Source organism: Nomascus leucogenys, chromosome 14 (assembly GCF_006542625.1).
Source record: "Nomascus leucogenys isolate Asia chromosome 14, Asia_NLE_v1, whole genome shotgun sequence".
Classification (NCBI taxonomy): domain Eukaryota; kingdom Metazoa; phylum Chordata; class Mammalia; order Primates; family Hylobatidae; genus Nomascus; species Nomascus leucogenys.
Window position 1 is genome coordinate 54,905,734 of NC_044394.1, and position 126,312 is coordinate 55,032,045.

Consider the following 126,312-nt stretch of genomic DNA (forward strand, 5'->3'; position numbering starts at 1 on the left):
TACTGGGAGAATAAATTCAGATTCTTCTCCTGTCTCTTGTACTTGATACATGCTCTACATACTTTGGGGTTTCATTTCCTATGGGCGATTATCTATCTATCTATCTATCTATCTATCTATCTATCTATCTATCTACCTACCTACCTACCTACCTACTATCTGTCTGTCTGTCTGTCTTCCAGAAATTGGGCAGAGAATACAGCTTTGCTCTTCCCTGAGGTTGTAGGTGAAATTTTCCTAGTCTGTTTTTAGCACTGGACAGTCCTATAAACCTTCTGGATTCCTGCAGGAATATGAACTCCAGCTTACCAACCTTTCAAGGACCAAGTTCAGGTCAGAGGGTCATTAAAACACCTGAGGCTTGGTTTTCAGTCCAATATATCCTTGAACTGCTGGAGTGTCTGAAATGCCACTCACAACTTAAGGGAAACTTTAAATTCTTTTTCAGTTTTAACACCTGGAAACATGTCTTTCTGTCTTTTTTTGTTTCTTCCATTGTTGTTTACATTCTTCATCTTCTTCCTTTTTTGAATTTGACTATATATTGGAAATTCAATTTGGGGATATATTTTACCCACCACTTCCATGCTCTTCTAGCTGGAGGCTGGGCACTTTATTATAATAGGTCACCATTTGTGGGTAAATTGTCACATTACATAAGGAAAACGGCCTCCCAAAATGAAAATAAATAAGAGGAAACAGGTCAAGAAAAAGGAAGAGAAAGCATACACAAGAAACAATGGTAAGAAATGAAACTAATAAATATATTTAAATAATTATCATTGATATTGTAGCTGTGAATTTTAATACAATTATAAGAATGGCAGAATGAAAATGATTCCTAAAATAAAGTATAAAGGGTCTAAAACAATGATAACAAAAAAATTCATAAAAGCCTTAACTGTATTCCAGGTGGTTTAAAAGTAATTTTGAGTTTTGTTATATTACTAACACAAAATGTTAAGAGTGTTTATGACCTCCCTTCCCACACCCCATGAGAACTTTAGAACATCTTTATTAACGGTGTTTGTGCCAATTTTCAATGTAAAAAAAAGTGGCATTTCACTGTTGACTACTTTTAAAAACAGAAGTAATTGCCAAGGAGAGAAATCATATATATATATATATATATATATATATATATATATACACACACCCATGCACACACATATACACATAATAGTATCATAGCTGTAGTTGTTGTTGTTGTTTAAATTATCTGCTTTGCTCCAGAAAGTTTCTCAGCTTTATGATTATTAACATCTGCGGATTTGGGAGCCATGTCAAATATTTGAGATTTCCCAATTCATGGACTTTGGTTTCCTGTTTTGCCATTCACTGTGGCAGGTCAAGAAAAGTTTGCAACTCTTTACACAGCAGAGAGAGACAGACTATGCTATATGAATTAAACACGTTTCAGTTTGTTCTAGTCTTCATGCACAAAAATTTATCTGAATCCTTTTATATGTTTTGTAGACCTTGGCAAACCACTGGCTTATTTTGTTCATATGTATTATGAAATCCTGCATCCACTATGAAGAGGGTAGGAGCAATAAATTTGTTAAAAATTCTTCATTTGTGTATCCTAGGAGTTTCTCCAAGGCATACTGTGGATTGCTTAGCTTTATTAGGAAAAAAATCAGCTCCAGAATATTCTGCTAACTTGGTCTGAATTAGTTAAATATACAAATAACTGGCAGTTGTGTTTATTCATCAGTAGTGAAAAGAAAATACAGATTTCTCGTACAAATTTAACTGCTTTGTTTGGTTAGTTATTGTTTTTACTCTTTCTTGTTCCTGCCTCCATCTTGGTCTCATCATTTCTGAAGAACTAGTTCCATTTTCCTTGTTTACCGTTCTCCCCCTTATCCCTGTAGTTGAAAGGCTAAGTGAACAAACACAGAGTTTGTTTTATTCCCAACCAACCACGGAACAGTCATTTCCTTGCAGAATAATTGGCTTAGGGAGAAAGAGACACAGAAAAGAAAACAAGTTCATCATGTACAGCTTGGTCTGGTTACACCCCTTTTCAGAAACCAGGCTGTGTAAGAGCTGCCGGAGTAGGCACCCATTTAAAGAAAAAATGAAGAAGCAGCAATAAAGAAGCTGTAATCGTTACCTAGACAAACAGAGAACTGGTTTTGACAGTGTTTCTAGAGTGCTTTTTATTATTTTCCTGACAGTAAGTAAAGCTCTATTTTGTTGTGCTGTGCCAAATATGTGGGTGGACACTGCTAAAATCAATCTATTTTTTCAGATATTTCCCAATTCTTATGTGTTTTATGTTAAAGACCTAAGACTAAATTTTTCTGCTTTTTCCCAACCACTTTTTATTGTGTAGATTGTAACAGTAAGACTTAGAAAAACAGAAAAAATTTGCTTCTGTGCTAGCTGGTGGAGAATTATCTGAATATTTTGATGTAAAAATATGAAAGAATTTCATTTTGAGGTTACAGAAACTAAAACAAATTGTGTTTCTTTATTTGCAAATCTTTGGGCAAAATTACTTTCCCGTGTGATTTCTTTTTGCTTCTCTTAAAACTAATTTTGTAGTTTCATGAGTTATTCAGGGACTTCTGAATTCAGAAAATTGAGAGAAATTTCTTTATTCTTCCTGTATCTCAGAATCGAGTTTCAAGTAGTTTGAGCCCGGATTATGATTTAAACCCTAACTCTTTCCATAAAAGTTGATTCAATCTGAAGGTAAAATTACAAGAAAACACTTTATTGAGGTTGTATCTGGTGAACGTAATTTATTATTCAGACAAACTTAAGTAATCAGACTTTTGATGTTAATTTGATTAGCTCTGAGATTTCTATTTAAATGTAAAGAACAAGAAATGGCTATTAGCAGGATGAAATTAATTTACTCTATTCATGTACTTAAAGTACTCTCATACAAGGCCAAAAATGTGAAATTATCTTACAGGTTCTGAACTTGAATTACAGCTTTTCCATTTCAGTACTCCAAGTTATTGCAAAACTGTGATAATAATCACTCTGCCTTCCCACCATCACCCACTCCCCTAAAAAGCTTAAGGTGAAATATTTGAGGTGAAATTTTACAGTCATAAATTATTGAAATAATATTTCAAACTCATGTTTACACTTTTTAAAGGTAGTAAATATTTTCCTCAACAGTATGATCAAGGTTTTTCTTATTACACTTCTTTTTTTCTAGGTTGTGTTCCACCATGATTACTTTCTCCTTCAGTGAATAGGCTAAATGAATATGAAACAAAAAAGTGGGTATCAGCAAACCAAAGCACTTCTGTGCAAGAATTTTCTTAAGAAATGGAGGATGAAAAGAGAGAGCTTATTGGTATGTTTAAAAACTTGTCTTTTTCCACAGTTAGCACTCTTACAGTGTTTCATTACCTATTGATTCTCTTATGTTCTCTTTTAATTAGCAGACGGGATTTATTGATTTTACAGTTCTCTCGTTATATTTGTTGAATTGAGAGACTCACAACAGTCTCTGAAGAATAACATAAAATTATTAAAGACTAAAAGAATTACTCATATAAAAAGAGATTAAGTGAACATTTAATTATATGGTAAATTACAGCAACTGCTAGAGCTACTACCAAATGTTATACACTTAGAGCCAAGAAGTACAAAAAAAATGTTGCCAGAAGAAAAGGAGACATTTTAATTTTGTGGATTTATTTTCAAGGACATGAATTATGGTGGCAAATAGCAATATTTTTGCCAGTTGTCATATCCTTGTATTGTAAACTAAAGAAAATGAAAAGGAACTGGCTGGTGGAGGCTACTACTATTGCTGTTCACCAGCGTCAATCATCATTACCTCTTTGGCACCATGCTAGACTGCATTCTCAGCCTACTGAAATTAAGTGGAACCAAATGATTTCCTGGCCCACAGGATATGGGCAGAAGTGATATGCACCACTTCCAGGCCTGGTTCGTGGACATATACAACTTTCTGTATTCTCACTGTCTTGGTCCCACTATTTCCTGATCTTCTGACTGAATGCAAAGGATCCTCTAGAGGTCTTCAAGGTCCAAGATGGTAGCAGAGCCCCTGGATGATCGTTTTTAAGATTTATGTTTTTAAGATTGTTTTTAAGAATTATGATCAACTAACACCACTGATAGTTTGCATCAAGCAGGTGGGCTAATCATAGATGACTAGCCCAAATCTCAGTGGCTTAACACAGCAAATTTTTATTTTTAACTCCTCATGGTCTAATCAAAGTTGAGAGTGGAAGTAAAGTAGGTTGGGTGGGTGAAGAAATCTTCTCCACACAGTCATTCAGGCACCTAGGCTTCATCCAGGGCCTCCGCTACCATCTTGGACCTTGAAGACCTCTAGAGGATCCTCTGCATTCAGTCAGAAGATCAGGAAATAGTGGGACCAAGACAGTGAGAATACAGAAAGTTGTATATGTCCACGAACCAGGCCTGGAAGTGGTGCATATCACTTCTGCCCATATCCTGTGGGCCAGGAAATCATTTGGTTCCACTTAATTTCAGTAGGCTGAGAATGCAGTCTAGCATGGTGCCAAAGAGGTAATGATGATTGACGCTGGTGAACAGCAATAGTAGTAGCCTCCACCAGCCAGTTCCTTTTCATTTTCTTTAGTTTACAATACAAGGATATGACAACTGGCAAAAATATTGCTATTTGCCACCATAAACTCTATCTAGGATACTCCATGTCTTATAAATTCTATAGTCAGCTGCCCGTGCATATAAAGATTGTCATCCTGTTATTCACTCCATTAGTTTCTATGAGGGCTTCTGCGGGAGTTCATGATTTAATGCAAAAGTTTTGTTCTAGTATTAGAGAATGATAAATTGTGGCTACTGTCTCAGTATTTATCTTTCATTTGATTCTCCATGCTCTGAGGCTTGGCGAGCAGAGAGAACATAACTGTATAGCATAACTGGAATTTGTTTTCAACAGTATTTTGTATTAACTGAGAGCTTTAAGTGAACGCAACCTTAATTCATTATTTTTCTTTTTTTATGCATTACAGGAATGGGGCCTCTCAATACTTCTAGGACTGTGTATTGCTCTGTTTTCCGGTTCCATGAGAAATGTCCAGTTTCCTGGAATGGCTCCTCAGAATCTGGGAAGGGTAGATAAATTTAATAGTTCTTCTTTAATGGTTGTGTATACACCAATATCTAATTTAACCCAGCAGATAATGAATAAAACAGCACTTGCTCTTCTTTTGAAAGGTAGGTGTACTTATGGCAAAAAAAGAATTACTGATAGACATTTATTTACTGTTGATAAGTTGTCTACACATTAATTTGAAGTTACAGTCATATATTATGCTAATAACTTAAGTACTAAAATAGCATACAAATCTGGTTAGATTATTGCTTTCTCTCACAACAACTAGCCTTTGAAATATTTTCAGCTTGATGGGAGTCCAGTTTAGGGAGGTCCGTATTTCTACTGGAATATAACTAAATCCAGATTTATACTTTTAGATTTGCAGGATAGTATGTAGAAGGAATATAGTCACTGAAAATTGTGTGTGTTTTTAACATGGCATACAACGACTAAGATTTCTATCTCAGGAAAAAACATCTAAATAAATAAAATAGGTCATGGTTATTGAACAATAATTTCATAACTTTGAAAAGTAGGAATGAATAATCTGATGATTATTCTGTTCTGAATATAGTACAATCAGTAAACATCTTTAAAAGTCTTTATTCTAAATGAGATCATTATGATGTAACTAAAATAAGCAAAATGCATATTTCATTCATGGGCAAATTGGGTGCAGTTTGGCTATTTACTCTTTAATCCTCCATTCCTGACAAGTGAAATTCCTGGCTACTGAAAATAGAGTCACTTTTTAAAAATCTTGTTTTCTGCAGAAGGCAAAGGTCCTGTAAATTGTCTTTGCTTCAGTAAATCTGAAATAAGGAATCCCTGACTGTATAGTAACTACAACAATTACTTCTGTTTTTGTACTCTGATTCTCTTATGCATACTTAATCTGGCACAATGTTTTGTTTATGTACCTAAAACTTGCCCTGATACTTGTCATTATGAAAATAAAACGTGTAATTCTTATGCATGTCTTCTGATTGTAGAATGTAAACCATTAAATTTCCCCCCCTTGCATTTGGGTTCAAGTTTGATTTAAATGGAAAATGATTTTAATTTAAGTCTAATGAAATTATATGGGGAAACAGTTGAATATCACATTATGTTGTGGCAAAACTCTGTTACAATTTTCTATGTCTATTTTTACCTTGTAATTCACAGGAACAAGTGTCATTGGGGCACAAAATAAAACACACATGGACGAAATACTTTTGGAAAATTTACCATATGCTGTGGGAATCATCTTTAATGAAACTTTCTCTTATAAGTTATTATTTTTCCAGGGATATGACATTCCATTTCAGAAAGAAGATTTCTCAGGTGACTTTCCATATCAAATATCATTATGGCATTTTTCTAAAGAACAGGGGAGGGTGGGCAACAGAGATGCTTTCAATGACACATGAGAAAATAGAGAAAGCCCATTTCATTGCTTAACTTATTTCAAGGTCAATCGTATGTTCCTACTACAAGATGACTCCAAAAATTGTAGAGTCATCCAACATATATGTGTTGAGTGCGCAGATGCATGTGTCAAAGGATGCATGAGTAACCAAGACTGACAAGCCCCAGCCTCAGGTGAGATTCCAGGTTAGCAGCAAAGACAGACATTGAACAATTAATGACAAGTACGAGAAAAAGTGTTTCATGGACACTTAGACCAGGGGTTCCTAATAGTGGGATTAGAGAAGTCCTACCTGGGGAAATGATGTTTAAAGGGAGACCAGAATGAATAGCTGGTGTGAGGTGCTAGAAGCATTGTATTTCAGATAGAAGAAAGGTAATTATGAAGGCCGTGAGGTGAGAAAGGACATCCGTTCCTAGATCTGGAAGAAGGGCAGTATAGCTGAACAAGGAACATGAAAAGGAATGTAATGGGAGAGTGAAGCTGAAGTCACTCAAGTGCTACCTCCTGTGGCATCTTGTAAACCTAGGCAAGGAATAGCCACCGAGTCACTTTAATCAGGGCAAAAATGTAATTTGATTTCCAAGATTAGGGGAACACTCCAGATATAGCCTGGAGAATAGATTGCCGAGAAACTATGGAGAATGTCAAGAAACAAGGAGTCCATTATGGCTGGAGCAGAGTATTTGCTTTCATCTCCTGTTTATTTTCTAAGACTTTCTAAGCATGCTGTGGTCTGCAAGAATAAAACTGCTTTATTAAAAACTTTCATTCATTTGCTTCCTTTTTCTATGTAGTTAAAAGTCTACTGGTAGGCCAGGCATGGTGGCTCACACCTGTAATCCCAGCACTTTGAGAGGCTGAGATGTGTGGATCACCTGAGGTCAGGAGTTCGAGACCAGCCTGGCCAACATGGTGAAACCCTGTCTCTACTAAAAATACAAAAATTAGCTTGACAACGTGGCCTGTGCCTATAATCCCAGCTTTGGGAGGCTGAGATAGGAGAATCACTTGAACCCAGGAGGTGGAGGTTGCAGTGAGCTGAGAGCTCACCACTGCACTCCAGCCTGGGCAACAGAGTGAGACTTCATCTCAAAAAAACAAAAAAACAAAAACACAACAAAAACAAAACAACACCACCAAAAAAGTTTACTGGTAGAGTCTCCTCTAGATTGTTTTCTTTTCAATACTTGTTTCATATTCTCCAACTGCCCTCATCCCATAATGTTGGCTGTGCTTTTCTTTGTGCTTACAGCTCATTGCTGGCATGGATATGATGAGTTTTCATGTACATTGACCGAATACTGGAATAGAGGATTTGTGGCTTTACAAACAGCTATTAATACTGCCATTATAGAAGTAAGTGCTTGATTGAAAAGTTCTACTAATTAATGTCAACTACTTCCAGAGACCTCAAGATTTTGATGAAAGATAATTGTCTTAGTCCGTTTGTACTGCTACAACAAAATACTTGAGATTGGGTAATTTGTAAAGGACAGAAATTTATTTCTGGATGCTGAGAAGTGCAAGATCAAGGTGTTGGCAGGCTCAAAGACTGGTAAAGGTCTATTCCTCATAGATAGCACTGTCTAAGTGTCCTCATGTGTTGGAGAAACGGAGAGCAAAAACTGCCTCGCTAGTTCCCTCTAGCCTTTTACAAGGCACTAATCCATTCATGAGGGCTCCACCCTCATGACCCAACCACTACCCCAAAGGCCCTCCCTCCTAATACCATCACAATGGGAATTAAGTTTCAACAAGAATTTAGGAGGGGCCACTTTCAAACCGTAGCAATGACATATAATCAGATTTTCCTGTGGTTATATAATGAAGCAGATATTCAGACCAAGGAACACATTGCATATCTATTTTAAAACTTTAAAGCCAGTTTTGAAGTGGTTGTAAAGTCACAGGAGGCTGCAAATATAATGTACAGGGAAGTCCATGTACCCTTCATCCAGTTGCCTTTACTGGGAACATCTTGCATAACTACAGTACAGTAAGAAAAATTGGAGAACCGACATTAGTAAAATACACAGAGCTTACTCATAGTTCACCAGTTTCTATCTTTTAAATAATAATTATGTTTGTTTAAACTCTACTTTAGATTACAACCAATCACCCTGTGATGGAGGAGTTGATGTCAGTTACTGCTATAACTATGAAGACATTACCTTTCATAACTAAAAATCTTCTTCACAATGAGATGTTTATTTTATTCTTCTTGCTTCATTTCTCCCCACTTGTATATTTTATATCGCTCAATGTAACAAAAGAGAGAAAACAGTCTAAGAATTTGATGAAAATGATGGGTCTCCAAGATTCAGCATTCTGGTGAGTGACTAATTCAAGTAGTGCAAATTAATAAACAGGAAAATTAAGAAGCAGTGAAAAAGTGTTATTGTTTCAGAGCATCATGGTTTAAACTTGATGCATTGGCTACTTTTTCTTTTGTTCTGAGTTTTTTACTTAGTCTGTTAAATTTTGCCATGCAAAATAGTGCTTATAATGTGCTGAGCACTTTTTCTGTGCCAAGAATGTCTTAAGCCAACCCTGACATAGAGGAACTGTCATTCATTTTATAAGCAAGGAAAATGAAGTTCAAAGAGAGTAAGAGAATTGCCCAATGTGAGATGGAGGGTGAGTGCCAGAGCTGAGACTCTAACCCAAGTGCCCTGACTGCAGCTTGTTTGCTCGCCTGGTCTCTTTACAGTTAACAGCTGATTTCTCCAGACTTTCTCATGTTGAAGAAAGTATAATCCTATAAAAGTTGACTTGTGTTCAGGGGTTTGGCCACAAGGCATAGATTTTTTGGAGCAAGTAAATACTATATGTTGGAATTAAATGAGAGAGCCCACATAATATACCTAGGACATACAACACAAAGGCTGGCATGTAAGAAGGCCTTAGTAAGGGCATTTTCTTTATATATTGATATTTATATCTTGCCCCCCACTCCACATATAATTTAAAATGATTTTGAATTAATGAGTGTGTGTACACATATATATGTGCTATATATACATATTTACATGTATTACATATGTATGTATATATGTATGTAGGTAGATATGTATTTGTATCATAATAAAGACAAATAATTAGGAGTAGAAATAAAGACCTAGCAAATAGGCCAGGCACACTGGCTCACACCTGTAATATTAGCACTTTGGGAGGCCCAGGCGGGCAGATCACCTGAGGTCAGGAGTTCGAGACCAGCATGACCAACATGGTGAAACCCCCATCTCTACTAAAAATACAAAAATTAGCCGGGCATGGTGGTGCGTGCCTGTAATCCCAGCTACCTGGGAGGCTGAGGCAGAAGAATTGCTGGAACCCGGGAGGCAGAGGCCGCAGTGAACTGAGATTGTGCCACTGCACTCCAGCCTGGGCGACAGTGAGACTCCATAAAAACAAACAAACAAAACAAACAAACAAAAATAAAAACAAAAAAACACCTAGCAAATAATCAGTAAGATTAGTAGATAGGAATGCAAATCATACAAGCTCCAAGCTTCCAAAAGGCTTTTGCAATACTATCAGTGACAAAATCCATGCTGTCTATCTAGAAAAAATAAAAAAGGAAAAATAATACCCCCAAAAGATATAACATTGGTTATATTAAATCCTGGGAGATGTTTTTCTATCTACGCCCCATATCAAGCCAATACTCTTTATGGTTTTGGAACTACCTGGAATGGATGAGAAATTATGTATTGAACAATTCCTTGTGAGCCACGTGTTACCTGAAATAAAACTATGGTCCAGTAAATTTTTAATTTTCTATAAAATATATTTTATTAATGGAGAGAATCTTAATTCTAATATATGTAAATTGTAAGATAGAAAAAGAGGAACCTGTGTCTTCAAATAAAAAAGAGAGAAGAAGTTTTTGCAGTGGAACTTTGGGAAATACAAAAGAATGAACTTAGAGCCTCCCATGGAGTCTGTTAGGAGGGAACTCCTGGCCGGGCGCGGTGGCTCACGCTTGTAATCCCAGCACTTTGGGAGGCCGAGGCGGGCGGATCAAGAGGTCAGGAGATCGAGACCACGGTGAAACCCCGTCTCTACTAAAACTACAAAAAAATTAGCCGGGCGTGTTGGCGGGCGCCTGTAGTCCCAGCTACTCGGAGAGGCTGAGGCAGGAGAAGGGCGTGAACCCGGGAGGCGGAGCTTGCAGTGAGCCGACATTGCGCCACTGCACTCCAGCCTGGGCGATAGCGAGACTCCGTCTCAAAAAAAAAAAAAAAAAAAAAAAAAAAAAAAGAGGAGGGAACCCCTGTAAAAGGGGCTTTCTTTCTGTCCAGGGCATGTCCTATAGGACAGTGTCCCTGCAGTCACCTGAGACCAGGGAGGCATGAGTCAACTCTATATTAAAGTCAGAAAGGTATGGGACATTTGGGTGTGAATTCATTCTCAGGATAAGTGATTCTTAGTATGTATGCGACCTAAAAACTTAGCGAAATAAATTCATATATACATCCTTAAAACTAAGAAGAAAAAAGATTCTGAAATGTTTCTACTAAGTGCAGGGTATCTAGTGGAAATAAACTTTATGACAATTTTTTTACTGATGTAATAAATGTGAAATGTAATCAGTATTCTTTAAGTATAGTGTCTGAATTGCTTTGTTTTTAGCAAGATAGTTTTTATACACTTATTAACATCTGACTTTCCACTCTACTCCTGCAAGTGGTTCCTTTTTCTAAGTAGTGGCAATTTCTAGGTAATTTCTTTCATTTGTAATTTTCATATCCTGTGTTTTTTCAATTCCTACCTAAAGTAGTTCCCTTCTGAATTCAGGAAGTGGGTTTTACAGAATGTGATATTTTTTTAAAAGTGCTGATGTTTCTAACACAGGCTTAATCATTGTAATGGCATGAAATTTAAAAAGAAGTCAAATAACCAGTAAATCTCGTGTGAACGTGTTCTACTGGGACATATTGATGCAAAGTCCTGGTTTTAATACTTGTGCTATATGCTTCAGCTATTGAATTCTCATTTAATTAGTCAACGTTAAGTAGACGAAAGATCTCTGGACAGAGATAAGGCCTGCAACTTCATGAACTTTGTTACCGATTTATTTTGTGACCGTGGATAAACCCCTTAACAAATAATAGGGATTGCGGTTTCCTTATTTGTAAAATGAGACACTTGGGCTAAAACACTCTATAGTCTTGTTAGATCTAAGATTGAATACTCTTTCTTAATAACCACTTCATAAAAATATCAACACTAGCACCTCTAAAGCAAAATCGTGCAAATATTTAAGGGTGCAGCATACTTTATACAAATTTAAGTGAAGAAATCATGAATAGGAATAGAGAGAATAGAATGGGCTTAGTAGAGTTGCAAAATTTCGATTTTCTACTACGAAAGAGGCTGGAGGTGCTGCCTGCTGAGATCCCCACGGATAGTCAAATTATCAACTGCCCCAGTGTTTATAGAGTTACTTGATTGATCAGAGGCTTTTAAGTTGCTTCCAATTCTACAGTTAGGACGGTATGGTAATATCTAACAAAGCTGAAGTTACAAAATGCTTAGAAACACTCTTGTACATTTTTCTCAAAAAAGACAAGTACGAGAATGTTCTTGGCATTGTAATAGAAAAAAATGGAAAACAACCTAAATTTCCATGGGCAGCAGAATTTTGGGTCATAGTCTCATAATGAAATATTATACAGCAGTGTATAATATTGTTGACTGATAAAGACAACTTGCAGAATAATACATACATATGATATTATTGATACTGTTTAATACAATAGTCATACTGTTTATACAATACATGCACACAGAGCTGTTGCCTAACACGTAGGTACCAACAAGGCACAATGGCCCAGCTGTGCTTACAGTCACTTAATTAATTTTGGCATCCTTTTAATTTTTTTGAGATGGAGTCTCACTCTGTCACTGAGACTGGAGTGCAGTGGCGTGATCACAGCTCACTGCAACCTCTGCCTCCTAGGTTCAAGCGATTCTCCTGCCTCAGCCTCCCAAGTAGCTGGGACTACAGGCATGCATCACCATGCTTGACTAATTTTTTTGCATTTTTTTTTTGAGACGGAGTCTCGCTCTGTCACCCAGGCTGGAGTGCAGTGGCGCAATCTCGGCTCACTGCAAGCTCCGCCTCCCGGGTTCACGCCATTCTCCTGCCTCAGCCTCTCCGAGTAGCTGGGACTACAGGCGCCTGCCACCACGCCCAGCTAATTTTTTGTATTTTTAGTAGAGACGGGGTTTCACCATGGTCTCGATCTCCTGACCTCGTGATCCGCCCGCCTCGGCCTCCCAAAGTGCTGTGATTACAAGTGTGAGCCACCGTGCCCAGCCTTGCATTTTTAGTAGAGACGGGTTTCACCATGTTGGTCGGGCTGGTCTGGAACTCTTGACCTCAAATGATCTGCCTGCCTTGGTCTCCCAAAGTGCTGTAATTACAGGCATGAGCCACCGCGCCTGGCCTTGGAATCCTTTTTATTGGTTGGTGCCTGTACCAGTGTTCAGTATCTATCATCTCTGTTGGCATACGTGGTAAAGGTAATGAAAATGAATGGCAATTATAAAGAAGGAGAATTGTGATTGAAAAAGGATATGCAATGAGCTTCTGCTGTAGGATTAACAGTATAGTTATTAATCTAGAAGGTACAAGGGTAGTCATTACATTGTTCTTTAGATGCTTTTGTATATATTAAATACTTTGTAAATAAGTTAACATAATTTATATAACTTTTTGTCTTTATTTAGGCTCTCCTGGGGTCTAATCTATGCTGGCTTCATCTTTATTATTTCCATATTCATTACAATTATCATAACATTCACCCAAATTATAGTCATGACTGGCTTCATGGTCATATTTATACTCTTTTTTTTATATGGCTTATCTTTGGTAAGTTCATACATTTATTACCACTTTCTCTGCTTTAGATCTTAGCTATATGTAGCTAATATTAATGCCCTAGTAGGTTACTGTAATCACTACTTTCATGTCCATTGTGTGTGTGTATGTGTGTGTCCTTGTGTGTACTTGAGATAGTTTCTGTAGAGTGAAAAAATTATGTAATCCAAATAAAATTTGACCTGCCTTTTGCATAAAGGACTGAACTAATGAAATGATGTATCAAAAAGAAAAAACAATGCTGACTCAAATATCAAAGGCTTTTCTGTATGATTATTGAGGTTATTTTTGAGGGGTGGACCCAATTTTTTTTCCCATAAGGGTGCCCATCACATAGTAGCTGATCCCAATATCTCTTCTCCCTCTAATATTCTGTCTCATACTCACTTCTCATTTCACTCTGCTCTCCCTTCTCTGAACAAGGGCCTCTAATTTCCACCCTCCAGGTTGTTTTCTGCAGAAAGTATGTAGATGCTCCTTCTTACATTAATTTAGCTTCATTACATTAATTTAGACCCAAGTCTGCATTTCTATCCTATCCTCAGCTCTTATTCCAGCTTTTCCCCCACCCTTTCCTCAGCAACAAAAGCCTGGCATTTGAATAGGATAAAAAGGATCCTCTTTCAAAAGAAGTTGAGGAAAGAACAGACTCATTATACCTTAATATTTTCACCACTTTCTCACTGATAAATATTTATGTTATGATATAAAAATCCTTATTTGATTGGGCTGCCAAAGATTCTCAGTGAGCTAAATATTTTTTATAACAGCTGAATGTCTTCTCTCTCTTGCAGGTAGCTTTGGTGTTCCTGATGAGTGTGTTGTTAAAAAAAGCTGTCCTCACCAATTTGATTGTGTTTCTCCTTACCCTCTTTTGGGGATGTCTGGGGTTCACTGTATTTTATGAACAAGTTCCTTCATCTCTGGAGTGGATTTTGAGTATTTGTAGCCCTTTTGCCTTTACTGCTGGAATGATTCAGGTAAGAGCCTAGTTAATTGGTTTATTACTGAAATTTCAAAAGAAGTAGATACTTCATACCCTGTAGGATCAGCACTACTCAAACTAAGAGCTTTTATTCTAAACAATTTTTCTAAAGTTAAACTTTAAAATGTTATTATTACATTGTAGAAAAAATGTCACTTCACAAAGAAACTTAAATTTAAAAAAAATCCTTCAGATTTCACTGCTCAGATATATTTTCATTTCGAAGTATTTTCTTCTAGGTTTTTTTCCCTATGTACAAATATTTACTTTTATTACTATTGATTTAACATAATGAAAATATCTGCTAGTTTATTAAAATTGTTATATATGAACCCACTTTTATTGTTTAAACTATGAATATGAAAAACTTTCCAAACACAAGTATAGTTTAACAGATAATTATAAAGTAAATCAAAGTATCCATGAACTAGATCAAGGAATAGAATGTCACCACCAGTCACAAACCCTTCAGAACACTCCTTCATAAAGGTAAAAATTTTATGATATTCACTTCTTTGCTTTTCATTACCACCTAAGTATGTGTTCCTAAATAAAATTTTTGGTTTTGCATGTTTTAAACTTCATAGGAGTGACGCTGCACAAAGTGTATTTTTGAAAATCTCTCTTTTTTCATTCAACATGACATTTTTAGATGGCAGCATAGTTTCTGTGTAGCTATAGTGTAGTGTTACATAGCATCCTATTGTGTTAATATACTATCAATTTTCTTATCAATAGATTATGATAATTTTTAGTTTTTGAGCCTTTTTAATAAAGCTGCTACAAATATTCTAGTACACATTTCCTACTGAATATGGACATTCCATTCTGTTCATTATGTTAGTATGACAAACAGAATAGTGGGGCTGAGAGTATACAAATATTAATCTTAGCTACCACCAAATATTTTTCCAAAGTGGTTGCATCAATTTAGTTTTACATCAACAGTGTTTCGGAATTCCAGTTTTTGTAACACTTGACCAGTATTGTCAATCTTTCAAATTTCAGTTATTCTGATGGCTATGCAATGATATATCATTGTAGTGTTAATTTGCATTTCCCCGATTATTGATGACGTTGAATGCCTTTGTATATGCTTAGTGGATTACGAATTTTCTTTTTTATTAATTACCTATCCAGTTCTTTGGCCCATTTTTCCTCTGAGTTTTCTGTCTTCTCCCGATTGCTTTATAAGAATTCCTTATACATGTCGAACATCCGACATTTTTCCGTTATTTGTTGCTAGCTTTTTTCCTCTCTTAATGGTACCTGTGATGAACAGAGATACATAATTTTGATAAGGTCCAATTTTTCAAGTTTCTCTTTTATGTAGAATGCTTTTTGTAAAAATCAATTTAAGGAATCATTGCCTACACCAAGTTTACAAAGATATTTTCTGGCTGTTTTTCTAGAATATTGACTGTTTCAGCTTTTACATTAAGATATAAAATCCATTTCAATATAACTTCTGTGCGTGTATAGGTAGAGGCAATATTAATTTTGCTACACAAATATCCAATTTCTCCAGCTCAATTTATCAACTAGACTATCCTTTCCTTGAATGAATTGCAATCTTTCTTTTATCATAACTCAACCAATCATGTGATGGCCAAAATGCCTATCCTTGCACTGTGGCCACATTGTCTTAATTGTTTTGCTTTATTATATGTCTTGATATCTGGCAGTAACCGCTTTACCTCTTTAATCTCTTTTTCAAGAGAGTCTTGTCTATTCTAATTTCTTTGCAATTATGTAAATTTTAGAATTAGCTTATCAAGTTACGTAATCACACATTTATATGCCTGTGCAAAACTGTTAAGAGTGTGATGCAGTTGAATTATTCGATCAGTCTGAAGAAAATTGTCATCTTTTTTTCAGCCATGAACATAATATATCTTTGCATTCATTTACGTGATCTTCAATTTTCTTTAATAATTATCTTATTTTTATTTTTATTTTATTCTGAGACAGGGTCTTGCCCTGTCACCAAGGCTGGAGTGTACAAACACAGCTCACTGCAGCCTCAACCTCCTGGGCTTAAGTGATCTTCCCGCCTCAACCTCACAAGTAACTGGGACTATAGGCATACACCACCACACCTGGCTAATTTTTAATTTTTGTAGAGAGTTAGTCTCACCGTGTCGCTCAGGCTAATCTCAACCTCCTGGGCTCAAAAAAGTGATCCTCCCAACTCAGCCTATCAAAGTGCTGGGATTACAGGTGTGATCCATGCACTTGGCCTGTTTTAGTTTTCACTGTAGAGGTCTTACACATTTTTATTTGATTTGATGCTTTTGATATTTTCCTTGCTATTATAAATAGCATCTATGTTTAAATTCTTATTTTTAAACATTTGTTGTTAATGTAGAGAGATGCAACTGATTTCTGTACACTGGCGTTCTATCCAGCATTCTTGCTATATTCTCTTATTAAACCCAATATTTTTCTGGGTTTTATACTGGAATTATATATAATCATGTTGTCTTCAAACAATGATGGCTTATATTTTTCCCATCGCAATCCTTACGCTTTTTGTTTCTTTTTCCTGCTTTCCTGCACAGGTCCGGACCTCTAGTACAATAATGAATGGAAATGCAGGCAAAATAAAAGCTTTCTATGTCGTGCCATTAAGTACGATGCTTATTGTTGGTCTCGGTGCATGTAATTCACCAGATTAAGGAAGATTCATCTTCTTAGTTTGTGAAGATATTTTCTTTACTATGAATAAATATTACATTTTACCAAATGTTTTTTCTGTGTCTATTATATTGATCACATTATTTTCCTATTTAATGTTTTATGTTGAATTACATTGATTGATTTTCAATTTTGGATTCCTAGAATAAATTCAACTTTATCATGAAAATGTTAACATTTTAACATAGACTGAGAAGCTGTAGAGTGTGCAGGGTAAGGAACTGGACTTAGGAGTAAGACTTTCTCTTCTAATTTCACTTTGCCACTTTTGGCTACTCAACTTCGCTGTGCCTTAGTTTTATCATATGTAAAATGCAGATTAAAATCTTATTATTTTTATAAGACTTATTGCTTATCTGATAGGGTTTTAAGGAAGATTAAATGATAATATACAAAACACTTAGGACAGTGCCTAGAACATAGTCGCTGTTATTATATGGCAAAATTCTAAATACAAATTTTATTTGAAATAATAACTAGAAAAGGAGGTAAGTTCTCTTTTTATCTAATTAGAGGCATCCAAGAATTTCTTATATTCTTTCCAAAATTTGTATTTCCTTTGTTGCCCAGAAGAGATATATATTGCAATGATTTTCTGAAAACAAACAAATGAATTATAAATTCTTATACTTAGAACATTGAATTTATTAAATAAATGTTTTTCTAATTATTTTTCATTGTAAAATAGAAATATTTTGACCAATACCTTTATTTACTTACTTATATATTTGACTAGTAACTACTAAGTGCCTCTTGAAAAGGCTAGTTAATAAATTAATACTTTTTGCTGCTATGCCAAGCTATTTATTTATTTTAAACATTTATTTTTATTTTTTGAATCTTAGATTATCAAACTGGATTATAACTTGAATGGTGTAATTTTTCCTGACCCTTCAGGAGACTCATATACAATGATAGCAACTTTTTCCATGTTGCTTTTGGATGGTCTCATCTACTTGCTATTGGCATTATACTTTGACAAAATTTTACCCTGTAAGTAATAGTAAGTTTTCTCTGACCTCTACAGTTATTAATTGCATTGAATATATTTTTTTAGATTATATAGACTTTTAAAATGAATATTAAATATTTCCCATTTCAAACTAATAAGTTCGTTTTTTCTACTTCATAGTTTTAATGGTCTAATGAAAGTTTTATGTAAAAACAATTCTTCTTATGACTTTACTATAACAATATATTATAATTATATGACAACAATAATTATAATATATCTTGTAATTATGTGGTAATTAAATAATGTTAGGTTTTTCTGGATCCCTGAAAGTGTTTTGAAAGGGTCATATTAGGATTTATGTCAGAATAAGATAAAATAAATTAGTTTTTATGGTGGTTTGGCTGGCGGGAGGCCATTATACTGTGGAAGTGCTTTCTCGTGAATATTTGTTCAGCATCATTCTCAAAATGTTTTATATATTGTTCATATTTACAGAAGTATATTGATTGCCCAGTTAGATTATCTTGCAAACAACCAAAAATTTCACGTAAGCCCAGAATTTTTTCACACATTCTAGAATCAGAAAGCTTTTTTTCTGGCACAATCTTCTTGTTTATCCTCTCATTTTATATGTTCCTTCCACTATTTAATGTTGTCTTATAGGTTTTCTATGTACTTGTACATATTCCTGTCTTTCTGTGACTTCTGGTTGATATGTGAAGGCCCTTAATAATAAATTCAACTTCATTTTTTAAACTGGAAAAATATATTTAAAGTATCACCATAAATTTATTCTAAACAAATATAGTTTCTCCATGTATTCATGCCTAAGAAGGAATATATAGATTTCAATATTATGTTCAATTATGTTGCTGTGGTCAAATTATTTAAGTTCACAAACATGTCTACAATTATTTTTATGCACTATATTAAGGCTTTGTGTTTTCCCAAATATTTGGTTTCATTCATTCTCCTAAATACCTTTAGATCACATTTAAAAAAATTTAATAAATATGTTTATTGGGTGATACAAATCTGTTTTTCATGAGCCTATTATCAAGGATAATGCAACCCATTGTTAAGACTGGAGAAAAAGGAGATATAATGGTTTCCTTGTTGGGTGTCCTTTTCTACAGATGTAGACAACAGAGGCTCTAAGATCTGTAGTAACGTCTTGACCAGGGAAAAGCTGGAGTCCAACTCAGCTGGTCATACACCTAATATTTCATTTGAACCTCACCTTCCTATTGACTTTCTTTTTTTTGATCACATTTTATTTATACTTTGTTGAAAGCTGTATTATATTGTTTAACTTTTGCAATATATTATTTCCTTTGAATTCTCATCGTTCACTTCATCATCAAGTTTTCTTCTTAATAATAAATAGGGTTTTAGAAGAAAAAATGTCTCTATGATGCTTAAAACTTCAAGGCATTCTGCATTGTTGTGAGCAAGGCTTCTTTGCGCATTGTTTTACCATTACTGATCATATTTTGTTGCCTCTTGGTTAATTAGATGGAGATGAGCGCCATTATTCTCCTTTATTTTTCTTGAATTCATCATCTTGTTTCCAACACCAAAGGACTAATACTAAGGTTATTGAGAAAGAAATCGATGCTGAGCATCCCTCTGATGATTATTTTGAACCAGTAGCTCCTGAATTCCAAGGAAAAGAAGCCATCAGGTAATCACACTTATAAGTAATACTAATACATGAGCACAAGGCTAAAGAATCATTAACCAAGAGCATCAGGGTGAGCTTGAGGCAAAATATTGAAGGAGAAGATATTTGTTTTTGTCAATGTCACTTTGAACTGCTCCATTTCCATCACCACCAATTTCTTCTGTTATTGAAAGGAAAATCCTGCTTGTTTATCAGCTCCATATCATATTATCCAGCCACACTTCATCTTGCCCCCCTTTCTGCCTCTTTCTCTTGTGCCCACCTCTCTTTTATACTTGATCCTTTCATTCTGTGAACCCCTCTCTCCATGGTTTCATTTGGCTTTATATGGTAAGTTGGAATAAGTAAGAAATCCTGAATCAGAAATTCTTAGATCCTAATACTCTCATCTCTCATTTGATGTGTAATCTTGGAAAAATGAGTAAATTTTATGAGTCTGTATGTCTTCTATGAAACAAGATTAATATTGACTTTGTAGGGTTGTTATGAGATTTGGTATATAACAGAATTGTATGAGGAGCAGTTAGAATATCTGTTTTTAGCCAGGGATTCTAACTCAGCAGTTTTGGGATTGAACCCAAGTATTGTGGATTTCAAAATAGCTTTGTAGATTTTTCTACAAAGTTTGGTACAAAGTTAATGAATCAGCGCTTTAAATAGCAATCGTTTATTTATTAACAGATGTTTACTTAGTGCTGACTATGTACCTGACTTGCACATAATTCGCACAAAAAATTTACGAGGTAGGTATCTTTATTTTCCCCATTTTGAGAATACAAAAAGTGAAATAATCAAAGCTGAAGCCTTTTACCCAATGTCACACAACTCGCAAGTGGGGAAATGGAATTATAATCCAGATAGTCTGGCTCTACAGTCTGCTCTTAACATACTATTGAGATGTCAGGAGGCAAAGGAAAATGAATAAATAGAGAACCATAGCTAGGAAGTAAAATATTTCCAAGACAGAGAGGCCTAACCCATATACCTAAGCTTCCTCCATCTAGTTCTTAACCAATTTACCGTTAAAGTTTTCTGAGAGGGGCAACAGTGCTTCCTCTGCTGTAGCTAGGAGTATACCAGCTCTATACAAAATATCTATCCAAACGAGAAAGGCCAAGTGAGGAATAATTCCATAAAACTCAGTTCCAATGTCATCAATCCTTCTTTACCAGTTGAGGGCACAAAATAATATTGTATTATATTATTATTCAAATTATAATAATTCTCAGATCCAACCTTCTAACAAAATCTTTAACTTACAAAGACCTCAAAATTTTCTTTGTTCTTCTACTGCTGCCTAGTGGCCTAGGAAAGAAAGCAAAATGTCCTCCACCCCCACCTTCCCCCGACTTCTCTCCTCTTCTCCCACACCCCCACTGTGCCTCCAAACCTAGCCAATGTATATACAATGTTGACTGGGCACACCTGTCACTTGGTCTGGATTCTTAGCTGAGGTGGAACCTGAGGCTACTGACAAACCAGGTAAAGAAAGTCATTTGATGCAAGGACTATTCACTAAAGCTTTTGGATCCATTGTGGGGCACCTCACCCCAGATCCACACCAAAGCAAGAAAGTAGGCTTAGGCGGTCAATGTTGTAGCTCTTTAATGACAAGGTGGTACATACTCACTGACTGTTAAAGCAGGTCTGGGGCTGCAAGGCAGTCTAAAACTGCCTTTCAACCATCCGACAGTATATGCAGTTTCCAATCCACAAGTTTTATCTCTTCTTTCTTCACAGTGATCATTTCTTAGTAGCATCATTACTCTTCCCCACCTGTAGACAATGTAAAATCTTTTTCAATCAATTCCAACGTGTGAATTCTATTTTGTATGAATATAAAAGGCACGAAGGCATTGATTTTTTTCTTCCTATGTGGTCTCTGCTTTATATAAAAATGGACTCTTCTCCTTTATATACAAATGCTTTATATACAAAGGAACTCTTCCCCTAAGATACATAGAGCTTACAGGATATGTAACCTTTAAGCTCTGTGTATCAGGGGTATGGATGAAAGCTTGTAGAATTCTAACCAGAATCATGATTCTGGATTTGTAAAAATATACATTTGTTATTCACAACTGGCTCTTCCTCATTCATAAACCCCAAGTCACATTTTCTCTGGGGGCAATTGTGTGCACATATGTGCATTCCTGTAACTATAGACCATTCAGGCAATATTCCCAGAACACAGGTAGGATGTCTGCCCCAAATATAAATGACTGATTTCATGTCTAAAATCCAGAAACACCAGCTCCTCCTAAATGGAATTTTCTTTATTAAAACAAGACATTAAAGGATCACTTCAACAGGGATTCCATTTTACAAAGAAATTCTGAAATAAAATACCTGGTGAAACTCATCACCTTTTAACTTTGCTTAATTAATTCATTCAACAAACATATTGTTGCTGGGTTCTTTACTAATCTTTAGGGCTGCAAAGATGAACAATAAACTGTCTTTCAAGGAGCACACAGCCTAGGGAAGAAGATAAATAGGTACATGAAATTCAACCTGATAAATGTAGGGATAGAGATATTAACTACTGTTATTTAGTCAATAGAAGTGTTAACTACCCTAGTTTAGGGAAATTGAAGAAGAGAACATCTATTTTTCTTTTAAAAAGTTAAAAATTACTGAAGAAATTTAGGCTTTTAAAGCTGACATATTCACCATCCAGGTTGAACAGATATAAACATTATTATAATATTTGCTTTGTATTTTTAATGGATATATAACATGTTTATTTAAAGTCCCTTTTGATCTCTTTAAAATATTTTCTCCCTCCTTCATTAGAATTGACCTTTATAATGGATTTGGTGTTATCACTTTCCATTCATATATTTACATATTGCACCATACACTTATAGCCCTAAACAATATGTGATATAGATATATGTGATATAGCTCATGTGTTTTTAATATAATCTATAAATGGTATCAGACTGTACTTAAGTTTCTACATATTGCTTCTACACTCAGCATTTTGCTTTGTGGGGTCAATTCATAGTGATAACTATGGGCTAATGCATTGATTTTAATTTTTATATAAGATTATTCTAAGATATGAATCTACCATTTTTATTTATCTTTTCTTACATTGAAGAATATTCTGGTTGTTTCTAATTTTTTGCTCTGACAAATGATGTTGCAATGAACATTCTTTTAAGAATAAGACATATAAAAAGGTGCATTTGTGCATATATACATATGTGTGTGTGAGTGCATGTGTATATGTATATGTGTATGACACACCCAGCAGAAAAGACAAAAAGCACTAAGCTTTGTGTAGGATATAAATGGTGGTTTGGTGATCCTGATACATAAAACCTGAGGCCGAGGATGCTGAAAGATGTCACTGGACAGACCATGAGTGGCTGCTTCATGTGGTACAAAGTAGCCTTGACTTCCCCTCCGAGGCTGATAAGGAACGTTGAGGAGTAAATAAAATGGATTTTAAAATAAATCGCCCTGTTTGCTGTGTGAAGCATGGATTCTAGGGGAATAAACTGAAAGTAGGGAAAATAACTAGAGGCAGTGAACAACAGAAGAATAGTTGAAGACTTTAAAGGGACCCAAGACTTGAACTATTTTAGAGTTAAATTTTACAAAAATGATACCAGGTTGGATGGGTGATGAATCTGAGTGAGAAACAAGAAGAGAGTAGTTGAATGTCTATGCTGCCAAGTAAGATACAGCATGATGGGGGAATGGGTTTAGGTGACAATGCAGTGAAGTCTGTTCTGGATATGCAGTTTTAGAGCAGTTAATTCTCAAACCTGGCTTCACATTAGACTCATTTGGAAGAACATTTAAATTATCCCAATCCTCAGCCTTCACTGCCAAGAAAAACTCATCACTCCAGATCAATTAATGTGAATCTTCTTTTTTCTGTGAACTCTGCAGAGAAGTAATTAATGTGAATATAATGTGAATCTCTGAGGATTGTTTGTAGGCATCAGTTCTCTATGGAATTCTAATGTGTATTCACAATTGATAACCACTGATTAAGAGTGGTGTGTGTGTGTGTGTGTGAGAGAGAGAGAGAGACAGAGACAGAGAAACTATCCAGCAAACCATTAGACGTGTAAGTCTAAAGATCAATGAAAATGGTGGGGTCAACATTAGGTTGATATTAAAACAAAAAATCCAATGAGAAAACTTCTGGAGAGAGTCCCGAATGAGAAGGTCCATCATATATATGGAGATGCATTGTTGTGAGCAAGGCTTCTGTGGATGTTCTGTGGAACATCAAGCTGATGTGTCTGATGAAGAAAGAGGAATTTATTAGGAAACAGAGAAGGAACATTTAGAAAAATAAGAAGCAAAGCAATTAAGTCACCACTAACAAAGAGAAAGTCATCAACAGTGACTCATAATCCAATACCTAAGAATGGAAAAGTATTTGTTGTATTTTATAATTGGGAGGTCACTAATGATTTCATTATGAAGTGATTCACTGGAGTGGTGAGTTCAGAAATCAGCGTGCAACTGAAGAGGAATTAAAGGTCAGGAAGTGAAAATGGCAAGTTTACAATGGCAATTTTATTTTGAGAATTTTATGCAATACAGGGAGGAGAGAAATTAAACTGTGTCCAAAGTAGAGGTAAGTTCAAAGAGGAGCTATTAGAGAGGACACTATAAAAGATGCAGGTGACAGAGTGTCTAATAAACTAATAAGCAAGACTTAGAGATGATGCAGGATGCCAGTTCAAGACCCCAGGTAAATGAGCTGATCTTGAACAAGGGGAAGAACCAACTATTCTAAATCTAGAGGAAGAAAGTGAGGATAATTACACAGCATTCTACTTTTCTAGGCAAAATACTAATAGTTTAATTGTAACTTGAGAGAGACTCCTTTATTTTCTACCTCAGGGGAAATGAGTACTCAAAAATAGGTCTTTTTCTTTCTGAATAGACTGTTTATGCCATCCTTTATTTCACATAAAGTGGTTGGCTGCAGCTGTCACTATGACTAGGGCTATTAATGGCCTGTGCTATTTTCACTTCTGTGTTGGCTAAGTAAGCACCCTTTTTGTTATTTCAGAATCAGAAATGTTAAGAAGGAATATAAAGGAAAGTCTGGAAAAGTAGAAGCATTGAAAGGTAAAGAAAAACATTGAAACATTTCATTCTTTCACTTATTTCTTTATTATAAAAAGGGAAACAATGTGAAAAAATTTGAAATATATAGATAAGCAAAAGAAAAAAGAATATAAATAACCTAATGCTATCACTTGGACATTAATCATGATTAAGAATATGCTGTAAAATTCTTCCAGATATTTCATGGATCTATTAATTTATAAAAATGGTATCATACAATGAAAGATGCAATTGCTCTTTGTTTTTAAAGATTAATCTGCTATGATCAATATTTTATATATTGTCATTGTGAGGAAAGAACATCTAGACTGAAATCTGATAAAGGTTTTATACTAGCCGGTGAATTTACATAGTTTATATGTACTGGTGAGGTTAACTAAAGCAAGATGAGTAAAACCATTGACTATGAATTAAATTTCACAAGTCAATATCCTATAACAAATATAAGTTATAATTTGAAATGAAAAAACACATTTTGATACAAAATATTCTAACATACAGTTTTCTATAACAGACATTTAAGCAAACATCAAAGTGAGTAGCTAGATTTCATGGAGGACTATTTACTTTTATTAAAAATAATTTTTAGGAGGAATTAAAATGATTTTTATAAAAGACAGAAGCCTTAAAAGCTGAAAAAGAAGAGCCATGAACCTTCCAGAAGTAGAGAGTTCTCTGACCATTGTGTTTATATTGCGTGTATTTTCTAATAAATACAGCATCCTTTAATTCAGTCTTATTCATTGCTTTTAGATTAGGTCTTTGAGAATTTAATGTATTTATATGAGCAATTTTATTCTCTCTCTAGGTTTCTCTCATCAAATACCATCTAGAGCTGTGATTTCTTTCTTTAATGTTAGCTCAGGAGATACTGAAATAATTTTAAATTGGTTACTTAAAGTTTTGGAGCACATTTTGAACTACCTTTGCACTCATCAAGTCATGAACTTCTTTTTGTCTAAACAAAAAACTTCTTTAAGAATTTTGTTCATTTGGCCATGTGCGGTGGCTCAAGCCTGTAATCCCAGCACTGTGGGAGGCCGAGGCGGGAGGATCACGAGGTCAGGAGATCGAGACCATCCTGGCTAACACAGTGAAACCCTGTCTCTACTAAAAATACAAAGAAATTAGCCAGGCGAGGTGGCAGGTGCCTGTAGTCCCAGCTATTCGGGAGGCTGAGGCAGGAGAATGGCATGAACCCGGGAGTGGGAGCTTGCAGTGAGCCGAGATCGCGCCACTGCACTCCAGCCTGGGCAACAGAGCGAGACTCCGTCTCAAAAAAAAAATAAAGAAAGAATTTTGTTCATTTTAAAAATAGCAGCACCTTAAAAAATTAAAAGCATTAGACATCAATACATTAAAAATATGATTATGAATTCAAACCAAGTGTAGCTGCTCTTTGGGAAATCAGGGAAGAAGTTGCATTCCCTTAGCCTCCTCTTCCTTCCTCATGGAGTTAGTTTCTGGAGCACATCTGCAACACCTTTGGGACACACTTTTGAAATCTTTTATCTATGGCCTACTTTTCAGAAGCTAAGTAGCATTCCATTATATGGATACCATGACTAACTTATTAACACACCAATGTATGAGATTCAATTTGTTTCCAATTTTTAGTGTAATAAAAAATACTAGAATGAACAGCCTTGTTCAATCTTTGTAAATGTCATAAATTGTTTCTTGAATATAAATTTCTAGAAGCAGAATTATTCAAAGGAAGCATACTTTCAAGATTCTTGATTCATATTTCAAATTATTTCCCTCTAAAATTATAAAAAGTCATACTCCCACAAGCAATACATAATAATAATGACAACGACAACAATAGCAATAAACACTCAGATTTCATTGAGGACTTGGTGTGTGCGGGAAACTATGCTAAGTGATTTACATGTACCATTTTACATTTAGGCCTGTGAAAGACATGTTAATATATCTCTCACTTTGCAGATGAGGAAACTGAGGCTTCCATTTAATTTTTCCAGTTACTATGGGTCAGTCCCAACAGCCAGTATCACCTCCCTCTTACCCTGGAAAACACTGTATACTTTCCATTTAAAAATTACAGGCCAGGCATGGTGGCTCACATCTGTAAATCCCAAAGTGGGTAGATTGCTTGAACTCAGGAGTTTGAAACAAGCCTGGGCAACATGGCAAAACCCTGTCTCTACTAAAAATACAAAAATTAGCCAAGTGTGGTGGCATGGGCCAATAGTCTCAGCTGCAGGGGGCTGACGTGGGAGAATCGCTTAAGCGTGGGAGACTGAGGCTGCAGTGAGCTGTGATTGCTCCACTGCACTCCAGTCTAGGTGGCAGAATGAGATCCTGTTGCAAAAAAAAAAAAAAATTACAAACATAAAATTTGTTAATATATTTATTTAGTCGTCCCAATATTATTTATTAAATAAACAATCTTTCTAATAAATTTGAAAGGTCATTTTATTAATCTTTATTTTTATATTTTCTTTGGTCCATATTAGGCTTCTGTTCTGTTCCATTGGTCACTATATCCTGTACCAGTAACATATTATTTTAATTATTATAGTTCTGTCACATATTATTTTGGCAATTAGGAAAATATTGAACATTGTGTATTTTAAAGTATTGAAATGCTGAGAAATACGCCACTAAACTAAATAGCCTTGTTCTATGTTGGGACCAGACCTGTCTAATGCCTTTCTGTTTATACTGTTAATAATTTGTTAACAATTTGTTCTAATAATTTGTTCTAAAAATAGGCTTGCTCTTTGACATATACGAAGGTCAAATCACGGCAATCCTGGGTCACAGTGGAGCTGGCAAATCTTCACTGCTAAATATTCTTAATGGATTGTCTGTTCCAACAGAAGGTGAGTAAAAAGAAATTTCTCAAAGGCAAGATGTCTTATAATAGAATGAGGTCAAGCATATGCCTCTCATTTTAAATTTTAAATTTGATGGCTTAAGAGAAATAATGTTTATCTAAAGTTGTTTCCAAGAGCTACATAATTTTGAATATACTTCATATTTCTGCAATTTTATAAAAATTATTATCTTTATGCCATTGTGTGATATTCCAGGGTAAATATGCAGTTCTATAAGCATATGTTTGTAACAAGAATAATTAGTAGTTCACAAATTGTGTTCACAAATGTGCAGTTCTATAAGCATATATTTATGTCAAGAATAATTAGTAGTTGTTCACAAATTATTTTAGACATTTGTGAATATATGCCAATATTTTCTTAAATGAGATCTATGAATATTAACAAAATGTATTATCTTGCCAATTTTATTTTTAACTTCTATTCTTAGGATCAGTTACCATCTATAATAAAAATCTCTCTGAAATGCAAGACTTGGAGGAAATCAGAAAGATAACTGGCGTCTGTCCTCAATTCAATGTTCAATTTGACATACTCACCGTGAAGGAAAACCTCAGCCTGTTTGCTAAAATAAAAGGGATTCATCCAAAGAAAGTGGAACAAGAGGTAGGAGGGCATGCTTGGATTAACTGACCTGCCAACCACTTACCAAATTAAATCATGACCACAGAATTCTCTTCAATGATTTATCTGCCCTGTTATGAATAAAATTTAGGCAAAGAGGTCCCATAACAAATATCGACTGCTTTAATGAGTGGTTAAAATTGCACAATATGAATCATTTTGGATTTTATTTTATTTTTATTTTTTTATTTTTTATTATACTTTAAGTTTAGGGTACATGTGCACAATGTGCAGGTTAGTTACATATGTATCCATGTGCCGTGTTGGTTTGCTGCACTCATTAACTCGTCATTTAGCATTAGGTATATCTTCTCATGCTGTCCCTCCCCACTCCCCCCACCCCACAACAGTCCCTGGAGTGTGATGTTCCCCTTCCTGTGTCCATGAGTTCTCATTGTTCAATTCCCACCTATGAGTGAGAACATGCGGTGTTTGGTTTTTTGTCCTTGGGATAGTTTGCTGAGAATGTTGGTTTCCAGCTTCATCCATGTCCCTACAAAGGACATGAAGCCATCATTTTTTATGGCTGCACAGTATCCCATGGTGTATATGTGCCACATTTTCTTAATCCAGTCTATCATTGTTGGACATTTGGATTGGTTCCAAGTCTTTGCTATTGTGAATAGTGCCGCAGTAAACATACATGTGCATGTGTCTTTATAGCAGCATGATTTATAATCCTTTGGGTATATACACAGTAATGGGATGGCTGGGTCAAATGGTATTTCTAGTTCTAGATCCCTGAGGAATCGCCACACTGACTTCCACAATGGTTGAACTAGTTTACAGTCCCACCAACAGTGTAAAAGTGTTCCTATTTCTCCACATCCTCTCCAGCACCTGTTGTTTCCTGACTTTTTAATGATGGCCATTCTAACTGGTGTGAGATGGTATCTCATTGTGGTTTTGATTTGCATTTCTCTGATGGCCAGTGATGATGAGCATTTTTTCCTGTGTCTTTTGGCTGCATAAATGTCTTCTTCATTTTGGATTTTAAAAGTTGTATATTTTCTCATATAGGTACAACGAATATTATTGGAATTGGACATGCAAAACATTCAAGATAACCTTGCTAAACATTTAAGTGAAGGACAGAAAAGAAAGCTGACTTTTGGGATTGCCATTTTAGGAGATCCTCAAGTAAGTGAGATTATGCATGGGGAAGGAAGCAGGTCGAATGTCTGCAAAATGTCAAGTTCTTTTACCACTAAAAGTGGTAGAGCTTTCATTGTAATGCATCAAGAGAGAACCTGCTATGTTTAACTATAAATAGAAGTATATTGGAGAAAAATGGCTGGATGGTTATTATTTTATGGTATTTATTGTTTTTCATGCTGTCTTCTGGATACAGTTAATGTGAAAGAGAGACATATTTTATATATCTTCATTCTCTGTAGATTTTGCTCTTAGATGAACCAACTACTGGATTGGATCCCTTTTCCAGAGATCAAGTGTGGAGCCTCATGAGAGAGCGTAGAGCAGATCATGTGATCCTTTTCAGTACCCAGTCCATGGATGAGGCTGACATCCTGGCTGGTAATTGTTGGTTTTATCTCAGTATTACCATGATGCAATTGGGGAATTTAGAAGTGAGGTCTATTCCCAGGGTAAAAGCCTTGCTCTCATTACGGTTATGTTCCTACATTCTATAGCAGTCAGGAGGACGACAGAAGTCTAGTGCCACTGTGGAATTCCTTTCTGGTTGTACATTTGCTAGGTAGTGACAACTAATGAAAAATTCTGATTACCTTTTTTTAAAATCAGCTATCAATTAATTTAAACATTCAAATCTTATATATATTTAATTGAAAAATAGACACCCATTCTTTAGCATCAGAGTATACAGTATACCATGTAATTTATGTGTTTTTTTTTTCAGAAAGTATTGGAAGGTGCAGATAGACTGGTGTTCATGAGCTTTATTTTAAATTTAATTTATTTGTATAAATTTAATGAGTACAAGTACAGTTTTGTTACATGGATATATTATGTACTGGTGAAGTCTAGGCTTCTGGTGTATTCATCACCAAATAATGTACATTGTACCCATTAAATAATTTCTCATTCCCCATCCCCCTCTGACTCTCCCACCCTTCTGAGTCTTCAGTGTCTATTACTCCACACTGTATGTCCATGTGTACCCATTATTTTGCTCCCATTTATAAATGAGAACATGCAGTATTTGACTTTCTCTTTCTGTGTTGTTTCACTTATGATAATAGACTCCAGTTCCATCCATGTTGCTGCAAAAGACATGGTTCCATTCTCTTTTATGGCTGAATAATATCATGAGTTCATTTTAAATGCATCAATTTTAATGTGTCGAATGTTAAAATGCACACTAGATCTAGTTATACCCCGTTGAATACTTCTCCTTCGCACTTCCGAGCCTTGGCTCCTCATCTTTCTTTACTAGAGAAGGAAGAAATGATCCCCAATATCTTTTCTCACTTGATTTCTTTCATTCAGATAGAAAAGTGATCATGTCCAATGGGAGACTGAAGTGTGCAGGTTCTTCTATCTTTTTGAAAAGAAGGTGGAGTCTTGGATATCACCTAAGGTAAAGGCTTTGGGAATAGATTGGATTTATGTGTTTTCAATACTGGTATATGAAAAAGGTGGACAATTATGAAACAGAACTGGCCTCATGCTTCATCTCTACCATACTGGATTGATCAGTGGTTCCTGAATACTTTTCCTACTTTCCTTCTTCCTGTGTCTTTACAATGTTAATCGTTGGCAACATTTCAACATGATAAACCAAGCCTGACTTTTCACAGCAGGACTATTTCATGTGCCACTTTTCCAGGTAGCTGTTCTGTGCAGCCTAAACCTCTACCTTCTTCCTACCCACATGTTCCTCAGCCGATCCATAGAATTCTGGAATATGTTTTCATTCTTTCATAGGGCAAAAAGGCAAATAATTTCAGAAGCCAGTATCAACGAGGAGAGAATTTAGGGGCAGAGAGTAATGATAACTGTGGCTAACAAAAAAGTGTATATATTAGTCTGTTCTCATGCTGCTAATGACATACCCGAGACTGGGTAATATATAAAGGAAAGAGGTTTAATTGACTCACAGTTCAGCGTGGCTGAGTAGGCCTCAGGAAACTTACAATCATGGCAGAAGGAAAAGCAAACACGCCCTTCTTCACATGGCGGCAGAGTGAAGGCAGGGAAAAGCCCCTTATAAAACCATCATATCTCGTGAGAACTCACTATCATGAGAACAGCATGAGGGTAACTGCCCCTATGATTCAGTTACCTCCCACTGGGTCCCTCCTATGACATGTGGGAATTATGGGAACTACAATTCAAGATGACATTTGGGTGGGGACACAGCCAAACCATATTGTTGTATATCCAGGCTAAAATAATTGTTTAAAATAATCCTATGGCCAAACAAAGCATACATGTGGGCCAGATTTTCTCTACTAGCTAATGATGTGGTCTGGTATAATAATTATTTTTCCCTAAGAAGTCTCTTCTTCCTAACATTCTCACCTTCCTACATTTATCTATAACTATACATATAAAACTCTATATAGTTCCATTTACATTATATATCTGTTTGTATATTTTGTAATTGTTCTGAGCTGATATATTTTCTATATATAGATTATAAAATTTTCAAACTGATAGATTACTATCATGTTAGTATTTACTCATCTTTTTGTTCCATAAAGCCAAGTAAAGTTGTGCTCAACAGCTAGGTGTTCAATTAAAGCTCTTCTTTTGTGGTAGTGGTGGAGAAAATGCAAATGACTTATCTTTTCTTTTAAATATTAGTTTACATAGGAATGAAATATGTAATCCAGAACAAATAACATCCTTCATTACTCATCACATCCCCGATGCTAAATTAAAAACAGAAAACAAAGAAAAGCTTGTATATACTTTGCCATTGGAAAGGACAAATACATTTCCAGGTAACTCAACTATGATTACAATGAAATGAAATTTGGGAAAAAATGTTCACATTATTATTAAAATAATTTTGTTTGTCCAATGAATTTAGACTTTTTCTTAGTTTTGGCCACCTGAGAAGCAGAACTCAAGAGGAAGGATTGAGTCCCACTGATTTATTGGGTAGTTGCTTCGTGGAAGCACTAGCAGATAATGGGGACAGGAGAGAGGGAAGGGAAGGCAGCCAGGGAAGTCTGAATTCTGGAGCAGATTACTGTGGTAAGCAATTGAGGTGCAATGCCCCGGGGAGGGAAATAAATGAAGTAAGTGGGCTCAGCATTTTGTCACCAGAGGGATGAGTAAGCTGGGGTTCTTACCCACTGTTCCCTATCCATTGTTGATTAAGGGATGCCTGCGAGAGCATTAACTTTCTCATAGTTCTGGCTTACTCTGAACATGAGCTTAGAGTACTTCCAAGTACAGAAAAAGGACCTCAGGTAGGTGTTTTTAATAAGCAGATTTACCATGTACAGGTGAATGCAGAAGAGATGTTGGTGGGGCATAAAGGTTTCTGCTACAGGTATCTCTTTGTAAGGTAGCCCCCCATTATTCACAAGGAATAGATAGTTCCAAGATCGCCAGTTCATGTCTGAAACCATGGATAGAATCAAACCTAATTGCCATCGATCAGAAAACATTTCTGTTCATGTCTTCCACCTACACACCGAATGCCTTTTCCATCGTAACTAAGCACTTAACACGCATTGTGGCTGTAACTTTTGCAGTTTGAGGTGCAACAGCAAAAGTAGCATAAATTTCTTTTGCCTTCTTCACAATTTCACAGACAGAAGATTCATTCTTACGTTAGATCTTAGCATCAGCATAAGATTTATTTTTTTCCTTGTTGAGAACTTCACCTTTTCACTTACAGGAAGCATTTTATGGCTTTTCTTTGGTATATCCAAATTGCCAGCACTTTGGGTATATCCAACTCTGGCACTTTGGGACCCTTATTAGGTAAAATAGGGGTGCCTTGAACTGCAATACCGTGACAGTTGCGCTGATATCCCAGAGGGCTACTAAGTGACAGGCGGGTATAGCACGGTTCTGCTGGACAGGGGATGATTCACATCCTGAGCCTGAGCAAGATGTAGTGTGATGGTGAAGGATTTCATCACACTACTTACAAGGGCACACAACTGAAAACTTATGAACTATTTCTGAAATTTTCCATTTTATGTTTTTAGACAGCAGTTGACAGTAGATAATTGAAACCGTGGAAAATGAAACTGTAGATAAGGCAGGATTACTCTATTTTAATTGTGCATGTATTATTTTGCAGAGAAAAACAACTTATGTAGTCTATAAAAGTGTTCAACCCTCGGTTCCCTGCCAATTGGGTAGCAGCACCCGTTCAGATTTTGTTTGATAAGCAATCCTAAAGATTACTAGCTCTTTGTGAAATGTTTTCTACGTGTTAGGCACTGTTCTAATGGTTTCATGTATATTAACTCCTTTAGGTCTCACAACTGTTCTTTCTATGAGATGGGTGCTATAACTTCCCCTATCTTACAAATGAGGAAATGTATTTCAGTATCTTTTGATTTAAACAGCTTCCCTTTGGTTTAAACATTTAGTTTGTTAAAGGTATAACAAAGACCCTATAGACCTACCTTAAATAAGCTCTTTTGCATAATTCGGTTTCATTAGGCAAATACTCAGGAATTCCCAGATTTTAGCTTCACTCCCCGATGTGGCAGCTCTCTGTGTCCTTGCAGTAGCATAGAAGTTGGTGTTCTTCTCAGATCAGTGGACTATGCCATGTTATTTTGTTCTTGGACTAAGGCCCTGTGAGGTGCAACTGGTCCACTTTCATTTTTGGTCAGAGAAGGAGAATAAGGAATTATATGGTGGTATCACCACTGGAATATGTTACTTTGCTAGAGTCTCTGGTGTTGACCTCCTGGTCCATGGCAGCCTCTTTACACAGACCCAAGGCCTCTGCTGTCTAATGGCATGCTTATGTCCGTTTCTGAACATGGGACTCCCAGGTCCCTTGCTGCCATGTGCAGGTCACAGGGAAACACAGTGTTTGCTATAGTCTCATCCACCTCGTTCCTCTCAATAATGTCATTGGCCCATCCTCCCACCCAAAGTAGAAAGGAGCATATAAGAGTCTTCTAGAATCCTGCAGTCTCATGCAAGTATCTCCATAGAAGAGTTACCCAATAAATGTGTACTGGGAAACTATTATATAAAAGGCACTTCTCCAGGAACTAGAAATACCACATTAAATAAGAGATACGTGTCTCTACTCTCATGGAGCCTACATCTAACTAGATAGGGAAAAGTAGACACACAAAATACACAAAATTTTTCAACAATTGTACACTAAAATAATAAACAAGGCCAGTGAGTTAGAGTGATGACTGATGTCTGGCTGAGGTTTATATAGAGTGGTCACTGAAGGCCACAAGAAGAAAATGGTCAAGGGCACTCCAAGTCGAGGGGAAAGGAGGATGGCTGGAGGGCAATGAGTGAGGGAGCAGAATGGCAAATGGAGGTGGGTAAGGCTGTGTGGATAGATGGAGACAGGCTCTTCTGGAGCTTCAGAGGTTGTGTTATTGACTTTGATTTTTATTTTAAATGCATTGAGAAACCACTGAAAGACTTACACAGAAAGAAGACCCACAATATAGGTAGAGATATACATGGGTTTGTAGTGTGGAGGTGAGAAGATAATGGTCTTTCTGATTGTTCAGATTTCTGCAGATAAATCTGCAGAAAGCTCATAAACTGAGAATGGAAAATGAAGTGAGACAGTTTGAGGATGGAGGAAGAGGTCTTTCTTAGTCATTTCAGAGAAGGAGAGCATTCTCATGAAATTTTGCTTTTGACTACTGTGATACTCCAAAGACATAATTTTCTTAACAATATTGTGTATCATCTTTTAAATAAGTATTAATTTACTTGGTTTAGTTCTCGATGTGGTTTTCCAAAGTATCTATTCATATTTTTTTGCCTTAGATCTTTTCAGTGATCTGGATAAGTGTTCTGACCAGGGAGTGACAGGTTATGACATTTCCATGTCAACTCTAAATGAAGTCTTTATGAAACTGGAAGGACAGTCAACTATCAAACAAGGTAAAGCCATTTGTATAATTCACAGAAAACCAATTCCCAAATGATCATGTGTCATTTGGTATTTATAATTTCTTACGGGTGATTCACACTAAGAAATGTGATTTCATTCCAAATTTGGCTCTGCTGTTTGAGATGGGCTGTCACTATTTCTTAGCATCATTACTAAGACTGATCACAGATCCCTTCATGGCATCTACCAAGTTTCCTTTTGGAAACTATTTCCTATCCTCAGATGTTCCCTGCTTCTTAGATACCTTCAGGCTGTGAAAGGCTCTTAATTAGGGGAATGAGGTCTCAACAGATTTTTTTAAAAATAAAAATTGCTCTTAGCTTGTTAATATACAAAATTCTACTAAAGTCTTAGTGGGGAGAATTCTCAGTATCCACTCTTGTATATTTTAATGGTGATAATAATCATTGTCATTATGGAGCTCCTCTTATGCCATACACTTAGATTAATGTATGGATATACATTGATATATATGCCTTCAACATTATCTTTCCTATAATAACCTTTCCAAGAAGTGTCATTGGCACTGGTTTACAAATGAGAAAATCAGACCTATGAGCAATTAAGTGATTTTCCCCAATCACAGATGTAAGATTCATGTACAGATCTGGTAGTTCAGAGCTGATGATCTTTCCCCTATACTACTAAATGATTGATACCTTAGTCGTAGATATTTAGGTGGTAATGATTGGCTATTTTATGCAGAAGATTTCTTAAAAATCCCTCAGAGTAATCATACTCTTGGGAATTTCTTTGCTTTTCAAAGATTGGGCACAACGAAATCACCATTTTTGTGAATTATTCTTTTGGTATGAATTCAGCATGTTTTCTCACTGAGTATAGAATATGGACATCATAATATGTTTCTTATATTGTTTGCACTGTAATCACAAGCAATCTAAAACTTTGTTTTATTTAAAATTTTAAGATTTATCACCATTGGCAATTAAAAAGCTTAACTATAGAAAGAAAATGTAGATGGCAGTGGTGAAGTATAAACTTCATAAATATTGAAAAATGTTGTCTAAATAATTCCTTTGAATGGGTTATAAAAATAAAAACAAATGTAAAACTTTTTTTTTTTCTTTTTTTTTTTGAGATGGAGTCTTGTCTTTCTCCTAGGCTGGAGTGCAGTGGCGCAATCTCGGCTCACAGCAACCTCCACCTCCCAGGTTCAAGCGATTCTCCTACCTCAGCCTCCTGAGGAGCTGGGATTACAGGCGCCTGCCACCACGCCCAGCTAAGTTTTGTATTTTTAGTAGAGACAGGGTTTAGCCATGTTGGCCAGGTTGGTCTTGAAATCCTGACCTCAGGTGATCCGCCCACCTCGGCCTCCCAGAGTGCTGGGATTACAGGCATAAGCCACCATGCCTGGCCATGTAATACTATTTTTAATATTACTAAGGAAAATCTGTGATGCCTCCAGGATGGCATTAATATTATAACATGTGTGTTTGTGTGTGTGTGTGTATAGATTTCGAACAAGTGGAGATGATAAGAGACTCAGAAAGCCTCAATGAAATGGAGCTGCCTCACTCTTCCTTCTCTGAAATGGAGACAGCTGTGAGTGACATGGGCCTCTGGAGAATGCAAGTCTTTGCCATGGCACGGCTCCGTTTCTTAAAGTTAAAACGTCAAACGAAAGTGTTGTTGACCCTGTGAGTAGCAGAGTACTGTGGTTTTGTTAGATCATGAGTTTCAAAAGAGGTTCAAACCAGAAGATAATTTAAAACTAGAACACAGTATCTGACATTCCTGCCACGGGGTGGATAAATTCAGCATTTAATTTTTCTGACAGTGGGAATACCTGTATGTTCACACTCGATTAGGCTTATACGTGCAGGTGTGTTTTGTTTTCATGGTTTGATAACCTGGTGTTTATATAGTAATGCCTTCTGGTACTGTGTAGCATGCTAGGGTATTATCTTCAGAATTTTAGCACCTAGAATCATGATTGGCATAAGGCAGGCTTGGCACTCAACAAATACTTGTGGAATGTCTTACTAAATAAATAAAATTCCTAGAGATTCATATGCTAATTTTTCTTTATTGTTTAGATTATTGGTATTTGGAATCGCAATGTTCCCTTTGATTGTCGAAAATATAATGTATGCTATGTTAAATGAAAAGAACGATTGGGAATTTAAAACCGAATTGTATTTTCTCTCTCCTGGACAACTTCCTCAGGAACCCCGTACCAGCCTGTTGATCATCAATAACACAGGTGAAAAGAAAAATAAAATTTAAATCCAGAAATAAGTTATTTTTATTGTTGAATAGCACAGGAGCAGGGGAAAGTAAGTTATAAGAGAAGAAAATGGATATTTAAACTTCATTTAGAGAAAACACCTTATGAGGAACAGTGCATATTTACTCTGATTTTGAAGATGACAGGGATGAGGACAAGACAAAAAGAACTTGGGTCACTGTATAACCTGGGAGAGTAAAGACGTCTATCTACCTAACTACCCTAAGCTATTACGTGACAAATAAACTTCTATATTGGCTCACCCATTCTATTTTGAGATCCCTTAGTTACACAGCAGCCTAACCTATACCATGAAGACAATACACACTGGTTACCATGTGAAGATGGCCTATCTATTCCCCATACCCCTTCATTAAGTACAAGATACAGGAAGACGCCTTATTTTGTTATCCCAAACAATGGGTAGTTGGTTTTGTTTTTGTTTTGTTTTGAGACAGAGTCTTGCTCTGTCGCCCAGGCTGGAGCGCAGTGGTGCAATCTCGGTTCAATGCAACCTCCACCTCCCAGGTTCAAGCAATTCTCCTGCCTCAGCCTCCAAGTAGCTGAGATAACAGGTGCGTGCCATCACGTCTAAGTTTTTTTTTTGTATTTTTAGTACAGATGGGGTTTTGCCATTTTGGCCAGGCTGGTCTTGAACTCCTGGCCTCAAGTGATCTGCCCTCCTTGGCCTCCCAAAGTGCTGGGATTATAGGTTTGAGCCACTGCGCCCAGTCGGTAATTGTTTCTTTGTTTTTTTTCTAATTGCTTAATTAACTTTGAATAAGGAACTTTTATGTTAGTACCTCAGATGTTTAAAAAAAAATTACAGTAAGAGTCTTCCCTTGCCGAGTTCCTCACTCATTTGATTTTCCTATGGATTTGCGATTCAGGCCTATGGTGACCTCTTTAAACAAAGATGGTCTTTTCCTTTCTGTTTCTCATTCTTCTTCTTGTTTTCCATTTGGGTTTTGGAAAGTAAATGTTATTCACCTCACTACCCTAAATGCTAATTGTACATTTAATTTCTGAGATCTAGAAAGGTTTCTTTACCTATGAGCTCATAAGATAAGTAAATCAGGTCTCTCTTTTCCTCTTTGGTCACTCTTGAGGACAGTAGGCTTGTTTTAATTAATTTATTTTTTTGTCTCTGTACTTAGGTATTTTATGGTTTACGTTTGAAGCTTCTATGCCATTTTGTTCCTCTTTTCTCAAAATCTGCCAATTATTGGTAACATGTTAATCTTTTAATGTGAGAATCCCCGTCTGCCTAGGTGAATGTGGGTTGACATATGGCATTGTACCTCAAGTGACTGTGGAGGTGGAGTGGGGTGTGTGGCTGCTCAAGGTGCATGGAAAGCTTATTTTCTATGTGCATGTCCCTGTATCACTTGGTAGAGGGATCCTAATTCATCTAAGGTTTGGCCTTATTTTTCCAATCCCAGAGCCCACTGTAAACTCCCATTTCAAAGGCAAAAAAAAAAAAAAAAAGTCCTTCTTTTCCTCTTATTCCTTCCATCTTGCCTGAATTATTGTCATTGTCTGCAGTTACTTCAGGTTTGCCCAGCTGTGCTCCTCAGATAATGTCTCTTAGTAAGTAAATATGGGACTCTTACCCTGGGGACAACTGCGGCTACTGTGTGTTCTGTGCGGAACGTGGGGAGGGGCCTGAGAGGTCATCTTTTTCCAGGTATAGTTCACGACCCTGACTATAGCTTCAGAGCCTACCTTACCCCCTTGCATTCATCCACTCTGAGCTCAGGTATCCTGGAAATTGGTTTTACCTTCAGTTTGCTCCGGTGTGCTCTAGGCTATGGATTTTTCTCAGCTCGTATTTCTCAGTCAGATGTTCTCATCTACTTTCTTCTTTAGGGTCATATCCAAAACCTTGATCTGATGATGACATCCTTTTTCATTTCCTAAGAAAGATTATATTTATACAATATACATGTATGGAATATGTACATAAATGTTTAGAATAAAGTAAAACATATGTATGTGTTATACAGACACATATATATTTACTTGTCCATTATTTGGAAGAACAAGGGAGAGAGAAGAATGTTATCATTGCCTGTTTGAGGCTGGATAATCTGAAGTACTCCTCATAAAATTATTGTATCTCCACAGATTATTCAATTCAAATGTTGTTGTTGTTGTTTACCAAAAGTCATACAATAGAATTAGCTTATTTTTATGATTACATGTTAATTTGCATTAACCAGATTTATAAAGCTAATTCATTGTGGTTTAAGATTTGCTAAATAGAAGATGGTACAGTGTGGGTCAATATTATTATTGTGATACCCAAAGAAAGACATTTATACATAGTATTCCATAAATATTAACTTTATTTATGTATATGACTTATTTTTAAAGTTTGATATGTATTTTCTTACTTTTCTGTGGCCTTCTCTTATTAACTTCATATTAGAATCAAATATTGAAGATTTTATAAAATCACTGAAACATCAAAATATACTTTTGGAAGTAGATGACTTTGAAAACAGAAATGGTACTGATGGCCTCTCATACAATGGAGCTATCATAGTTTCTGGCAAACAAAAGGTATGTTTGCCTTTTTGTTTTTTTTGAAAAAAAAAAAAAAAAACAAAAAGTACTACATTTTAGCTGTTTTAAAACTGCAGAAATTAAAGCTAGTATACAGCAACTTGACTCAGAAAAACATTCTGGGTTGTTATTTAATAAACTGTGAAGTTTACCCAAGTTTTTGTAAAACATTTTCTATCTTAGCTTTGTTTTGAATTAGATAATTTTTACATTTGAAAGGATCTAAATTTAATTGTATTGTTTAAACTCAATAAAAATATTATAGCTTATAATTATCAACCAATATAATTATGGATTTAAGGAATTTCATTCAGTAGCTAACTACCTGAATAAAGTTTGTGTTTATATATTGAGAAAATACATTAAATACTATAGTATCTACATGAAATACCTGAGAAAAAAGTATTCTCAGTCTGCTACCTTAGCATATGCCAATTTGGTTAAAAGAGTCAAGCCATAGAGATTCATCAGAGAACAAGACTATTGAAAATACTGTTTTTGAGGCAGAGTCTTGTTCTATTACCCAGGCTGGAGTGCAGTGGCATGATCTCAGCTCACTACACCTCTGCCTCCCATGTTCCAGTGACTCTCCTGCCTCAGCCTCCAGAGTAGCTGGAATTACAAGCAGGCACCACCATGCCCAGCTAATTTTTGAATATTTGGTAGAGAGTGGGTTTCATCATGTTGGCCAGGCTGGTCTGGAACTCCTGACCTTTGGTGATCCTCCCGCCTTGGCCTCCCAAAATGCTGGGATTACAGGCATAAGCCACCGTCCTCGGTTTAAAAATACATCTTAATCTTAAGAACTCTTCAGTCTTATTTGCATTCTAATAAAAGCAAGGGGCCTAATTAAGTGAAGCTACCTCTTTATTTCTTGCTACAAAGTAAATTTTTAAAAAAGAAAAGCCTTTGAAGATGTATTACTGAATTCAGTTCTATGTAAACTAAATATGCTATAAAAAATGTAATCCCTTTGTGCCAGTTTTGGGAAATTACTTTGTCAGCTACTATGTTACGTACCTCACATATTTACTGCATGAACTAGTGGTAAGATTTAAACAATAAACCTTCTAATAGATTCATGAACATTTTCCTAAACATGAAGTACATAAATATAAAGATTGCTTTAGGAAGTGGGGAAATGCTTCTTTGGCAGGGTAAGCATGAATGTTTGATGAACTCCATGCTTATCTCCTATCCAGAAGGCCAGCATTCCTTTGCTGCTGCTGCTGCTTTTTTTTTTTTTTTTTTTTTTTTTTTTTTTTTTTTTTGAGACAGAGTCTCACTCTGTCACCCAGGCTGGAGTGCAGTGGTGTGATCTCGGCTCACTACAACCTCTGCCTTCTGAGTTTAAGTGATTCTTCTGCCTCAGCCTTCCAAGTAGCTGGGATTACAGATGTATGCCACCACACTTGGCTAACTTTTGTATTTTTTAATAAAGATGGGGTTTTGCTATGTTGGCCAGGCTAGTCTCAAACTCCTGACCTCAAGTGATCTGCCCGCCTTGGCCTCCCAAAGTGCTAGGGTTACAGGTGTGAGCCACCGTGCCCAATCTTCCTTTGCTTCTTCATCATAAACTGACAGCGTCTCCTTGTCAGGGAGACTTTTAAACTCTACTAACTGAAGTTTCCCCATCAGCAAAATGGAGACAAAATTATCTAAAATTAGTAATACAAATAAAAATTCATATTGATTGTATGCTGACTCTGTGCTAGAGCTTAATGTACATGAATAGAGTGTCATTTAAGCCCTATAACAACCCATTTAGTATCTCCTTTTCATAGATGAGGAAGGTAAAGCTCAAAAAGTTTAGTTCTCTTGAAGATGGACATACAACAAGCACTTGTCACTGTTAGGATCTTTTATACATAAACCTTGCCTTTGTTCTTTAAGAATTTAGCATTAACATTATTTATTTGTTTCTGTTTTAAGGATTATAGATTTTCAGTTGTGTGTAATACCAAGAGATTGCACTGTTTTCCGATTCTTATGAATATTATCAGCAATGGGCTACTTCGAATGTTTAATCACACACAACATATTCGAATTGAGTCAAGCCCATTTCCTCTTGTAAGTATTGGATTTACTGAGTCTAAACAATTAAGAATTGGACAAATAGCCTATGTTTTCTCTCTTTAGCTTTTAAATATCCATAAGTGATTGTTAAGCCTGAAAATTATTATTTTGTCCTAATATTTTAAATGGGTTATAGCAAACAAAACAGGATTTTTTTTCTTGCCAGGTTATCAGATAATTATCGTGAGGGAATACTTTTCAATATTTTGTCAGTCTTCTAGGCAGTGTGTTGAAAAGTTGTACATACTTGATTGTGGAAGTGTATGAGAGAGCGAAACAGAAAAAAGCAAACACTGACTTGGAAATCAGGAGCACTTGTAACCCTGGTTACATATAAATCTATTATAATTAGTTAGTGGACCCTCCATTGACTAAATGTGTAGTAGACAGACTAATATGAAGGAGAATCTGCCAGTTCTGAGGCTATCTGTTGATTTATTTCTTCACCTGCTCATAGTTGCTGTATGTTGTGAGGGAGCCTAAAACACACAGGCTGCATTGGATTCTGTGTCAGTTGGCTATAGTCTGGCTTCAGACAGTTTGGACACCAGAAAGCAGTGGTGGGAGACAGAAGAGCAGAGGACCCCCTGCGTTGGGCTCCAGTCACATCACCTCCTTCTGCTGTTCCTGAAGCCCAGAAGCAACAATGGCTTGCTTCTCACTTCACCATCCTTGTGGGATGCTCATCACCCACCTAACCATGTCATAAGGAATTGCACTCTAAGTACTTAACGTAGTCATGGTTTTCTGGTTAGACCCTACCTGATACCAGCAGGGGTCTCTCAAAGCTGACTCCAACTGTTTCACACCAGAAGTCTGAAACATCAAGAAGCAGGATTAGAAACGAAGCCATCCAAAGGGAAGTCCATTTTGTGACAAAAGTGTGAAGTTCAGTTTTGGCTTCACTGAATCAGTGGTGCTGGGAGTATATGCAAGCGCAGGTTTTCTGCAAGCCATGGGGACAATGGGGATGAAATATACAGTACTTGAGATGTTCGTGACAGACATATACCTCCATGAGTTGAGTATGACCGACTAATCATGTAAACAGGTCTGCTGCACAGGGTGACTCGAGGGAAGGGGTGTCTGAAGGGAATTCTCCAGAAAGTGGAACCAGAGGGGTAGCAGAAAGAGACAGTGATTACCCTTCCTCTTTGGAAGGATAGCAGCATGAGCCTGTCTCACTGCAGAATTATTTTGAGACAGGCTCATGCTGCTATCCTTCCAAAGAATACATCCACCCAGCTACTGAGGTTTCCATCTCTGGGTTTGCTCAGAAAGACAGGCTGCTCAGGCCTGAATTATATGTTCATCAAAGGTCCTAACTTCAGAATTATTATTTTCTTGTTGTGGTAATAATGCATGAGATAAAATTGACCATTTTAGCTGTTTTCAAGTGTACAGTTGAGTAGTATTAAGTATATTCACATTATTGTGAAATGCATCTCCAGAACTTTTCCATCTTGCGGAATTGAAACTCGATGCCAATTAAACATTTCCCCCTTCCCCATCCCCTGGAAACCACCATCTTACTTTGTTTCTATGAATATTACTAGTTTAGATACCTTACATAAGTGGAATATTTGTCTTTTTGTAACTGGTTTATTTCACTTAGCATGTTTTCCAGGTTTGTCTATGTTGCAGCATGTGACAGGATTTCCTTCTTTTTTTTTTTTTTTTTTTTTTTTGAGATGGAGTTTTGCTCGTTGCCTAGGCTGGAGTGCAATGGGGCGATCTCTGCTCACTGCAACCTCTGCCTCCCGGATTCAAGCGATTCTCCTGCCTCAGCCTCCCAAGTAGCTGGGATTACAGGCATTTACCACCACACGTGGCTGATTTTGTATTTTTAGTAGAGACGGGGTTTCACCATGTTGGTCAGGGTGGTTCAGACTCCTGACCTCAAGTGATCCTTTTTAAGGTTGAATAGTATCCATTGTTTGTATATACATATACATTTTGTTAATCCATTAATTTGGACTTTTGGATTGCTTCCACTTGTGAGTATTGTTGGTATGAATATGAATGTGCAGGTGTCTCTTCGAGAGCTTGCTTTCAATTCTTTTGGAAATATCCCCAGAAGTAGGTCCTAAACGACTTTTGACTTCTGTTTGCTCTTTGAGTTGAAGATCGGAGTCCTTTTCCCTCCCACCTCTGTGCATAGATGGTGATGAGCTACACCTTTACTTTGATTTTTCAACATTTCAAAAAGTGCATTTTTGTGGCTATAATTATTTGTTTCATTTAACAAATATTCACTAGTTTAAGCTACCCTTTATATTTTCAGAGCCACACAGGACTCTGGACTGGGCTGCCGGATGGTTCCTTTTTCTTATTTTTGGTTCTATGTAGCATTTCTCCTTATATCACCATGAGCAGCATCAGCGATTACAAGGTAAGAAAAAGCAGGGAAAAGAAGAAATTTCAGGAATTTCAATATCTGTATTTTGGATGCTATGTGTTCAAAATGTTTTCTTCTGAGAAAAATGTTTCAATGTATGTTTAATTTAGACATTGTAGCTAAACCTTATTCTTAGCAAGTCAGATAATTTACTTCTAAAAACTCAAAATGCTTTTTATTCCAAAGTCACCTGAAAAGTACAGTGATTTTTCAGAGACTCCAATTAGTCTAAACCTTCAAAGGGAAATATTATAAATCTTTTGACCACATTATTTCCCAGCCACAAGAAGGAAATCATTGATGTTGAAATCAAAGGCCAAATTTAAGACTTGAATTCCTTTTCCACTCTGGAAATTGCAATTTTATGTTATGTTTGTATTCAGTTATGCCCATTATTCAGACAAAACAGTTAAATCTATCAATGTTCACCATCCTGAGCCAGAAACTCTCCAAGATGTTTAGGTAAAGGTAAGTATATTATGTCCTCCAGGTCACAAAATAATACTTTTTTTTTTTTTTTTTTTGAGACGGAGCCTCACTCTGTTGCCCAGGCTGGAGTGCAATGGTGCAAGCTCAGTTCACTGCAACCTCCGCCTCCCGGGTTCAAGCAGTTCTCCTGCCTCAGCCTCCTGAGTAGATGGGATTACAGGCTTGTGCCACCATGCCCAACTAATTTTTGTATTTTTAGTCAAAATGGGCTTTCACCATGTTAGCCAGGATGGCCTCAATCGCCTGACCTTGTGATCCGCCTGCCTTGGCCTCCCAAAGTGCTGGGATTACAGGCGTGAGCCACCATGCTGGCCAATACTTCTTTTTTATAGAGTTTAATGCCTTGAACATTATGAGGTCCCTTTTCATTATTCATGAGCTAAAGTAGTGTTATGAGTCAGGCCTATCACAGTATATATTTTTTTTTTAATAGACACCTTGTAAACCATGGAACTGGCTCTATAAGCCTCAGGTTACTAAGCAGTATATGCATAATTTTTTTTAATATTAGAAGATTATATTTATCTTAAAAATTCTTCCAATGTGTTTGTGTTTATTTTAGATTTGCATTTTGATTGAATCTATATACATTTCTTTCTTTCTTTTTTTTTCTTAAATCAGAAAAATGCTAAGTCCCAGCTATGGATTTCAGGCCTCTACACTTCTGCTTACTGGTGTGGGCAGGCACTAGTGGACGTCAGCTTCTTCATTTTAATTCTCCTTTTAATGTATTTAATTTTCTACATAGAAAACATGCAGTACCTTCTTATTACAAGCCAAATTGTGTTTGCTTTGGTAAGTAACACAGTACATAAACCAAATTTCATAAAGTAATTAATAATACGTTTTAACATTGTTATTTTAAGTAGTTAAGATGTTTTAATTCATATTTTGTAATAAACCAAAACACAAAACATGCAAAGTGCATGTATGATAAAATGCTAATAGTTTCGGATACCAAAGATGTTTTATACTTTTGCCAGGTTACTTGTTTTTTAAAATTTGTAATCTAATTTTTCCCTCAGTAATATTTGGTTTTTGACTATGTTATTATTTCTTTTATCCTCAGGTTATAGTTACTCCTGGTTATGCAGCTTCTCTTGTCTTCTTGATGTATATGATATCATTTATTTTTCGCAAAAGGAGAAAAAACAGTGGCCTTTGGTCATTTTACTTCTTTTTTGTAAGTATATAATACATACATACAAATAGAGAAATAGAGTTATTTTTTAAACTTCCAATGTAATCTTAAATACAGATGTCTGCCTTAAGCAGTAGGCAAAATTAACAATACTTTAAAATTACACCATAGAAAAGAGAGGGAAGTGTAACACTGTTACTGAATCAATAATATTTCTAAAGAAATCAGGTACTACCCATTGAACAGAATTTATGGAGAATCTTACAGAAGACCTGACGTCTAAAACATCCTGTTGAGTTTATGTCTCCAGAATATAGGGCTTCCTGCCAACACTAGAAAATTGGCTTCCTAACAGCTGACAGTACAACCCATCTCTACAGTCTTCAAGAAGGTCTCTCTTAACCTTAGCTGCTAATAGTTTCAGATACCAAAGATGTTTTATACTTATGCCAGGTTACTTGTTAGTATAAAAGTAAAGAGCTTGTTCAAAATCATGGAAAACTTTGCTGGAAATGTTTGCTGAAACTCTAGAGACACCAGAGTGCCCTGAGTCCTACACTTCAGGCCTCCATTAACTGATATCCTCAACTGGTGATTGAATGTCTGTCTGGAAAACAGCTCTCAACTCTTAGAATGGGAATCTTGAACCCATGAGAAGAACCCAACCAAAGATCATCTATAAGAAATATTAGGTTGGTGCAAGAGCCATTGCATTTTTTTGCTATTTAAAGTAATGTCAAAACCGCAATTACTTTTGCAGCAACCTATACGACCCACTGACTTCTACAAGAAATTAGTCTGGGACTCTTTTGGCCAGCAGGTAGCTGTTGTTCCTTCTCAGTGGACAGCACTTGGGTTTGACTTCTCTGGGTTATATTTCTTTGTATTCAGCAACAGCGTCTATAACTATATCTCTTACCACCATCAGCACAATCCAGTGGAAGCACAGAAGCTACAGAAAGAATATTAGGGTTACCTTACTCAGAAAAACTGGCTTTGAGGTAGCCATAAGGATCTGGTGCACAAAAGGTCTTTCCATTTATCTTTTCCATGGAGACTATTTTTTTGTTCAGTCAACAGACTTACTGCCATTGTCCAGTGTAATCCCAGGTGCTAGATCAGATGTCTGTAGAAGACAGTCTTACTGACATTTGGTTGGTTTCTTTTCAGTCAGCACTCTTGTATCTATCTAGCAAAGATGAACAAAGAATTCACATTCATTCTTTGTGTTTGCCAGTAGTTTTAGCTCTGAACGAAGTCTACCTTGGAGGTCATAGCCAAGAAATGTCAGAGTTATTGTCCAGCATGGTTGCACATGGGTCTGCTCCTGCCAGCCTGAGTGATGCTGCAGATGCCCTAGTGAGTGCCCCTCATAGATGCTCTTTCAGCAGCTTGTCCTTCAGTCCTAAGTAAACAGCATCCTGGAATCAAGCTTCTTTTTGTGGCTTTTGCCACTCCTTGTGTAGACCCTTATAACACAAAAATCATTCCAAACTGGAACAAATGCACATCTAGATGGACACATTTTTTGCTATGTGCCTCATGAAATAGTTGCCCCTGGTTTACTGTATACTCACAACTTATCCCAGTTTGTATAGAGCTGGAAATTTCTCAGACAAGGGAGCATTCAGCATCAGTGGTAGAAACATACCTCAGCCCTTGCCTTTTAGCTTTTAGTGGAGAAGCTGAGCAGGTTTGATTTCCTCATGGCTGCAGGCTCTGTAGTGATGCTTTGGGTTGGAAAACACTATAGACAAGATTTTCTCAGCCAAGTTCCAGGAGTTCAAATCTGTGCATCAATTCCATAGACTGTGATAGACCTTCTAGAACTTAATATGCCAGAATCTTCCAAAACAGTAAGTTTCATCTCTAGGCTTAGACAGCAGAAACCATTTTCCCATTGTGGAGTAAGGAGTGAGAGTCCAGTGAGAGGAACTTTCCTTCAAAACATGGCAGAAGACAGAATCTGCATTATCATATTGTGAATTCCCTTTGTATATATGGCAGCAAGTGAATGGATGAACAAAAGAAGAAATTTGACTTTGTTCTTTCTAAGGAAAGATGATAATGCAAAACTGCTTCTTAGGCTTGTGGACTAATGTGGTGATTAAGGTGTTCTCACTGTGATTTGAAAAAATTATCACAAATAAAAGACCACAGCAGGAAATCAAACATGACACTGAGAAACACTGTATTTTTAAAATCAAAACACATACACATATGATTACATGCCTTTTATCCTTTGTTGCCATTTATGCTTAAGTTGTTATGGATTCAAATAAGGCAAGACAATATTCCAGAGGCAAGGTACGTTTTGTAAAATACTGTTCAAAATATAGAAACAAAATTACACCACAGTGTAATAGTAAAATATGTATTTGTATATTTGTAATTTCTGATTGTTTTTCCTTTGCCCTTCTTATGCTTATCTATTTCAGTGTATTTATTTATTTCATTTTTCTATCACTGAAAGGAATCTACATATTTCTAGAATGGTGGAATGTCAGACTTGAAAGAAATTCAAAATTGTCTAGTATGATTTACCTAATTTTATAGTGTTGCAGGAAATTAAGGAACCAGAGAGACTGATCGGGATACAGGAGAGCTTTTATTTTAGGTGTATATCGGCTCAGCGGACATGTGTCCTGAAAGTCTGAGCCCCGAACAAAGAAAGAGAGCAACTTTTAAGCATTTTGGGGCGGGAAAAATGTGAAGCAGGAAGCAGGTTTGCAGAAGTGAGAACAAAGTCTGTTAGTCATTTATGCCATGACTTACATCTTAGGAAAAATATGAGTTGCAATTTAACTTTCACTTATTTATTTTGTGACCTTGCAGCTGCACAGCAAGAAAAACAGGGACTTACAGAACTTACAAAATATGTGGGAAAGAGATATGGTTAATGTTTCTTGGGACAGACAGTATTCTCTTTTAACTTTAACTTCAGCGGGGGGGGCACTACTTGAATTCTTTTCAGCCTTGGTTAATACAGCAATTCACTCTATGAGCTATTGTTATTTTTCTGTTACTATAATTTTTACTATTATCACTTATGCTATTATTCTGTTATTTTCTTAATTTCCTACTTCAATAGAGGAAAAAATTTAGTAACTTGCTCAGAAAAACACAAAAAATAGTGACAGGCTCAGGAATAACTTGAAATCTCAGACCTTATGTCATTCCTCATGTTAAAAAATATGAGACAGTAGCATGGTTGGCAATACTGATTCAAAACTTGCACTGATGAACACATCTTGATTTCAGTAGGCTAAAAAGTTTCAAAATTATACCTCTTCACAAAGACCTTGAGCAGTTTGCACTAAAATTTGTATTTGCATACAAATAACTTATAATTTATTTCTAAATATGTATTGAAAATATATATTGTGAGAATTTATCTTTCATCGTACAGCTAGTATCAGCTTAAACCATGCTAGTCCTAGGACTAAGGCAATTTGTTTACTCCTCATGGGATCATATGTCAGAAGGTATAGTATGTTGATATTCAGTGCAGTTGTCCTTTGGTGATCTGGGATCCATTTGGAAGGACAGTGTTGGCAATGTTTCTCCATCATTGAGTGAAGCTACAGTCAGCAGTTAATTTGTTTCTAGAGTCCAGTGGACTTCCATACCCCCAGGGTTGTGGTGCTTCACTGGTACCCTAGACCCCTGTCTGATTAGGCAGTATCTTTTCAGCCTATTATGCTGTGTGGTGGAGGTATAGTAGCACATCTTAGCACATGGAGTTCTGGATTATCCTCTCACACTGTCAAAGTTTAGACTCCTCTCTTGTTCCAGTGGATGAGAAGAGAGGAAAGAAACTGTAGAAATATGGAGGTCTGGTAGAATAAGAGGAGTCAGCTAAGTGAACTAAAGGACTTCAGAATGAACCCCAGATTTCTCATTTGTAAAGGGAGAGATAATAAAAGTAGCTACATTATGGAGTTGTGAGGATTAAATAATTCATGCTAGATTATTAAAACCTGGCATTTATGTAATATTCAGTGAATTTAGCAATTATGATTCTATTTTTATTATAATCAGTGCATTAATAAGATCTGGCAAAGGGTAGTGCTCAATACATACTTGACTGATCAATTGATTCTTAAAACAAAAAAAATAAACAATTATCCTTATTTCTTCCCATTTGCCAGTAAAAAAATTGTAAAATAAAATAAGTCCATCACAATAAAAATACACAGTCTCAGAAAAGTCATTTGTTTGGTATGGGGAAGAAATGGAGCAGGAAGGACAATGAGAAAGCTCCACAGTAGTCTGGTTGAGAGACAGTATGGGTTGTTTGGTTTTTTTATAATAGCCATGTAACTTTCAACATATAAAATTCATTAGCAATATTGTTACCTTAGCCATAAAAGGGTAATCCCTCTATCCTCTTATCTTGGATTAAATTTAATAATACATGTCAAGAAGTCTGGTCATTTTAGCTTTCATCTTAGTCTCCAGTCTTTATTAAGAATTTTCTATTGGGGATCATATGTATTCTTGTTAACAAAAGCTTCTTCCCTACTATCTCCAAAAGGAGAAACTATCATTGCCAAATGGATATATCTGCATATGGGAACATTATGATATACATCATGAGAACACCTGCATCTTAAATGTTTTACAAAATATCAATGGGTTGAGTATGTCTGATACAATATATTTGAATTTGCCTTGTAGGCCTCCACCATCATGTCTTCCATCACTTTAAACAATAATTTTGACCTAAGTATATGGATTACCACCATGGTATTCGTTCCTTCATATACCTTGCTTGGATTTAAAACCTTTTTGGAAGTGGTAAGAAATGTTACCAACTGTGTCATTAATTTTGAATATGTAGCTTATTAAAGTGCTTTTCCCAGATCAAGAGAGACAGAAAGTAGTGGAAGTGGGGAGTAACAGCAAATGGGCATAAGAGATTTTGGGGGGAGGATGAAAATGTTCAAAAGGGGAATTGTGATGATGCTTGCACAACTCTGTAAGCTTACTAAACATCCTTGAGTTCTACTCTTAAAATGAGTAAATTTTATCAGATGCAAAATTAAATCTCAATAAAACATTTAAACTTTTGCCCTATTCACTTTGCAAAATATAGGCATTGTCAAATGCCATTCAAATATGGGTAATGCCAGATTGGGGAAAAATTGTGCTTGGTTTGACAGGTAATTTGTTAGCCACTGAGGATAAACTCAAATGCGATTCCATTCAATCATTCAGAAATATATATCAAAGACTATTCTCTGTTAGTCACTGTGCTAGTAATTGGGGACACCTGATGAGCAAGATAGCACAGTCCTGACTTTCCCAAAGCTTAGTGGAGGAAAAGATAGACCAAACTTACTCAAGTCAATACAAGGAACTTAAATGTTACAAAGGACAAGGGCAAAGGGCCAAGGGAGGATGCACAAAGCACAGCTGGTGTGTTCTAGCAAGTCAGACAATTCTTCTGGGCATGTTATATTTAAATACATGGCTAAAGGATGAATAATAATTAGTTAATGGGACAGGAGGTTAGCATGTTCTGCAGAGGAAAGCAAAGACCTTGAAGCAGGAAAAGCCAGGAGGCATTAAAGAAAGTGAATGTGGTTCAAGTGGAGAAAAGTATAAGATGAAGTCAGGGCAAGATAGTTAAGTGGAGAACACACTTTTTGGAGCTCTGTATCACTCTGGATGAAATGGCTTTGAGGAAAGTAAAGAGGGCTTCCATAATCGGGGATGTCCTTGGAGAACTGGAAAAGCCTCCATTTGCAAAAATACATCTCCATTGGCTGAGCAATGCCTGAAGTTCTTGATTAGAAACTAATCCCTTTGCTTAAAGTATTTTCCTCCTAAGTAGACCTGCAAGGTGAAATACATTCATCTAGATCTGTCATGTATTATATAGGAGGAATGAGTAACTTTCTGAATGAACTGACTGATGCAAGAATAACATGCTGGAACTAATTATCATTATAGGAAAATAGTCACCATTGGGATAAGAAGGGGCTCTGAAAAGGCTTGTCTGGGGCACTTAAGAAAAATATTGTCAACCCCCAGAAATTTTACCAGTGCCAGCACCTCTCTCTGCTGTGCTTTCACTAGACTTTCTGCAAATGTTAAAACCAATTCTTTTAAAAAAAGAATTGGAAGAGAGGAACAGACATAGGTTACTTGCTTATTGAAAGACAGTAAGAGTTGAGTAGGAGGTTCTCTTCTCTGTGGGGAATTACTTTGTCACTAGTGCACACAAAGAAATTGAGCTTGATGAGGAAAATAGTCAATATGTGAATTTTATGTTACTTAAATGCAAATGCAAATCATAAAGCAGATGAATTATCATTAGTGTGTGTGTGTTTTGTTTTGTCTTTTCAGAGAGACCAGGAGCACTACAGAGAATTTCTACAGGCAAATTTTGAATTGAGTGCCACTGATTTTCTAGTCTGCTTCATAGTAAGAAGGCCTTTCCATCTCAGCACACATTCTTTTGGATGACTGTCATTCACTATAACAATTTGATCTTGTCCAAAGTGTGCCATTTTAAAAGTGTTTTTATATGATTTTAGATAAAGCAATTACCTTCAGACATGTTTCTAAACCTTAGAGTTACTTTTTACAGGCTTGGATTGGCTACGTGTGTCCAAAATTTAATATTAAATTAATTTTTTGTTTGCTTATCCTGTTTACTGTCCCTCCTCTAAATTTGAGAGAGCTTGTAAAAAATAGAGATGCAATATAACTTACTTTCTTTGAATAATAGATTAAAAAGGCAAGAACTGAATAATAAAAGTGAAAGGGAAAATGATTATTTTGGTGTATTTAGGCTGAAGGGAACGACTGTCTTTGAATCCTATGTGTCAGTACTTTTCTAGGTACAGGAGAAAATAAAGACAGAGGTCCTTGCCCTCATGGAGCTTATATTCTGGTGGAAGGAGATGGATAATAAACTAAATGGATAATATGTGTGGTGTCAGATGGGTGGTCAGGAAAGTCTTCGAGAAGAGCACTTCAGTAGGAAGTGGCAAGAGTGACCCCGGCTCAATCCAGGGTCAGCCAGGCCAGTGTGGTTGTGACTGAATGACCAAGCAAGAGAGTGATAAGAAAGATGGCCACAGAAGTCATGGGATAAAGTGAGAGGCCAGGAGAAAGGGTTACACAGGGTAATCTAGATTACTCTAAAGGCTTTGACTCTACTCTGAGTGATGGAGGAGGAGTCATTGGAGAGTTTTAAGCACAGTGATAAGTTCAGACTTACGTATTAAAAAAGTAGCTCAGGATACTGTGTTGAGAACAGATGTTTAGAGCAAGAGGGGCAGCGATAGCCCAAGTAGGAAGGGGTTGCAACAATCCAAGTGAGACATTATAATGACCTAGGCCTGGGTGGGAGTATCATGAGTAGGGGTGAGAAATAATTGGGTTATGGATAATTTTGAAGATAGAGCAGTTAGAATTTACTTACAAACTGAATATGGGTGGCAAGAAGAAAGGAAACAGCTTTCACTAATCTGGATTGTGAATGTATAGCTATATTTCTCCCCCAGCTTATGAGAATGATTCACAACTATTTACCCAAAGACAAAACACCACCAACTTAATTCAAATGTTTAAATAATATTTGTGAAATTATGCCTAAATATAACTGTATTTCTTTGCTCATAGCCCTACTTTCAGACTTTGCTATTCGTTTTTGTTCTAAGATGCATGGAACTAAAATATGGAAAGAAAAGAATGCGAAAAGATCCTGTTTTCAGGTTGGGGTGAAATTTAACTTTATACTTAATATCATATTTTAACATTCCTAGATTGTGTCTGCGCTATCATCTTGTTAATACAGATTTACATTTACAATGGAAGCACATATTGATTGTCATTAGGGAAGGTGGATTGCTGCCTTACTGCCAAGAGATAGAACTCCCAGGCAGAGTTCTGGCTGTAAGCAGCTAAAAGAAACCTTCACTCCACCCAAAATTTAATAAGGACCCAAATATGCCATTCTCTCATCTGAGATAATTGTGCATCCTTGAAAAGAAAAGATGGGAAGGAATTGATTTAGCAACATAGTTGAGTGTTTTAAAAATGGAGGGCTGTAGATAGGGTGAGCAGTAAATGATGTTGAAAAAAAATCTGGTGTGATGAAGATGGGCTCAGACTGAGTAGAGAAAATGAGAGTGACATGAATTTTAAAGAGAAAGGAGCAGTACCTGCTGACAGATTTGAAAGGGTCAAAGATTCTTACTGGAAGAATGGCAACAACATCAAGAAAGGGATTCTGGCTAGTGGGAAAGAAGTTCTTGGCAAAAGCAGAAGCAATGTTGACAGTCATCATCACATCATCACCTGCACATTAGAGAAGAGGACAGTAGTAAAATCACAGGAATGCTGATTTTTGACACATCTTTTAACAGCTAGAATACCACATGTAACGCATTTCATTTTCTCTATAGAATTTCCCCCCAAAGTAGAGATGCTAAACCAAATCCAGAAGAACCCATAGATGAAGATGAAGATGTTCAAGCAGAAAGAATAAGAACAGCAACTGCTCTGACCACTTCAATCTTAGATGAGGTAAAAAAGCAAGGGGCAAAATGGATGTTAATGGAGATATTCAAGAACTGTCAAGAACAGGATTTGATATGCTGGGTTTCATTTTGAGAGTTTGGAGTTTGGTGCATTTCTGTATTATGCATCCGAGACACTCCAAAGAAGTGTCTGCATAATCAAGGCACTTCATTTATTCAGAGTGTCCTAGAAACTAAAAAGAACACAAAACCTAATGGTTTTATTTTTCTTTTGAGAAAAGTGGACTTTCATAATTAGGGGTATAACTGCAAGACCAAACAAGACCTCATCAGTTAAATAATTTAAGTTAGATTTGTCGAAGAATGCTAAATAGAGATTAAGATTTTAAGGGTTACTCTATTTGACTTAGATGTGATGGTTCCATGAGGTTAGCCACCCCTCTTCTGGCAAGACAATGAGCTGCTTCCATGAAACTCAGTCTATTTAGAAGCAAGAAATATTTTCTACATTAATGAATGCATATTACATTTAGCAGCATGAATTACTCTCAACTCAAAATATGGTTTGGTTTATGACATAAGGCATGAAAGGTTCCAGCAGAGACCTAAAGTCTCTGAAATTTAAGAGGAAAATCATACTGTCATCTCTTCTAGAAACCTGTTATAATTGCCAGCTGTCTACACAAAGAATATGCAGGCCAGAAGAAAAGTTGCTTTTCAAAGAGGAAGAATAAAATAGCAGCAAGAAATATCTCTTTCTGTGTTCAAGAAGGTCTGTAATAATCCCTTTTAAAACTTACCATTATTTTTAGAACTACCTACTGAACGTCTATGTCATAGGCACAGTTTTACTTGCTGAAGCATTCATTCATTTATTCAATATATATATATATATATATTTTTAGTGTGCCAGGGAGTGTTTTAGACTCTGGAAATACAATTATGAAGAAACTAGACAAAGAGCATCCAGGTAGAGGACATAGTGAGGGCAGGGACTCAGACACATTTGGAAAGGTTGTATCTCTAGCCAAGAGGCCAGTGAATGCATCCATAAATGGAAGGGATAAAGCTATACAGCTGAGCAGTGCCAGATTAGGTACAGCTTTTGAAAACAGCAATGAGTTTGTGTTTTATACAAGTTAGCGGAATACCATTGGAGAGTTTTTAGCGGACTTGTGTCATATTTAATTTATCTTTTGAAAAGATTACAGATTAGCTATTGTTTGTCAGTTTGGGTTGGGGGGGACAAGTTCAGAGGCTTTTATATTAGTTGGGATGAAAGATGATGGTAACTTGGACAGAGGTGGTTGAATTTGGGATGAAGAAAATATTCCTAATTTCTCAAGTTTGAGAATCATTCATACATGTACTCAGTGCATCAGCCATCTATTATGGAAAACAGTTGGACACATTTCCAACTGAAACAAGTAATCTGGGGGGAAAAGGACAGATGTATTGACATCAAATTCATTAGCTTTGCAGTAACATTTAGCATAATTACAGAAAATAAAGAACATGCTTTGGTGACATGGATTACATATATGTTATCAATCTCAGAATGGTACTAACTGAAGGGTGCAGAGATCTCAGAAGATTTCACTGGAGTAAAAGGTTTATGTTGTTCAGTATTTCACTTCCAATATTGATAGTCTGATTCTTTCTTTCAGGTGAAATTTTAGGATTGCTAGGACCCAATGGTGCTGGAAAAAGTTCATCTATTAGAATGATATCTGGGATCACAAAGCCAACTGCTGGAGAGGTAGTGAGGAAATGGTTTCCATTACCAAAATAGAAATTTCATGATACGTATAGATTATATCTTTGTAAGACTATACTATTTTTCTTTTTTTTGCCTTTGGATAAATTTTATTTTTCCCCTCTTTAAATTTTTACTGGGCATCAGGTGTTTATAACAGGACTTGGAATCTTACCAGAAACCAATTACCTTTTCCTCATCAGTTTCTCAGGAACTTCCTGAGCTTATTAGGTCTCTTTTCTCCTTTGCATGTAAAACTATATTTTTATATTTGTACTTTAAATCATTTTCTGTAATAAATATATGAAGTAATTTCTATAGTGTTTATTTGATGATTAAACAATTTAGACGCTTATATATGTCAGTTTCTGGAGTAATTACGCTATTGGAATAAAGGCTGCATGCCTTTCTAAAGCTCTTTTATTTTTTTAGGTGGAACTGAAAGGCTGCAGTTCAGTTTTGGGCCACCTGGGGTACTGCCCTCAGGAGAACGTGCTGTGGCCCATGCTGACGGTGAGGGAGCACCTGGAGGTGTATGCTGCCGTCAAGGGGCTCAGGAAAGCAGAAGCGAGGCTCGCCATGGCAAGGTACAGACGGGACCTGCGATTCCTTTGTGTCAGAATGCAGGGAGACTGTAGCACTAATGATGAATTCACTAATAAAGAACGGAGAGTGAATATGCTATCTCCATCTTTCCAGAGTGTCAGTGGCAGAGCAGGGATGAGGGACAAGACCTGACTTCCTGCATCCCTGAATGAGAGATCTTTAAAAAATGATTGTATAAAATAATTGACAAGGAATAAGTGAACGAATCACCACGAATCGTCATCCATTTCAGTTTTCTAATTTAAACAACCTGAAAATGAAACAATCATCCATTGTCAGTTTCTCATTCAGAATTCTAGTTTTTCCTAAAACTGTTTATGAGGCAAAAAAAAAAAAAAAAAAAATCTTTCATGTTCCAAAATAAACCAATCTCTTTTTTAAAATCATGAGTTAGGATTTTGACAATAATATTGCTAAACTTCCCTCTAATGCTGTTACTGTTCTGTGTGCTTGGATTTTCCAAAAACCTTGTCTTGACCAGATATTCTCATTCTGTTTTCTGTCAGATTAGTGAGTGCTTTCAAACTGCATGAGCAGCTGAATGTTCCTGTGCAGAAATTAACAGCAGGAACCATGAGAAAGGTATGTGCGGTGTGTGATGCTCTATGGAGAGCTGGTGTGGTGTGGCAGCAAACAGGGGTGTTTTTCTGCATTGCAGTTGTGTTTTGTGCTGAGCCTCCTGGGAAACTCACCTGTCTTGCTCCTGGATGAACCATCTACGGGCATAGACCCCACAGGGCAGCAGCAAATGTGGTGAGCATCATTATACCCCAGAGCTGCGAGCATGCACATTAGGGAAGGTTGCATATTTTAACTGATCTTGGAAAATCAGCCCTCAAACCCACTGGTTCCTGATTCAGTGGACATAATTTATATTATCAGGAAAACAAATATTTAACCAGTAGATGATCTAATCTGCATGATGTTCACGTGGTATTCAGGTTAAAAAGACCCAACATTTTCTTGGGGTTTTAGGTTTTTAATGTGGACTGTTAAAATACAAAAATATTTTGCCTTTTAATTATTGAGATGTCTATAACTGTTTCCTCTTTTTTCCCTTTTACTTTGTTTCCTGGGAGACTATTAACTTCCTGACACAATTTTCCTGTTTTTTTTTTCCTTTTTAATGTGACCTGTCAAATTTGTTCCTCCAGTTTTTCTCGGGTTTGTTCTTTTTCTTACTTTCCCATCTAGGATTTACCGTTTGGAATAATAAAATCTTCAGTCTAGTTTCATATTTGTCACTGTCTGATACTTTTCCAACTTTAACAAAAACTTTGTTATGGCAATTTTATACAAATGTAGAGAATCACTTATGAATCCGTTATTCCCATGGACAAGTTTCAGTAGGTATCAACAGAACCAATCTCCTTTCATCTATATCTCCACCCACTTCCTTTCTCCACCCTCCAATTATTTTGAAGGAAATACAAAGCAGCATATACTTTAATTTTTAAATATTTCAGTTAGTATCTTCAGAAGATAAGGAGTCTTACCGCTTTTTTAACTCAACTACAATATGATTAGCACATCTAAAAATACTTAAAAATGTTATTTATGTTACCAAAAACCTAGTCAGTACTTATATTGCACTTTTTTTTGCATTAGGATCTGAATATGATTCATATATTGTATTTTGTCTTGTTTTTGTTCTGCACTTAGTTATTTTAAATACTGTTAATTTTTTTGCTCACTTCAGGCAGGCAATCCAGGCAGTTGTTAAAAATACAGAGAGGGGTGTCCTCCTGACCACCCATAACCTGGCTGAGGCGGAGGCCTTGTGTGACCGTGTGGCCATCATGGTGTCTGGAAGGCTTAGGTGGGTGTCTTTCCAAAGCCTGCATTTGATGCTCAAAATGAGATTTCCCATGGGAAGGGCAAAATCCCTGTGTGTGGCTGGAGCCCTTCCGTTTTGCTTCCTTGGTGACACCTTTTCTTCTACATTTGAAATTTAAGAATAACATTAAAAAATTAAGGGCAATATTTTTTTGAACATATTCTCTTTCTTGCCCATAGATGCATTGGCTCCATCCAACACCTGAAAAACAAACTTGGCAAGGATTACATTCTAGAGCTAAAAGTGAAGGAAACGTCTCAAGTAACTTTGGTCCACACTGAGATTCTGAAGCTTTTCCCACAGGCTGCAGGGCAGGAAAGGTGAGACGGGCTTTTGATTATGGAGAAATATGGAGGCTTTATCCACTCAGTGGTTTCCTTTTTGCTGCGTGAGAACTTCATAGTGATTTGGCTTCATAATAAAAGTTAGGGACCTCAGAAATGGATTTGTTCAGTATTCCAGATTATAAGAGATTGAGACCTACTCAGGAACCTGTGTCCCCTGGGGCAGCCCAGGCACACTCTCCTCGGCCATCCCAGGCTGATCCCCAGCTCCAGAGGGGGACTTGGAAAGACTTGGGAGAAGGAACTTCTGATGACTCAAACCCACACAGGACCACAATGGTGTCCTTCCTGGGCCTCCTCATAAACGCTTAACATATATAAATATTTAAAATTTAAAAGATATAAATATTTAGGGTGAATTTTCCCCGTAGGAAACAAATGGCAATTGAGATAATCAAACAGTCTCTCTTTAATGGAATTTTCATACCTTAAAGTAGACAATGGAAAGGGGTATGTGTGTATGTGTGTGTGTGCATGACCACCTATCTCTGTGTGTGTGTCTGTGTGTGTGTGTTTGTGTATGTCTGTATGTTATTTGGGGGACGGCAAGAAGGTGGAGCAGAAACTGAATTTGAAATTCCCGTGGAGAGATAAGCACATCAAAAAATAGGACATAAAAGCTACTATTTTATTTTAGCACAGTGTAAATGTAATTAAATTTTCTAAGATAGATATCAGAACATGTAACTTTGTCCCATTCCCAGACGTTTGGTGTCACAAATCAGAGAAGAGGTTCTGATATAGGTGGGAAGATCAAAAACGATAAAACAGAAAGAGCAGGGGCTGGTCTGAAAAGGGCCAATCCTGGACATCTGGTCAACCTTAGTGCCACCTGGGAGCACCAAACCCCTGTTTGGGAATAAGCTGGGAACAGGGCATGAGGGTTTACAGCCAGAAGTAGCACACGGAAGCAAGATGCCCCAAATCAATTACAGCTCTTCCTTAGAGGTCAGGGAAGTATTTAAAGTATTTTATGTCCTTCCTCTACTGCTATCTCCAACTCTCCCAACCTCATATTATTCTTTACAAGTTAGATTTCTGGGAGGAGGGGGAATCAAGGAGATTCCAAGGTTTTTTGACTGGCAGCCCCAGCTTTATTGATTTCCTTATTTCGGGATGGCCCTGGGGCCTAGAAAGAGCCTTCAAAATAAATATGTCTTCCTTACAGATCTTTCACCAATATTAACCTCCATCTCCAAGATTTGCCACTTTTTATGGTTTTACAAAATAGTCCTGAATTTACTTTTGTTTAAATGTTTATATTTTCCATTGTAAATGTAAAGCAAATTGCTGAAAATGTAAGAAATAAAGAAAAAATTCATGCATTAAAAAAAAAAACAATGAATTAGCTTTCTGATGACAAAGATGAACATTTATTTTGGGGTTAATTCCCAATCTAATTTGAACTAATCAAAGGGAATAGTTCAGGATACCTGATTTTCAACAAGCAAAGGTTTTGCATAAGCTGAGCACATATATAATTATGCTGAGTTATTACCAGGAGAGCTGTCTGCAACAGCCAGATACCAAAAAGCAATTCAAAACAATGCTGTGATTTCATATTTAAGCCATACATTAATTTGCATTACTTTTATTTTAAGAAGAAAATTGTTGGTAATATCAATATTTATTCTGATGCTCATTTTCTCCCCTTGAAACTCAGAGCTGAATATGACATCTTCCTATTTTCAGGTATTCCTCCTTGTTAACCTATAAGCTGCCCCTGGCAGACGTTTACCCTCTATCGCAGACCTTTCGCAAATTAGAGGCAGGTAAGAGTGACCACATTCAAATAAATCTTTTGAAGAATCAACTAATACTAAAATAATAATTCAATGGATGCTAATTGTGTAATGATTTTTAAAAATAGGCCTGTAGGGCATGATTTTTAAGAATTCTAATGGTAGGTAATGGTGGGATTTAACCTCAATTTAGGTTAATCTGACTCCATGAAAAGAGGTTAATCTCCAGTGCAGGGACCGAAGCTGCAGGAAACACACATGCTTAACTGTTCTTACTGTGAAGCCATGGCATCCCCCTCTAAAAGCCCCTTTGTGTGGCCTGCTTTGCTTACATGTATATAATCCATTCACACCAAGTGTCCCAAATTATTACTTTACTCCATTTCTTTCCTTACATATCCACCTCCTTCCCACTTTTCTCCCTCAGTTGATGCCCTTGCTTTATATTTCACTAATAAAATAGAAGCAATAGAGAAAGTTTCCATCCATCCATCAACCTCCTTGTGTCTGTGCAGGTCTATTTGGCCTTCCTATTTGAATGATAGCTTTGACCGTCCCCTGCATTGTGTATAACTCCTCTTGCTGATTGAAATTGTCCACACTCTCTCTCCTGTCATCATGTTCTCTGCTTTCAACCCCGTCATTCCCAACAGCAGACCATTGGGTGTAATTTCTCAGCACAGCATAATGGTGAAGAGCTCAAACTTTAGAGCCCGTCTTTCTGGGTTCTCAGCCCAGGCATGCTGCTTACTAGCTGGGTGACGTTGGGTGAGGTACTCAATCCCTGCATATCTAGATGGTTTGTCTCTACAATAATGGATACTATTAGTGCCCACTTGGCCAGGTTGTTAGGATTAAATGAGTAAATATTTTAAGTGTCTAGAACAGTGCCTGGCTCATTGTGTTTGACATAATATACATCATAATATGTATCTTTGCTTTGTTCCTTCCACGCTAGGCAGATGACTTTGTAGTTCTTCCTAAATGCTGCCAGACATGTAAGCTCCTGCCTCAGGACTTTGTACTTGCTAATCCTTCTTCCTGGAATTTTCCTTCCTAAACATCCAGGCTTCTTCCTCGCATTTTCAGATGTTGGTTCAATTATTACCTTATTAGTGTGGCCTTCTCTGACCATCCAGTAAAAAAGAGTGCCTGGCGCTCCCTATTTATTTTTACCAGCTTTATTTTTCTTTAAAGCCACTATCATCATTAACTTTATCATATATTTAAGTGCTTGTGTGTTTAATGTCACTAATTCCTTCCACTAAAATGCAAACTATATCAAGGCAGGAGTATTTGTCTATTTTCTTGACTGTTCTATTTGTGGCATCTAAGAGTGCCTCACACATAGCAGATTCTTAGTGTATGAATGGTGAAGTATGCACACGTGGATATGTGAATCTGGTGACAACTGTCATGCAGACTTTTTGGTGGGGAAGTCCAGCAGAGAGGTGATATAACAGATGAACTGGCTGAAGAGAGTTTTGAGTTCTCTTAAAGAGGATGGGATAGGATCTTCCTCATGTTTAAGAATATTTTGATCAATGATGTAGTTCTTCAAGGAACATATATATCTTCCAAAGATGCAATACCAAAACAAATATTATTGAAACATAATATGAGAAAATGATAACATCAATATTAATATAGTATATATTTATATATAATATATATAATTAATTCTGTATGGCTTTCATTATTTCATCCTTACATCAAGCATTTGCTTATTCAGCTTTATTTATATTAATGATTTACATTTTTATTCTTTATGATTTTGAAAAAATTCTTGGTAATAAATTGTAAGCATCTACTATTAATACTAGTCTTTTTTTTTTCCTTCAGTGAAGCATAACTTTAACCTGGAAGAATACAGCCTTTCTCAGTGCACATTGGAGAAGGTAAGTCAACTGGTTTGACTTTGTATCATCCTGGTAAATTTCACATGAAAGCAACATGCATTTTCCTGTTCATTTGGAAGACCAACAACTTGATAATCTCTCTTCCCTCTTTCCTTCTTTCCTTCTTCTTTGTCTCCTAATTAGGTATTCTTAGAGCTTTCTAAAGAACAGGAAGTGGGAAATTTTGATGAAGAAATTGATACAACAATGAGATGGAAACTCCTCCCTCATTCAGATGAACCTTAAAACCTCAAACCTAGTAATTTTTTGTTGATGTCCTATAAACTTATGTTTTATGCAATAATTAATAGTATGTTTAATTTTAAAGATCATTTAAAATTAACATCAGGTATATTTTGTATATTTAGTTAATAAATACATAAATTTTAAAATTATTCTTCCTCTCAAACATAGGGGTGATAGCAAACCTGTGGTAAAGGCAATACAAAATATTAGTAAAGTCACCCAAAGAGTCAGGCATTGGGTATTGTGGAAATAAAGCTATATAAACTTAGAATTTTTAAAAAATATGACTTTTTTTACCTTTTACTAAAAACATTCTCTTGCTGAAATATGTAAAGGGTATATTCAGTAGCCAAGAGTTGCATGACTACTTCACACCAGTTCATGATACAACAGGTATACAGGTTTTCTTTTATCAGCAAGTACAACTCAAGAGTCTTCTGAAAATACTCCAGAAATTGCTTTAAAACTCGCAAGTGTGGGGCCGGGTGCAGTGGCTCATGCCTGTAATCCCAGCACTTTGGGAGGCCAAGGCAAGTGGATCACGAAGTCAGGAGTTCGAGACCAGCCCAGTCAATATGGTGAAACCCAGAATCTAATAAAAATATAAAAATTAGCTGGGCATTGGCGTTTGCTTTTATAGTCCCAGCTATTTGGGAGGCTAAGGGAGGAGAATTGCTTGAACCCTGGAGGCAGAGGTTGCAGTGAGCCAAGATCATGCCAGTGCACTGCAGCTTGGGTGACAGAGGGAGACTTTATCAAAAAAAAAAAAAAAAAAAACCCAAAAAGCCTCACAAGTATTAGGAGGTCCTTGGACATACAAGTAGACAAGCACTCACATTGAAAATAGTTCCGTTGGCTGGGCGCGGTGGCTCACGCTTGTAATCCCAGCACTTTGGGAGGCCGAGGCGGGCGGATCACGAGGTCAGGAGATCAAGACCACGATGAAACTCCGTCTCTACTAAAAATACAAAAAATTAGCCAGGCGTGGTGGCGGGCACCTGTAGTACCAGCTACTCGGAGAGGCTGAGACAGGAGAATGGCGTGAACCCAGGAGGCGGAGCTTGCAGTGAGCCGAGATTGCGCCACTGCACTCCAGCCTGAGCGACAGAGCAAGACTCCGTCTCAAAAAAAAAAAAAAAAAAAAAAAAAAAAAAAAAAGAAAATAGTTCCGTTATACCTTTTGAAAATAAAGGGAGTCACAGTAGTATTTGTTCAGATTTTTAAAATTTTGAATACTCTTAACAACATTAACTTATTGTTTTCAGGGGATGCTGATTTTCCTTGTCATCTTTGAATAGTTTTATGGGATTTTATATTATTTTAAAATCATTTCTCCCTTATATAAGTGTATGTGCATGTATGTATATCTATATATTTTCCACATATCTTTTTTTTTTTTTTTTTGAGACAAGGTTCTTAGCTTCCTTGCATTGGGTTAGAACATGCTCCTTTAGCTCGGAGGAGTTTGTTATTACCCACCTTCTGAAGACTACTTATGTCAATTCATCAAACTCATTCTCTATCTAGTTTTGTTCCCTTGCTGGCAAGGAGTTTTGATTTTTTGAAGAAGAATAGGCATTCTGGTTTTTTGAACTTTCAGCCTTTTGTGCTGGTTTTTCCTCATCTTTGTGGATTTATCTACCTTTGGTCTTTGCTGTTGGTGACCTTCAGATGGAGTTTTTGCGTGGTTGTCCTTTTTGTTGATGTTGATGCTATTGCTTTCTGTTTGTTAGTTTTCCTTCTAACAGTCAGGCCCCTCTTCCGCAGGTCTACTGGAGTTTCCTGGGGGTCCACTCCAGACCCTGTTTGCCTGGGTATCACCAGCGGAGGCTGCAGAACAGCAAAGATTGCTGCCTGCTCCTTCCTCTGGAAGCTTTGTCCCAGAGGGGCACCCGCCAGATGCCAGCTGGAGCTCTTCTGTATGAACTGTCAACCCCTGCTGGGAGGTGTCTCTCTGTCAGAAGGCACAGGGGTCAGGGACTCACTTGAGTAGGCAGTCTGTCCCTTAGCAGAGCTCAAGTGCTGTGCTGAGAGATCCACTGCTCTCTTCAGAGCCAGCAGGCAGGAAGGTTTAAGTCTGCTGAAGCTGTGCCCACAGCCGCCCCTTCTCCCAGGTGCTCTGTCCCAGGGAGATCAGAGTTTTATCTATAATCCCCTGACTGGGGCTGCTGCCTTTCTTTCAGAGATGCCCTGCCCAGAGAGGTGGAATCTAGAGAGGCAGTCTGACTATAGTGGCTTTGCTGAGCTGTGGTGGGCTCCACCCAGTTTGAACTTCCTGGCAGCTTTGTTTACACTGTGAGAGGAAAACCACCTATTCAAGCCTCAATAATGGCAGACACCCCTCCCCTCACCAAGCTCGAGCACCCCAGGTCAACTTCAGACTGCTGTACTGGCAGTGAGAATTTCAGTCTCATGGATCTTACATTGCTGGGCTCTGTGAAGGTGTGATCTGCTGAGCTAGACCACCTGGCTCCCTGGCTTCAGCCCCCTTTCCAGGGGAGTGAATGGTTCTATCTCACTGGTGTTCCAGGTGCCACTGGGGTACAAAAGAAATTCCTGCAGCTAACTCGGTGTCTGCCCAAATGGCCACCCAGTTTTGTGCTTGAAACTCAGGGCCCTGGTGCTGTAGGCACCCAAGGGAATCTCCTGGTCTGTGGGTTGTGAAGACCATGGGAAAAGTATAGTATCTGGGCTGGAGTGCACCGTCCCTCAAGGCACAGTCCCTCATGCTTCCCTTGGCTCGGGGAGGGAGTTCCTTGACCCCTTGTTCTTCCTGGGTGAGGCAATGGCCCATCCTGCTTCTGCTCCCCCTCTGTGGGCTGCACCCACTGTCTAACCAGTCCCAATGAAATGAACCAGGTACCTCAGTTGGAAATGCAGAAATCACCCGTCTTCTGCGTTGATCTCGCTAGGAGCTGTAGACCAGGGCTGTTCCCTTTTGGCCATCTTGCCTGGGAGATGCATTTTGTTTTTTAAATTTTTGTATCTTTTTGTTCATTTATATTTATGCTTTAATCTTTTTCTTATCTATTATATAAGCATTTTATGTAATTAAATATTTTATCTGTATATTTTACAGATATAACTGTATCTGAAGAGTTACATTTCCAAACCTGTGATAAATAACCTATAATTTGTTCATTCTGGAACCATTAGTGCTTTATAAATGTAAATTTGTTTTATAATGACAGTTGAATTTATTTAAATTATTTCTTTTTTTTATTATTTTTTATTTTTTATTTTTTTTTTGAGACAGAGTCTTGCTCTGTCGCCCAGGCTGGAGTGCAGTGGCGCAATCTTGGCTCACTGCAAGCTCCGCCTCCCGGATTCACGCCATTCTCCTGCCTCATCCTCTCCGAGTAGCTGGGACTACAGGCGCCCGCCACCACGCCCGGCTAATTTTTTGTATTTTTAGTAGACACGGGGTTTCACCATGGTCTCGATCTCTTGACCTCGTGATCCACCCGCCTCGGCCTCCCAAAGTGCTGGGATTACAAGCATGAGCCACTGCGCCCAGCCTATTTAAATTATTTCTAAAACTCAAGAAATAAATTCTCCTGTCTTGCTCAAATGAATAACATGACAATATATATAATCACTTTAGATAACAACATAGTGAAATCTTTGCTTGTATTTTTGATAAACTGTAAGTTTTCTTAAGTGTTATGGAAATGTTTACAAGATACCAAATAACCAACATCGGATATAGTATAAATGTTTTAAAAGTTTTAAAATGGACATAGTTTGCTAAAAATATGATAATATGGTTGTTTTTCAAGCTATTAACTCGGGTTTTTATTAGGATTATATTTAGGAGCACATTAATGAATATGAAAATGGAAGATCAGAATAAAACAAAAGAAGGGATCAAAAGAAAAATGGAAAAAGAACTAAACTATTTCAACTCTGTTGTAGAGAGATCTAGTGCTGGCTTTACTCTCTATTTCCCTAACACACCCCTTGTAGAAGAAGCTGACCACTGTGTACTGCATCACCAATTCTCTTCTTTGATGCCTGGATTCCAGCTGGGTTTGATTAATCCAACAGGAAGTAGCAGCAACAGATTGAGGATAGAAGGAAGGGGAGGTCAGACCCTCCTCCCCTGCTTTGGTACCAGATCTAGTGGTGAATGGCTCCTTGAGGCCCACAGGCTTTGCCCTCCTCCGGTTACACCCACCTGCTTCTTCCCCTTAAGGGTACTGACCCCAGGAATGTCTCCCCTGACTGCAGGCCACACTCAACCTCCAGCAATTCATCAAAATTACCATTTATGCATTCCATCCTACCAATTTCTGGCTCTAGTGATTTCTGCTCCAGGTAAGCTGATCTTGGCTGTGATTCTCTGTATTCACTTGTTTTTCTGGATTTTAGGGTTGTAGCTTGCCCTGAAACCTCAGTCTCTGATGGGTCCGAGATACATCACTGATTTTCAGTTTGCTTAGCTTTTTTCTTACTGCCAGAAAGAGAATAATGACTTCCACGCTCTTTACATGTGGAGGTGAAGAAATTGAATTTTAAATTTTATTGATTTTTAATTAATTAAAATTTACATTTAAATACTCACATGGGGCTAGTGGCTACCTATTGAAGAATGCAGTTTTAAAGTTAATCATATCTTTGTCCTCTTCCTAAACTATAAGATTTTTAGGGAACGTAGCTCTGATCATGGCTCTCTCCTCCCATATAACTGCTGTTTGATACTTGAGTTGTCCATTGTGTTTCACAATGCCCCCTGCCACATCAGTCATTATCATCATTAGTTTGCACAATCAATATTTATTTAGTTCACTAATATATTTATTAGTTGCTAGCATTCAACTACTTCTTTCTGGATTCAGTTGTTTTTTCTTCTTGGAAGATATTTATTAGTAGTTCTTTCAGAGATGTCCGTAAAATAGAAATCTCAGTGTTTTGGGGTAAAGATATATCTATTTTATGCTTACACATGAATTGTATTTTAGCTGGTTTGTCAATCAGCCTTTGCCAAACCACCCTAAAACTTACTGGTTTAAAATAGCAATCTCCTTTTAGCTTTGTTTTCCTGTTTCATTTCTGGCATCTGGATATTTATTTTTCTTTGAATGTGATCTCTGTTTTTGTTACTTCTTATTTAACCATTTTATTTATTTCCTTGTTGAAGGAGCATTCACATTAGCATAGTTCAACAATAGAAATAGAAATAAAAATTTTGCTATTATCTTACAAAATCCCACTGTGTGGTATTTTGGTACAAATAAGTTGAAAGGTAACTGGCTTGATATCTTCTTAAGTTTTTTAAGTTGTATGCTAAATACACTACAAAACTTGCGTAAAATACTCCTAGGGTGGGCTCAGAGGAATAATGATTGTATATTGGAAACAATAATTTTAGATGACCGAATACATTTTTGTTTGAAGTTTCCATTGAATGTTTATAAAAAGGCTGAACACCTGAGATTCCTATATAATAGTAAATAATGTCTCTGGAGAAAAAAGACCTAGGCAAAATCTAACATATATTAATTTAATCAAACATCTTAAAACAAATACAGAAAGAATTAGTGCCCCCAAATATTGTGGAGTGGGCCCTAGATTTCCTGGTCTATAAGATAAGGAGCTAAGATTTCCCAGTGTTTCTATTTAGGTATCCTGCACAGAGATGAGCATCTACTATAACAAAATAAACTCTTTGTTTTTATATGCTGCCCCCAACAGAAGCTGACAAGAAATGCAATGGCAGCAATGTTTAGTTCTTTCAAACCCAGTGAGCTCTGTGAGGCTTCTGAACTCTGACTATAACTTGTAATGTAATTGTAATTGTTGGTGATGTTTGAGGAGCCCAGGCTTACTAGTTAGTCTTATATAGGGTAAGAATAAAAAAGAAACCTGTATAACCCAATTTCTTTTTCTTTCTTTTTCTTTCTTTCTTTCTTTCTTTCTCTTTCTTTCTTTCTTTCTTTCTTTCTTTTTCTGCTTTCTTGCTTTCTTGCTTTCTTGCTTTCTTTCTTTTTTCTTTCTTTCTCTCTCTCTTTCTTTCTCTCTCTCTCTCTCTTTCCTTTCTTTCTTTCTCTCTCTCTCTCTGTCTTTCTTTTTTTTTTTTTCAAGGTCTCACTCTGCTTACTCTGTTGCCCAGGCTGGAGGACTGTGGCGCCATCTCAGCTCACTGCAACATCCACCTCCCAGGCTCAAGGGCTCAAGTGATCTTCCCACCTCAGCCTCCGGAGTAGCTGGAACTGCAGGCATGCACTACCACACCTGGCTGATTTTTTTGTATTTTTTGTAGAGACAGGGTTTCACCATGTTGCCCAGGCTGGTCTGAACTTCTGGACTCAAGAGATCCTCCCACCTCGGCCTCACAAACTACTGGGATTACAGGGCACAATGACTTTCTTTTATAAATTCAAAGTTGAAGAATATAAATTTAAAAAATATTAAATCTTATTTAATTATATATTAAGAAAATTTCCATTCATACAAAAATAGCAAAAATATTACAAAATTTAGCATTAAATATGTCAATTCTTCTTTTATTGCTATTTTTGTATTGGTGCTGGTGTCTTAGGTATGAGTAACTCAGTTTATTCAGTAACTATGGCTTTTCTCTTGCACATTTAAGACATTTTTCTGTCAAGTCTTTAAGTCACTCACTATTTATCAGTTTCAATAGCTATTGATGCCTTTCCTGATCCATCAAAAATTTTAATTAATGATAAATAACTTCTAAAATTATGTTGTGTTGATCCATCAGTTCAGAGACAAACCTTACAAATTTTCCTTTAGTTTCAAGGAGCATTTCTTAAGGCAGCAGGACTTATGAGTTCCTGACCTGTCTAAGGCAATCTTCCACTCTCCTTGATACCTATTTCAAGACTCCTCACAGTATCCTCCAGTGCCCAGCACATCTGTTGGTTTGTTCTTAGAATTTGCTTCCTACTTCACAGAAAAGTAACCCTGAGGATGGAAATCTTTACTTCATGTTGTCATATTTTTTAATCCTTTCAGCTTTCACTGGCACTTCCTTTTTTTCTTGTGACAGAGAAAAAAAAACCTGCCCTGTCTGATCCAATACCATCTTACCCAGCCCCTCCAAGAAAGCAGCACTCCATCCGTTACTGCATTTCTCCTGTGTTTCTCCTGCATGTTCAGCATTCTCCTCTTCACTTTCCCTTTTTAAATGTTGTCTTTTTTTAAAAAACAAAAAAAACAAAAAACAACCTTTCCTTGACAAAAACAACTCACTTAAACTACCACCCAGCCTACAACCTTTCTTTTATAACTAAACTTCTTGAAAAAAAGATACTTTTTTTCTTTTGTTTTCCTACCTCACGTTCAACATTATACATTTAAAACTTAAAACATATTTATTGAGCAACCTTCATGTTCCAGGCTCTGTGAGGTACACAACAGTGATGATTTTGTACTCTTCAGTTGTTTACAATATATGGTGTGGGAGAAATGAGTATATTTAGCCTAAAAGACAGTGAGGTACATATGATAATAGCAGTAACCACAGCGTGCTATGGGGGCACCTGGGAGGGGCATGGAACCCATATGCGATGAGGGCAAGGGTATCAGTTCGTTCTCACGTTGCTAATAAAGACATATTTGAGACTGGGTAATTTATAAAGAAAAGAGGTTTAATTGATTCACAGTTCATGGTGGCCGGGGAGGCCTCAGGAAACTTACAATCATGGCAGAAGGAGAAGCAAACACATCCTTCTTCACAGGGTGGCAGGAAAGAGAAGTGCCAAGCAAAATGGGGAAAAGCCCCTTATAAAACCATCAGATTTTATGAGAACTCACTCTCTATCACAAGAGCAGCATGAGGGTAACTGCCCTCATGATTCAATTACCTCCCACGAGGTCCCTCCCACGACACATGGGGATTATGGGAACTACAATTTAAGACAAGACTTGCCAGGGGGACACAGCCAAACCATATCAGCAAGGAAGGCACTTTGTGGGAGGAGAGATCAGAGCTGAAACCTGAAGGAAAAGTAGGAGCTGAGCAGATAGATGTAGTCACCAGAGAAGTCCACTTGTGAACCGGAGTTAGTTACAGGAGAGCAAAGAGAGGTAAATGAGAACATGATGTACTTATTAAAAAAGAAAAGCATGTAGAAGTATCTGACTAGAGTTGGAGGAAAGAGACAAGGCAAGGGAAGAGTGAAAAGAGAAGAAAGGACCAGATAATTAAAAAAAAATTCTTGCACATTTGCAAAGAGATCAGGACACAGTCAAGGCAGTAGTGGGAATGATATCATAAAAATTGTATGTCAGAAAGATTGTTTATATGTGATGTGGAAATGGATTGCTTTCCCATTTCAAGAAGATAGATAAGCAAAGGATAGAGACAAGGACATTTGCTCAATATCTAATAAACTTCCAAGAGAAAAGAATAGAGAGACTAGAAGGAAAGCAATATTTGATGAAGGTATTAGCTAAAATTTTCCCAGAACTTAAAAAGGAGACACAAGTTCTTTGACTGCAAGTGAACACAAAGTGCCATGTAGGACAAAACCCAAAAATCTATACCTGAGCACACTGTCGTGAAATTCCCTATACTTGCGGTTACAGAGAAAACCCTAAGATATCTTTGCAAGAAAGACAAGAAACCTCAAACTTCTGAGTACCAAAAGCACTTAATCATCATATCTGGATGAGAAAGCAATAACATGCTATTTTTAAAGTGAGAAATATAAGACATTTTCAGTCAGAGCCATAAACAAAAACAGAAAACAATAATTGAATGACAGAGTAACAAAAATACAGATGGAGAAAATGAACAGATTTGTTATAGTAAAAAAAATTTACAAATGGCCAAAAAGTATATTAAAATATGCTTGACACCACTAAGAAATGTAAGTTATCAAGGTGGTACTATTTTTTATTAATCAGACTGGTAAAATTTACAAACACCTGTAAGGTCTAGTTTTGACACAGCTGTGGTGAGTATAGTCTCTAGCATTTGGTGAGTCATCCCTCATTGCAAGCTACTGCACTCAATGCTTTACATATGTTATTTCCTTTAATCCCTACCATCTCGCCTCCACCCCAATCCTAAATTTCTAAATTCTGAAACAACCCCTGTTAGATACTATTGTCTCCTCTGGATCTCACAGATAAGAAAACTAAAACTTGCTGGGTAAATCGTTGGGGCTCCAAGGTAAATTACTTGCCCTACATTGCAATTAGTAAGAAGTAGAGCTAACGTTTTAAGTTCAAATATGCTAACGGGTGTATCCTATAAGGAGCAGGAAGATTGGGGAGAAAGATGGATAGAGACATAGGCTGATTTTTTATATTGTCAGAGTAATGCAGATCGTGATATGTTTGTTAACATTTGAGGGTTATCACTAGTAGAATAAAATACCAGAACTTTATAGATGACAGTTGGGGAAAAAGGAAAAGGGGAACCTGAAAAAAGGAACAGAGAAAATGCAATCACTATAGAAATGGATAAATGGGAAATAACAGGAAAGCGTAATTTAAAGAGACTGTAAAATAAGATGACTGGAAGAAAAGGATTGGGTAACCTAAGGACTTACATCCCCTTCCTTGCCCTGTCCATGGATAGTAGAAGATTTGCAGGTAAGGTAAAAAGAGAAATGCAGTTATACTATTTCAACAGGCATCCTTTAGGCATGTAATAAAAGTTTGTCAAAATATGTCTGAGAAATGCAAATTGCAAATAAAAGTGGAGGGCAGGAATATATCACACAAAGGATATTTCAAGGCAAAAAAAGCACAAAACAAGACCAAGTCGAATTTATTACATTTTTAAGAAACAAAGAGGGTCAGGCGCGGTGGCTCACGCCTGTAATCCCAACACTTTCGGAGGCCAAGGCGGGTGGATTGTGAGGTCAGGAGATCGAGACCAACCTGGCTAACATGGTGAAACCCTGTCTCTACTAAAAATACAAAAAATTAGCCGGGTGTCATGGCGGGCGCCTGTAGTCCCAGATACTCGGGAGGCTGAGGCAGGACAAAGGCATGAACCCAGGAGGAGGAGTAGCTTGCAGTGAGCAGAGATCATGTCACAAAAACAAACAAACAAACAAAAAAAACAGGAATGTTTGGAGGATACCTGACAAAACTCACACGCAGGCAGTGCAGCCAGATCTGAGAAAGAATGAAAAACAAGAAGATAAAAGCCCCTGGGATATCAGGCAGCTGGACCACTTCATCCTTCTCTCTTTATAGATCAGATTTTTCTGTCTTTGCACAGTGTTGAGAAGGGCTGCACACAAGTCCTGGGGTGACAAGTCCTCCTTACAAATAGCCAGCAAGGATTCCAAGAAGAATGTTTTAGTCTGGTGCAAAACACATCACATGAAATTTATAAGGTTTCTCACACTGGAGAATACTGCCGCAAAATAAATGAAGCAAAAGGCAAGGAAAATTGTAAAATATGTGCACATAAAGTAAGAATAATGGAATAAACAGAGACATATGCAAATGATACAGCGTAGCATTTGTAATTTGAGCTCATAGACTCTACAGATGGTCTGAGTTTTAACTCAGTTTCCGCTACTCACCATCTGTGTGAATTTGGGCAAGTTACATAACTCCCTGGGCCTCACCTTTCTGGTCGTAAAATGGGGTGATTAGAATAATGCCTACCTCATGGGATTATTGTGTGGATTAAATGTTTTAATATTTAAGTATGTCTTAGACACAATAAATGCTATATGTAGTTGCTAAAAAAGTGTACATTATGGTATAAAATCAGTGCCATTTCATTTTTGAACTCTCATGGGATTGTTTTTGATTGGTAAACTGATTCAAAAACTTCTTTAGAACAGTAAATACGTCGGGCGCAGTGGCTCCCGCCTATAATCCCAGCACTTTGTGGGGCCGAGGGGGGTGCATCATTTGAGGTCAGGAGTTCCAGACCAGCTTGACCAAAATGGTGAAACCCCTTCTCTACTACAAATACACAAAAATTAGCTGGCCGTGGTGGCAGGCGCCTGTAGTCCCAGCTACTGTGGAGGCTGAGGCAGGAGAATCGCTTGAACCTGGGAGGCAGAGGTTCCACTGAGCCGAGATTGTGCCACTGCACTCCAGCCCAGGCGACAGAGGGAAACTCCATCTCAAAAAAAAAAAAAAAGTAAATATTAAATATTGTTTAATCTAGAAAATATTAAAAAGAAGATCAATGAGAGGGAGCTTGCCACAGAGATTACAGTGTAGTACATTGAAGGAAACATATTGAAAACAGAATTTAGAACCAAAAGTCAAAGTCGACCAGGGCCAGAACTGACAAGCTCTAACCTAGGTACAAAGTTCTAGCAAACAAGTTACTGAAAAAATTCCTAAATTATATTCTATGTGCACAAAATGTTGGCGATGTTATTAAATGTATTGAATGTGATAATTTTGTATTTTCTGCAGAAAATACAACCGACCAACCTATAACCTTTTCTGTAGATGTGGAAACAATCAGAAGTCTTTTTTTTTTTTTAAGTTTGACAGTCTCATGGATTCAGGAGTTCGGCCTACTTCCACAGACTGCTTGCTGAGCAACTTCTGGATCGCATATAACTAGAAAAAGGATAAATATAATTGAATCAATATTGAGAGAATGGGAAATGGGTAAGGAAGATTTCATTTGGTTATCATGGTCCATGAGACACAGATAAGAGGCTGATTTAAGAATTGCATGCATTTATTGTTTCCCTTTCAGCTGTATGTTCAGGAAGAAATTACAGTACCGAAGAATTTAACAGACTCACTCGCTGTAAGCAAAATGATAGTGGTCCTTTCCCCCCTCTTCTTCAGCCAAAGATAAACTCCATGAATTATAAGAATTTTGGAACAGTCTTTTCTTCTACTTACACAAGATGCTCAAAAATAGACAGAATGGCATCTATTACCAGTTAAAAATGTTTCTCTAATAATACTGGAAAGCAGGACATACTAAAATTCAGTAGTTACTGGTGGAGAAAGTAGTTTGTTTCATGGGAACTGTTGCAGAAATGACAAGCCTGGAGGCTTTGGGAGCACAGGTAATTGTTATGTGAGATTTCTCTAAAGATTCTCCTCACTTCAGTACCATGAAAGATGCTACATTAGTATGCACACAATGAAACTGAGATGCAGATGGAAACTCAGAGTTTCCTTTGTTACCCTGAAAAAAATTACATTGCTTTATTGCCATATTTCTGGATTCAGGTTTTAAGAATCTGTTGAAGATTTTGAAATAGTTTATAACCCTATTTGTATGTATTTACTTGTCACTTAAAAAAATATATATATATGTAAAACATATATATTTATATATTTTCCACTTTGTTCTGCTCTACTCTTCTCTGGATTGGCTTCTTACTTATCTTTGTTTAAATCATTGTGTTGGGGTCAACTCTCCCATTAGGGCCTTGTATGAAAAGACCAATTGAGAAAGTCTAGATTCTCCTTGGTTTGTTAGTTCCTAATGTTTTGATATGTCCAGCCAACCATCTGCAACTACAAACTCCCTGCTGAGGAACTAGCAGGAAACAAAGAAATGGAAAACAGCAAAGAAATCACCACGTGAGCAGAAGATATTCTGGCAGGCTAGCTGAACTGAGACCAAATTCTCCTTGGAAATCAGTATAAAACAGAACTATTCACAATGAATGTGAAATTAAAAGCACGATGTAGTAGTGACCCAAAAGGAATGTGAATTCTCCAGAACACGCAGAAACCCATGGATGAACTGTGTTTCTAGATTTTTCCTCCAGCTTTCCTGACAGTAAGTTAACCTCTAAAATTGTGGTTATTTTGCATATAGAAATATAACATAAGACTATAAATAGGAATGCCAGACATTTAGGTAGAAACCATTAAAAGCAGTAAGTTATTAATGAGTCATTTTGACTTTTTACATCATCGATTTTATTTTGTATGACTAAATAACCAAATGAAGAACTAAGAATTTGAATTTTTACCGCATAACTAAAACATTTTTGGACAAATAGCATACATTATCTAATAGGCTATTGAATAAATCAAAAGAAATGTAACGTTATGTTGCTTCTTTACAAGTATGAACTATTTCCAAAGTTATTTGAATTACTTGCTCTTCTTTGTTTGTTTTTAATTTTACTGCCAGAGGAATTGTAAGCATTGCAGGATGCACAGTTTTCTGAGTTTTGAATTGTTTTTAACTGGCTTGAGAATATTTTCATCAAGAAAACTTAAGGAAAGATTTTTATTGATCTTGTTTATTATAGTAACTATTTAAAAATTTTGATCTAATTTGTTGCCCAGTGCAACAAATTAGAAAAATTTGTTCTGTGAATAACGGGAATTTTATCTGACTGGGAAATGATTGGCTTTTTATAACCAATTTATTATTTCTAAATTATACAATTTCCTATTCAGAACAATTTAGGCTAATTAGAAGTTTTATTATTATTACAGTGGGTAGCATATTTTTTCTCTGATATTTACACTAAGATGTTCAGTGGGGGAAGAATCAGTCTTAACGCTCAGAGATAAATAACCACATTGATGACAATGAGATTCTGTAATTGTTTTTTATTCATAAATATTTTCTGGTACACACATTAATTCACAGAAAGAAAGAAGAGTAGTCACATGGGCACAATATTTAACCCTTTCAGATACTGAGGTTTATCACAGCTTGATTTCTTAGTTGGAAATGTTGCAGTTTGGTTTCAGTCAGGATTTCCAGGCTATCACAGCCTGCTCTGATGGCATGATTATCAGGAGCTCATCTGCATCACTGGTGAATTTCTTTGGTCACTTTTGGACAGTTTTTAAACATAAGTCCATGCCCTCCTTTGTTCTGCTGATGAGGCGCGTCATGAAAGAAATGCCCAGCAATGTCTTCCTGTCTTGTTCTCAGGCCTCAGGCTCTTGGACTCCTTCCCCCAACCCTGCCCCCATGTTAACTTTCTATTGCTGCTGTAAAAAAAAAAAAAAAAAAATGACCACAAACTTAATGGTTTAGAACAAAACAGAGTTATCATCTTACAGCTCTGGAGGTTAGAAGTGTGATGCGGGTCTCACTGGGCTAACATCAAGGGGTTGGCCAGGCTGTGTCTCTTTCTGAAGGCTGTAGGGCAGAATCTGTTTTCTTACCCTGTGTAGCTTCTAGAGGTTTCTTGCATTCTTTGGTTCATGGTCTTCCTCCTCCATCTTCAAAGCCAGTAGCAGCAGATCGAACCCTTCTTCTACTGCCTCACTCTGATCTCCTCGTCTGCCTCCCTGTTTTACTTTTTAGGACCCTTGTGATTACACTGGGTCTACCTAGATAATCCAGGATGATCTCCCTATTTCAAAGTCAGCTGATTAGCAACTTTAATTCCATCTACTGCCTTAATTCCCCTTTGTCATGTACTGTAACATATTCACAAATTCCAGGATTAGAATGGGACCATTATTCTGCCTATCACATTTCTCTTCAACTATGCCTTGTGATATGGTTTGGCTCTGTCCCCACTCCAATCTCATCTTGAATTATAGCCCCCATAATCCCTATCTGTCATGGGAGGGACCCAGGTGGAGGTAATGGAATTATTGGGGCAGGTCTTTCCTGGGCTGTTCTCATGATAGTATTGATGTCTCACGAGATCTGATGGTTTTATAAAGGGGAGTTCCCCTACCCAAGCTCTCTTGCCTGGCACCATATAAGATGCGACTTTGCTCCTTATTTGCCTTCAGCCATGATTGTGTGGCCTCCCCAGTCATGTAGAACTGTGAGTCAATTAAACTTCTTTCCTTTATGAATTACTCAGTCTCAGGTATGTCTTTTTTTTTTGAGACAGAGTCTCACACTGTCACCTAGGCTGGAGTGCAGTGGTGCAATCTTGGCTCACTGCAACCTCTGCCTCCCAGGTTCAAGCAGTTCTCCTGCCTCAGCCTCCCAAGTAGCTGGGATTACGGGCACTTGCCACCACACCCAGCTAATTTTTTGTATTTTTAGTGGAGATGGGGTTTCACCATGTTGGCCAGGCTGGTCTCGAACTTCTGACCTTGTGATTCACCTGCCTCAGCCTCCCAAAGTGCTGGGATTACAGGCGTGAGCCACTGTGTCCGGCCTCAGGTAAGTCTTTATTAGCAGTGTGAGAACAGACTAATACACCTTGCCCTTCAGACTTCAGTAGCAGCACAGTATTCCCTGCAATAGACCATGGATAGGCTCCATCTCTGATACTGCCCCCTTGAGGCTGACTTGAATAAATCATCTTCCCACTTGAGCTGTCTCTTGAATACCGGAAGGGGTCAGCATATTCATGGCTTTGCTCCTGCCATGAATATGGCAGGATGAACCATGAACCTAGGATCCAGGAGCACCCTCATCAATACAACCATTGAAGGGGCAATAGCAACCTTACGATTGCCACTCCTGTTCAATATGGCACCAAAAGAGGATACCATTGATGTGAAAACACAGGCCTTATTAGTCAACTGGCTTTGTGCTCCACTGTACCAATGCTTGAACTACTACCTTTGAATCATTTCCTGGGTGAGTTTCCCATCCTAGAATGTTGGGTTTGTTAGCTGAGATTAGGTCTTACGTTTTCTTTATTAGTTAAAATAGTTCATGGTCATTAAAGCTCTACAACTTTCAGACCATTGTTGTTATTCTGCCTTATATACGACACCATTATGTAAAATGGTGTCATATTTGCATTTAGCCTATGTATATTCTCTTGTGTACTTTAAATCATCTCTAGCTTACTTACAATACCTAATGCAATGTAAATTCTATGTAAATAATTGTTATACTTTATTGTTTCAGGAATAATGACATGAAAAAAAAAGCTTCTACATCTTCAGTACAAACCCAGCCATCCTTTTTTTCTGAGCATTATCTACCGCCAGTTGGTCGAATCCACAAGTGCAGAACCCACAAATACAAATGGGTGCCTATAGTTTTTGAGCTGTGCTAACATGAAAGAGTATAAATAATTACATTATACCCGCACTACCAAACTGAAATTGTCATATCTGAAATAAGTTACCTTCATTATGTTGTAGTAGGTCAGTTAATGGCTTTTGGACAGACATGTCCTGAATTCTTTGTTTGTTCTCTGCAAACAATTCTATAAAGACTTACTAAAGCCTTGGCTCATGTTTTAGAAAGTGAAAGTCTGGCTGACTGGTGGATCTGTGTGCAAGCCTGAAGGCCACCCTCTCTCTCTCTCTTTCTGTCTTGTAAGCCTAGGCCCTTACATAGGTTACCCTCAAGGCCAAGGCTGAGCCCATAATCAGGCAGGCATGGGTGATTGTCTCTCATTGAAAATAGCAGAGCAACATTGGTGCCTACAAATGATTATCCCTATATTGATTTCAATAATACAATAGTGGAATGAGGTATCTGTTTAGGTACCTTCAAGGACAATTTTATGTGATTTGTTTATCTCTATTTGGCTGATTCATTCTCCCTAACTCCACCTCCCGCCTATCCACATATGTATAGGCAGGTTATAGCCATCATAGATGTGAAGATTAGTTTGGGTGCTCTTTTCTACCAACAGTAAAAGTGGACCATCTGCTTTGCAAGAATAAAGTTTGTCTATAATAACACCAAACCTATTCCTTGACTCAACAGTCCATTCTACAATAATTACATTTTTATGCCCATACCGTCTCCCCAAAATGCATTTTCACACCACTGAACACTAGTTAAAACTATGAGTTCCAAGTCTCCCTACCTCTTGGGATGTTTCATAGGAAAATCTCCACTGACCAAGTGACATAGGTCTGGCATTTATTTCTGTGCCTCTTCATCACCACATATTCAACTATTCCAAAATAGTTATTACCACCATCACTCTACTCTAGTTCCTTCTGCTCATTATCTCTTACACAATATATCCTATCTAATTAGGCTTCACCTTATGTGTTGTGCCCAAGCGAGTTAGAAAAACGCCACACTTTGGGATGAATTAAGAGTCCTTTATTAAGCCAGCGGCCAAAGAGACGGCTAACACTCAAAATTCTCTTGGCCCCAAGGAAGGGGCTTAACTTTTATATCTTGGTTTAGGAAGGGGGGGCTCTAGTTAAAACAATTTTACAGAAGTTAAGTAGTCAAAAAAGTTAAAAGGATAAATGGTTACAGGAAAGTAAACAGTTCTAGGCGCAGGGGCTTTAAGACTATTACAAGGTGATAGACATGGGGCTTTGGGCGTTATCAATCAGGCGAATTCTTGGGGACTGCGGATATAGCTTGCCACAGTATCTTATCAGTTAATTGCATTCTTGGATGTGCTGGGAATCAGCTTGCACAAGTTAAGTCCTTGAGGAAGGGGCTGCCAGTGAAAGAGCCAAGATGGAGTTTGTCCGGTTCTCTCAGCTAAGGGAGAAACAAGGCCAGGTGAATAAGGAAAAAACAAGGTTGGGCATTACATATGAAGTAAGCTTTTGTAAATATCCCAGGGGATGAAGGACAAGGAGTTGAAAGATACAGAACAAAGATTCAGAATTTTATTTCATTTTCTGCTTCTAGCATCTGAAAGAGATTGTAGAGTGTTGATACAATTTCTTCCTTAGTAGTCTGATAGAATTTCCCAGTGAATCCATTCACTGGGGAACCAACAGTGATGCTTTCTGTTTTGAAGATTATTGATTATTAAATCAGTTTCTTTGACATATATAGGCTAATTCAGATTGTCTGTTTATTCTTGTGTGAGTTTTGACAGATTGTCTCTTTGAAGGAACTGATTCGTTTCATCTAGGCTATAAAATTTGTGAGCGTAGGGTTGTTCATAATATTCCTTGATTGTCCTCTTAATGTCTATGAGATCTGTAGTGATGCCCCCTCTTTCATTTCTAATATTAGCAACTTGTGTTCTCTCCCTCTTTTTTCTTAGTCTTGGTAGAGGCCCACTGATTTTTTTTATCTCAGAGAACCAGCTTTTGGTTTTACTGATTTTTCTCTATTGATTTCCTGTTTTCAGTTTCATTGATTTCTATAATAATTTTTACTATTTTATTTTGCTTTCTTTGGATTTAATTTGCTCTTCTTTTTCTAATTTCCTAAGGTGTAAGCTTAGATTGTTTACTTTAGATCTTTCTTCTTTACTAATGTATGCATCGGATGCTGTAAATTTCTCTCTAAACAAAGCTTTCACTGTATGCCACAAATTTTGATAAGCTGTGTTTTCATTTCTATTTAGTTAAAAACAAGTTTTAATTTGTCATTAGATTTTTTTCTTTGACTTTTATGTTATTTAGAAGTGTGTTTAACCTCCATGTATTTGGGAGATTTTCCAGTTATCTTTCTACTACTGATTTCTGGTGTAATTCTACCATGGCCCGAGAGCATGCATTGTATGATTTCTATTCCTTTAAATTTTCTAAGATGTGTTTTATGGCCCCAAATTGGTCTATCTTGGTGAACTTCCCATGTGAGCATGAGAAGAACATATTTTCTGCTGTTGTTGGGTGAAATAGTGTGTAGAAATGTTCATTTTACCCAACTGGTTGATTATATTGTTGAGTTCAACTCTGATTTTATTTATTTTCTGCCTGCTGGATCTGTCCATTTCTGCCAAGAGAGGTGATGAAGTCTCCAACTGTAAGAGTGGATTCATCTATTTCTCTTTGCAGTTCTCTCAGTATTTTGACACTGTTGTTAGCACACACATGTTAAAGATTGCTATGACTTCTTGGAAAATTGACCCCTTTACCTTTATGTAACTTCTCTCTTTATCCCTGATAATTTCCCTTCTTTGGAATGAAAAGTCTGTTCTGTTTTAGAAGTCTACTCCATCTGAAATTAATATAGTTATTCCAGCTTTCTTCTGATTATTGTTAGCATGGTCTATCTATATTTATCCATCTACTTTTAATCTATATGTGTCTTTATATTTAAAGTTGGTTTCATGTAGACAACATGTAATTACATCTTTTTTATCATCTACTCTGACAATCTCTGTCTTTTAATTGGTGCATTTAGACCATTGATGATCAAAGTGATTATTGACATATTGGATTAGTATCTACCAAATTTGTTACCATTTTCTATTTATTGCCCTTGTTCTAGTCTTCAATTCTATTTTTGGTCTACATTTTTTCTGCCTTTTGTGGTTTTAATTGAGCATTTAATATAATTTCATTTTTCCTTCTTTCTTAGAATATCATTCATTTAGAATCAATTTTTGTTTGTTTTTTGTTTTTACTTTCTTTTATGGATTTTCCAAAAGAAAAGCAAATTAAATCCTTGGAGTTTGCAATATATATTTACAATTAATCCAAGTCAACTTTAAAATAACACTATACTACTTCATTGGTAGTGTATATTATAATAGCAAAATAACCTCAATTCATCCTCCCTCCTGTCCCTCATATCATTACTGTCATTCATTTCACTTATAGATAAGCATACAGGAACATTATATATGAATGTAATACATATATTGTATATGGCATTTATATACATATGTAAACGTAAGTATACGCAATTGAATACATTGCTATTATTTTCTATTATGTTTCAAATTGATTAAAAATAAGAAAAAGTTTTTATTGTACCTTCACTTATTCTTTCTTTCTCTGATGCTTTTTCTTTATGTAAATCTGAATTTTTTTTTTTTTTTTTTTTTTTTTTTTGAGAGAGGGTCTCACTCTTTGCCCAGGCTGGAGTGCAGGTTCGCCATCACAGCTCACTGCAGCCTCGACCTCTCAGGCCCAAGTGATCCTTTCTATCTCAGCCTCCTTAGTAGCTGGGGCCTCAGGCATAAGCCATCATGCCTCACTAATTTAAATAATTTTGTTTTTGTAGAGACAGTCTCCCTATGTTGCCCAGGCTGGTCTTGAACTTCTGGGCTCAAGCCATTCTCTGACCTTAGCTTCCCAAAGTGCTGTAATTGCAGGCATGAGCCACTGTGCCCAGCCTTATATATAAATTTGTGACATATCATTTTACTTCTTTTCAAATAACTTCTTTTCATATTTTTGCAGGTCTACAACAAATTCTGTCATTTTTTGTTTGTCTGAGAAAGTACTTCTCTTTCACCTTTTGAGGTTAAGATCACAGAGTACATTCTACTAAGGGTAGAATGCTAAGTTGGTGGGTTTTTTCTCACAGCACGTTAAATACTTTATTCTCTTCTTGTTTCCATAATTTCTGAAGAAAAGCTAGATAAAATTCTTATTTTTGCTCCTGTATAGAAAAGATGTTTTCTTCCTCTGGCTTCTTTAAGATTTTTTTCCTTTATCTTTGATTTTCTGTAGTTTGAAAATGGTATTCCTTGGTGTAGTTGTTTGAGCAAATATTCTGCTTGGTGTTCTCTGACCTTCCTGAATCTAAGGCTGGGTGTCTAGCTGTTATTTGGGGAAATTCTCAGTCATTACTGTTTAAAATATTTCTTCTGTTCCTTTCTTTCTTTCTTTCTTTTTGGTATTCCCATTAGGCATATGTTACACATTTTTAATTGTCCCACAGTCCTTAAATATTTTGCTCTGTTTTTTTTTTCAGTCTTTTTTTTTGTTTTCTTTTCAGTTTTGGATTCTTTTCCCAGCTGTGTGTAGTCTACTAATAAGCTCATCAAAGATCAAAGGCATTCTTCATTTCTGATAGTATTTTTAAATATTAGGCATTTATTTTTGGTTCTCTTTTAGAAGTTTTATCTCTTTTCTTACCTTGCCCATCTGTTCCTGCATGATGCAACATTATAAGAAATATATTTTGTCTCTGCCCCCAGTTTTGGCACAAAGCTTCTAAAACCCTTGTAATTTCCTGAGTCACAGGGGTGATGGGAATAGCGTTTGTTATAATATTTGGTCCCTGTTCCTGACACAGAGCTTCTAAGACCAGGAATCTCTGAAGTGAAATGAATATCTTCGTGTTAATGAGATATCTGATGGCTGATATCCCCTAGATTGCTTCAGGATAGGACTGGTTGCCAGGGATTCACCCATCTGATTAGAAGGTTTCAGCCCCATCCCCAGATGTCCAGGGAAAGGAGAGGAGATTGAGTTTGAGTTAATCTCCAATGGCCAGTGATTTTATTAATCATGCCCATGTAAAGAAGTCTCCATAAAAGCCCTAACTGAAGGAGTTTGGGGAACTTCTGGTTTGGTGAACATCTCAAGGTGCTGGGAAGGTGGTGCACCCAGAGAGTTAATGGAAGCTCGGTGTCCTGTCCTGCACACTCTGCCATATGCATATTTTCTATTTGGCTGTTCCTGAGTTTTATCCTTTGTAATAAACTGATCATTGCAAGTAGACTGTTTTTCTGAGTTCTGTGAGCCAGTCTAGCAAATTATCAAACCCAAGGAGCGGGTTGTGGGAACCCCTAATATGTAGCCAGTCAGTCAGAAGTACAAAAGACCCAGGCTTGTGACGGGCATCTGAAATGGGGGGCAGTCTTTTGGGACTGAGTCCTTAATCTGTGGGATCTGCTGTAACTCCAAGTAGACAGTGTCAGAATTGAAGTGAATTGAATTTTAGGTCACCCAGTTGGTGTCCGCAGAGAACTGGAGAATTTCTTTGTGGGGAAAACCCACGCATTTGTTATCAGAAGTGTTTTATACAGAGAAACAGGTGTGGACTTTTTTTTCTCCCATGTTAAATATTGTCTACTTTATCCATTCAAGCCCTTAGTATTTTAATAATAGTTGTTTCAAATTCCTAGTCTAATAATTGCAACATTTCTGCCACATCTGAGTCTGATTCTGATACTTTCTCTCCTTATACTGTTTTTTTTTTTTTTTACCTTCTAGTATGTGTAATAATTTTTCTATTTGTTTTTGAGACAGGGTCTCTCTCTGTCACCCAGGCTATAGTACAGTAGCATGATCATGGTTCACTGCAGCCTCAATCTTGTTGGGCTCAAGTAATCTTCTGCCTCAACCTCCCAAGTAGCTGGTAGCTGGGACTACAGGGACCATGTCCAGCTAATTTTTTGATTTTTTAAAAATAGAGATGGGGTCTCAGTTTGTTGCCCAGGCCAGTCTCTAACTCCTGGCTTCAAGCAGTCCTCCTGCCTCAGTCTCCCAAAGTGCTGGGATTACAGGCATGAGCCACCTTATGCAGCCTGTAATTTTTTCTTAGTAGCTGGACATGATGTCCCTGGTAAAAGTTAAGCAATCTCTTAAGTTCGTGGCACACAAAATAATTGATTCAAACAAAGCTCCTATCTTGTTTTGGTTACTTATTTTCTTTAATTTCCAATTCCCACTTTTCACCCACCTCCATTCTTATTTCCCACTTCCAGAGATATCCTTTTTATTGTATTAGGGATGGTGATCCTTTAGCTCCTGCATATTTTTGGAAAATGTGTATCACATGTAATGTGAATTGGTATCAATGATATTTTGACCTAATACTCAATCTTTTCTTTTTCTTTCTTTCTTCCTTTGAACTGGAGCTATATTTTTAAGATCTCTTCATGTGGATGGGCGTATGCCAATCCAGTGCTCCTGAATCCTACATAGTAATCTTTGGACTGTATCCATCAAAATTTGTTTTATTAACACCATGCCACAATAATCTACATTATAAAGAACATTCTTGCACTGGTCCCCTCATGAGCTCACGTGAGAATCTCCTTGGGCTGCATATCCAGGAGCAGAACTGATTGATGGTAGGATATTGCTAAGTAGTAATGAATTAGTAATGAATCACCCACGTGACTGGGTAAGTTTGTACCCCCAACAACAGGGCAGAAAGTTCCTTTCTCCCCATTAGACAATTTAACAACACCCACAGTTGAGGAGATAGCAACGATCGACACTATTCACTCTTCTGATTTTTCTCAATCCAATGATAGAGAAATGATATCTGATAGTTGTTTTAATTCTTATTTCTTTCAATATTGAGTTTAAACAGTTCCTCATATGTTTTTATTTTAGCCTTTTGGCTTTCTTCTTCTCCAGGAATGCAACTGGAAACAGCTGTTACAATGTTTCTTTTATGTTTGATTGAGCAATGTTTTCTACTTTAGACCTTCACATTTACTTCATTTTTTTCTGTCTTTTTAAAGGAAACAGGTCAAAATGAGCAAGAGATGCATGAGCGTGGGTCAGCAAACATGGGCTCTTCTCTGTAAGAACTGTCTCAAAAAATGGAGGATGAAAAGACAGACCTTGTTGGTATGGTTCAGAGTCTGTGTGTTCTCACATTTAGAGGATGAAAAAGTATTTTATCAGGCAACATAAACACTTCATTTTCATTATTTAATATTGCACATATGTGTAGTCTAATTAACAAGCTAGTTTTTTTTTCAAATTCTGGGCTTTGCTATTTGTTCAAGTAAAATTTATTTTTTCAAATTACATTATGTATTATTGTTTTATGTCTTACTAGAGGCATTTTTTAAAAAATTCATATTCAGAAACTCCTTGAAAAAGCCATATCTTTATACTGCAAAGATAACAATTCTTAACCTCTGAGCTCATTTGAATCTCATGAACGCATTTGTATAGAAGTTCAGGGACAAAGTAAAAAAGAGGCAGGGAATCCAAAATCTGAGAAACAATCAAAAGGCAAATTGTAGCACTTCTACACAATGTCATTATAGACACAGACAATGTCAGTTTGAAAGAAATAATGATCATGTAAATAAACGGGAAAATAGTATTGTGAACTTTTACTTCTATTAAAATAGTACTTATTTTCTTCGATCATAGAATGATTAGATGTGCTTTGTGCAAAAAATTTAGTAAACTCAGAAAAATATAACAAAATCACCCATAGAATACTCATAGTTCAAAAGTTATATTAACATTTGATCTTATGAACTTGTGTGTGTGTTCATGCAACAAATATGTATTGAATGCTTGGATAGTCAGGGAATAAAGTATACAACAATTCCTGTATAGGGAAAAGATTATATAAATGTAAAAGTTGAGACCACACCCTACATAGGTGTTTTAACTTTAAACTTTTAGCTTTTTTTTAATAGAAACATTATATTTATTTTTCTATTAAGATAGAAATAGATATAGACGTAGACCAACACACATAGCTAAAAAAGGATCATATGATGAAGATGACATATAACTCTTTTAAAAAGGACTTATGTGTAGAATTATAACTAAATAATTAACTAGGTTCTTATCACTGGGTTTCAATTGCATTGTGCTGTATTTCCAATTCCCGAATGTGGTCACAATGACAAAGACTTTAACTTTTTTTTTTATGAGCAACATTTTGGGACTATCTTCTTTCACATACCAGCAACAGAAGGTAAAAATATGATCTTGCTCCTGTTGATGGAAGCTAGTTACCTATTCCACATCACCTACTATTTATTTATCACTGTCACTAAAATTTTAACGTGACTAAACTGTTGGGCCATTCATAAAGTAATCCAGGCTTTATCACTTGCACTAAAGTGTGGTAAACTTAGATTCCCAATTATAACTAGAATTGATGTTACAATTCTGTCTTGGTAGACAATGTGCATATTTTAAAATATGCAGATTAATGGACAAAGAAAATCAGGATATTTAAAAACTAGGAGAAAGAACAAATGGAATGCAAGCCAAATAACAGAATTAAGTATTTCAAACTGTTTGTGGATGATTGATCTGTGGTACAATATCTACCAGTTTGCTTCTTTTTTCTCTTATTGCTATATAGGAATGGCTCTTTTCATTTCTTCTGGTACTGTTTCTGTACCTATTTTTCTCCAATTTACATCAAGTTCATGACATTCCTCAAATGTCTTCAATGGATCTGGGACGTGTAGATAATTTTGATGATACTAATTATGTTATTGCATTTGCACCTGAATCCAAAACTACCCAAGAGATAATGAACAAAGTGGCTTCAGCCCCATTCCTAAAAGGTATGTTCCCTAGTTGTTCATAGTAATTTCCTTATTTGCAAAAGGCACAAATTCATTTTGAGATTTCCTTCATAAAGTATGTTGAATGTTCAAGTTTCTAGAGTTTATTAACAACATTAATGTATATTCCTTCCAAGTCTCAAAATTTTGTGTAGTTTGTTCACTACTGTCCCTTTTAGGAAATTCCATATTAAAAGGGTTATCTTCATAATTGTACATATCAAAATGAGATAGTCCAGGGTTATTTAAAGGTATGCTTGTGAAAAGATTCTGGAAACATTGGACTGTAGTGACAGCATGATTTTTCAAATACATAAATATTAAGAGAGAAACTATACATCATTTCAAAAACCCATGGGCAATATTTACAATGAAAAGAGGTGACATGTTTCCTTGTACCACAAAGTATATATGTGGGTGGGACACAAGGCTCTAAAAGCCACAAGATTGACATGATTTTTCCTCTGGGTGTAGGAAGAGAGCAAAGAGAAACAATAAGGTATCTGATGGTCCTGAAGAAACTTCTTTAAGAGTTCATAATTACCCACCAAAAAGCAGAGAGGGCCAATTTAAGAATAGCAACTGAAACCATATTCAGAAATTATATTACTAGTATAGTTTTGGAATGCTATTGAAGCTGTTAAATGTGTAAAGTGTGATAGACCAAATAAGTAAGTATGGAATAGTCTCATTCTCTCACCCATGTGTCCTTAAAACTTGGGAGTCACAGTATGGAAGAGAAGGTCTAGGGCAGGACATTTACAAGGTGAAGAACCTTGTCATTCCAGATAGCTTAGAGAGCCATCAAGACCTGATCGGTTATGCCAAAAGAACTCAGCAGCCAATGTGGCATAAGTCCATGCTTTCATCAAGTTATTAAATGAAAAATATAACTAATTGTTTTACCATTAGAGGATGATACAGGTTGAGCACCCCTAATTCTAAAACCCAAAATCTGAAATGCTCCAAAATCTGAAAGCTTTTGAGCGCTGACATGATGCATAAGTGGAATATTCCACACCTGACCTCGTGATAGGTTTGACTCTGTGTCCCCACCCACATCTCATCTTGAATTGTAGTCCCCACATGTAGAGGAAGGGACCTGTAATCTCCATGTTTTGAGGGAGGGAAGTGATTGGATCATGGGAGTAGTTTCCTCCATGCTGTTCTTATGATAGTGAGTTCTCACAAGATCTGATGATTTTATAAGGGGTTTTCCCCCCTTTGCTTCCTGTCTCTCCTGCCACATTGTGAAGGTGCCTGCTTCCCCATCTGCCATGATTGTAAGTGTCATGAGGTCTCTCCATGTTGTGGGAATCAGGAGACCAGAAAGACCGGATGGGTGGAACAGGAGGATTTTATTTAGGTGGCCACCGGCCCAGCAGATTAATATCCAGAGGCTGAGCCACGAACAAAGACAGGGCTTGACTTTTATTCATGCAACTGAAGTGGGGTGGCTAGCCAGTGGCGTGAAATTTGCAGGATGGGGAAAGTGAGCTTACAGAAGCAGAACAAAGGCAGTTAATCAAACTGTGACAGGTTTTGCAATTTAGGCATGTCTTGTGACCTTTGCCATCCTGCACAAATGGGAAAACAGAAACTTACAAAATCCTTGCAAACTTGCAGAAATAGTTACAAAAGTAATTATAAGAGCAGAACAAAGAATGATAGCATGGGGAGAGAATTTCAGGCAGAGACTGATAAGAACTTGTTTTTCTCATCCCCGCTCTTGGAATCCATTTCTCTGGGGCCCCTGCCTGGCCTTGCAGATAATGTTATCATAGCTCCAGCTGGACTTTGGAGTGAGTCAGCCTGGTCAGGGAAGGACTTGTTTTCTCTTTACTTGTTTTTCTTATATTTCCTGCTTCAGCCAGCCACGCAGAACTGTGAGCCAATTAAACCTCTTTCCTTTATAAATCACCCAGTCTTGGGTATGTCTTTATAGCAGTGTGCAAACAGATCAATTCACCTCATGTGATCGGTCACAGTGAAAACGCAGTAAAAACTTTGTTTTATGCACAAAATCATTTCAAATATTGTATAGGCTGGGTGTGGTGGCTCATGCCTGTAATTCCAGCAATTAGGGGGCCGAGGTGGGCGCATTATCTTAGGTCAGGAGTTCCAGCCTGGCCAACATGGTGAAACCCCATCTCTACTAAAAATACAAAAATTAGCCAGGCGTGGTGGCATGTGCCTGTAATCTCAGCTACTTGGGAGTCTGAGGCAGGAGAATCACTTGAACTCAGGAGGTGAAGGTTGCAGTGAGCTGAGATTGTGCCACTGCACTCCAGCCTCAGTGACAGAGTGAAAGTCCATCTCAAAAAAAAAAAAAAAAATATATATATATATAGTATAAAATTGCCTTCAGGCAATGTGTATAAAGTGTATGTGAAACATAAATGAATTTCACAATTAGACTTGGGTTCCATCCTCAAGATTTCTTATTGTGTGTATGAAAATATTATAAAATCCAAAAAAAAATTGAAACCCAAAATACTTCTTATCTCAAGCATGTGATAAGAGATACTCAGCCTATTGTAATGAGTTCTTATTATGGAAAATAGCAAATAAAGAGAAAATATAAGCACATATCCCACGTGAACTATTGCACAACCAAATAGATAATGGAAAATATTATTTTGTAAATGTTTTATATTAGTAGATGAAAAAGAAATGATAGAAAAAAATCACCATTTTGAAACTCCCATTGAATTAATGGACCTAGGCACTGAGGGTCAACAGCTGCTAATATCTCAAAAAGAGAAACAACTAGAAATTATAAGCCTCTCATAAAACAACACATCAACACCTATCAGCTGGCAAAAAAAGGATTAGACCTGAGTCTGATTAAGCCTCTGGATCTAGCTGCTGGATTGTAGGAAATATGGAGGACAAAAGAACTTGTTGAATTGCACCAGGAGGATGCGCTTATATGGGTTAAATGGCCTGGTTAGATCAGTAACAGTCAGCCATTTACACTATATATTTTAGAATAAACAAAGTCTCTTAAGGAAACACTATCTAAATGCAACAGTTTTATGCTGTCTTTGGAAATTTGGCTACATTGACATCACTTCCAAATGAAAATGTGTACTATAATTGCAGCATATATTCCAACTTTACATAGGCTTGTTTGTATATGAATTAAATTGAGGTATTGGTATTTCCAATATCAATATTTATACCAATACCAATACCAATGATTATTTCCAATACCATTGGAATTTCCAATACCAATAATTATTTCAAATTCATTATGCCTTAAATTATTGTTTTTTGTTTTTTTTTTGAGACAGAGTCTCGCTCTGTCGCCCAGGCTGGAGTGCAGTGGTGCAATCTCGGCTCACTGCAAGCTCCGCCTCCCGGGTTCACGCCATTCTCCTGCCTCAGCCTCTCCGAGTAGCTGGGACTACAGGCGCCCGCCACCACACCCGGCTAATTTTTTTTTTGTATTTTTAGTAGAGACGGGGTTTCACCGTGGTCTCCATCTCTTGACCTCGTGATCCGCGCGCCTTGGCCTCCCAAAGTGCTGGGATTACAAGCGTGAGCCACCGCGCCCGGCCAAATTATTGTTTGATATGGTTTGGCTGTGTCTCCACCCAAAATTTTATCTTGAATTGTAATCCCCATAATCCCCACAATCCCGGTGAGTCAAGGGAGGGACCCAGTGGGAAGTGATTGGATCATGAGGGTGGTTTCTCCCATGCTATTCTCATGATAGTGAGTGAGTTCTCATGAAATCTGATGGTTTTATAAGCATCTGGCATTTCTCCTGCTTGCACTCATTCTCTCTCCTGCCTCCCTGGGAAGAGGTACCTTCTGCCATGATTGTAAGTTTCCTGAGCCTTCCCCAGTCATACGGAACTGTGAGTCAATTAAACTTCTTTTCTTTATAAATCACCCAGTCTCGGTATTTTCTTTTTTTTTTGAGACAGAGTCTCGCTGTCGCCCAGGCTGGAGTGCAATGGCGCGATCTCAGCTCACTGCAGGCTCCGCCCCCCGGGGTTCCAGCCATTCTCCTGCCTCAGCCTTCCGAGTAGCTGGGACTACAGGCACCCGCCACCTCGCCCAGCTAATTTTTTGTATTTTAGTAGAGACGGGGTTTCACTGTGTTAGCCAGGATGGTCTCAATCTCCTTACCTCGTGATCCGCCCGCCTCGGCCTCCCAAAGTGCTAGGATTACAGGTGTGAGCCACCGCGCCCGGCCTCGGTATTTTCTTATAGCAATGGAAGAACAGAATGATACATTGTTTAAATGATTTATTTGGAAGGGTAAATTATATTTGCAATACAAATGTTCGCCATACATTTCTGATTTTATCCAGAACATCAGAAATTCCCACCTCCCTCCCCTCCATGTCTTATTTAGGCCCAGCACTGCCTTTAGGAAGGAAATAGCTTTAACATAAAATAACCTCAACATAATTGAATATGGCCAGGTAGAGATCTTCTTGCTTAACTATTTCTTTTGTTTTCTTCACATGGCAGGAAGAACAATCATGGGGTGGCCTGATGGATGAGTTGGATTTGAACTATTCAATAGACGCAGTGAGAGTCATCTTTACTGATACCTTCTCCTACCATTTGAAGTTTTCTTGGGGACATAGAATCCCCATGATGAAAGAGCACAGAGACCATTCAGGTAACTTTTGTAGGAGAAAAAAATTTTTTTTTTGCTATTTTATCAGTAGCCACAAAGGGGGCATACCTGATAGCAGAGGTGAAACTACACAAACATATACAACCACAACATATACCTTTAATTTCTGAACATAAAGGAGATTCATGTTTATTAAATGAAGCTTATGTGCTTAAGTACATTGTTTTATTAAGAAATTATATTTACTATTATTTCTAAGTTGCTCCTAAAAAAACACCTGAACAAAATGATCTTGCTCATCGACTCCCAAACATTTTCTTAAAGTTTAGTGCTTTCTTGACATAAGCAACAGAAGATCCAAGCTCAAGGAAAGCAATCTTGACTAATGGAAATAATTATAAAATATAATGAAAAATCATTGAGAACTGGTCTTAAAAATATTCGTAAAGTAATTCTGCTATATTCCGCTTGGGTGTGCTCTGCAACTCTCAACTGAGAAGACTTACCATCCACTATGTTATCATGGACTTCGCATTTTGAAACATTTGAAATTTTGTTTCTTTCTGTAGCCAAGATTGTATCATTCCATAATAATGGATGTGTTCTTCTTCTAAAGCTCACTGTCAAGCAGTGAATAAAAAAATGAAGTGTGAAGGTTCAGAGTTCTGGGAGAAAGGCTTTGTAGCTTTTCAAGCTGCCATTAATGCTGCTATCATACAAGTGAGTTTAAAGTTAAAGGAATCTGGCCAGGCGCGGTGGCTCACGCCTGTAATCCCAGCACTTTGGGAGGCCGAGGCGGGTGGATCACGAGGTCAAGAGATCGAGACCACAGTGAAACCCCGTCTCTACTAAAAATACAAAAAATTAGCTGGGCGCGGTGGCAGGCGCCTGTAGTCCCAGCTACTCGGGAGGCTGAGGCAGGAGAATGGCGTGAACCCGGGAGGCGGAGCTTGCAGTGAGCCGAGATCACGCCACTGCACTCCAGCCTGGGCGACAGCAAGACTCTCTCTCAAAAAAAAAAAAAAAAAGTTAAAGGAATCTAACTGCATTGCATTTGAATTTTGCTGAATGGTGATTTAATGGATTATCCTATTATATCATTTATTCACTTCATTAAAGAGGCACAATATACGGAACAACTTCCATATTGAAACCATAGTACTGAGTACTGGGGATCAGAAAATAAGTAGAACACAGGCACTTTTCTCCAGGAATACTGGTATAGGGGGAGATAGAAACATGGATATATAGTCATAATGAGAGTTTAGATTCCATCATAGAATTTTTTATTTTTAACTGTTTTTTTCTTAGAGACAAAGTTTCACTCTGTTGCCCAGGCTGGAATGCAGTGGCTATTCACAGACATGATTATAGCTCACTGCAGCCCCAAACTTCTGGGCTCAAGTGATCATCCTACCTCAGCCTTCCCCAAGTAGCTGGGATTACAGGCCATGCCACCATGCCTGGTTCTATCATGGAATTTAAAATGGTGTACTAGGCAAACAATGAAGCAGGATATACCCTGATAAAAAACATCAGGGAAAATTTGCTAATTGAAGTGACATTTCAGCTAGTCTTAAAACAGGAGTAGCGTTTTGTCCAGTGAGGATGATGATGTTCTAAGGAGTCATGACAAAACCTAAAGTGTTCCAGGAACCACAAGGGGCCAGATCATGAAGGGCATATATACATAAAATATATAAACATAGAATGTACATGATTCCTTATAATTTAGAGAAAAAGCCTAAGGTTGGAATTAGATTGATGATAACAATTTGTTCATTGATATCTTTCTTCAGATCGCAACAAATCATTCAGTGATGGAACAGCTGATGTCAGTTACTGGTGTACATATGAAGATATTACCTTTTGTTGCCCAAGGAGGAGTTGCAACTGATTTTTTCATTTTCTTTTGCATTATTTCTTTTTCTACATTTATATACTATGTATCAGTCAATGTTACACAAGAAAGACAATACATTACGTCATTGATGACAATGATGGGACTCCGAGAGTCAGCATTCTGGTAAATCATAGACTCCAATCCATTATGCAGCATAAACAAACAGAACAACTTAGCTGGTTGACTCCTTAGACCAGGGGTCCCCAAGCCCCAGGCCACAAACTGCTACTGGTCCATGGCCAGTTAGGTACCAGGCCACATAGCAGGAGGTGAGTGGCAGGCAAGTGAGCAAAGCTTCATCTATATTTACAGCCACTCCCTATTGCTTGCATTACCACCTGAGCTCCACCTCCTGTCAGAATAGCCGCGTTATTAGAGTATCACAGAAGCTCGAACTCTATTGTGAACTGTGCATGCGAGAGATCTAGGTTGCGGGCTCCTTATGAGTATCCAATGCCTGATGATCTGTCACTCAAGAGATCTAGGTTGCGGGCTCTTTATGAGTATCCAATGCCTGATGATCTGTCACTGTCTCCCGTCACCACCAGATGGGACCATCTAGTTGCAGGAAAACAAGCTCAGGGTTCCCACTGATTCTACATTATGGTAAATTGTATAATTATTTCACTATATATTACAATGTAATAATAATATAAATAAAGTGCACAATAAATGTAATCCACATGCATCATCCCAAACCATCTCCCCACTCCTGTTTGTGGAAAAACTGTCTTCCATGAAACTGGTCCCTGGTGCCAAAAAGGTTGGGGACTGCTGCCTTAGATCTCTAAAGCATCATATATACACTTGCCGCTTTCATAAAGTAGTATGTTTATAAATTAGTGGAGCAGATGACCATGCAGACTTGGTGACTTGAAACTTTCCAAATTTATTTGACTTAAAGACAGCCTGATCCTGTAGATGTTTGCCAATACTCAGGGCGCCAGATGATTACTTGGTCACTAGTTACCATATATGGGTGAACCCAAATACACAAATACATGAGGTTTCCAATGTTCAGTCAAATACATGTTTCAAATACCTTATGTTAGGAATGGTGATTGATTTTTGACCCAGTGTTGGATGAGTCATCACTTTTATGACACTGAGCAAAAAGAAAACCTTTTATCTTTAAACATTGAGATATTTTAGTTGAGGCCGTAGAGCACTGTGGTAAGCCTGCGAGGCAAGAAGCCATGGGTTGTCTCCATCTCAGCATTCAGTAGCTACCATCTTCGAAAATTACTTAAACTCTTTACACCTCAATTTTCTCTTCTGTAAGACATGGATAATAATATGTACCTCTCACTGGTCCTGAGAATTAAAAGAGATGTATCTAAAATGTTTTACATGGTGCTTAAGAATAAACACCCGATATTAGGTGTCAGTTGATGGAGATATGGGGAGCTTTATGGCCAGAGAGGACAGTAGAGGCAAGTTGGGAAACAAGGGTTGAATTGTCTATTAATGGCAAGATATTTTCAAGAGTTTAGCCAAATGATGCATTAGAGACAGGTGCGGTAAATGCCTGAGTTCTGGAGTCAGAAGGAAATGGCTTGAATCTTGAATTTGCCCTTTACACACTGTGATATTATCTCAGTGTTAAATAAGATATGTAGAATGTATATAAGGGTTCTGGACATATGCTACATAGGCTTTCAAAGAATATTAGACATTACTGAGTAGAAAAAAATGAAGTTAATGTGATTTTCTACACAAGTGTTCAATACACCGGGTGGAGAAGTGGAGAAGATGAATTACTTCTTTGGTTTAGGATGAAAGTTTTTCTCTGATGTCCTTTTCTGTAGCAAAATTGAGTAACTCAGTACTAAAAAAATGTGGTCAAGATAGATAGATAGATGATAGATAGATATAGATATAGATAGATAGATACATGATAGATAGATAGATAGATAGATAGATAGATAGACAGATAGATATTTCGTTTTTTGAGACAGAGTCTTGCTCTGTCACCCAGACTGGAGTGCAGTGGCACGATGTTGGCTCACTGCAACCTCTGCCTCCCGGGTTCAAGTGATTCTTCTGTCTCAACCTCCTGAGTAGTTGCGACTACAGGCGAGTGCCACCACGGCCGGCTAATCTTTGTACTTTTAGTAGAGACAGAGTTTCACTATGTTGGCCAGGCTGGTCTCGAACTCCTGACCTCAGGTGATCCACCTGCCTCGACCTCCCAAAGTGTTGGGATTACAGGCATGAGTCGCCACCCCAGCCTATTTTTTAAAAAATGATATACAAAGAATTAGAGAAAAATAACCAAGATGATTTTAAAAATAATAATCCAGTGAGAAAGGATTAAAAATCAGGGCATTTTTTTCCTCTTGTAAGAAAAGCCTGAGGCATTTTACTTGTACAGCATTTAAGTGGAACAAAGGAGGGTTTATAGAATATAGATGAACAATTTCAGATGAATAAAAGTGTACTGTGCAAAGGGAGTTATTACAGTTAGCCATTAAAAATAAGCCATCCCAAAACATGATGGCATTTTCTACTTTAAATAAAAACTAACTGTTCACTGTGGACACATTATAAGCCAGTTGCCATATTAAACCCATAGAATAAATAATTTCATTTAATTTTCCTGTTTTCCACCAGAGAAAACTGAAGTTTGAAGAGATAACTACCTCTCAGGATTATATAGTTACAATGTAGCAGGAGAAATTGGAACTAACTCAGATCTGTGATTAGAAAGCTTTTTCTCTTTCTCCTTTAAAGAACTTTCTTCCTGTTTATTTGGCATTGATAGTAAGGGAAAAGGTATCTTCGTATTCATCTATATGTCTGTATCTATCTATGTCCTGTGGGTATGTATAAATGCGCATCTATATCTAATTATCTATATTGGGGATTGGTAATCAGCTGTTTTTGTACAATTTGCGAATTAGGAATTTCTTTTACATTTTTTATCATACTTTAAGTTCTGGGATACATGTGCAGAATGCGCAGGTTTGTTACAGAGGTATACATGTGCCATGGTGGTTTGCTGCAACCATCAACCTGACATCTAGGTTTTAAGCCCCACATGCATTAGGTATTTCTCCTAATGCTATCCCTCCCCTTGCTCCCTACCCCCTGACAGGTCCCAGTGTGTGATGTTCCCCTCCCTGTGCCCATATGTTCTCACTGTTCAACTCTCACTTATGAGTGAGAACATGCGGTGTTTCGTTTTCTGTTCCTGTGTTAGTTTGCTGAGAATGATGGTTTCCAGCTTCATCCATGTCTCAGCAAACGACATGAACTCATTCTTTTTCATGGCTGCATATATTCCATGGTGTATATGTGCCTCATTTTAAAAATCCAGTCTAACATTGATGGGCATTTGGGTTGGTTCCAAGTCTTTGCCATTGTGAATAGTGCTGCAATAAATATACGTGTGCGTGTGTCTTTATGGTAGAATGATTTATGATCCTTAGGGTATATACCCAGTAATGGGATTGTTGGGTCAAATGGTATTTCTAGTTCTAGATCCTTGAGGAATTGCCACACTGTCTTCCACAATGGTTAAATTAATTTATACTCCCACCAACAGTATAAAAGCATTCCTATTTCTCCACATCCTCTCCAGCATCTGTTGTTCCCTGACTTTTCAATGATCACCATTCTAACTGGTGTGAGATGGTATCTCATCGTGGTTTTGATTTGTAATGACCAGTGATGATGAGCATTTTTTTGTATGTTTGTTGGCTGCATAAATGTCTTCTTTTTGAGAAGTGTCTGTTCATATCCTTTGCCCACTTTTTGATGGGTTGTTAGTTTTTTTCTTGTAAATGTGTGTAAGTTCTTTGTAGATTCTGGATAGTAGACCTTTGTCAGATGGATAGATTGCAAAAATTTTCCCCCATTCTGTAGGTTGCCTGTTCACTCTGATGATAGTTACTTTTGCTCTGCAGAAGCTCTTTAGTTTGATTAGATCCCAATTGTCAATTTTCGCTTTTGTTGCCATTGCTTTTGGTGTTTTAGTCATGAAGTCTTTGCCTACGGCTATATCCTGAATGGTACCACCTAGGTTTTCTTCTAGGGTTTTTAAGATTTTAGACCTTATGTTTAAGTCTTTAATCCATCTTGTGTTAATTTTTGTGTAAGGTGTAAGGAAGGGGTCCAGTTTCTGTTTTCTGCATATGGCTAGCCAGTTTTCCCAACATAATTTATTAAATAGGGAATCCTTTCCCCGTTTATTGTTTTTGTCAGGTTTGCCAAAGATCAGATGGCTGTAGATATGTGGTGTTATTTCTGAGGCCTCTGTCTGTTCCATTTTTCTATATATCTGTTTTGGTACCAGTACCATGCTGTTTTAGTTACTGTGGCCTTTCAGTATAGTTTGAAATCAGATAGCGTGATGCCTCCAGCTTTGTTCTTTTAGCCTAGGATTGTCTTGGCTATGTGGGCTCTTTTTTGGTTCCATATGAAATTTAAAGTAGTTTTTTCTGATTCTATGAAGAAAGTCAATGGTAGCTTGATGGGAATAGCATTGAATCTATAAATTACTTTGGACAGTATGGCCATTTTCACAATATTGATTCTTCCTATCCATGAGCATGGAATATTTTTCCATTTGCTTTTGTCCTCTTTTATTTCCTTGAGCAGTTATTTGTAGCTCTCCTTGAAGAGGTCCTTCATGTCCCTTGTAAGTTGTATTTCTAGGTATTTTATTCTCTTTGTAGCAGTTGTGAATGGGAGTTCACTCATGATTTGGCTCTCTATTATTGGTGTATAGGAATGCTTGTGATTTTTGCACATTGGTTTTGTATCCTGAGACTTTGCTGAAGTTGCTTATCAACTTAAGGAGTTTTGGGGCTGAGACTATGGGGATTTCTAAATATACAATCATATCATCTGCAAACAGAGACAATTTGACTTCTGCTCCTCCTATTTGAATACCCTTTATTTCTTTCTCTTGCCTGATTGTGCTGGCCAGAACTTCCAATACTATGTTGAATAGGAGTGGTGAGAGAGGGTGTCCTTGTCTTGTGCTGGTTTTCAAAGAGATTGCCTCCAGCTTTTGCCCATTCAGTATGATATTGGCTATGGGTTTGTCATAAATAGCTCTTATTATTTTGAGATATGTTGCATAAATACCTAGTTTACTGAGTGTTTTTAGCATGAAGGGGTGTTGAATTTTATTGAAGGCATTTTCTGCATCTTTTGAGATAATCATGTGGTTTTTGTGACTGGTTCTGTTTATATGATGGATTACATTTATTGATTTGTGTATGTTGAACTTGCCTTGCATCCCAGGGATGAAGCCAAGTTGATCATGGTAGATAGGCTTTTTGATGTGTGGCTGGATTCAGTTTGCCAGTATTTTATTGAGGATTTTTGCATCAATGTTCATCAGGGATATTGGCCTGAAATTTCCTTTTCTTATTGTGTCTCTGCCAGATTTTGGTATCAGGATGATGCTGGCCTCATAAAATGAGTTAGAGAGGAGTCCCTCTTTTTCTATGCTTTGGAATAGTTTCAGAATGAATGGTACCGGCTCCCCTTTGTACTTCTGGTAGAATTCAGCTGTGAATCCGTCTGGTCCTGGGCTTTTTTTGGTTGGTAGGCTATTAATTACTGCCTCAATTTCAGAACTTGTTATTGGTCGATTCAGGGATTCAGCTTCTTCCTGGTTTAGTCTTGGAAGGTTGTAGGTGTCCAGGAATTTATCCATTTCTTCTGGATTTTCTAGTTTATTTGCGTAGAGGTGTTTTTAGTATTCTCTGATGGTAGTCTGTATTTCTGTGGGATCAGTGGTGATATCCCCTTTATCATTTTTTGTTGTGTCTATTCGATTCTTCTCTCTTTTCTTCTTTATCAGTCTGGCTAGAAGTCTATCTATTTTGTTAATCTTTGTAAGAAAACCAGCTCCTGGATTCATTGATTTTTTTGAGGGGTTTTTTACATCTCTATCTCCTTCAATTCTGCTCTGATCTTAGTTATTTCTTGTCTCCTGTTAGCTTTTGAATTTGTTTGCTCTTGCTTCTCCAGTTCTTTTAATTGTGATGTTAGGGTGTCAATTTTAGACCTTTCCTGCTTTCTCCTGTGGGCATTTAGTACTATTAATTTTCCTCTAAACACTGCGTCAGCTGTGTCCCAGAGATTCCGGTATGTTATGTCTTTGTTCTCATTGATTTCAAAAAACTTATTTATTTCTGCCTTAATTTTGTTATTTACCCAGTTGTTCAGGAGCAGGTTGTTCAGTTTCCATGTAGTTGTGCAGTTTTGAGTGAATTTCTTAATCCTGAGTTCTTATTTGATTGCACTGTGGTCTGAGAAACTGTTTGTTACGATTTCTGTTCTTTTGCATTTGCTGAGGAGTGTTTTACTTCCGATTATGTAGTCGATTTTAGAATAAGTGCTATGTGGTGCTGAGAAGAATTTATATTCTGTTGATTTGGGGTGGAGAGTTCTGTAGATGTCTATTAGGTCCGCTTGGTTCAGAGCTAAGTTCAAGTCCTGAATATCTTTGTTAATTTTCTCTCACATTGATCTGTATAATATTGACAGTGGGGTGTTAAAGTCTCCCATTATTATTGTGTCAGAGTCTAAGTGTCTTTGTAGATCTCTAAGAACTTGCTTTATGAATCTGGGTGCTCCTGTATTGGGTGCCCATATATTAAGGATAGTTATCGCTTCTTGTTGCATTGATCCCTTTACCATTATACAATGGCCTTGTCTTTCTCTAAATAGAAAGAAAGCAAACACAGAAGTAAGTTTGAAAAAGAATAATTTGGCCGAGCTCAATGGCTCACGCCGGTAATCCTAGCACTTTGGGAGGCCGAGGCAGATGGATCACCTGAGGTCTGGAGTTCGAGACCAGCCTGGCCAACATGGTGAAACCCCATCTCTACTAAAAGTGCAAAAATTAGCTGGGCATGGTAGTGGGTGCCTGTAATCCAAACTACTCGGGAAGCTGAGGCAGGAGAATTGCTTGAACCCAGGAGGCAGAGGTTGCAGTGAGCAAAGATCATGCCACTGCACTCCAGCCTGGGCAACAGAACAAAACTTTGTCCCATAAAAAAAAAAAAAAAGTATCAGCAGAGAAAGTAGAGATCTGGGAGCCTGGGGTTCAGTTTGGATGAGGTGCAATTATTGAAAGTGGGCAACTGGAGCACTTAAGAAAACAAAATCATTTGAAATGATGTCAAGGTCGTGCACATCATCCAATGTGGAAAAGTCATCTTTTCTAGACGGTGGATGGCTGTGATAGTTAGAAATTTACTGCAAAGGTTTAAAATTGCTCAGGAAACATGTTGGTAAATGTAGCTCAAGAAACAAAATTGTCCTTTTACCTCTTATTTGCAAAAGAGTGGGGGATGTTGGAAAAATGCACTTATATGTACACATGTGAAACTCTAGGGGAAGAACTTTGTCTTCAGTTTGAAAAGATTGTCATAATTACTCTCAAAAGTGGCTGTAAGAGGGCAAAAGCAATATAAAGATTCCAGGGCTCTTGGGGGCATAATCGAGGGAAGAGCACGAATGAAAAGAGAAATACAAGTAAGGTTAGGGGAGAGGGTTTGTCTTAAGACAGACTTGCCGTTTCTTCAAAGCATCCTGCCAGCACCAGCCCAGGATTCTCCTAACAGAGCAACTCCTGTTGACTCACAGTGTTACGTACAAAGGCATCCCAACCTAGCGACACACTGGAAGCAAAGAAGACATACTGCACAGTCTGAAATTAACTTTTACATGATACTCAAGGGAGCGTCACGTCGAATGGTTGTAAGGCCATTGAAAAGGCATTAATTTATCTTAAGGGGGATAAATTCCATGAATAAATAAAGAAGGTTCACCTGAATACACTTACTGCTCATTTTACAGATTTCTCCTGATTCCATGGATTACTTAGGAGCTTCAGAATCTGAAACTGTATACCTGGCACTGCTAATAGTAAGAAGACATTTTTTTTCAACATTCTTGCATGAGGGAACACAACCTTTGTATGTTTTGAGTTTCTCTGAATTGTATCAAATTAAGATTTGGAGATTTTAGGCATTTGAAGCAACACACGTGTGTGCACGCGCACACACACACACACGATGGCTTTTAACCTGGACCCCTATTTTTTTTTTTTTTTTGAGACAGAGTTTCACTCTTGTTGCCCAGACTGGAGTGCAATGGCGCTATCTCAGCTCACCGCAACCTCTACCACCTGTGTTCAAGCAATTCTCCTGCCTCAGCCTCCCGAGTAGCTAGGATTACAGGCATGCACCACCATGCGGGGCTAATTTTGTATTTTTAGTAGAGATGGGGTTTCCCCACGTTGGTCAGGATGGTCTCGAACTTCCGACCTCATGTGATCCACCTGCCTCGTCCTCCCAAAGTGCTGGGATTACAGGCATGAGCCAACGCTCCTGGCCCTGGACCCCTATCTTTACAATAATCATCTGTCACGGGTAGTACTGGTTTCACTTGTTACTACTATATTTCTGTTAGGCTGTCTCTGAATAGCAGTGAGGCTAACTTTGACAGTTTCAAAGAATGTTACAGGTTGTCTTTCAGCCTTGTAAAAATGAATGCTATCAAATCCAATTTTTATATATCAAACTCCTTAAATCAATTCCAATATTGAAATCATTGCATTTATAGCGATACTAATTGTGATTGTCTTTCTTTTTCCCTAGCCTTACCTTCAATTTCTCATTTTTCTTTTCATTCTGCGATGCCTAGAAGTGAACTGCTGGAAGAAATGAATGAGAAAGGATCCTGTGTTCAGGTTGAGAAAATCAAATCGAATTTCATGTTTCATTTTAATGTTCATTCTTTAAGGACTTTTTAATATGCTGAATTAATTAAGTAAAAGGCACTTCACAGGACGGTTTTTAAAGACTGTGATATACAAAATTCTTATAACCCATAATATAGGAATACATACTGAGCTTACAATCTAGAGAGAGAAACCACATTAGCACACGCGAGACACTGGAAAAGTAAGGCAGATCATAATTTTACTATAGAGGAAAGTTATGTGTAAGAGGTGGAATCTCTAAAATAATGGGTAAATATAGATAAGCATTGGGAAAGTTAAGCCAATCTGGGAAGGAAGAATAGTTTGTGCAATAAGACCAAGGATGAGATGAAGGCACCAGGAACTCCTTTGTAGGCTTATGTTGGGGGATAATGAAAAATGAAAGTGAGGATAGATGCTGGAAGATCTTGAAACAGAAAAGTATAGGGAAGGTTTTGCAAATTACATAACGTGAAACCAAGACACCAGTGTGTCTCGAACACTTAGCCTTCCATACAAAATATAAACCAAGCTTAAGTCTAATGTTTGTGGAGCAGAGAAGAGTGACAAGATGACTGCCACATTTTAGGAAAGCAACAGGCAGCTGGAATGTCAGAGCGTGGCATGAGGGAGAGATAAAAGAATGAGCAGGAATCAACGGTGGGATGACGAAGGCAAGAACGAGTCTGTAGCAGAGAGGAAAGAGTGATTCTGTCACACATTCCCAAGAAGTGACTGTGCTCAGTAACTAATTAGACATTGGTATGGTGATTAGATATCCTGGATTCTCTGGGACACATCCTTGATTCCAAATCTTTGGACTCACGGTTCTCACAAAGACCTCAGAATTCCAAAGTATCTGTTGTCAAAACTACAGTTCCTAGATTCCTTTCCTTATGCAATTCTGCTTCAAAATCCTTTGCCAGAGGGGGTATACCACTTTCTTCTTTGAAAGAAAACGTCACCATCAACAAGGAGGATTAAGCTTCAGTAAAAAGCAAAGATGATATAAGGATATCATTACTCTACTCATTGAAGGAAACTAGGCTGTTTGAAAGGCAGATGGTGCAAGTAGAAAAATAGAGAGGATGTTGTGCTCAGAATGAATCTACTCCAAAAATTGGAAGTTTAGAGAAAATTCATTAATTTTGATACAAGATTTTTAACCCGAAGTTTATCATTATCACACTGTTTTGATTTCAGAATTTCTCCAAGAAGCAATGCTGTTTTTCCAAACCCAGAAGAGCCTGAAGGAGAGTAGGAAGATATTCAGATGGAAAGAATGAGAACAGCGAATGCTATGGCTGTCCGAGACTTTGATGAGGTAGAACTCAGAAATGTTCTTCATCAAATATTTTTTTTCTGACAGATAAAGTGAGCAACCTTCTAAGTTTAGTTTTTGAAAGACACTTGGGGTTCTTTCATTCTTACACATACAGCTTATTACTTGACTTCAGCAGGTATGCAAGGCCCACAAATCTAAGAGAGCAAAGAAAACACACACAATGCACTGAAGTGAGAAGATCACTTAGGGTCAGGTGTTTGAGACCAGCCTGGGCAACAAATAAGATCCCATTTCTACAAAATGAAAAATAAAAAAATTAGATGAGCCTGGTGGCATGTGCCCGTAGTCCTAGCTACTCTGAGGCTAGAAGATCACTTGAGCCTGAGAGTTCAAGGCTACAGTGAGCTATAATTGCACCATTGCACCCCAGTTTGGGTGACAGAGCAAGACTCTGTCTCAAGAAACACATGCACGTGCACACACACACATACAGATACTGACTTATATCAATTTATTTTTCAGGGTGGTGGTTTTGATAAGTAGAGCTAAACATTACAAAACTTAAGTAAGATTTTGTGTTTTATAACCAAAGTGAAGCTTACTGCAAGTCATTCAGAGAGAGCTTGTCTGCGGTGTATGTGTGCATGAGTGTTTATGGGAGTGTGTGTCTTATCAAATCTGTTGGTTCAGTGACTGTCTCTATTCCTGCTCTCCAAAGAACAAATCCCAGGATATGGTGCAAATGCCCTTTCCTTGCAGGAATGTAGACTGTAAGAGTTCACTTGAAAATGGCAGTTTCTAGGGGAAGAAGTGGTTTGATTCATGATTTGTATAAGGAAAGGTTTGGTGACAAGAGTGTGGAACACCCTCTCAGTTCAAGATGAGAATAAAGTCCCGTTGTTATTTACTTGTCTTTACAGACACCCGTCATCATTGCCAGCTGTCTATGGAAGGAATATGCAGACAAAAAGAAAAATTGCTTTTCTAAAAGGAAGAAAAAAATTGCCACAAGAAATGTCTCTTTTTGTGTTAAAAAACGTTGGAAACAGTAGTTCCGTTAGTAGAGCAATCTTGAATCTGAAGACTGGATTATTCAGGGAATAAGAGTATCTGAATCTGGGGACATCTATTGACAAACACAGCAGACTCAGGCTGCTCCTCCTGCTTAAAAGCCTCAGTTGAAATGATAATGACGTTTTATCTTTACATAGGAAAACAGTTATGTCTGTTCTGTAACACAAACAAACAGAACAACAACAATGAAAAGAGGCGGTCTTTCTGTTAAGAAGGATGGTACAGTTTTTAGGTAACAATTTTATTGCAGCAAATACTACACAGAAGGGAGCCAACGGAGGCATAGCAGTGCTTTCTTCATTCCCCAAAAACAGCGCATTTTGTGAAAGTGGGGGGTTCGGTACAATAGGCTTTGGAATCAAAATATGTTACAACTTCTAGCTCAGCCTCTTACTATCTGTATGACATAGGATGAGTTATTTATCCTCTTTAAGTCTTAGCTTCCTCACCTGTAAAATGAAGCTAGTTATAATGCTCAGGGGTGTGTGTGTGTGTGTGTGTGTGAGAGAGAGAGAGAGAGAGAGAAATAAGTGAAATAATGTATACAGCACATTTCACATAGCACTTGACACACAGTGGGCCCTCAAATGGTATTTGCTTTTATTTTTGTTGCAATTAATTGTATATTTCTGAGCATACCACTTTCTTTCAGGCGAAGTTATAAGGCTGTTAGGACACAATGGAGCTGGTAAAAGTACAACTATTAAGATGATAACTGGAGACATAAAACCAACTGCAGGACAGGTCAGTAAAACGCACAGGAATATGGTCATTAGTGCTACCTAGGATAAACATTTTACAACGAATATTGATGGCAATAATAGACTATGTAGTTGATCCATAATCAATTGGTGTGATTTATGCATTGAATAAAGAGGATTGATTAAAAACTTATATCTTAATTCCAAAAACAGTTTGTTTCTGGGAAGGGCTACATATCATATACACTATGCCTTTTATTGAGTGAGAAATAAAGATATTAAAAGGAAATATATCTTCCTTAAAGTCAGATATCTTTGCTTTATTGATTTATGTATCCCATGAACTTTGTCGAATTTAATGGCCTCACCCAGCATGACACCAGAAACCACTGTCAGAATAATGACAACAACTGCTTATGTGATTGCAGAGCCATGAGTCTTCATATTTAATGACTGTCCTCTACCTATATGCTATAATTAAATATTATGTGTGACTTGTGTAACAATAAGAGTCCATTATCGAGTAAAACTTCATAGGTCTTTAAGAAGGTATATACCACAGAAACTTTCTTACAATTATTGAAACATTTCTTGGCCCTGATGATGTAATGTAGTGATAGAGCAGTTGAGGGTATTATTGCAGATACACTGAAATTCTTGAAGGACAGTGGTGATTCTGGGCTAATGGTGAAAGATCCAGGATGTATTAAGACAAAAGAAATCAGATATAGTGAAAAAAATGGATAATTATCTAAATTGCAAAGCAAAAACTAGAATATATGAGTACCACTTGGTGGTATGTCTGGGCCAAGTTTGGGTAAAATGATGGACAGAAACCAAAGGACCACAACTTCGAAGAGGAAATGCTATTGACCTTGAACATGAGCTCAATGTCAGAGGGAGTGTTTATGAAGGAAGGTCACACAGCGGTGTTCAATGCTACAGAGGTTTCCTGTCCTTCCACTTCCACTCTTGCCTCACACTGCAGTAAGAACAGTCCTTAAAAATGCAAATGAGAGGCCAGGCGCGGTGGCTAACGCTTGTAATCCCAGCACTTTGGGAGGCCGAGGCGGGCGGATCACGAGGTCAGGAGATCAAGACCACGGTGAAACCCCGTCTCTACTAAAAATACAAAAAAATTAGCCGGGCGTGGTGGCGGGCGCCTGTAGTCCCAGCTACTCGGAGAGGCTGAGGCAGGAGAATGGCATGAACCTGGGAGGCGGAGCTTGCAGTGAGCCGAGATTGCGCCACTGCACTCTAGCCTGGGCGACAGAGCGAGACTCCGTCTCAAAAAAACAACAAAAAAAAATGCAAATGAGGTCCGGGCACAGTGGCTCCCGCCTGTAATCCCAGAACTTTGGGAGGCTGAGGCGGGCGGATCACCTGAGGAGGTCGGGAGTTAGAGAACAATCTGACCAACATGGAGAAACACCGTCTCTACTACAAACACAAAATTAGCTGGGCATGGTGGCAGGTGCCTGTAATCCCAGCTACTCAGGAGGCTGAGGCAGGAGAATCGCTTGAACCTGGGAGGCCAAGGTTGCAGTGAGCTGAGATAGCGCCACTGCACTCCAGCCTGCGCAACAAGAGAGAAACTCCATCTCAAAAAAAAAAAAAACAAAAAAACAAAAAAACGCAAATGAGGTCGTCAATCTCCCATGTACAACCTCTCACTTAGAATTGATCCAAAATCTTTACCATGGCTGCAACCGGCCCATCATAATATGGTCTGTTGACCGCCTGCTCACATTGGCCTCAAGGCACCTTGTCGCTGTGGGATCTTTGGGTTTGATCTTCCTGTGGCTAGAGTGCCCTTCCGTTGGCTCCTCATGTGCTTGGCTGTCTCCTTCTCATCACTTAAAAATTTATCTCCCCAAAATGCCTTTTCCTAACTACATTGTCAGCAAATTAAATCCTCCCTGTTATTCTTTAGCATATCTATTTCCTTGAAAGCACAAGGCAGAGGTTATAAATCGTTCACTTATGTGTTTACTTATTACTTATATTTTCTGTTTCTTTCTCCACAATGAAAGCTCTATGAGGCAAGATTAACTAGCTCTCTCCTTTGTACTGGGGGGAGACAGTGTAGCATCAAGGTCAAGGACTTGGATTCTGAAGGTAGATCCCAGCTTCAAGTCCGAGATTTACCCTGTTGTGACCTTGTACAAGTTTCATAATCCATGCTTGTGATAATTTTCTGTATGTAAAACATCAATGATAAAACGAACACCTAACACATACAGGGGTTCTGTAAGGATAGGATAATGTAATTAAAAATATATTATATGCTTAGATTCTGGCACATAGCAAGCACTGAGGACACATTAGATGTTATTATTGTAAAGCATAGCCTGGCTCATAAAAATAATAAATGTTACATGTGTATATTGGTTCCTATTGGCTAGATACAGTGCTAAAAGTTTGTTTATTTCTTAGTTCAGGATTTCTCAACCTTGATATTACGGACTTGATAATGTCAATTTGTTGTGGGGAGCTGTTCTGTACGTAGTAGGATGTTTGGCAGCACCCTTGGCCTCTACTTACTAGATGCCAGTAATACTGTTTTCCAATGCATACACACATGAATTGTGACAACCAAATGTGTCTCCAGACATTGTTAAATATCCCCTAGGAGGAGGATTCCCCTGGCTGAGAACCACTGCCTTATTGCAAGATAAATCCTATAATTATAACTATCACTGGCGAAACAGAATTCTCAACAAGTATCTATTCCTTTGAATGTCTGGATCAATGAATAAAGCCAAGTAAAAGACACTCAAATCAGCAATCTTGAGTTCAATCACGGTCATGGAATTGGTAGTAAAGTCTGCACTACAATGGATAACCATGGAATGTCTGCCTTTTGAAGTGGGCTTTTACCATCTTTTCCCCAAAACTAAGTGATTGCTGATTTGCATTTGTGCACTTAGCACCTGTGTGTGTGAACAGAAGGGCATCTCTGAAGTACAGCTTACATGCACATACATTACGTTACATTTGGGATAGAATCTGAGAATGAACTTATTTCGTGTAGGTGATTTTGAAAGGGAGCGGTGAAGGGGAATCCCTGGGCTTCCTGGGGTACTGCCCTCAGGAGAATGCGCTGTGGCCCAACCTGACAGTGAGGCAGCACCTGGAGGTGTACGCTGCCGGGAAAGGGCTGAGGAAAGGAGACGCGATGATCGCCATCACACGGTACCTGGGGCTGAGGGGCACTCCCCTTCTTTGCTGAGGGGATGTTGTATTAATGACATACACACAAAACGAAGACAGGGAGGTTCTAATTGATGACCCCATGCTTGTGGGAGAAGATTTGGTCATCTAGAACTCCATTCAGTGTCGTTTTCTCTCACTTTGAACCTGGAGAGAAAAGTGTTTATTGATTATTCTTTTTCTTTTTTCCTTTTCTTTCTTTCTTTTCTTTTTTTTTTAAACAGTAGTAAACTTTAAAGCCACTGAAAGGTTTTAAATGCCTAAGGGAAAAATAAACATTTGCTTCCAATCATTTTCTCATTAAGCATTCTCTGCTAGATGGAGAAGGCTTACTTTACACACACACACACACACACACACACACACACACCTTTGACTCCGCGCCACAAATGGGGACTTAACCCACTGCCCGTTCTCTGTCCAAGGCGACCCATTTGCGCTTCTGCTATCGCACCTCTGCCCGCGTTCCTGCGCCCCAGGTTCCCCGCTGCAGCGCGGGAGCGTTGCTTCGCCTGGCCTGCTGGCCTCCTCTAGACCTTAGCCACCTTCTCCGTGGCAAGAAGGGCTACATGCACTGACAGATTTTCCGTTGGTGGTGGCTGGGTGGTGGCGAGGCGTGTTTCCGGGCGCACTTAAAACCTAGCAGCTCTCTCCAAGTAGCAGCTTCCCCTACTCCGCCCCTAGGACTGAGGACCTAGCCCTCGGTGCCCCCTCACTCCTCCCCGTCCTACCCCGCCATCACCTCCTAACCTCTCCAATATACTCTCAAGCCTCACACGGGCGCCTGTCCTCCCTTTGCATTCCCTAGCTCCCGGGCGCCCCGTTCGGTTGAAGTTTACGTATCTTGGGACCTAATTGCTCCCAATTATCCGCGCAGCCTAAGTCCCGCGTCTGCCTGGCTCTCTCCCTGGGAGCCTGAAGCTACCGGGCAGTTCATTGGGTGTCCTCGGGGAAAAGGTTCAAGCTGTAGAAATGAAAGAAGTGGGGCTGTGGGAGGGGAGAGGCTCCAGAAGGAAGACCACAAACACGTGCGAAGAAATAAAAGCCACCACGTGTGCACGCGCGCGGGGCCCAAGGGCGCGAGCGCGGAGCACGCCCCAGGGGGCCAGGGACAATGGTCCCCTGGAGCGGGCATAGCAGGCGGCGCGGATACTCACACGAAAGCGTGGTAGATGAACGCCCAGCCGCGGGGTCTCTCCAGCACGTTGTACAGGTACCGGCGGGTGCTTGACGTTGCGCCGGCAGCTCTGGCTACTCGTGTAAGAGAGCGGCTTCCCCAGCAGGCTCATCCGGGCCCCCTGCTTGCCCCGGCGGCTCTCCCTCAGGCCATCGCCGCCGCCCCCGAGCGTGGCCGCGCGGGTGCCCAGCAGTAGCAGGCCGTCGCCCCTGGCGGCTGCCGAGTTCAGCAGCACCCTGCCCCCGGCCCGACTCCACATCCTTCGTGCCGCTGCCCAAGCGCCCCCGGCCCGCCGCAGCCGCCGCTGCGCCGCTCTTCACCCAGAGCCCGGCGGCGCCGCCCTCCTCTCCTCCCGCGTGGTGGCGGGGCATGGCATCACCAAGGGCACCGCGAGGGGGCCGCCAGCGCCTGCGGCGGGGGCAGCGGCCTCATGTTCGCCGGCGGGTTTCAAGGAGGAAGCCGGCGGCCGACGGGTCGCCCGCCAGCCAGAGACCACTGAGCCGGGGGCGGGGAAGCGGGCAGCCAGCAAACCGTCCGGGCTTCGGGGCGGGAAAGGAGGGGCTGCAAAGGAGGCCGAGGAGTCCCAATTTCTAACAGCCTTTAGCTTCGAATTCTAAATCCGGACCTGTTTGGGGCGTCGCTTTGAGAGGGTTTCTCTTGCTCCCTCATTCTCGCGACTACCACTCCCTCCTTCCCAAAGTGCCCCCGGGGATAGAGTGGGGGAGTGCAGGGCGCTCCGAGGCGCGCTCCCACGCGCACGCACACAGCCCCAGGCTTCCCCTTCCCTCTCTCCACTCCCCACGCCCTGCAGCGAACCGGCCCCAGAAGCCCCTCTCCGAGGCACGAGTTCGGTTTGGTTCTGGCAGGGGCTTTGCAGCTGTCCGGAAGGTGAAGTCAGCCTTGTGTCCTGAGGAGAAACTGGAGATGCAGGTCGCTGTGCCCTCCCGCTGCTACGTCGCTGCGCCGGATCCTGCCATCCTTCCGCAAGGGGTGAGAGCGGGAACAGCCCTGCCCTGCCCTCCAGGTATTAGCTAGCCTGGAGGCTGGAGCGCAAGGTAACGCTCCGGGAAGTGGCACTCGGGTCCCCGCACACGGGCGAGTCCTCCGCAGTTCAGTGGACAGACCCGAAGGACGCGGCTGCCAAGTCCGCGAGGCAAGGACCAGGCATCTTCCCGCGCCTCACTCCAGCCTGCGGACTATGACTTTCCATCCCAGTATCAGACAACAAGCCCGCGAGTAACTGAACATCCTTTCCAGTCCATGGGTGGAGTCCCTTTTTTTTTTTTTTTTTTCTTTTGAGACGGAGTTTGGCTCTGCGGCCCAGGCTGGAGTGCTCACTGCAACCTCCGCCTCTTGGGTTCAAGCGATTCTTGTGCCTCAGCCTCCCTAGTAGCTGGGATTACAGGCACCCGCCATCATGCCGGGCTAATTTTTTGTATTTTTGTAGAGACGGGGTTTCAACATGTTGGCCAGGCTGGTCTTGAACTCTTAACCCTCAGGTGATCTGCCCACCTTGGCCTCCCAAAATGCTGGGATTACAGGTGTAAGCCACTGCACCCAGACTGATTATTCTTGGTTTTTATTTGTTTGTTTTGTTTTTTGAGACGGAGTCTTGCTCTGTCATCAGGCTGGAGTGCAGTGGTGCGATCTTGGCTCACTGCAACCTCCACCTCCCAGGTTCAAGCAATTCTCCTGCCTCAGCCTCCTGAGTAGCTGGGACTACAGGTGCATGCCACCATGCCCAGCTAATTTTTGTAATTTTAGTAGAGACAGGGTTTCACCATGTTGGCCAGGATGGTCTCGATCTCTTGACCTCGTGATCTGCCTGTCTCAGCGTCCCAAAGTGCTGGGATTACAGGCGTGAACCACTGAGCCCGGTCCAGCCTGATTATTCTTAATATGGGAAGACATCATTGAAAATATGAGTTTGATGACTATGAAAGGTTCATAAAGTATCTAGGTGGTTTAAATTTTATGACCACTCTGACCACTCGTAAACACTTCCCCCACCGTCGTGTTTCTCCTGATTTGCTCATTCTCCCATGTACATTCACCAGTGTTGGGATTATGTGGATTGACTCTGTTTTCCTTAGGTTAGTGGATGCGCTCAAGCTGCAGGACCAGCTGAAGGCTCCCGTGAAGACCTTGTCGGAGGGAATAAAGCCAAAGGCATGGGCAGGGCTTGGTGTTGCTCTGAAAGTGCCATAGATGGGAACCAGACAGGCTGTTCCTCCCGTTGCAGCTGTGCTTCATGCTGAGCATCCTGGGGAACCCATCAGTGGTGCTTCTGGGTGAGCTGTCAACCAGGATGGACCCTGAGGGGCAGCAGCAAATGTGGTGAGGTGCTATCATGAGCAACCTCTGGATGAGTGTATTGATCCTTTGAAAACTGGCCTGCAGAATCGTTGTTTACTTAGAAAGGGAAAGACACTCACAGTATCAGGAAAAGCAATATTTTAGGAAAAAAATTATCTGATTTCAAATCACAACCAGCTTTTATTGAGAAGAAAAAGCTATATTATCTCACCCTAATATCTGTTCAAATAATTTTTGTGTCTGTGCCTACATGGAACATTTTTATACAGTCAAATCAATCTATAATTAAGCTTTAAATCTTTCTGCAACATCACCTGATATACAATTCTTATGGAGGAAAAAAAGAAACATTCCAAATCTTAGATATATTTTTAAATTATTTTTGGGAAATTTCTGAATTCTGTCATTTTGTACCTATAGGGAGTATGTCATGATTATCACGCTTTTTAGTAAATTCTCCTAATTTTCTTTGTTCCTACTGCATTCTCATAAATATTTCTGAACTTTGTATTTTTATAAACAGCATCTTACCCAATATCATTTTCTATGTTCTGAATTATATACTCTAACCAATAGTTTGGTTATTTCCATGCCTGTCATCCCTACACACACCCCTTCTTTGTCTAGTCTGAATTCGCTGCATGTTTCATCTGTGCGTCGATGGAAACTTCTTTTAAAAATTCCAAATACCTTGAGCATTCATGAGTTCATGTTTTCCCTTGACTTAACTTTAGGCAGGTGATTCGGGCCACCTTTAGAAACACGGAGAGGGGCGCCCTCCTGACCACCCACTACATGGCAGAGGCTGAGGCAGTGTGTGACCGAGTCGCCATCATGGTGTCAGGAAGGCTGAGGTGAGTGCCTGTCAAAGCCGGCGCTCAGCCCCCAGGTTGTGCACTATGAGCAAAGTTTATTTCCCTGCACCAGGCTACCCATTGTGAGGAGCTAGCATGGTTGCTCCCAACTCTGTGTGGCCTTACTCTGGCCTCCAGAGGCTGAACATCACAAGCCATACATTTTTCTCTTTTCTTGCTTGACTTTATCCTTCTCTTACCTTCAGACGTATTGGTTCCACCCAACACCTGAAAAACAAATTTGGCAAAGACTACCTGCTGGAGATGAAGGTGAAGAACCTGGCACAAGTGGAGCCCCTCCATGCAGAGATCCTGAGGCTTTTCCCCCAGGCTGCTCGGCAGGAAAGGTAGACACAGGTGTTTTGTTTTATCACAGTCCTTGGTTTCTGTTTCCATATTTCTACTATGATGACAGAATAAGAGCCTCATTTTCCTCGTTCTTTAACGAGGTTGATCAAAGAGCACTTACATTATGAGTGTCTCTCTAACACCACACAGATGTGACTATTTAAACAGATTGTTGACGATGTTGTTGCTCCTTTTCATTTTTTTATTTTTATTTTTTGAGACAGGATCTCACTCTGTCGCCCAGTCTGGAGTGCAGTGGTGCAATCACTGCTCACTGCAGCCTCAATCTCATGGGCTCAAGTGGTCCTCCTGCCTCAGCCTCCACAGTAGCTGGGAATACAGGCACACACCACCATGCCTGGCTAATTTTTAAGTTTTTTTGTGGAGATGGGCTCTCAATCTGTTTCCCAGACTGGTCTCAAACTCATAGGCTCAAGCAATCTTCCCTTCTTGGCCTCCCAAATTGCAGTGGTTACAGGCATGAGCCACTGTGCCTAGCCTTGTTGCCCTTTTTAGACTTGTACCCATCAGGGGTTTCAACCTTGACACCTGGAGTTCAGCCTCACTGTCTTCCCTTCACAGGTTCTCCTCCCTGATGGTCTATAAGTTGCCTGTTGAGGATGTGCGACCTTTATCGCAGGCTTTCTTCAAATTAGAGATAGGTAAGAGTGATTGTTTAGAGACAAAACCCTGGGAAACAGATAAACCTAAATCTGACATAAAACCAGTATTTAAAAAATACATAAACATAGAATTATGCTGTTACATCATTAATACATTACTAAGACTGCTAATCCAGTGTTTTTCAATAAGGGGTGATTTGGCAATGTCTGGGAGGGTTTGAGGTTCTTACAAGTGGGGACAGAGAGGTCGGATGCAACTGGTTTCTAGTGGATGGAGGCCAGGGATGATGCTAAATACCCTACAGTGCATTGGTCAGCCATCACAGGAAAGAATGATCAATCAAAACATCATTAGTGCTGGGGCTAAGGAACCCTACTGTAATTGAGCAAGGCTCTGGGAGAAAGAGACCATTGACATTCAGGGATAGATTATCCACAAATTCATACAAACAGAAACATATGAATTTGTTTTTTGCCTTTATGTATTGTTTGATAGCCATCTATTGATAGATGCAGATAAGGAGGTTCCTGTCTCTGTTTAGGTGTGTTAATCTGTGACTCATTTTAGGCCCTTGGATTTTGGTCTTTGCATACTGCATCGATGTATCAGGGGCTTGGTTTTTCCCTGTCATGTTAGTGTATGAAATCTGATGAGTTAGTGTATGAAACCTCATGCCCCTTCTTGAGCTGTACTTTCTGGCTTGTCACCTGCCTTCATCAGAGGCCTCAAGCATCCTATATATATATATATATTTTTTTTTTTTTTTGAGAAAGAGTCTTGCTTTGTCGCCAGGCTGGCAGGCTGGAGTGGTGCAGTGGCACAATCTCGGCTCACTGCACCTCTGCCTCCTGGGTTCAAGCAATTCTCCTGCCTCAGCCTCCCGAGTAGCTGGGACTACAGGTGCACACCAGCACACTCAGCTAATTTTTGTAGTTTTAGTAGAGACAGAGTTTCACCGTGTTGGCCAGGATGGTCATCCTAGCTTTTAATGAGACCACACTGACCATTATGCCCCAATGGCTGGTTGGCATCTTTCCAGTTGGAAGGATTCCACAGTGAGATCAACAGGAAGTATTTTATAATGGATTAGGGAGCAGAGATTGATGTTTCAGGAAGGCTGCCTCCCTACAGGCTTTTAAAAAAAGCCTACTTATGTTTCTGCTTTCAAAAGCATTCCCTCCCACCTCAAATTCCTTCTGCAGTACTTAATTTGCTAAAAGCGAAATTCTCATTTAGGGGGAAAAACAAAGTATTTATCAGAGTTCCTTGCTCCAGTATGTGAAGATGACACAAAGTACAAAATGTGGAGATGTAAGCTAGCATTTTTTCCTCCAAATGTTCTTGAACACCGTTACATTCTCAGGTGCAATACACATTGAATAGGCTAGGTGTGGTGTCATCCAAGCCAAATGCCTGCTCCATGGCAATCCCTTTGCCTTGTTGCATAGATTCATTCTTTCCTACCACCAATCTCTTCTGGGTAATGTAAACTCTAGCAAATCCCTAGCCTCACGTGCCCCTTCTTGGTCAGACTTGCTTCAAATTTGAAGACCTATAGCTACGAAGGTGAAATGGTCACTTTTATGTCTTTTCTTTCTCTATTTCCTCCATGACTCATAAATGAATGTTTTGGGCCTCTCCAGGGTGTAGTGTAAGAGGAAAAAAGAAGAGATAATATTGCATCAGAGCTTGATCTGATCATTAGAGCTATGATATCACATTGGGGTCTCCAGTACAGAAATGAAGAATTGCTGGCCCTTTCTTTCAATGGGTGATTTTATGGGTTCCTTGATGACTTTCTTTCCCCCCTCATCTATTACCTCTGATTACAGCTCCCTGGGGTGGGCGATGCATCCTGCTTTTGGCTCTTGTGACCACCTGGCAGCCCCTGAGTCCCTTCCTTGAAACCCCTTTACCTTTCCAGGTGATCTTCTCAAGATACCTCCCCTTTGAAATCCATGAGAAACACACAGCATCTTTGCTTCTCCAAACTCTACAAGGGCAGGGAAGTCAGCCACCCACTGTATTTTTTCTTCACATGTTTCCAGATATAAGATGGGGACTGGTCCTATGTCCAAGGAAAGAAGAAAGAAAATGCCACAGCACTCTGACACTGTCCAACAGAAATATTTGCCTTCCAGTATCATTTTTCCATTCATTATCTTCCTTTTCTTATGTATCTACATGGTTGGGGTCTCAGTCCAAATGGGGTCCAAATTGGTATCAGATGGTAAACTCAAAATAGGATAATTCAAGGAACTTTTGTTTATCAGAAGACTCTTTGCAAAGGTACATGGAACAGTGCAATTACCTGAGATGAGAAACAGTAGAAGTGTTACCATTCTTAGGTCCAAAGGGACTAAAAGAGGAAGTGATGACCTGAACTTGAGGGTAGGGTCATGTAGAACCTACCACCTCGAGAGAAACAAGGCACACACTTGGTGTCAGGGAGGAAGTGAAAGAATAAATGCCTTGACCTCCTGTCTCCCCTGTCCTTCCCAAAGGGCTTGCCATTGGTGACGTCCACCATCTGTTACATCAGCCTTTGGAGTAGACAAGAATGAGGGCCGGTATAGAGGGGTACGTGGTCATCGTCTAGCACAGAGGGTACCATCTCTTAGCTTGTTCTGCACAGATGCTCTGGAACCTCTGATATTGCTTTCCAGTTTTGTGGTGACTCTACCAATACTCTAGACGAATGGGATGGAGTTTCCCTCCTGTTATATGACTATATCATGCGTTTGCTTTCCCATATTTAGTCTAAGAATACTTATTGCCTTATCTTTTATGTTTAAGATCTATTTGCATGTATTTTGGTTTGTAACTTGGTAAAACTCACTGAAAAAAAATAGAATTCCTAATGTATGCTCATTCCTATGCAGTTAAACAGAGCTTCGACCTGGAGGAGTACAGCCTCTCACAGTCTACCCTGGAGCAGGTGGGTCATTTTTAGTGATTCTATATCATCCATGGAATATACATGTATAATGCATTCGCCTGGAGCCGCAGGAGGCAGTATGGCCTTGTTCTCCTCTCTTTACTTCTTTCCTTCCTTTTAGGTTTTCCTGGAGCTCTCCAAGGAGCAGGAGCTGAGTGATCTTGAAGAGGACTTTGATCCCTCGGTGAAGTGGAAGCTCCTCCTGCAGGAAGAGCCTTAAAGCTCCAAATACCTATGTCTTTCTTTAATCTTGTGACTCTTTTAAAGATAATATTTTATAGCCTTAATATGCCTTATATCAGAGGTGGTACAAAATGCATTTGAAACTTAAGCGATAATTATCCTCAATAGTATTTCTTGCAGTGAGACAACAGGGGATGTCAGTGAGGGCGATGGTAGGGCATAAGGCTAAGCCATACCACGCAGCCTTTGTGCCAGCAACCAAATCCCATGTTTCCTACTGTGTTAAGTTTAAAAATGCATTTATTATAGAATTGTCTACATTTCTGAGGATGTCATGGAGAATGCTTAATTTTCTTTCTCTGAACTTCAAAATATTAAATATTTTCTTATTTTTTTGATTAAAGTATAAATTAAGACATCCTGTTGACTTCCGGGTAAGAGGAGTCAATTGGTTACCCAGCAACACAGTGTTTGCTTTTTATAATTCCCTTTTTAAACACTTGTTCTTAATTCACTGGTTTTCCTTTTCTGTCATTTTTTAGAGTTTAGATTGTGAGTCCATGTTTTGTCTGTTGTGCCTATAAAGGAAATTTGAAATCTGTATCATTCTACTATAAAGACACATGAACACGTATGTTTATTGCAGCACTGTTTACAATAGCAAAGACTTGGAACCAACCCAAATACCCATCAATGATAGACTGGATAAAGAAAATGTGGCACATATACACCATGGAATACTATGCAGCCATAGAAAAGGATGAGTTCATGTCTTTCGCAGGGACATGGATGAAGCTGGAAACCATCATCCTCAGCAAACTAACACAGGAACAGAAAACCAAACACCGCATGTTCTCACTCATAAGTGGGAGTTGAACAATGAGAACACATGGACACAGGGAGGGGAACACCACACACTGGGGCCTGTTGAGGGAGGTTGGGACTAGGGGAGGGATAGCAGTAGGAGAAATACCTAATGTAGATGATGGGTTGATGGGTGCAGCAAAGCACCATGGCACATGCCCTATACCTGTGTAACAAACCTGCACATTCAGCACATGTATCCCAGAACTTAAAGTATAATAAAAATAAATAAATAAATAAATAATTTCAGTAAGAACCTGAATGATCAAGTTGAACATATATATATATATAAATGTTATATACAAGTTTGAAACATATTTCTGTTTTTATATGTTTTCTTATGATGCAAGGGTATACTCTTATGCAAATAATTAAAACTTCATAGGTCTTAATTTCCCATAACTCTATATATTATGACCTATCCAACTGGTAACCCTATGAACACCTTAAAATAAACACAATATATTTGTATACTCTTATTTAGATGAGTTTTTCTTGTTCTTAATACTATTATTACTGCAATCTGATTGAATACTTGAAGGAAGTTGTGTGAAAGACCTTGGCTTTGATTTTAGTTGTTTTGTATGTTCTTCTAGTTTTTTGAAAATAAAACACTTCCATCAACCCGTGAGAATATTCGTATGAGACTTTGGGCCAAGGGCCCCAGACTTCTTATTTTTTTAAAAAAGAGACATTAATACTGATCCTACTGAGTCACTTGACTTTTATAAGTCACAAATGAGTCGATACAAGTCAACACATTGAAAACTATAGTTCACTTTACATATATTAGTAGTAGGGTAAGTGTTTCGTGCAATGAGCCAAATTGCCAAAGACTGTGCCATTATCATTGTATGTAAGGCCTGTGCCTTAAATAAGACTTGATTTTATATAAGACTGGGTTCATCTGCACTAATGACACTCAGACTCAGGACTTCAGTGAAGCATTTTTCAACAAGAAAGTGTCAATGTGCTATATGTTGGGAGCTGATGAAGAAACACATCATTTCAGTATTCTAAGAGTATGTTCCCAAAGCTAAAATAAAATGCCAATAATAATCTCAGTGAAAGTGTGTTAAGCAAAGGATTTATATCCAACAGTTCTATAAAAGAAACTGAAACAGTAAACTTGAGCCACATAAAAATTCTAGAGCTATAGTAATTTTGGAAGCATAATATGATAATGGCAATATTATCATTATTTATTAGACTAAGAATACACATTATAACTAGGTTCTGTACATATATTGATTATTTTATGCAATCTTCATAATAACATTACCAACAAATATTCTTATTTATATTTGGCACTGTGAGAGGCAGAATTTCCAAAATGGCCCAGTAGAGATCTGCCTCCCTAATCTCTGGACCCGAAGAATATGACACAATATTGCTCCATTGTCTCTGTTATGTTTCATGACACCTTTCACATTAGGAAAAGAAAGATTATCTGTGTGGGCCTGATCTAATCATCTGATGCCTTAAATGTAGAGAGCTTTCTTAGAATGGTGGCAGAAGGGGAAGTCATAGAGATTTGAAACATGAAGACTTGTTGCTCTGTGTCTGTTTCTGAAGATGGGAGGGCCATGAGGAAGGAAGGTGGGTGTCCTCTACTGTCGTAACTTAAAGAAAACAAACAAAAGAAAAAAAAAACCTGAACTGCCATAGACCACTGTGAGGTATTAAGATATAGAGATTGTTGAGAGTTAGGGGTTGGTTACAACAGATAGTCAGCATTAGATTGACTAGTATAGTAATTCATGCCAAGAAAACAATGAAAGCAAAAACCTAGGGTAAGAATCTCTCAAGCATGCAGGGCACTGATGCAATTGCAATTGAACTGTTCCATGCTTCCTATTGCCAATCCTTACCTGGTGCAGAACTCTGCAAGAGTGATCCTCCCTGCTGTCTTCCCACGTGTTTATCTTTGTTGACTCTCTGGCTAGTGGATACTTCCTTCATTCTCAGTGTATTCACATTGCACCAACCTGAAAGTGTCTAGCCAAGCAATAGTAACTTGCCTATTACTAGTGCTAAAACAAATTATCTTCTCGTTTTGACTTACTGAGTTATATTCATGGAAATTTCAAAGCAAAAGAGTTGAAATCGTGTGCTAAAATCACTGTCTTGGCTGGGTGTAGTGGCTAACACCTGTAATCCCAGCACTTTGCGAGGCCGAGGCGGGCGGATCACGAGGTCAAGAGATCGAGACCATCCTGGTCAACATGGTGAAACCCCGTCTCTACTAAAAATACAAAAATTAGCTGGGCGTGGAGGCGTGCACCTGTAGTCCCAGCTGCTTGGGAGGCTGAGGCAGGAGAATCGCTTGAACCCGGGAGGCGGAGGTTGCAGTGAGCTGAGATCACACCACTGCACTCCAGCATGGCGACAGAGTGAGACTCCATCAAAAAGAAAAAAAAAAGTCACTGTCTTGAAATGAAACTCTTATCATAAGTTGGTGGAAATATTTTAATGTCTCCTCCAAACCCCTCTTCGGACACAATCCAACCCAAGACACAATGCCTTTGGATAAGTTTATCCTTTGACTCAATTAAAAAAACTAGGAAGGAATATCCCCACTTAGATTAAAAGTTGTATTGCATGAATGTTTGGAGTATTTGAAATAGAAGGTAAGAATAACTTATTTTGAGGCCTCAATAAATGAAAATATTACAAGGATTATAAAGAAATAATTTTAATGATACTTAGTTTATTCTTATATAAGATGTGAGTTTCTCAACAGTGGCATGATTGACATTTTGTATTGGAAACTTCTTTGTTGGAATGGTGGTGGGGGAGGCTGTCCTGTGTATTGTAAAATATTTTGCGGCATCTCTGGTCTCTTATCCACCAGATGGCAGTACCACTCCCCGAGTGTGACAACCCAAAATATTTCCAGAAATGTCCAAAATCTCCCCTAATCCGCTAGATTTATATGTTATTTAAACCAACTGCTCGATAATTTTATCTTGAGTAAAAAAATGAGGAATTCAGAACAATTGATCTTAGGAGTTTTTGGTTTCTGTGCTTAGCACATTCGGCCAACCTGCAAAAATTGTCCTTTGAGAACAAATCTAGTAAATTAGCAATACAAATGTTCAGTAATTAATAGAAACATCTATAGACATTGGAATACATTTTGTTTCAAGTTCATGTCCCTTTGAATATTTTCAAGATGGCACGGGCCTCAGTAATGTCACATAATAATCTGTAGATTATTTCTGTGAGGGAAAATAAAGACCTCAACAAACTGTAGTATATATTGAATCAGCAAAACTTCTGATAAAGCAAGTGTGGCAAAGACTGTTGAAAGTAAAATGAAGTCTCTCTTTCTGGGGTGGCAATCTAAAAAGCCATTCCTTGGGTTGTCTTGACAGGAAAGGTTAATGTTCAAGCAGATGTGTTAGCTTACCGGGAGAAAAAGACCTTGACTCAGCACTGACTCCTCACATGAACGCTGGGAGTGCATTTAAACCAGCGCTACAAAATAATCTCAGAATTCTTGGCGGAAAAGGACCTTGAAGGCCGGACACACGCCTATAATCCCAGCACTTTGAGAGGCTGAGGTGGGAGAATTGTTTAAGGCCAGGAATTTGAGACGAACCTGGACAATATAGCAAGACCCTATCTCTACCAAAACACATATGCGCGTGCGTGCGCACACATACACATACACACACACACACACACACACCTTTTTAATTAGCTGAGCACAGTGGCATGAACCTGTAGTTCCAGCTACTCAAGAGGCTGAGGTGGGAGGATGGCTTGAGTTCAGGAGTTTGAGGCTGCAGTAAGCTATGACTGCACCACTGCACTCCAGCCTGGGCAATAGGTGAGACTCTGTCTTTCAAAAAATAAAAATAAAGGACCTCAGCGATCCTACTGTGATTTGCTTGTTTTACAAATGTAGAACCTGACAGATTTCATTACTTGATCTTAGAGAATAGAGAGATATTTATCTCACGTCACAGTAAATTTTGCAGACTTATTTTTGGGAAATGCACTATAGAATATAAATTCAGTTTTAATATCTCTTTACATATAATAAAATATAAGACTGTAACTAGAGGCTGGATAATGGCTTACGGTTCTTCCCTCACTAATAGATGCATAGTAAATCATAATGAGTTTGACCAGGAGAAGAGTCTCTTTTATGATTGGCTTAGTTTGAATTTTTACCCTTCCCTGTATAGGTTCATGCTTTCCTAGAATCACACTGCCCAGTCCTTCATTTAAGATCCTTAATGCTGAACAAATTTTAAGGTGGAGCCCGTTGACTGATAGTGTTGAGTTCAGGAAGCGATGAGCTGAAAATGGTGGAAAAGACCGTCCTATTAAAAAAAAAAAGGATAGAAAATTTAAGCAAAAATGTTTCTATCAGATACTGTGGATATCATATTGTCCTTTTTATCATTTATCTTCTGCTAAACTCATGTGTTATTCTAACACATTGAGTAGCTCCGTTTGCTAAATATTTGGTTATTATCTCACTATTTTGAAACTCTGTCTTGTTAATTATGTCATTCATTTTAGATAATCAAAAGAGAACTTACAGTTTCAAGGCCCATCCATACTTTGACCTGCCTTCCAACCCTAACTAACTTCATCTCCTTTCTTTATCACTTAAACTATACTTTCAAGGCCACATTTTACCTTCCACCAAACCCATCCTAAACTCCCAAATCCAAGTCTTGCAGTTTTCCACTTTTCCAGTCATGGAGCTGAGCATTGCTGGAGAAAATCATTTATCATGCTTGCCGAATGCAATAGATAGAACAGCGTGTATATGTATTTAATTTGCATCTGTCAATATACTGCAGGATTAATGTCCTTGGGGATTCAAGACACATGAAAATTGTAGAAGTAATGTTGTTTTGGCTTAGAAAAAATAAACTCTACACTCTTAAAAAATGTCCCATGTTACATTTTTCTCAACTACAATTCTGATTAAATTTTCCTCTTATTATTCAAATTGAAAATCTTTCTCAACACTCTAGAGAGTAAGTATTCTATGTTGCTAATCAGAAGATTGATATTCTTAAAGCTCAACTGAACATGTGTTAGGTTTATGAACACTAAGTAATAAAACAAAGGATCTATGACTTTAAAATATGTTTCCGAAGAAAGTCTAGACCACAGCAGGATTCCAGGCAGATACCTGGAGTTTCATGTGCTGCAGGCCAAACCAGCTATTCCCTCCTGCTCCCACCCCACTACCACAAACTAAGAAACAATCTCCTCAAAGACAGTAATTAGAACTGATTATGCACTTCCCACTAAAAAAAGCAAGCAGACCAGGCGCGGTGTCTCATGCCTGTAATCCCAGCACTATGGGAGGACGAGGTGGGTGGATCACAAGGTCAGGAGATCGAGACCATCCTGGCTAACACAGTGAAACCCTGTCTCTACCAAAAATACAAAAAATTAGCCAGGCGTGGTGGCGGGCACCTGTAGTCCCAGCTACTCCGGAGGCTGAGGCAGGAGAATTGCTTGAACCTGGGATGCGGAGGTTGCTGTGAGCTGATATCGTGCCCCTGCACTCCAGCCTAGGCAACAAAGCGAGACCCCATCTCAAAAAAAAAAGAAAAAAAAAAAAAGCAAGCAAACCCTTTCTAATTAACTACATTAACCACATCAAGTTTCTGTTTACTGAAATCATCATTAAAAGTCTAAGACTCCCAGATTATCCATCAGCACTAGAGATCTTATCCGCATGTAGTCTTCTCATCCTTAGACCTTTGTCTTCCACTTTGTTCAATCCCACCCATCTGACAACCACAGAAAGCTGAGCCTTAGCTAATAATTTAACTTCATTTGGAAGGTGTAAGCCTAGGACAGCGAGCGTAAGAAAAAAGGAGAAGAAGGTAAGGAAAGATATGAAACAGATTTTATGTGTGCTGCTGGGCTGGCTACTGCTCTGTCATGAGCTGAGACAAAAGCAAGCCGGTTGCTAAGCCAGTATGTTCACTCACTTCATAGGATTTCTGTGGAATGGCTGCGAGTGGGTCCTTGCAGGTGTAGTCCATGGAAGAAAGAAAGAAAAGTAAATTTATCTTCCAAGCAATATCCTATTTCTATTTTCCTGTTGTATAAGGTTTAGCCCACAGGGTATTAGTTTTCATGCTTTTTAAAGATTTTCCCCTTGGGAAAATGGATCCAATACCTGATTGTGTGTTGTTAAGTCACAAATTGAGGGCCAGCTCTTAACAATCAGGCTTGGCAGGCAGAGAATGAAGGCCACCAGACCCAAGCTATACCTGGGATTACAGTCCTTTTGGAGAGCTCTGCAAGAGCACCAGCAAAGGGGGATATGGCAGTACTGCCTGGCAGGTGGGGGGTGGCTTTCTAAAGAAGGAGGTGGGGCAGGTCGCAGTGGCTCCCGCCTGTAATCCCAGCACTTTGTGAGGTCAAGGAGGGCGGATCACCTGAGGTCAGGAGTTTGAGACCAGCCTGACCAATATGGTGAAACCTCCTCTCTACAAAAAATACAAAAATCAGCCGTGTTTGGTGGCAGGTATCTGTAGTCCCAGCTACTCGGGAGGCTGAGACAGGAGACTTGCTTGAACCCTGGAGGCGAAGGTTGCAGTGAGTCAAGATCATACCACTGCACTCCAACCTGGGCAACAGAGTGAGACTCCATCAAAAAAAAAAAAGGGAGGTGGGAGCGGGCATCACTATCTTATATAAATTAAAATGATTACAAAGGGAATACTGTGAGTAAATGTTTGCCAACAGATCAGCTAACTTAGATAAAATGGATAAATTCATACAAAGTCACAAGCTGGCAAAACTGACTCAAGTAGAATAGAAAACTTGAATAGACCTATAACATAAAGAGGTTAAATTAGTAATTTTAAAACTTCCTAAAGAAAACAAGCCCGTGCCCAGATGACTTTACTGGTAAATCCAAAGATATATTTAAATAAGAATTAATACCATTTCTTCTCAAACTCTTCCAAAAAGTACAAGTAATACTTCCCAAGTTCCCAACTCATTTTATAAAGCTAGTATTACTCTGATGCCAAAACCATACAAAGATATCACAAGAAAAAGAAAACTACAGATCAATATCTTTTATGAGTGTAGATGCAAAAATCCTCAACAAAATACTAGCAAAAATAATTCAGCAACATACAAAACAGATTATACACAACGGCCAAGTGGGATCCATCTCACAAATGTTAGTGATTTAGTATCCAAAAAATCAGTCAATATAATACATCACATTAATAAAATAAACATCAGATTAAATCAGATGCATTAACAAACAATCCCATCAAAAAGTGGGCTAAGGAGGTGAATAGACAATTCTCAAAAGAAGATATACAAATGGCCAACAAACATATGAAAAAATGCTCAACATCACTAATGATTAGGGCAATGAAAATCAAAACCACAATGTGATAGCACCTTACTCCTGCAAGAATGACCATAATAAAAAAAAATAGATGTTGAAGTGGATGTGGTAAAAAAGGAACACTTCTATGCTACTGGTGGGAATGTAAACTAGTACAAACACTATGGAAAATAGTGTGGATATTTCTTAAAGAACT

The 126,312-nt window shown here is 38.2% G+C and overlaps 4 protein-coding genes across 9 annotated transcripts; all 4 read left to right on the plus strand.

The window, feature by feature from the left end:
- Positions 1–1,900: 1,900 nt before the first annotated feature.
- On the plus strand, positions 1,901–63,524 carry ABCA6 (ATP binding cassette subfamily A member 6). Of its 5 annotated transcripts, XR_004033427.1 has the most exons (40): positions 1,901–2,182; positions 3,182–3,322; positions 5,004–5,208; positions 6,257–6,415; positions 7,756–7,859; positions 8,608–8,834; positions 13,242–13,383; positions 14,187–14,372; positions 17,920–18,067; positions 19,545–19,713; positions 24,761–24,819; positions 27,558–27,668; positions 28,114–28,289; positions 29,328–29,447; positions 29,705–29,843; positions 30,777–30,867; positions 32,097–32,236; positions 35,241–35,357; positions 36,842–37,025; positions 37,425–37,591; positions 40,047–40,180; positions 42,116–42,253; positions 44,544–44,651; positions 45,768–45,941; positions 46,216–46,329; positions 50,968–51,087; positions 52,642–52,719; positions 53,926–54,017; positions 54,711–54,831; positions 55,440–55,557; positions 56,453–56,544; positions 56,974–57,128; positions 57,654–57,729; positions 57,806–57,900; positions 58,847–58,966; positions 59,164–59,304; positions 61,021–61,100; positions 62,029–62,068; positions 62,913–62,968; positions 63,113–63,133. XR_004033427.1 is itself a non-coding variant. In XM_030828406.1 (39 exons), exons 2-39 carry the CDS (start codon positions 3,227–3,229, stop codon positions 63,212–63,214), a joined length of 4,854 nt encoding a protein of 1,617 aa, XP_030684266.1. In that variant the 5' UTR covers positions 1,901–2,182; positions 3,182–3,226; the 3' UTR covers positions 63,215–63,524. The 5 variants fall into 5 exon arrangements, 4 of the variants coding, with proteins under 4 accessions (XP_030684266.1, XP_030684268.1, XP_030684267.1 ...); XM_030828406.1 differs by lacking the exon at positions 62,029–62,068 and having other exon boundaries at positions 63,113–63,524; XM_030828408.1 differs by lacking the exons at positions 62,913–62,968; positions 63,113–63,133 and having other exon boundaries at positions 62,029–62,324.
- A 10,812-nt stretch (positions 63,525–74,336) lies between these two features.
- On the plus strand, positions 74,337–88,156 carry LOC115838253 (ATP-binding cassette sub-family A member 9-like). The gene is made up of 4 exons (XM_030827098.1): positions 74,337–74,788; positions 86,137–86,245; positions 87,738–87,945; positions 88,125–88,156. The coding sequence occupies exons 1-4, from the start codon at positions 74,778–74,780 to the stop codon at positions 88,154–88,156; spliced, it is 360 nt and encodes a 119-aa protein (XP_030682958.1). The 5' UTR covers positions 74,337–74,777.
- A 3,633-nt stretch (positions 88,157–91,789) lies between these two features.
- On the plus strand, positions 91,790–94,722 carry LOC115838406 (ATP-binding cassette sub-family A member 9-like). Of its 2 annotated transcripts, XM_030828412.1 has the most exons (4): positions 91,790–91,811; positions 92,434–92,587; positions 93,162–93,265; positions 94,345–94,722. In XM_030828412.1, exons 2-4 carry the CDS (start codon positions 92,458–92,460, stop codon positions 94,573–94,575), a joined length of 465 nt encoding a protein of 154 aa, XP_030684272.1. In that variant the 5' UTR covers positions 91,790–91,811; positions 92,434–92,457; the 3' UTR covers positions 94,576–94,722. The 2 variants fall into 2 exon arrangements, 1 of the variants encoding a protein (XP_030684272.1); XR_004033428.1 differs by lacking the exons at positions 91,790–91,811; positions 93,162–93,265 and having other exon boundaries at positions 92,438–92,587; positions 94,345–94,427.
- Positions 94,483–119,012, plus strand: LOC100594456 (ATP-binding cassette sub-family A member 9). The gene is made up of 13 exons (XM_030828411.1): positions 94,483–94,571; positions 103,076–103,167; positions 104,383–104,503; positions 105,385–105,502; positions 106,191–106,282; positions 109,274–109,434; positions 112,723–112,798; positions 112,872–112,966; positions 113,680–113,799; positions 114,006–114,146; positions 114,730–114,809; positions 117,654–117,709; positions 117,831–119,012. Exons 3-13 carry the CDS (start codon positions 104,453–104,455, stop codon positions 117,927–117,929), a joined length of 1,089 nt encoding a protein of 362 aa, XP_030684271.1. The 5' UTR covers positions 94,483–94,571; positions 103,076–103,167; positions 104,383–104,452; the 3' UTR covers positions 117,930–119,012.
- Positions 119,013–126,312: the final 7,300 nt, after the last annotated feature.

Excerpts from the sequence above, each read along its gene's own strand:
- LOC100594456 (XM_030828411.1), top strand. The coding sequence starts at position 104,453 with ATGGAAAGAATGAGAACAGCGAATGCTATGGCTGTCCGAGACTTTGAT. Across the intron at positions 104,504-105,384 it reads CTGTCCGAGACTTTGATGAG|ACACCCGTCATCATTGCCAG; the intron begins GTAGAACTCAGA and ends TTGTCTTTACAG. Across the intron at positions 113,800-114,005 it reads ATGGTGTCAGGAAGGCTGAG|ACGTATTGGTTCCACCCAAC; the intron begins GTGAGTGCCTGT and ends TCTTACCTTCAG.
- LOC115838253 (XM_030827098.1), top strand. Across the intron at positions 86,246-87,737 it reads TGAAAAGACAGACCTTGTTG|GAATGGCTCTTTTCATTTCT; the intron begins GTATGGTTCAGA and ends ATTGCTATATAG. Across the intron at positions 87,946-88,124 it reads TTCAGCCCCATTCCTAAAAG|GAAATTCCATATTAAAAGGG; the intron begins GTATGTTCCCTA and ends TGTCCCTTTTAG.
- ABCA6 (XM_030828406.1), top strand. The coding sequence starts at position 3,227 with ATGAATATGAAACAAAAAAGTGGGTATCAGCAAACCAAAGCACTTCTG. Across the intron at positions 54,832-55,439 it reads CCACTTCAATCTTAGATGAG|AAACCTGTTATAATTGCCAG; the intron begins GTAAAAAAGCAA and ends CATCTCTTCTAG. Across the intron at positions 57,901-58,846 it reads ACAGGGCAGCAGCAAATGTG|GCAGGCAATCCAGGCAGTTG; the intron begins GTGAGCATCATT and ends TGCTCACTTCAG.
- LOC115838406 (XM_030828412.1), top strand. The coding sequence starts at position 92,458 with ATGGATGAGTTGGATTTGAACTATTCAATAGACGCAGTGAGAGTCATC. Across the intron at positions 92,588-93,161 it reads AGAGCACAGAGACCATTCAG|CTCACTGTCAAGCAGTGAAT; the intron begins GTAACTTTTGTA and ends CTTCTTCTAAAG. Across the intron at positions 93,266-94,344 it reads TTAATGCTGCTATCATACAA|ATCGCAACAAATCATTCAGT; the intron begins GTGAGTTTAAAG and ends ATCTTTCTTCAG.